General features: G+C 42.4%; 6 protein-coding genes across 6 annotated transcripts; 4 read left to right on the top strand and 2 right to left on the bottom strand.

Moving 5' to 3' along the window:
* Positions 1-2199: 2199 nt before the first annotated feature.
* HEPHL1 (hephaestin like 1) lies at positions 2200-35680 on the top strand (the record flags this gene model as incomplete). The annotated part of the gene is made up of 20 exons (XM_082277806.1): positions 2200-2369; positions 10811-11055; positions 11832-12044; positions 13818-13997; positions 14980-15234; positions 16231-16399; positions 17080-17216; positions 17375-17506; positions 20697-20908; positions 21318-21468; positions 22654-22866; positions 25414-25627; positions 27215-27354; positions 28420-28560; positions 31498-31604; positions 32102-32324; positions 33082-33221; positions 33844-34003; positions 35319-35399; positions 35478-35680. The coding sequence occupies 20 exons, from the start codon at positions 2200-2202 to the stop codon at positions 35678-35680; spliced, it is 3486 nt and encodes a 1161-aa protein (XP_082133932.1).
* Positions 35681-38943: 3263 nt separating this feature from the next.
* On the top strand, positions 38944-62053 carry PANX1 (pannexin 1; the record flags this gene model as incomplete). Its single annotated transcript, XM_082277319.1, has 5 exons — positions 38944-39124; positions 48506-48645; positions 57890-58113; positions 59612-60282; positions 61959-62053. 5 exons carry the CDS (start codon positions 38944-38946, stop codon positions 62042-62044), a joined length of 1302 nt encoding a protein of 433 aa, XP_082133445.1. The 3' UTR covers positions 62045-62053.
* An 11846-nt stretch (positions 62054-73899) lies between these two features.
* On the bottom strand, positions 73900-77755 carry GPR83 (G protein-coupled receptor 83; the record flags this gene model as incomplete). The annotated part of the gene is made up of 4 exons (XM_082278122.1): positions 73900-74524; positions 75249-75382; positions 76384-76509; positions 77369-77755. 4 exons carry the CDS (start codon positions 77753-77755, stop codon positions 73900-73902), a joined length of 1272 nt encoding a protein of 423 aa, XP_082134248.1.
* Positions 77756-81242: 3487 nt separating this feature from the next.
* Positions 81243-101305, bottom strand: MRE11 (MRE11 homolog, double strand break repair nuclease). The gene is made up of 19 exons (XM_082278183.1): positions 101182-101305; positions 100545-100677; positions 97967-98127; positions 97264-97351; positions 96148-96289; positions 94594-94708; positions 93382-93567; positions 92760-92931; positions 91958-92038; positions 91291-91417; positions 89317-89417; positions 87993-88166; positions 86770-86832; positions 85564-85780; positions 84575-84658; positions 83541-83596; positions 82981-83051; positions 82527-82605; positions 81243-81421 (listed from the first exon to the last, which is right to left on the bottom strand). The coding sequence occupies exons 1-19, from the start codon at positions 101199-101201 to the stop codon at positions 81377-81379; spliced, it is 2115 nt and encodes a 704-aa protein (XP_082134309.1). The 5' UTR covers positions 101202-101305; the 3' UTR covers positions 81243-81376.
* Positions 101306-101462: 157 nt separating this feature from the next.
* Positions 101463-104443, top strand: ANKRD49 (ankyrin repeat domain 49). Its single transcript, XM_082279218.1, has 3 exons — positions 101463-101505; positions 101997-102267; positions 103091-104443. Exons 2-3 carry the CDS (start codon positions 102010-102012, stop codon positions 103547-103549), a joined length of 717 nt encoding a protein of 238 aa, XP_082135344.1. The 5' UTR covers positions 101463-101505; positions 101997-102009; the 3' UTR covers positions 103550-104443.
* Positions 104444-116565: 12122 nt separating this feature from the next.
* On the top strand, positions 116566-117795 carry FUT4 (fucosyltransferase 4; the record flags this gene model as incomplete). The annotated part of the gene is made up of 1 exon (XM_082278211.1): positions 116566-117795. The coding sequence occupies one exon, from the start codon at positions 116566-116568 to the stop codon at positions 117793-117795; it is 1230 nt and encodes a 409-aa protein (XP_082134337.1).
* Positions 117796-144179: the final 26384 nt, after the last annotated feature.

Consider the following 144179-nt stretch of genomic DNA (forward strand, 5'->3'; position numbering starts at 1 on the left):
GAGTTCTTGTAAATGCAGGTGCTTGAGTGACAGGAGATGAAGTTTGTAACTCCCCCGGGCTCAGGAGAGCTCCTCTGGGCAGTGGAAGTATTCCTAGGCCCTGTGCAAAGACGACAGTGGGATCCTGTTAACCTCCAAGTGTCACCTTGGCCTTTTCACAGGTTTGTAGCCCACCAGCTGGCCTGTGTGTCCCACCCCAGGGGCATGTTCCAGGGCTGTGCCACGGGCTGGCAAAGCTCTGTCCCACAGTAATTGTGTTTTCTTTTGCTTTCTAACTACGCCTTTTAGAATCACAACACTTTTAGTCATCATAATTTGAGTAACGCAACAAAGTGACACAATAAAGCAGTGGAAAAGGAAGATGATTTTTAAGTATCAGTATTTTGGAAGAGAGGGTACAGGTTGACATGAGAAGCCAAGAGGCTGGGCAGTGTGTGGTTTGCAGCAGAAGAGTGAAGAGATCAGCAAGGTCTCCAAGGATATCAGGAAGTCTGTAGGTGCTGCCTCTGAGGATCACGCTCTCTGTACAACAGCTCTATTGTCCTATCGTACAACACCTGTGTTGTCCTATCAGCTCTCCTCTTTCTCATTGTTCATCGATTAACTGACATGAGAAAATGAACATCAGCATGTATCAGAGAGATCTGGGGAGCCGAGGGACTCCTGCTTTTACAGCTATGTCAAACTGACCATTTGCAGTTGTCTGACTGTATCCTTAACCCACATATACTGGACTTTCAGTCCTCATAGCTAAAGAGATGCAAAGCATAGCCTAAAACCACCGAAAGCTTCTTTAGTACAATACTGCATGTGTCTGTGTGCCTTGTCTCTTAATTTAGATGAGATCTATCAAGGTCCAGGCGGCTGCAGCTCGGCTGCTGTGAACAGCACCTGTTTTTTGAGTTATTCTCTGTGACTTCAGAGACACCTGCACACCAGCGAGGAGAGGGGAGCTCAGCACAGCTGACTGTACGTGTAGCCATCTCTGCCACATACCAGAGGGTGAACCTCACATGACTGCCATATAAAACCTCATTCACCTCACTGAGCTATGTCTTGGCAGACAGCATTAAACCTGTGACTTCCAAGTCTGCTTCTGAAGCCTCCTGCAGCCCTAGTCACAGATAACCCTTAGCTTGCACAGGAAGAGGTCCCATGGTTCTGGACCTGAAAGGGGAATTTCACAACTGTTTGAGCTTGCAATGGGTCTCAAGAACTGTATTCCAGAACTGCAAATTTTTAATGCCTGTAGTCAGTTAAAAATTAGGAGCAGAGCAGTATGCTTTTGCAAAATGTCTTGTCACCTAGATGATATTTTTGGGGATCTTTCCTAAGTGGTTTAAAATATCCTATCCTATCCTATCCTATCCTATCCTATATACATTTACACTGGGCTTTGCCAAGATGGTAACACAGATATCCTCTTAGAGGAGGTTAAGCTGTAAAGGGAGGGAGCGATTTTCTAGAGAGCTACGTGGGCATGTTAATTACCAAGGTTAATAAAAGGGTGATCTTTGTGAGCCTCGATTCTTAGGTGTCCAAATGGAAAGACTATTATAAGGGCTCTAATTTCCAGGGATGCTTGTAAAAAGGTACCTCATTTTGGGCACCTTAAAACTGAATATATTCAGATCAATTACAGTCTTAATAAATAGATCAAAAAAGGCTAGAAATTGGAGAGGTACTGGCCAATTCTTTTACTCCCTCTGATAATGCTGGATTATAACTTAGTGTTATGTCATTGAAAAAAAAATAAGGAAAGCAACAAGATGCTATTTTTAGAAATCTCAGACATGATAAAGAAGTTAAAATAAAAATTTTTTAAAAAGGGTTTTTACAAGGATGTCAAAACTACCAACCCCTCTTCTGCCCCAATATGCAACATCACCTAGTTTGGCAAAAGGAGGACTAAAAAGCATTCAAACTTCTAAAAACCACCAACTGGCTCTAGCCTGGACAGGTAAGTGAGTAATTCACTCACTAACCAAAGGATTGGCAAAGGTCCTGCCACGACAGCAACCTTCTCCCTGCTCTGCATAGCCCGGCTCTCTGCCTATCCCAGTCCTAACCTCCTGAAAAGGAGGAGCTTTGCTCTGTCTCTTCCTTATTTATAACTTGTCGAGAGCTGGGAGGGAGGGACAGGTGAGCTCCCTGTGGTGCATCCTGCTGCTGCCTGCCCGTGCCAGCCTCGCACCACAAATGCCTCCCGCACAGCGCGGTGGCCGCCTCCGCGCCCTGGGGTTCCTCTGCCTGTGGGCAGTGGTGGAAGCAAGGACCAGAACTTACTACCTCGGGATTGTGGAAGAGAACTGGGACTATGCACCATCTGGGAAAAATCTGATCACGGGGCAAAGCCTCTTAGAGGACAAGTAAGTGACCGGGGGCTTTGCTAAGCTGGAGGTGTACCAACAGCTCCAAACCAAAATTGGTTGATGTGGTAACTTCGCTGCAAATGTCTTAAGACGGACTTTTCCTTGCTTTTATTCTGATGATGTTGTCATAGGTGGGAATTCAGGTTCAAGGCAGGAGTAGACTTCGATTGATTTCTCTTCCATTGTGGTTGATTAAGCAAAGTGATAGTTAGCATGTATTTGAAGAGGATGTTAATGAATGAATATTGGCCAAGAAAGCATCAGGTATGGGCTCAATATCCCACACATGAATTTCATAGAGATGCAGGTATCTCTGGGACTTGGTATCAAAAAGCAAACTGCAACTTTGCTGTAACCAAGCACTGCTCTTTTCAGTAAGACACAAAACTCTGTTTAACTGGCAAAAGGTTTTAAGTATTCTCCCTGGTAAAAATCGGGGAACTTGGTATGATATCGTGATGTGTATAGTACCTACGAATGAGATACAAGTCCCTATATCCATGCAATCTATACCACTGTGGGGACCCCCATTTGGGAAATGTATTTAAATAAGTGCTTAGATACACAATAGTGAATGGTCAGACAGAATTCCTGGTGCTCTCTGAAACTGGGAAGTGTAGGTGAGCACTGTGATGAATCGTGCCTTGGCCAGTGCAAACAGGTGTGTCTGTTCTCATGTCCACACTGCTGGGGCTGGCTGTGTGTTCCTCCCACAGCAGGAGAGCTGGCCTGGACATCGGACGGAGATGGCTCCGATCCCTGGTGCCTCTCTAAAGAATGATTTGGGTTGGAAGGAACCTTTAAAAGTCATCTCATTCACCTCCCCTGCTGTGTTCAGGGACATCTTCAACTAGGTCAGGCTGCTCAGAGGCACATCCATGCTGAATTTGAATGCTTCCAGGGATGGGGCATCCACCACCTCTCTGGGCAATGTGTGCTGGTGTTTTACCACCTTCATTGTTAAAAACTTTTTTCTTACATCTGAATTGACTTTGTTTTGTTTAAAACCATTACTTCTTACATCATGGGATTCAACTGTGTGGGAATATTTTTAACATTTCATGGATATTTTTGACACACTAGAGGTATTTTGGGAATCCTTCCTCTGTGTCTAGGCTTGGGATTGGAGTGGGAGCTTTAAGTGAAGTCCTGGTCTCTGTACAAGGTTTGGAGGCTCACTGGGAGCTAGATGCTGCATCCCAGAAGTTAGAGATGGAAATGTACTTTCTGACTTTTCCGGAAATCCCAAGCCATGTTGGACATGTCTCTAGTGGTCAGTAATTTCAGAATCACTCTCAGATGAATTTCATAAAAGAAATTATTTTGTCACAAGAAGGAGATGAGAAAGAGTTTTATTTTTCAATACAAATTTATGCTTAAGCTTTTAACAGCTAGGGGTCCCAGATAGCATCCAAGTCAATAGGTGTTACCTTTATAGATAGAATTAAGGGTAATAGTTTGTTCCTAGCCCATGAAAACAAGGTTTACTGGCAAAGTTATTCTTCATTAATGTTAAATACTTGAGTTTCTCACTTTCCTAGTCTTAATAGAGCAGATAACTTTCTCCACTCACTAAACTAGAATATCTCTCACTGTAGAGTAGTTCAGCTTTTACTGAAGAGCAGCTACTTATAAATCCACTTCAATGGAGAGATATTCAATAGAGAGATACCACAGAGAGATTGGAATCTGTTCTGTAAATTGTACTTTTAAGGCTGTCTGCACTTTGTGCTCCCTGAACACCAAGTGGCACATTTACTTTTAAGTCTGTGACATAAATGCAATTCTTTTTACAAAATGGCAGGACAGGGATGGAAGATAGCTTACATCTTCAGTCACCACGGCAATGTAATAATTACAGAATGCTAATTCCAAAAGGTTTACCCACAGAGGATTTTAATGTAGATGGTACATTCAAAGCTGGGAAGATGCTTGCCATGACTTCCCTACATGCGGGATAATTAAGAGATTTTTGTTATCTTACTCAATTTCTAAACTGTATTGAGTTGAGCCAGGATAAAGTGCTGTATTCTGGAATAATAGCGTGTCTGCATAAGCATGTGGGTTAAATAGTGAATCAGTAATAGCTATTTTGACTATTCAGCTCTTTAGGATAATCTCTAATGTAAATTTAAAGCAGTATAATAATGGGCTACTTTTCAGCTAATTGATTGGTTCCTATGGATATTATTAAAAAAGTAGTTCCATAAGCAAAGTTTAAGGGCCAGTTTCCAGGTAGGGATAGGAAAGCATTTTGAGCTGGCTCTGTTCTGCAAGCAGCAATGCTCAGGCTCGCTGAGCCTAGCACTTCTCATCTTGTGAAGCACCCTCACAGCACCCATCTGATGAGGCACTAGCCCACTTTTATTGAGAAGGAAGTGAAGATAAAGAGGTTGCAGACAAGCTGATTATCTTTAAAGGAATTGGTGCATATGCAAAAAGGAATGTTCCCTTTGATTCCAGCTAGCCCGCAGAGATATAATCAAAACCACTTATTCTTCAGTACTTAATGAAAATCCTGAATTAGCAAGTGTGCAATGGAAAGTGTTACATTGCCTGGATCAGATAATGACATTTAAAAGATGATTTTCAGTGTTGCTTGCCAAAGTCAAGAATATCTTCCTCAACTTTTAGTTTTTGGTAGTAAAGAGGATAAAGGAGGCTTTGGTAGATGAGGCATGGGGCTGGAAATCAGGTGAGCATATCCTGGCACCAGACTCAGCTATGCTGCTCAGACCCTGCTGTGCTGGTGCTGAGTGAGATGCCTCTGGAGCCAGGAATCCTAGTGCTGCATCAGAACCTGCCTGGGTGTGAGCTGAAAAGACTGCCTCTCGTCAGAGCTGATTAGCCCAAATGATCCCTGAATTAGCAGAACTATTCTGCTTGGTTGATAATTTTTTTGATGCCTTGTCTTACTGCAGTGCTCCAGAGCCAGCCTGCTGCTTGCAGAGAATAAATATCTTGCTGTACATCAGTACTTTTAAAGTAAAAAGACTAATGAGGCTGTTCACCTCTGCCCTTTGTCTTGTCTAAGCTTGAGCCCTCAAGCTGTTCTACTAATTCTCGTAATTTGGAGTGCTATGAGTGCAGCCAAGATATTTCACTCTCTTCTCCCTTCAGAAATTAAACTTAGATTTTCTGAAGCACACAGGGCTTTGGAAATCGCAGATCCAAATTATGGCCACTGAGATAGGTGAGCTGTGAAGATGGTCAGCATCCCTTCCCACCTTATATAATTGGTGGAAGAGCTGACCGTGAAACTGTGCTGGACTAGACACACAGGGGGGAAGGTGCTATCAGTGCTGCTGGATGTGATGCAGACCCCAGCAAGATTTTGTGAGTTATTGCTGATGTAGGAGAGTGAGCTTGGATGTTTTCTGCTTTCTTTAATGGCCACATGGGAAATGGCCTTTCAAGCGGAAAATACACCTAGGTGTTGTGGCTTGACATCCACCAGTCATTATTTCCCCACTGTAGCTCAGCCCTCAGGATTAAAGTTTAGTTGATAATCCCCTGAAATTAGCTTGATACTAGTTTATATGATGGACACTTAAATCTTGCTTTGCTGGTGGTAAACGTTAGTAAGTTTTGCCTGATGTAGTAGCTCATCCCTTCTCTTTAGGCCACCAATCCTACACTTATCTAGGGCAAGTCTTGCACCCACCAACACTAACGGGCGTTTTTTGCTACCACAGCATCAAACATGGTTTGTGCAATTTGCCTACGAGGAGATCCCACCCAGAGAAATGACGGTGAAACTGTCGTCACAAATGCTACACTAATGGCTGAGTCATTGTGCGGCCAAATAACCCAATTGCAACAGCAGAGATGATCATTGTGGGAAGGGTCGACATCAAAAGGGTATTTGAGGTGAAATCCTGGCTCTAATAAAGCCTGAGAGGAGCTTTGTTACTGACTTCAGGGGCAAGTTTATTGTAGGAGGGAAACCATCATACCACACCTGTGATACCTCAGAGCCTCATCTAAGATTTTATGGATTTTATTGACCTCTGTGGCTCATGTGGGTCAGAAAAAGCCTAAAACATCCTTTGAGAGCTTTGTGTCTCTGTCTTTTGAGGACAGTCAACTTTGTTGCTTGACGCTTTGTGGTCAGGGCACCTTTTACAAAGGTGAGTTGGCACCACTGGTCCCCCTTCGTTGGCCATCCCTCAAGGACAGACATTGCACTGGCCTGAGCATGGGAGTCATGGTGTGGTGGAGGGTTACCCTGAACAGGTGACATGGCCCAGGGGTTAAAACAATTGTGGCATCTGGAGCCCTGTCCTGGCACCATCCTGGCTTACTTCAGCCACAGGAAAAATCAGGAACTTTGAGGAAATAAAACAGTTATAAACCCAAACACAGAGTATGTAAAGAGGATGGAGAGTAAGGTAGGTTTCATCATCTACAGATTTTAGGGAATAAACCCATAAAGATGATTGTTTAAATGGTTACGGGAGTAAAGTCTATGGGACTTGAGTGGAATAATGACAACAAAAAGAAATTTTGCATTTGCATACAGTTGCACCCAGGAGTGTACAGTAGCTATTGGGAATGTCAACCACAGGAGAAAATTTGGGACTCCACATCTAGTAGTTATTCTGAGTGCTGTTTTTTGGCACTTAGTGGTGATTAGAGCAGCAAACAAACTCAGGAGGCTTAGAAATTGTATCAGTGAGGATCTGTCTCCAGGCTACTGAAGAGCTGTTTGCTTGGTCATGCACAAGGTGTCTTCCCATTTCCTACTGCTCGCTGTAACACAGTGCTCATGTAAGCACCTCTTGGAAAACATAACCTCTGTTAGGTTGTAGCCTTGAGAGCAAAGGTAACAAACACAGTAAAAATTATGGCAAAACACTTCTTCTGTGTGATTAAAGAAATGGGTGTAGAAATTACTCTTCATGGTCCTATCCTAACTCATGGATCTACCTGGAAATGGCAGATTATCTGCATGTCTAGACTTGATTTGAAGCAGAATCTACATGACACTCTTGTTTTACTCTTTCTCTCTGTGGAAGAGTCGTATTACTCATCATTGCAGGGAACTGGATGTCTGTAATTATGCTTACACTTATTTTAAAGAATGAGAGTTAATTCCCTGTTAATAACTCCCTGTTCCACCCAGGTGCATTGCCAGTCTTTCTTGGAGCTTTGCTACTGCTGACAGGGGTCAAGCACTAAAATGAAATCAGACACAGAAATGAAGGCAAGATTTGCATGGCTTTCTTAGTCTGAACAAGATTTTTTATGCCCTGATTTGCAAGCCTGCTTATCTCTATATGTAACCTCGAGACTGGCCTGACTGCAAGAGATGTAGGAGGAAATTTAGGAAGCTTGCATGGGTACTACGCCAGAGGATGGAGTATTCCCTATTACTGCAGGAAGAAAGGCTGTCTGAGCATCATGATGTTATGCACATGAAGTGCAGGCTGACAACTGAGTTGGAGGGAAATAGTTAAAATTTAGTGGAGCAGTTCTTACATCTGCACAAGATCAGAAAGATGAAAGAGGTTCAGACAGCAACATCACAAAGCCACCAGGAGGATGAAGCAGTTTGAAATGAGCAGGAGAGTATGAAGAGGTAGGGAGAAGCTTTGTCTTCTTGTGACAAGAGAGGAATGACAGATAGGAAGCATTTTGGCATTAGGTCCAGTGTGGGTATTCCTTCTGCAAAAGGACTTTTAAGAGCTGTAATGTGAAGCACATCAACACTCATAAAGAGGCATGGAGCTACCAGCTACATGGGAAGGCTGAGGTGGGCCCCCAAAATTCTCCTGGATGACATGTGGCAACCTGGGCACCTAGAATGGGACTCAAAACAACCAGAGTGCTCTGTTTTCAGGTACTGAGGGCAACCAAAAGGATGTGTGGGAAATATATCTCTGTACACACAGAGCATCACCTAGACTGTGACTGGCTGCAGCTGATACCCATTGCTCCCATTTGAATAGTCCTCCTTTCAGAAGGCTGCCACTAAAAAGACTTCTTTTCCTGACTTCTAGATAGCTTTAAGCAGGAGGCAAGCACAGATCCAGATATTATAGCATAGCTTTAGGCACTGAGAAAGTCTCCAATGTCTAAGCCAAGAGGGTTTTCTCACAGTAATTTCTTGAACTTCTGTGACTAACTGGATGTTGGGATCTTGATCTATGCATTTAAAGGAGCTAGGCTCATGTGAAGCATTTAACAAAGCCTGACTAATAAGTGCATTTTTCTGGGGTACAATTATCCTTCTTCAGAAGAGGCAGTGTATCCCAGGGGTGTTATGGGAGAGTGTGCAATGTTGTCTGGACATAAAGACACTGTCATCATGGCAAAAGCATGGTGCCACTGCACCAAAATATTTGGTGGATGGTGAAATTGGAAAAAAAATGATGAAAAATATCTCCCGAAAATAGAGAATTTCTGAAAAAATCTATTGGATATTCTTCTAGAGAAAATTTCTTACAAACCATTTTTAAAAATCAATTCATAATTCGAATTAGGGCATAGCCACATGAATACATTGCCATGAGGTAAGGAAGCACGTGCATTTAGATTGCACTCCTATTGACACCACCTCCTACTCTGTGGTAAAGACTCTGGTGGCAGCTCTTCCCCCAGGCAATAGAAGGTATCTTCTCCTAGGTGAATGTGGTGAGACTTGCCAGGTATTGCTATGTGCACAGACAGCTACCACAGACCTGCCAATCCACTGAAAATCCAGATTTCTCGGCAACTCATTCCTTAACCCTGCTTTTGGGGTGTGTTTATCCAGTATACATTATTCTCTGAAGGAGCAGAATGAGAAGCTTCTGCCCCTTCCCCCCATCCTACCCCACTGTTTCTGCCACAGCCGTATTATCGACAAGGCTTTAATTTGTGCCAAAACTTGTTGCTTCTTATAGAGCACACATTTCAAATGAAAAAGTATACTTTTTGGAGACTTTTGTATCTGGATCACATCAGGGGTCTGTGTTAGTGATCACTGAGGTGCAATGACCACAGCTGGGGGGATGTTCTGGGTTATGGTGTCATAGAAATCACAGAATCATAGAAAGGTTTGGGTGGAGGGAGAAGAGGATCTTGTGGTGAAGAACTTAAAGCAAATAATACCTTTCAACTTATGTGACATCCAACACTTTGGTTGCTTGCACTTCACAAAAGAATCTAAATGAAATTTGTTAAGCAAGTGAACTGACCAGTCAAAAACCTCACAATAAATATGAAATTGCTATATTTCTGCCAGTGATACTTCAGGAAAATGTAGTTCAACTTTTGAATGAGTTTTTTAGGAAGCATGAAAGTTCCAACAATCTTCAGGGGATGAAAAAGATCATGGAGCAGTCAATTATGGTGAAATTGGTCATAAAATCCCCTACTTGCTGTGTAGCAAAGGGTTTGATTTCTGCCTTCATTGAGTTTTATAATTAGGGATGAAGATTGTATATCATATTTACCAGCTGTGACATGGAGACAATTAAAAAATGGATTTTATATCATCACAGATAGGGTGGACATGGGTCATCAGTATGATGTTATAGTTACAAGGGCAAAACTGATTCCCAATTATGTAAGAAATATTGACTGGGAGCATCTCTGGCCCTAGGTGGAATATTACTTGCCTTTTGTGTGAGTTCTTGTGTTCAGACTTCAACACAGATAGAGAAATATTTGCCCTCAAAAGAGAGCTTTGTGAAAGATTTGTGGCATAAAGAATATCAGTGTGCTTGGTTTGTCCAGAAGAAGGGTAGGAGGCAATTTAGTCAATTAATTAAAACTTATGCAAGTGTCTGCATAGAAAAGAAGTTTCTGATGGTATGTGGCTCCTTTGATCTGAGACAAAACTTGGCTGGAACCAGTGGTTGCAGTGTGGAGCTGGATGATATTAGACTGCAAATGCAATTTAGGCTTCGAAGGGAGCAGGTGTTTAAAAGCTATAATATCTTAACCACTGACAATATGGTGGGTTCTCCGTCACTTGAAATTGCTATAAACATAGACTCTGGAATGTGGAAGTTATACATTTCATGCAAAACACATTTAATGCTACTCTTCCAGGGAGCTGAGTTGGTTGGTTAGAATCTCTTTAATTAGCTTTTGAAAAATCTTAATTTGGTTTTATTTTCCTTCCGAACAGTCATGCTTTCAGAGGTGAGGTTTCAAACCTTCAAAAGAGGGAGAAGCTGTTAAAATTGAGCAGCTTGAGGCTTGAGTGGCTGGTCCTCAATGAAGACTTGTAGCAACTGTGCTAAAGACCGGACCTGAAAGTGGGATGGTTGTTACTGTACAGAAAGGGTAGGCCCTGCTAGTCATGTCCTGATGTACTCCTGAGCTTTAATTCCACCAGCTGTGTGATGTGTCCCAGGGAACTATTTATCTGCACTGCAAGCACCCGTTATTTGATCAGTTCTTAAGGCAGGTTTACTGTCTCTCAAATTTTCCCTTCCCAACACTAGGTTTGCAAGAGTGTATGCAACAAGAGGAGCCAACCGGATAGGACGTGTGTACAAAAAGGCTATTTTTAGGCAATTCACAGATGACACTTACTCCCAGGAGATCCCCAAAGCAGCATGGCTGGGGTTCCTTGGGCCAGTCCTGAAGGCTGAAGAAGAGGATGTCTTTATCATCCATCTAAAAAACTTTGGCTCCCGCCCATACTCTGTGCATCCGCATGGAGTCTTCTATGACAAGGACTCTGAAGGTAAAAGCTGGTTTGCCTTTTCCTCTCTTTTTCCCCTGGAGTAACTAATATCATGGCTACAAGTCTGTCCAAGTATTTATTGTTATTGACATTGACATCAGAAGACTGTGGATCACCCTCTCATAAACCCATCAGTAATTGCAGCTGATGACTAAAACCAGGAACAGCCTCATCTCAAAACTTTTTGCCACAAACTTTCGACACCTGGGATAAATCCAGTACTGAAACAGGTTAGATGGGTCTATTTGCCTGAATTATTGTTCTGAATCATAAGTCATCAAAACATCTTCCCTCCTTCCTTCTACCTCTATTTGAATAGATGGAGTTCTTGCAACTAAATGTTTTCCTCTCTTTTGGCCTGTAACAGATATGATCTAATTTTCAGAATCCTGCACCTATGCATATGTATTTTTGTTAGAGGACTGTGTGGATGTGCCTACAGTCAGTACCCTCATCAGTCTTCTGTGAAAAAATACACACTCTTAGATGACAAGATTCTAGATGACTGATAAGAGTAAAGAGACTAGGAAGAAACAGATCCTGTTAATACATTTTTAAAGCTTTGTCTACCAATAAAAAATGGATTTTAACTCCCAATACATTTGTGGTGAGATTGACAGAAATTCTGAGTTTTTTCATAATTTCTCAGTAATTCTGTGTTTGTGAGTGCTGTTATTATTTTATAAATACACGTTAAAATAGAATAAATGACACATTTATTTAACAAAAACAACTAAGGGATGGTAAAATCTTCCTTTTTCCTTTTTATGTATTAGGAGCACTTTACCCTGATGGAACTGGTGGTAAAAGCAAGGAGGACGACTTTGTTGTTCCTGGTGGAAATTACACATACACATGGCCAGTAAGGAAAGATTATTCCCCAACTTTGGCAGACTCAAACTGCTTGACTTGGATTTACCATTCTCACATTGACACACCAAGAGATATTGCATCTGGTTTAATTGGGCCTCTGCTGGTGTGTAAAAAAGGTACTGAGCTAGAAACACTGAGCAAGCCCCTCTGCCAAGCTTGGCATCTTAACAGTCATTTTTGCTTACAGGTATAAACATGATGGTCTAGAGTCTATCCCTACATAGCCCATAAAAAGGGGCAAGGAATAGATGGGCCATTCCAGGAACATCCCAGGGTAGGTATTGTAGCTCTGGGACAACCCCCTTCCTGCTCCCCTTTGGCACGATAGATTTGCCTCGGCTGGTGGAGGGACTGCAGCATGCTCTGTGACCATCCCGTCGTGGCCGAGACCAAAAATAATACTTTCCCAAACTGGGGAAGTTTCAGGATGAACAAAGGACTCGTTGCTCAGGAAATGAAATTAGAGCTGGCTGGGTGACTTTGGCATTAGTGTTTACATATTTGAAGGCCCAGTGTTTGTAATTTTTTCCACATACAGAGTATGTATCTATTTTTGTTTACAAGTTATATCTCACAACCATATGGGGATGTGCACTGAACAGCCTGTCCTGTGTACTTTATAGCCTGCTAATGTCCATGCTGGAGCCATCATGAACCAGCCCTCTCCTCTTCATCAGCTGAGTAATTACCACCTCTCCCCCTGGGCTCATGTTACTCTGCCACCTCTTTTCAATAACTTCCAGAGTACAAAATCAGCCCTGATTTTATATACAGTACTTCTGTGAAGCAGGCTTTACATATGAAGAAGAGAATGACTTCAATGCGGAAAGGACAAGCCTAGTTTCCAGCTTATCTCACACAATTAAAATGTCTCACTCATATTCTCCTCGAGAGCCTTTGAAATCTGCAGAACTGAATATGTGACACTGAGCTGATAACTATGTGACAACACATGAAGCTAGGAGATAGCATATTCCAAACAATCCTAGCCTGAAAGGCCAGGTTGTCTGCATGTTTGGCCTTGAGTTCATGAAGGCAGATATCTACATGATGTTACTTCTCTAGTCCTCCAGCCAGTGCTGGTGGACACAGGACTGACAGCAAGGCTCTGAGCTCCCTCCTGTAGAAGGCAGAAGAGGCAAAGGTTTTCATGGGATCAGAGATAGACTGGACAATTGGATGAAGTCTACACCTGGCAGTGGATAATAACAGACTACTCGGTATCACCAGTCCTACAAGGTCTCAGGTTCCTCTCCAAACAGACACTAAGATAATGATATTGAACTTAGCTGGAATAGATTCTGTTCATCCTGTCTTCAGCCTTTTTAAATTTACATATCTAGTCCTAGATAACTCTCATGGATTCCTTGTCAGTCTGTGGAGAGTGAGCCACATTTAGAGGGCCACTCTGGGGTTGTGGTTCAGCATTTGCTTCAGTGCAACAGAAATGCAGGCTACCTCTCACCCCTCCTTAATTCCTTGTCAAAAAGCATGAGTCACTGGTTTCTGGATAGATCCAGCTCACGACCTGGCTCACTGTGGCAGAACACAGATGCTAATGCTGACAAAGGGACAGGGTTGAGCTCAAGGGGCCAAAGAGGGGAGAAATGGGTCAACAGATATTGGCAGGTACTTGTCCTCATGTCAGATCAAAAAGATACCAAAAATATCAGCTTGACTTAGATGAACTACCTTCTGGAGGCACTCATCTGTTCAAAGTCTGTTGGAGGGGGGTCAAAATGCCCTAGAAAATTAGGTGAAATTCATCCTGCCCTGCAGACTGAGGGCAAAGAACTGTATTTCCTCGAGTGCTCCAAGGTTATTGTCATTTTTAAATTCAATCCTCTCCAAGGCTTTTTTTATCACTTTCCTTTTCGTTTGCAATTTAGGAACTGCAGAAGAGACCACAATAGAAGGGACTGGTGCTGCTAATGCTTTTGCCCTGATGTTTAGCATTGTAGATGAAAACTTCAGCTGGTACCTTGATGAGAATATAAATACCTTCTGCTTAGAACCAGACACAGTTGACAAAGAGGATGAAGGTTTCCGGACCAGCAACCGAATGCATGGTGAGAAGGACTTTTGAGTAAATGGTGACCTACAGCAGTGACCAGGCTCTTTTCCCTTCAGTCAGACCTTCTGTCCCCTGTGATGTCTCTCCTTTATCTGTGTCAGCAAGGAATGTGTCAGAATGTTGAAGTACTGTGTCGATAAAAACCTCTCCCTAAATACAGTATGACACACTGGTTTGCAGAAAGGAGATTTGGCTTTCATGCCCAGCTCTGACATTTGTTTAGCATTTTATCTTAGGCAACAGATATAAGCCATTTTTTTTGTCCAGTTTTGAAAAGAGCAAAAAAAGCTGCAGAGCACTTTGAGATGTGTGTACTGAAAGAATTCTCAATGGGCTTGTGGATGATGGGCTGGCTGGTACAACCACTGCTGCCCTTCAGAGATATATTGGCCAATGGTACTTTGTGTTATTTGGACATTTGGTGTAAGAAGTTAATTCCAGATACTTCTGTATATTTTGGTTGTTCTGGGGAGCCTAGGAAATAAAATACTGTGCAACATATGAGTCTCATTCTCCTAGCATCCTGATACATTATCAGATGTAGAAGCTGAGGAAGACAGAGCTGACTACATTGATTTGGCTGATATAATTTTCAAATCTAAATTGCTTGAGCCTGGCATATAATGGTATATTTATGACTTAGAATAAGAGGAAATAGATTTCAGCCTTGCTGAATATCTGCAGAACAAGTTAATTTCATTATCAGGCCTTTTTGATGATGACTTGGCCTTTGCAACACCTTGATATTGCCCAGGAAGTTTTTCACAGACACAGAGAGAGAATTTGGGGCGTTTGATCATCCAGAGCAGTAAGATGTATGTTCGAAATGCTGCTCTTCAACAAGGAGCCTGTGAGGGGCTTATTCAGTGTGAACATTCAGGTAGTTTCTTTCTGGGCCAGGAAAGGATCATCCTTAGAAATGGGATCAGAGGCACTTTTCTTTCACCTCTCATAAAGTCTCATGCTTTTGTTTTTAGCTATTAATGGTTATATATATGGCAATCTCCCCGGCTTGGAGATGTGTGCCGACACTCCCATGTCCTGGCACTTGTTTGGCATGGGAAGCGAGATAGATATCCATGCTGCTTATTTCTACGGCCACACGTTCACTAGCAGAGACCAGAGAGCAGATGTCATCGGTCTCTTCCCAGCAACATTCATCACGGCGGAGATGACTCCGGGGAGCCCTGGCAGGTGGCTGATAACGTGCCAGGTTAATGAGCACTTACGAGGTATGCGCTATAGATCTCCCTCATCAGCCTCTACTGTGTTTGGAAGAGAAAACTGGGAGAGGCTTCCGGGGAAAGCAGGATTTGACACTTCTTTGTGACTTCGGAACAATTTGTAACTGTTTCACCAAATAAACATCATGAACATGAGTTTAGTCACCAGCAGAAATTGGGTGGGCCAAATCTTCAGCTAGTATGAATGACTTGGCCATGTAACTCATGTGAGGAAGACTTGCTAGACTCAGCTCTGTCCCCATGCTTCCTAGGCAAACCTGAGATTTTGATGAGCAGTGAGAGGAGCTTTCATCACCAATTTTTGTTGTAGATAAGTACTTACACATTAAAAAAAGTCATGCCAGCTGAACACTTAATATCTTTTTGCTTTATGGAAATCAGGCAAAACTTGGCAGTGTTTTCAGAAACCATTATGTAGAGGAATTTGATGGTGATTTTGTGATACTTGCGTGGTGCAAGACCCCAAAAGCATGCATCATAAACTACGTGTCATGGCAGCAGGCAATGTATAATTACCAAAGCAGAGATGAGTTGGGAGAATTCTTACACACTGATTTCAGTGGGATCTGCATCACGCAAAACAGACTTGATTCTGGCAAGCAACAAATACTTTCAGCAGAAATAACCCATCCGTATTTTAATGAAGTCAGGGGGAGATGATGCCATTTTGCAGATGTCTGGAGGCACTCTGAGCTCCAAAATCATTCTGCCATCCTTATGCAGATTAAGAAATTGAGTAAATAAGTCCACTAAAGAGTGTCATTGATGTCAGTGAGTTTCACCTGTTGCATAAAGTACCACCCAGGAAGGGTGTTGGTATCTGGCGTATTGTAGGCAGAGAATGTCTTTTGAAATAGAAATTTACTGTAGTAATTGTTTCCAATCCATGTAGCTCCCAGAGAATTTTGAATACACACTTGTATCCATAAGATTGCTGACTCTGCAGCTGGTCAGGGACTGTTTCCAGACTCTTTCTCCTCCCAGGTGGCATGGAGGCACTATATGATGTTCAGATCTGCCAAAAAAACCTGTCTCACTCTTCACCAATCAGTCACAAGAGAAGATATTACATCGCTGCTGAAGAAGTGCTCTGGAATTATGGACCTGACGGTTATGATAAATTCACTGGGCAGGGTTTGAACGCCACTGGCAGGTAAGGTTTCTTGTCAACTCCTGTTGTGCTTTAATTTCAGGAGTCCGTGTGACACTGCCCCAGTGATTCACCAGGGCTAGGTCCTGCACTGTCATTAATTTTAATTGAAAGGGGCAGGGAGGAATGGATTTAAACAACCTTGTCAGGAAGCTAGATGCGTAAGTGCGATGCTTCAAGGTGCGTTCTAGAAGCACTTATCTTACTCCATTAAGTCCATGGGGAAAGTGAGGCATGCCAAGTTCAACACAGTTAATGACCCATCATCGAGACTCTTCAGGTAGCTTTCACACTTACAATCAGTGGAGTTCAGAGGTGCCACAGTGGCAGAACTTTCCCCCCTGTTATTACTGATGGAGAGAGACAAATTTCATTATAGTGTCTCCCAGAAAAGCCAACAAGGATTAGAGACACAGTGTGCACAGTTCTTGCCCTAAGGTAAGTTGATACAGATGTCTCCCTAAGTAAATCAGGGTGAAACATAAAAGTCTAATGCACAATGAATGCCCATTTGTTAACTAATTCAAACCAGTAATATCTTTCTTTGTGTGCTAGAAAAGTGTATGCAGATTAGTAACTTGGGGGGTCATTTCTCCTGTGTCGGGAGTAATAACTTTATCTGAAATGAAGGGTTCTGCTTGAACCTTCAATTATTTAACCAGTTCGATTTGCTAATTCCACAGTGAATCTGCAACATATTTCACACAAGGGACTGACAGAATAGGAGGCCAATACTGGAAAGTTCGCTATGTGGGATATACTGACGCAACGTTCAGTAAGAAGACTTGGTCAGAGGACATGAAGCACCTGGGAATACTTGGTACAGTGAATATTTTCCCCTCCTGTCATTACATCAGGTTTGAATGTAGAACCAGCTGGACTGAGAGGGGAATTTAATGCACACAGCTCTGTCTTCTTTTGGTGAAAGTATGCTGGAGAGTAGTCCTTCTAATACCTTCCCTCACTCTGTTTATTAAGGCCCTGTTATAAAAGCTGAAGTGGGAGATACGGTGCTTGTTACTTTTGCCAACAAAGCCAGAAGAAGTTATAGCATCATGGCCCATGGTGTAAGCTTCAGCAAGCTGTCAGAAGGTGCTCCCTACTTAGATGGTAAGTTTTGGTTGCACTACTGCATCCAGAATACTTGAGTCCAAAAATCTGCTGCTGAGCTCTGCAGGTTTGCCCTTTCGTGGGTGCTAAGGCACAAAAGGGATCATTTGATTAGTTGTATCTACCCTTCATGACACAACCCATGGGACTCCACAGTCTGCAAATGTGATGGTTCGTCTCCTTGGATATGTTCCAGACAAGATATCTAAAACCAGCTGAGGTCCACATCGAACAAAAGTCACAAGCACAATCAATTTCTACTCATTCTAATCTAATATTGCTCCATTGCAACCAGTGGATCTCCTCTGGACATGTTCCAGAATTATGAATCTTAGGATCTCGCATGATGGCCCTGCTGAATCTTTGGCTATAGCTATCCATGTGGTCCCAGCTGCTTCACTCCCAATTCTCTAATCCGGGCTGGGCATTGCCCTTGCTTTACTTCAGGATAGTCAGTGTCAAAGGCAGCTTTTATCTGATTGCCCTGGAACATGAAGGACTGATAATCCTTATTAATTCTTATAAATACATAAATGCCGAAATGGAGCATATATTAAATTCTTCCTCTCGTTTTGTGCAAGCACAGGGTCCTTTCACCTAAATTTAACTATTTGATGTTAAATTTCATGTTCAATTGGTAGGCACCTTTTACAGCCAGTGACAAGACCCTTTGGAGATGTGATTCTCTCTTCACCAACAACAGAAGTCTAGAGATTGGGTTAGGGACTAAGCTTGAGATGGCCCAATTAAGGTGAGATGAATCCAATTCATAGCACCTACAGAGATAATGCTGTGGTCTCCAAAAAAGTTTTTGCTGCATTTTCAGCACTGAAAAGTGTTGCTGTCACCCAGCCCCCTGCGGGGCTGGGGCAGCGTGATGCCAATCAATCCCAGCCCATCCCCTGGATCGAGTTTCCCGAAGAGGCAGACTCAGAGGGTGGGTCGAGGGGTGGCTCAGAAGCCTAAGCTGCACCCCCTGGGCGGTGCCGGGTCCAAGCCGCCTCCCCCTGTTCGGGAAGATTCCCGGTTACTCGGTTGTTCCCTGGTTCTCTGTTATAACTCCCGCCTCATGGTTTACCCCAGTGGTTCTTGTTAAATTGTATCCTCCCCCTGGCTTGTAACTCATTGGTTGCTTTCCCCTTTCGCCACGGTTTTCAAACTCTCTATAAAACTGAGGACAAGCCTCGGGGAGGATCCCATCCCATCCCATCCCATCCCATCCCATCCCATCCCATCCCATCCCATCCCATCCCATCCCATCCCATCCCTTCCGAGTTTGTTCAGGTTGTGAAACTTCCAACAATAAACCTGTTAGGAGCCAGACCAGAACAGCCTCTCTCTTCCTTTGTCTCCGAGCTAACGTGAGCTGATCCCATCGGCTCCTGCCGTGTTCCCTCTGCAAAGAAGCCGGCGAGCCAGCCCAGCAAATAGCTCTTTTCCTGATTCCGAAGTCGCTTCAGCGACACAGAGAAGTAACGCAGCTGGACTGTCTCTGACCTGGGGCATGTCAGAGCTCATGCCTCGAGCACAAGTACTGCATTAGGTTGGCGCCCAGTGTGGGGCAAGAAATGTAGTTTTCTTGTTGCCTAAAATTGCTTTGTTTCCACTACAACACATCAAAAGAAACTCATGGGACATAATCCCTCTTTTGACAATTGTGCCGAGAGAGAATTAGGTCAACATGTAAAACTCATCATACAATAAAATCAATGCAAAAGGCTTTATTAAATTGTTGTCTCTTGTTGCTGACTTTGCAACTCAACAAATTCGCCAGGAGACAAAACATGAAAAAAACAACTGGCTTGAGTTCAGCCTTGAAGTTATCTGCACAGATCCTAATGCCACCCATGTCAGAGACAGTTCTCCAATGGAAGTGCCGCTTCCCTCTGCTTGCAGAGCTGTTGTGCTTTCATTTAACACTCCCTGGTAATAGCGCCCTTCAGCACTGCATCCTTCGGTGCGTAGCAAAATCAGCCCAAAACCATGTTCAGCAGCCATGTGAGCTGGCACACCTCTGGGTCTTTGGAGAGGAACCTGACTCCAGATTCATCAATAATCTTTCTGCCCCTTCTTCTCTCCTTTTAACTCTTGGATTTCCATTACATCTATCTACAAGTGTACACATGCAGGAATCCTGTAGGCATACATGAAGAGGCTGTAGGTTTATGCTGAGGGTAAATAATTTTTCAGAAGTTGCATATTGTCTGAATGCAGCTTATTCATGGGAAAATACTGTAAATAAACATACCTGCATCTGGAGATGAGTGCAGACGTATGTTTTTTCCAGTTGTGCTCTCAGGAAATACCTTTGCATATTGCATTTGGCACTTGTTGGTCGCAGAAGGTTTTTGACTCCAAATCAATGTTTTTGTTATTGAGCACTGTTGCAGGATGAGTCCAGTAGTATCAGATACCGTGGAAGCCATACTCTGCTTTGTACTGCAGTTTGCAGCAAATAGCTGTGTTTAGATGTAATACTGCTATTTTCACTTGTGTCTAAGTTTCTAAGAAGATTTTCTTGGAGTATTAGAGACTGACTGTGCTGAGAAAATCTAGACAATGAATGCTTAAGTGTTAAACAAAATCTAAATCCACCCTTTGCATGACAGCAGACAATGGCCCAAATCCTTTAAAAGTAGCCTCCAACAAAGAGCAATATCATCCACTCTGGAGATGCTGACAGAGGCTTCTGTGCATTGCTACAAAATTGAAAAGAAACAATTACCAGGGTCAGATTTGTTCTGAATTTCTAAAGAACCACAGTTCCAGCTCCACTCACTAATGTAATTGATTTGTTGGTGCTTAATGAAAAGCAGAGTCTGAGTTTGTGCCACAGATAAATTCCACGATAGGGCAGATAAGCTACATTCGAGGAAGCCATTTAAGCACCAAGATGAGCTCTGCATCCCTTGTCTGATTGAATCAAGATAATCCAATCCAAAGTTGGATGGTGTCTGAGTGGAGCAGTTGAACTTGTTCTGCGGGGAATGGGCTTGGTTGTCGCCGTGGCACGGGACTCAGGTGCGATGTCCCCATGGCATAACTGCCCAGGCTATGGGATGGTGCTGTGGTGGCAAGGGGGAGCTTCTCCACAGAAATCAGCAGCTATGCTTGACTTCCATCCAACTCTTGTAGTCAGGAAGACAAAGCCTTCCTGTAATCTTGGTGCATCTCAACTTTCTCTCTACAGGCTACCTGAAGCCAGGAGCCCACGTTAAGCCAGGTGAAACCTTCACGTACAAGTGGAGGGTGCCTGAGAATGGAGGTCCAACAGAGAGTGACCCCCCGTGCCTGACCTATCTTTACTATTCAGCCACTGATGCTGTCAAGGACACCAACTCTGGCCTCGTGGGACCTTTGCTGGTCTGCCGGAAGAACACTCTGAATCACGACGGGACACAGGTGCCCAGCGTGAATATCTGCTTGTCCCTAACAGCAGGGTGGTGCACTGGGGGTTCCCATATGGGCAATTTCCTCAGTTTCCCGGCTCAGTTTACAGAGATTAAACAAATGTCACTCCTCGGGGTAAAAGCTAAGCTAAAGGTGTGGTTAATAAGACAAAATCATAATTTCCTAATATTCTGGCTCTTTCCTAGCTTTTCTGTCTTTTCCATGCAATGAATACCTCTTTTCACACCAGGTAATGGACATTTTATGTATCCTTCTGGCTGATGAAAAAGGTGCCAATCCTTGTCTCCATGTAGACTTAGTAAGAAGGTGGCTTCAGGGAAAAGAAGGCTTTGTTAAAAAAACTTATTCATTTTTATTGAATAGACTTTTTTTTATGTCTTGTCCTCCTTCTTGTCTACAGAAAGGAATAGACAGAGAATTTTACCTCCTTTTTTCAATCTTTGATGAGAATGACAGCTGGTATCTGAACAAGAATATTGAAGCATTCACTGGAGACCCTTCAAAAGTAGATGAAAATGATGCTGATTTCATGGAATCCAACAAAATGCATGGTATGAAATACCTAATATCTCTTAATGATACCTTTTCTTCAATCATATTAGGAAGATGGGTTGGCAGGTTTTATCATCATTCACAGCTCACTGCACTGCACGGGAGAGTGAGCTGGAAAGCTGTCAGTCAGATTATAGTCAGCTCCTGATGCCCTCAGAAAGCATGTTGAAACCCCAGTCACAATAGCAACAAATGCATCCACCTACCAACTACACCTGGAGAAAGGGAACAGAGCATTGGTTTTAGATACAACAGTTCTGTAAAAAGGCACAATGCCAGAGATGGGCATCAGCTGCAGAAGAAGCCAATGTTCACTAGTGTTTTAAATTTCACTGCTGGTCTTGGCACTGACTTAGGCAGTAAAGTCCATCTGCTCTGCTCTGCTCTACCATTTGGGCAGTGACCACCTCTGGAAGAGAAGAGGCGAAAACTAGGGGAATGGCTAAAAAGATTTTAAAACATCATTTCTGGATGCAAGTATCTGACTTCAGCATGGATCTCCTCAAAGGTATCCCTGGGATGACAGACTTGAGCAAATCACATAACCTTATCTTTGCTTTAGATATATGTTGTTAGAGAACCCTGGGGTTTCTGGACCCATCTATTTTATTCTTCCACTATGAGATGGATCTCGTACTGAAGTTTTATGCTTTAATAGCATCTTTCATACATTGAACACAGAGAACATTTGAGGATTAGGGAGTTTAGCCTCCTAGTGCCCTTGTAAAAGAAAGATATACATTTAGGAAGTAAAGGTGGAAATCAAAGGTCGAAATCACATAAAAAGGCTCCATCAGAACTGAATTTGTATCTCAGACTTTTTATGGCCCTCTCCATAGCCTTAATCACCTAATTATACATTTTCCAGGCTGAAAGGAGGTACCTAATTTTTACACTTGGCTGGTGTTTGGGAGGCACACCGAAAAGCTCAGAGGAGGAGTGCTACATCACTGCAAAGGGCTATTACAAGATTTTACAGGCTAAAACCCAAGAGGTAGAAGTTCTGAGTTTATAGGAATAGTATTTAGATGTTAATTTGGTGTGCTCCAATGCTACCCTTGCTTCACAAAATGCCCCTTTAGTGACTTGCTGAGTTGTGAGTCTCTGGCCAGGAAGGCGATAGGAGGCTGTCTAATGGGTTTCTGTGGACCTGCTGCTAACCAAGATTTTTCCTTCTCCTCTAGCTGTCAATGGCTACTTGTATGGCAATCTGCCAGGCCTGACCATGTGCAAGAATGACAGGGTCTCCTGGCACCTCATTGGGCTGGGCAGTCACTACGACATGCACGGGGTCCATTTTCAAGGAAACACCATTGACTTGAGAGGGACGACGAGGGACGGGCTGGCCTTGTTTCCTCATTTATCAGGGACAGCACTAATGCAGCCAGACCGTGTGGGTATGTTCATGAACTGATCTTGGTTGTGTGGCACTTGCAGATACCAGTCAGTCAAAATGACAGTCAGTGAGAGACTCTGCTCTGCACAAGGAGCATGCTTCCTGAAAGCATGGAGACTGTGGGGACCTGGCATAGCTGAGAATTCAGGCTGGGTTACTTTTCTGGGAAGGTGTATAAATCAAATATGCATGTGCACCAAAGACCAGAGGCTCTAATGACCTTGGGACATGCAGAGCAGCAGGCAGAGAGATAGTTAAGAGGATGCTCACAGAATTTCTGGAATTCTCCAAACAGACTTTTTTAGAAAAGCAAATCCACTGCCAGGTGGATAGTCAGCATCATTTAAGGTATTTTAGGACTTCAACAAAAGCTTTTCAATAATAGTCAGCCTTTAGGAGTTTCTTCAGAAGCTTATACATTAAAGGTACTTTTAAATCTCATGGGTAATCCAGTGATTCATACTTCAAACTACGAGAGTATGAGTTGTTTGCTGGAGACACCAAATAAGCTTCATAATACAGAGTACAACATTACTTTGCTTTACACTGGTGCAACTCTGTTTAGATCAACAGAATCATCAGGGTTGTATAGGGCTGTGCCAAGGGCCATTCTTGGCCAGAGCACCTGATAGAAATGTAGATTGGAGTTGTGTATGTGCCGGGTTAGACCTCTGTTGCAGGTGCCTGTAAGACAACCGAAAATTTTCTTGCACAAATCCAAAACATTTCCACCATCTGTCATGAAACTGCACTGTAGAACTCACACAAAACAACAATTCTAAGGGATTATTAATTTTTGGCTAAGCTTCTACTGACAATAAGGGGAATTGAATGAATTACCAGACCTTTACAATCACTAATGCATGTGATTTTTTTAAAATTACATGTTATTTTATCATTTTCATCACTTTTTCCCCTGAAGCACAGGAAATGGATTGAGGTCTAGTCTGGACAGAGCTATGCTTCTAATTTTGGTTCTATCACATGCAAAGCAGCTGTGAAAGTGCTTTCCTCCTTCACAGAGTGCTAGCAGGTGGAGCTGTACAGGACAACATCATGGTCAACTTCTGCTTGAGGAAATGGGAAGGAGAGAAGGAGAGTATAAATACTAAAATCTGCCCATGAACATGCCAAGATATGCTCCCACAATCACTACTGTCTTTGACCACCAGAGCTCTACCAAAGGAAAAAAAAGGCCCATGGTGGCTTGGCCTTTCGTGAAGGGAATGCAAAGGGTCAGAAAGCTGCAGTTTATCTCAACTGTGCGTATAAACAAATGGTTATAAGCAGGTATTCCTGTGCAGTGGGTCTGTATCGCTATTGCGAAGAGGCCTCCATTAGCCTGATTACAGCGGACAAACTGCAGGGGCTGAGTGGAGAATCTCTTGCACTGAAGGCTGGTACAGTGGCTCTGTGCTCAGGGACAAGGAACCAGCAGCTCTGAAACACAGCCCTTGTTTTTCCATGCCTTTATTGAGCTTTGCAATGAATGCTTCCTCTTACATCGTCTTGTGTTCCTCATGGGCATGTCTGCAGCATTGGCTTGCTGGCAGTGAAGGCTCACTGGCAAGCTTGTTCCTGCTGCCAGACATCTAAGTGCTCTTCTGAGTTTCCTTGGCAAAGCTAATCGAACTCAAATAGTTAGAAGTAATTTATAGTGATTTTTGAGCAAAGATGGCTAGTGTTTCCTGTGGAGCAAAACAAGGTCAGGTCCTGCTGGGTCCTGCACTTGGTTCACAGTAACCCCATGCAATGCCAAGGGCTGGCGGCAGAGTGTCTGGAAAACTTCTCAGCCGAGAAGGCCCTGGGGGTGCTGGTGACAGCAGCTGAATATGCGCCAGGGTGTGCCCAGGGGGCCAAGAAGGCCAATGGCATCCTGGCCTGGATCAGCAATTGTGTGGCCAGCAGGACCAGGGCAGTGATTGTCCCCCTGTACTCAGCACTGCTGAGGCCACACCTCGAATTCTGTGCCCAGTTTTGGGCGCCTTGTTACAAGAAGGACATTGAGGGGCTGGAGCGTGTGCAGAGAAGGGCAGAGGAGCTGGGAAAGGGTCTGGAGCACAAGTCTGGTGAGGAGTGGCTGAGGGAGTATTAAGCCTGGAGAAAAGGAGGCTCAGAGGGGATCTTCTCACTCTCTATAACTACCTGGGTGTTGATCTTCTCTCCCAAGTAGTAACAAGTGACAGGAAAAGAGGGAATAACCTCAGGTTGCATTGGTGAGTTTTAGTTCATTGGAGCAGGCTGCCCAGGAAGTGGTGGAGTCACCATCCCTGGAGGTATTTAAAAGATTGTGGATATGGCATTTAGGGACACGGTTTAGTGGTGGACTTGGCAGTGCTGGGTTAAGGGCTGTCTTGATAATCTTGGAGGTCTTTTCCAGCCTAGTATATTCTATCATTCTCTGTAAACATCCCCTTGCTTGACTTTCCATACAGCATCATAGATTAGGTTTGTCTGAGGACAGATCAGAGATGTACACAGGACCTAATTTGTCTACGTGCTTTTCAGGTTTTCAAATTGCTTAAATCTCATGTGTTTTTCTTTCTAGGCACGTTCAAAGTGGTTTGCAGGACTTTCGATCACTTTGTTGGTGGGATGAAACATCTCTACGAGGTCAGCAGCTGCCGCAACACCACCCAAGCCCAGCAGCAGCGTGGAGCCATGAGGCTCTACTACATTGCTGCAGAAGAAGTTGAGTGGGACTATGCCTCAAATAAGAGCTCGGCACCAAAGATTTACAACATCAGCAGCAATGAGGAAAGGTACCCAAACCAAAAAACAGTTGTGGGCACAGGGCACACTTACAGTGGAGGGGAAACTTTGAAGCACCTTTTCATGACACCAGCCTTCTATTTTTTAGGAGGAACTCTTCGCCAAACATAATACAAGAAAATGTATTTATGAAGTCACAGCCTCTCAGACTAGACTAGTTCACACGCACCAGTTTCAAATGCTTTCATTTCAGAGTGCCTTGCAATGCTGTTGAATTCAAGAAGGCTTCCAAGTTTGTGTTCCAGCCCTGGCTCAACCTTACAGTGATGCCCCCTGACCCCCTCCTCTTCCGTACTCTCCCCAGCCTTGCCATTCCAGTGCTCTGGTTTTCATAGAGGAGAAACCTAGGTACCTGTTCCAGATGTGAGGTCCTCTAGGCGATACAGATGCATGAAGGGCGTGCTGAGCCTGCTTTTATGCAGCATGGTAGTCCCTGGATCCCCTGAAAAGATCAGAACATAAGTAACCCTGCAAGTGAATCACTGTACTGCATTAAGGAATAAAAAACTTGTGAAAAAAAATACACATTCTAGATCATATTGCATAGACTGGCCTCTGAGGACACTTTGGTGAAAGCAAAAAGGAACATACATCAAAAATAAACCTTAGAAAAGCAGGTGGGAAACTGCTCCTTGTACAGAGGAAGAGGAGTCTGTAAAAAATACACCTGAAGAGTCACAGGTGATGATGTGAGTTTAAAGAAAACATAAACTCTAGTACTGTCAAAGGCTGCTGTTGTATACACAGTTCGCTGCTACAACAAGCAGTATCCCTGGGGTGTTTTTTGGTTTTATTTAGTGTATTGTGAGCCAGCCTTACAACTCCCCTGCCAGGGGCACCTTGGAGATGAGCAGCCAGGAGACAGCTGCTCCCGGAAGAGGGTGAACACTCTGCTGCACAGTGGGTTGTGAGTGTCCTCTGCCGGCGAGTCAGCCCGCTGGGATCCCATGGGAGCAGCAACAAACTGAGGGTAAACCTGGAAAGCATCCCCTTTCAGGTGCAGAAGGGAAAACACATTGCTCCCTTTATCATCATGCTGGGAAAGCATCCAACCTGTGCAGTACACAGCAGCAAGAGGGAAGGGTAAAGAAGCTCCCTTTTATCTCAGATGATGGCATTTGTTTCAGAAGGTCAAGCTTTGATTATCATCTTCCCGTGGCTGACTGATAGCCAAGATAGGGAAAGCTGCCATCATGATAAGAGGATTCAGGTTTCCAGGGACAGGCAGTATCTTTTATTGGAGTGAATGATGCAGCTGGAGAGGGCAGCTGAAACCACTCTTACCCTGCACTTCGTCTCTGCTCTGACAGCTCTGGTGAAGAATTTGTGTTCACAAAGTTTCTTGGAGAGGGAAATTTATCCTCAGCTTTACCTGTTTGAAGAGGGTGTGCATTCAGTGAGGATTATCACTCTTGCTATTTGCTGCTTAAAACCTCTGGCATCTCTCAAGGCCTTCACATCAATCAGAACATTGGATCAAGCTGTATATTCTCATTAAATCTATTGTGAATAACACAACAGTTACTACCTCTTAGATATATAAGGTTTAGTGCTTTTATTGCCTTTTTCTTTTGCAGCTATGGGCATGTTTTTCTGAGCCAAGCAGAAGACCTGATCGGTTCAAAATACAAGAAGGTGGTTTACAGGGAGTACACAAGTGGCAACTTCACACAGCGCAAAGTGAGGACAGAAGAGGAGGAACACTTGGAAATCCTGGGCAAGTAGATCTCATGTCTCCAGACCAAGCCTGTCGTCAGTGAGAGGATTGCTTTCCAAAAACTAAGATGTTTTCTAGCATTTTTAAGATGGAAAATAAGGAACACTGATGCCTTTTCCAAGTTATCAGTGACTTTAAAAACTATTTATTAAATTGCTGAGTGTAAAGATGCTTTCCCAATTAAAGAATTCATTCTTGAACGTGAATAAGGAATATCCTAAGGAGTGCTATAATGGCAATTCCAGGATTCACCTTAGCTTCAGAGCTTGTAACATGGGGGAGACTCTTGTAAACAGATTAAGACAATATTAAGGAGCTGGATTTGTATCTGCAATTGGGCAAGACGTAATTTTACCCATCATAAAATAACCATCAGCTCATGTTTTTAATGGGGTGAAAAGCAGGCAACAACTGGTCATAAAATAGTCATAGAATTATAGAATATCATGAGTTGGAAGATCATTGAAGTCCAACTCCTGGCCCTGCACGAGTCACACCCTGTGCCTGAGAGCCTTGTCCACGTGCTTCTTGGACTCTGTCAGGCTTGGTGCTGTGACCGCTTCCCTGGGGAGCCTGTTGCAGTGCCCAGCCACCCTCTGGGGGAAGAACCTTTTCCTAATATTGAAACTAAGCCTCCCCTGACACAGTTTCATACCGTTCCCCTGAGATAATCTTCCCTAGGAAAATATTCACCATTTCCTTTTCTAAAGGACAACAGTAAAAAAAACCCCAAAAAAGTTAAAAAAAAGAGGTGGCAATTACCAGCTTAAGAAATAAAACTTTGAAATATTCAAAAACCATCCTCAGGAATTTTCCTTAAAAACCAGCTGTCCAAAGATCTGTCTTCAGAGTGAACAATTCTCTTCATTGACTGAAAAGGCATTATTTATACATATGGAGCTTTTCATCAGCTGAGATAAACCAATTTTGATGGCTTTCCTGGAAGAATAGAAAAGCCCAAGGGTTTTGATAGAGACCTTGGCTCCACTCCTAGGCCAAGCGATTGAAAGACTGTTGAATTAAGAAAAGCATCATGAATCACTGGCATCTTCTGATTGAATTTAGGGCCGTTACTCCACGCTGAGGTTGGTGACTCTGTACTGATTGTATTTAAGAACAAAGCCAGCAGGCCTTACTCAATAAGTGCACATGGTATAGAAGAAGTGGGTTGTGAAGAAGAGCCTGAGACACCAATTACCCTCCCTGGTAAGGCTCCCTTTTTTTCCCCCCTTCTTTTCTTTGAGCTACAAATGCTGTATATAAAAGCATTTAAGCACATGATTGATACTCCCTCTTTCAAGCTTGCCCATATCTATATGTTCTCCCAGGCATAATACGCTCAACATTTATTCAGCTACAGTTCTGAGTTGTTATATATGTAGGTTCTTGATCAAGTGAGCATGTTTGGGCAGAGAATGAGCCTTCGTTCCTATCATGGGTAGAAAGAGGAATGTAATATCACTGGACAACCTCCAAAAGAGAGAGAAGCAGGCCCATAATCATGGCAAGAGAAATGTGAGCCTGTGCTGCATTTGGCTCCAGACTGACACTCTAAAACGGTTTTAAAAATTTTCAAACTTGGAGGTAAGAATTGCAGATGGTAATATTAACTCTGCCTCTCTGAAGCTACACAGAATTGGCATTTGCATTTAGAGTCACGCATAAAATGCAAAATGTAGCTGTCATGCAAATTAGCAATCTTTGGAAAAGTGTACCAAGTATGCCTCAGTTTCTAATGAGGGAAATAGTTTTTCATATACAAAAATTCCTGTTAAACTTTTTGAACATCAATTTTTTTTTGTTGAAAATTGAACAATTGTTTTTGTTTCTAAATCCCTTGCAACTTTGTTCACAGTATTTGTGAACTTCAGTGTGAAACCAAATGAAAAGAAATTTTGACGTAATAAAGCTCTTTGCAAGCTGAAATTCCTTTCCTGTGAGCAGCTGTATCAGTACAGTAAAATTACACAGAAACTCATGTCCAAATATGAACCACCATCTGCCTTGCTGGAGTTTGATGAATGTGGTTAATACATGGGCGGGGGGAAAGGAGCTGATTTATACATGATTCACTTGTTTTGTTATTTGCTCCATGATGTCGTTGACGCTGTTAGGCTGGCAGTTGAAGTGTAACAACGGGAACACACCTGTCATGTCTCCTGTGTCCACATGGGAGCAGGCTTGGAATGAGTTAGATGAGGGAAGGTGTCTGTGAGAGTAAGCCAAAAGCGTTCTTCTGCAAGATTTGAGACTTTTCCTTAGGAGTTTGGAAAAAGCAGTTAACATAGAAAACAAATCCCTGAAAACAAGAAAAATTTCTGGGCACCTCAGTCCCCACCACCATCATCTGGAAATCCTCACTGTCTGTCTTCCTAGGCCAGGCTGGAATGCTCACCCCAAACTAGCCAAAGACTGTCTAATTCTACTAAATCCTAAATCACTCATCAGACAGATTTGCATCCTGACAAACTGCACTCCTGAGAGCACTGCCAGCTCCTAAAGAAACTGTGGGGGACATGGTAGATAGATGCAGAGAGCATATCCATAGCAGCCTAAGTTAAATCAGCTCTCATCTGCCACAGCTTTGTTCCCTCCCTGTCCATTCTTCCATTCATCCATAGGAAGAAAAGGGAGAAAGCATCAGTTTTCCTCATACTTATCGCTCTCTTCAGGGGTTATGCCATATTTGCACTTCAAAGATGGGTTTCCAATGCCTTCTGAAATGTGTCAGCTTTTAAGTAAGGTGGAGATTTTTTCCATCTACAGCCTCCAAACATCCTGAGGTGAGGAGTAAAAAGCAAGGAAGGGGTGGAGGACCATGACCAGCCTTCTCAGATCACACCCTCTAAAAAGAGGCGATGACATGTAGGTTAGATGAGAAACTCTTCCCTGGCCTATGTCTCCATGACATAGACTTACTGTCTCCATGACATGGTGCTTATCCTGTAAATGATACTGCAGTACTTACATGAGACCCATCTCATACTGTATGAGAGTTGAGAGTCACCATTTTTTTGGTTTTGTAGTTACCGCTGTACAATAAACCCACTGCTGCATGATGCATGGACAGTGTAGTGGCTCAGTGACACAAAACTGGGCTCAGACACTTCCCAACCCTTTAGGCTTGAAAACTCTCCTTGTCTAGATGCTAATGGCAGCTATTGGCAGCTGTTGGGTTGTAGCTGCACTAAAACAGTGGTTCTGTGATTTCCTTGTTTTCGTCTGACTCACAGCATGTCCCATGATGCTCTTGGCTGTTGTCACCCTGAAAGACTTTTAGGACAGAGATTGCCTGGTTCAACACTTCTCCACCACTTAAAAGGGCAAGGTGTTGACCACGTCTTGGTCTCCTACCCTTTCCTGCAGTACCAGCAAAAAAACAAAGCAGGGAAACACAGCACAGGCAGTTCATCTGAACACAGATGTTTGTGTTCAGTGGAGAGAACTGATTGTCACCCAAATAGATAATTTCCTCATCCATTTGTTAGGGGTTTTTTAAAATTGGAGGTCAGGGAATTTCTGCTCAGGGAGGATGTGGCAGAGATTATGACATTTGGCAAGGGACAGAGGTTGTCTGGAAATTGCTGGGGAGCAAGGTCTTATCTGGAAGATGAAAGAACACCCCTGCGTCTCCCAGGCAGCAGGTTGGTACGTATTCAGCTCTCCTGTCTGGGCCCCCACCTGACACACTTCTGCAGCACCCTATGCAAAATCCCAATGGCAACTGCCACTTCTTTTTGCCCATTTCAATTGAGAAGGTCCAAGAAACATTTCATGGGCTTGACTCTCAGTGTCTCAACTGACCCTAAGCACCAGCAGCTAAGATCATCTAATCACTACAAGTTTTGCCAAGGGGAAAGATGAAGAGTCTGGTCTGTAAACTTCCTTCTGTGGGATGCCACTTTTGTCAGTATCATTTGCAGATCTTCTTTTCCCAGGCAATCTGCCCTCATTTACGCCACTGGGACCTCACTGATCTCCTGGAAGGCAGAATTATATCCCTATCCCACTGCTGCATGCTTCCACAGGTAGTTTTGATGCAGATAACTTTTTGATGAGGAGGGTAGCAGGTCTGAGTTAGATACTATTCAAAGCCTCTAATACCCAGCTGCTCAAGGTAAAATTGTTCTCTCTCTGTTTCAGGGGAAATAAACACCTACAGGTGGAACGTCCCAGAACGATCCGGTCCTGGCAAAACAGATCCAAACTGTATCACTTGGGTTTATTACTCAACAGCAAATTTTGTTAAGGTAACCATGAAATGGCCACTAAAGCTTGCATTGCTTTGGCTAACACATCCTGCCTTGTGTAATGTTTCTGAAAGGATCCTGCTTCTTACCTGGGAGAAGACCATAGTCTAGAGAAACCATTTACAGAGCTGAATGCTTTGTCCTCTGACAACAGTTGTACATTCCTGGGTAATTTAATCTACTTAAATCCCAAGGGATACACCACAGTAATGTGATTTCCTCCTTAAAGGATAGCTGAAGGGATTTGGGGTGAAGACAAAACATTACACAAAATCACAAAATCACAGAATCACAGAGCGAGTAAGGGTGAAAGGGGCCACTGGAGATCATTGCTTTGGTAAATTAACAGAGAGACACACAGAGAAAGAAATTTTTAATCAGACTGGTTTTTTTTCACCTGATAGGAAAAGCAGTTTAAACTTTAGTTAATCTGTATCTGTCTATGTCACAACTGGATGAACTGAAAATCTGTAACACATGTATTTATTTTATTTCAGGACACATACAGTGGTCTGGTTGGGCCTCTTGTAGTTTGCAGAAAAGGAACTTTAGATGAAAGAGGTCTAAGGAAAGACATCGATCGTGAATTTACTCTTCTGTTTATGGTGTTCGATGAAAATGAATCCTGGTATTTGAAAGAAAATATTGAAACATACCTTCATAAGGATCCTGATGGTTTTAATTCCACTAAGAATTTTGTAGAAGGCAACTGCATGCATGGTATGTAGGACTTGGCGGCAGCAGGCAAGAGGAAAGAGGTTTATTTTTCACAGCCCTTTTAGGAAGACACTGGACTTAGCCTGCAGTTACCCAACCACGTGACAACTTCATAAACGGCGATGCTGGAAACAAAAAGATTTCACAAGGCCCAGCCAAGATATTTTTCTAACAAGATAGTTTACTCTTACACTCTTGGGAAGAGGCTGCCCTGCCAGAATTCCCCCGTCATTTGGGAGTTGTGTTCCTCCAAGGCTTGTTTTTTAGGAGCATAAAGATGATATTGTAGAACTGTGGCTGTAGTAGCAGCCAGCCCAGGAGCCAGGCAGAACTGACTGGATGGGGACACACACAGCCCTGGCAAAGCAAACTTTTCTTTTGCAGCTGGTACACATTTTAGGCAACAATTCTATTCTCTCTTTTTCCATGTGGCTTCTTTCTCCATGTGTCTTCTCAACATAAATCCAATTTGTTCAGGAGTTCAATCTCAACCAGTAAAAGTCCAATTTGATGCTTTTCAAGGCAGGGAAATGTTTGATGATGTATAGTTACATGATCTGGAAACTGAAACAAAAGCATGACTGTCTCCTGCAGTGGCAGTGGTCACTATGGACAGCACTTGTCCTGACCACACACGCCTGTCCCCTCTCTGCCCAAACACTCCTTCTCCCCTGAAAGTGCAAAGGGTGCCTGAAGTGGAGGTTATCATCACCCATACCATGGTCAGTTATTAATCATTCCTATTTTGTCATTCTTCCAGCAATCAATGGGAAGATTTACAACAGTCTCTTGGGTCTAACGATGAATGAAGGTGATAGGACAAACTGGTATTTGATAGGAATGGGCGATGAAGTGGATATCCACACAGTTCACTTCCATGCACAGACCTTCATCTTCAAGGTTGGTAAAATAAATCAAAGTAAAACTTTTACAGTGTGATGGGAAATTTATAAGAGAAAAAAAAATTTCCAGATTTCCAGCTGGGTTTTGTCTCTTGGGCACAGAGCCCTGGGCTGATGCTGAGGTTGGTGGGAGTTTTGCATTTGAAGGGAATATGAAATTAATGAGATCCTTGCAAAGCCTCTATTACTCTGAGCCTGTTATGAAATATGAATACAGGGCACTATAAGAAGACATGGTTAGGTGGGTTAGAATATGTGTTTACCCATAGGTATAAGGGAAGATACAGGGAGAAAATTAGAGAGAGTTATGCCAGCTTAGACTATGGTTTTACACTGTGGCAGTTTGCCACCGACAGGACTACCTGAAAAATCTATCTTTCAAAGAAACACCTTTGCTCAAACAGCAGTTAGAGTCATCAGGAGGGGTCAGCTTTTGTTATTTAATTGAATAAATGAGAGGTGTCCACAGACCTCAGTTTCCCTGGATGATGCTCACTAGAAATGTACAAGAAGCATCTGATCTGCCTTAAGGAGCTGGAAGTCTAACTGGGATATTTCAGTGCCCATTGGGGGGATATTTGAGGCATGACTCTCACAATTCTGGTTTTGCTTTGCTACAGACAGATAAGGACCATAGAGGAGACGTATATGACCTTTTCCCTGGGACTTTCCAGACAGTTGAACTCATAGCAGAAAACCCTGGAACGTGGCTTCTGCACTGTCATGTGGCCGATCACATCCATGCTGGCATGGAGACAACCTACACCATCAATCAATCAGGTGCAGTATCAGCAACATCCTAGGACTCAGAGGTGGTATTGCAGCACAACTGGATGGAAGGCAAGGTGGAAAGGAAGAGAGCTCACCTGTGCACCGGTGGGAAGCACCTATAGTGCCATGGCCAGTTAGCAGTGATAAGAGACAGGACAAACACCCCTAATGACATGGCAAAGGCAGCAATCTTTGGTGCACTTTGCTGCAACTTGGAAGCAGTTGGTGCTTCACAAGTGCCCTTCTGAGACAGTGGCAGCCTAGAGACCATTTGTCATTTAAACATGGTGCAGCAAACATCTGCAAAGCTGTTTTTTAGCCTTTTCGCCACACTGTGTGGGAGTTCCTACAGCCTGGCATGGTGCTGGTTCCTTCCTGTGACCCCTGACTACTCACAGAGCTTTTGGGGCTCCTCCCTGCATAGGCAGACACCAGCTGAGATAAAAGGACCTCCAGAAAACAGTTGTTCATCTTGTCCAAGAAATAGGTGATCTCTCGACTAAGAAAAGTTGGCAAACTTTTTGAGTGGTGCCTGTCTCTTCCAGCAAATGTGAGTGAAGCCAAAAGTGTTTTGTGAGCCTCTCCACACTAAACATGTAGATCCAGCATCTCCTGCCTAGGTCCCCACTGTGCTGGCTGCACTCCTCTACAAGGGTTGGAGCAGTGCCAGCAGGCACACCTCATACATCTAACCCTGTAGCAGCATGGTTACAAATGTAGATGCCAAATGTAGCCAAAGTACTCCTTCCTTGGATATGATGAATTTATTTGATTCCATGTGATGGATATTCATGTGGGTTGTGAGATTTCAAATGGACAAACAAATGCAGAAGTGAATCATGGAATGGTTTGTTTTGGAAGGGACCTCAAAGATCCTCTAGTTCCAACCCCCTTGCCATGGACAGGGACACTTTCTGCTATACCAGGTTGTTCAAGGCCCCATACAGCCTGGTCTTGAAACACTGCCACGGATGGGGCATCCACAACTTCCCTGAGCAACCTGTGCCAGTGCCTCTCCACCCTCATAATAAAAAATGTATTCCTTATGTCCCATCTAAATCTACCCTCTTTTAGTTTAAAAGTTACTCCTTGTCCTATCACTACAGTAAGTAGTGGAGTAACAGAGATGCCTATGGAAAAGGGGGATGTTGCCCATGGAGCTGCCCAGAGGAACAGCTGTGATGATCTAACCACAATTTCTGTTCGGATCAACAAGGTAGAAATAATGAAATAAAGTCAACTCTACTTTTTCAAAAGAGAAAAAATTATTTATTAAGGCTTTCAACTTAACTATGCTTTTTTCATCTCTGAGAAGAGAGAAGAGAGTGGGAAGTTCCTTCAGAAGGAGGACACACAACTGGAGCATACAATACAACTACTGCAACAAATGGAACCACTGCAAAGGGTAAGGGTTTTTTAAAATGCTGTTTAAAACTCTTCAGATTCATGCATAGATTTCTCATTAACGACTCTCTTTTAACAGATTATGACAACAAAGTGGGCAACTTTTTCAGCAAAACTTTGAGTCCTGGAGAAGCCAGCCTGATACTTGCAGCTTTCTTTTTCATTGGACTTGTTCTACTGTCAACAGCATTAATCTTCTTCTGCTTCATCACCTACCAAGGAAGTAGAATCCATTACACAGCTCTGCATGACAAAAGTGCATTTCTGACAGATTCCCCGTAAATCCCCACTTTTAATATCGTTCACAGGGACTCACTGGATTTCACGACATAGAATCATAAAATCATTAAGGTTGGAAAATACATCTAAGATCACTGAGTCCAACCATTAACCTAATACTGCCAGGCAACATGCTGCTAATAAAACTGGAGCAGGGCATATGCTGACAGTCCTACCCCATGGCCAGTGCTCACAAGAATGAACATCAGCTGTAGGGCTCAGCTCCAAGAGCCATGTACCACCCATCACCATTTCCACTCCTCTGGAGTTCATCTGAGCTTTGTACAAGATCCAATCTGGCAGCTGAGGAGAGCAGCACACATCTTGGCATCCATAAGGTTTCCACAGGAGTAAGGAGGAGGCAGCATGGCATCCATGTGCTCTGTGCAGAAACATGGGGTTCACACTAGGAAATAAACACCACCAGGGACTGGCTTAAGTTGTCAGCTTCTGAAGGAGCAGGTGCTAATCTCCAAGTCCCTGCAGTTTCCCAAAGTCTGGCTCAATGAATTCACCACCATTCAAGTGATTCTCCCCCTTTTTTTTTTTTTTTTTTTTTGCTGTTAAATGAGGAAACTGTGCACCAGGGACAGATTTTTGAAGACCTACAAATAAATCTTAGAACCTGATGGGCTCAGCAGTGCCCCTGCTGTTAGTTTCTAACAGATTTTATTTATCTCTAAAAATCTAGCCCTGAGCAACCTCCAAGAGATTAATTGACTTTGTAATTGCTGCTTGTTATGGTCCTGATTCTGTACCTCTTCTTTGCACTGAGCAGCACCTCTCTCCCTACCTGTAATGAAGCCATCAGGAGGGTGATCTTTGTGCTCTGCAAGGCAGACAGACAGAATCAGGCCATGATTAGTGATACTTGAATGTTTATAGCTCATTTTTAGTTAGATTTTGTTCATTCTTGCCTGCTCATGCCTGCTATAGCTCTTGCAGAGGAGTTCCAGAACAAACGCCTTTGTAAAACTGTTTACACAAATTTGATTTTGAATGTAAATTCAAGTTGCTGTTTTGTTTTTTTCTAATTTTATTTTTTTCCACTTCTGTATTTTAAAGTATTCAAAGGTAGGAAATTTTACTGTGCAACACTCTTACTGTAGCTTAAATGTGTCCTGAATTGATGTCCAGTCAAACAATATGTTAAAGTTTCTTGGATGTTTCTCAGTAATTTCTTTGTTTTCCTCAGTCATTTGAAAGCACACACATGAAGTAGAAATGCAGGACTGAGCCCTAATAGAATTTACATCATGCAACAAACAAAACTTCCTTCTCAAAATCTTCCATTTGAGCTGGCAAAAACAGACACTCTAAACTCTTTCATCTTCCTGTTCTGTAAACATTAAAATTGGGGTCTCCTGTTCTGTGCAAAAACACTGTCTGTCTGTGCAGAACGTTTTTTCTCTGTATACATATAAAATTAAAGCCTTTCACTTAAACATGCACCATTAAGAAAAGATATTATTTGGTACTTCCCTTCTAGGGTAGCTAATGTGCCTGATGTTTTAGAAACAGAGTCATAAGTATCTTTTGACTGTAGAAACTGGCCCACCAAAGTGATTACACTGATAATAAAAAATCCAGCTATTTGTATGAACCTCTTGGCACAGTTCATTTCCTCTGGCCTGCTCCTCAGCTGGACAGTGGCTATGAAACCAGAACAAAGGCTCCAAAGGGCCCCAGGACATCACTGCTGCCGAACCAGGTGACACAGCCTGCCACAGAGATCATGAAACATCACAGAAAGGGTAAAGCAATGAGTTTACCATTGCCTGCCTGGTGCAGGCAGCCCTGTGCCAGCTGTGCCCTGACACCTGTGTTGAAGGACAGCATCTGTGTTGGGCTGAAGTACTGGCAGGAACAGAGTTAAGCAACAAAATTAACAGAAGATCAAGTCACCAAGGCAGGCATGTTCTCCACGGAATGCTGCAGGCCCTCAAGTGTGAAAAATTTGGATTATAAACTGGGATAGCAGTTGGAAACTGTCCTAAAACCAAAAGCTTGAAAGGTGACAAATGCAAGACCAGTCTTTAAAAATGTTCCAGAGGACTAAGCAGCTCTGTCAGCCACACAGTGGGAGCTGGCCGAAACTGTTCTAAAAACCAAACCAGGAAAGTGTCCAAAGGAACAGAAGAGAACATGAAAGAATTGATACTTTTTTATTTATCCCCAAAGAAAATTGTGCCTTAGGAAGGTTTTTGAAGGACTCTGCATAGGTAAGAGATGTGGATGAAATAACCTGCTTACATTTCCATGAGATCTTTGAGAAGGTCTTCATTTTAAGCTTCTTAAGGAAATGAAATTACCATGGGATGAGGAGTCCATGGAGGTTAAATAACTGGTTAAAGGACAGTGAAAAAGCAGTCAGATTTCATGTTGAAAGTCACTCATGGGGTGCTACAAGGACCCTTGCTCTTCACTGTTTTATCTAAATGTTGTGAAAAAGAGTGGACAATTTGAGTGACAGTCTTAAGCACGTGTAGCATGAAAAATCAGTGAAAAAAAGGACAAAATTTATTACTGATACATTTACAGTACTATGTGTGGAAAAAAGCAGTCCTAACCTTATGTGTATCATACTGTCTAAGCATCTCAGAAATGGGATCTTATTTGTAATACTTTAATGACAACATTAGCTCCAGTGTTTTTTAGTGGGCAGGAAGGCAATTAAATATTAGGAATCAGCCCAGAGAAAACAAGGCTCTAGAGAGACCTCACTGTGGCCTTTTAGAACCTAAGGGGGCTTATAAAAAAGAGAGAGAATGACACTTTACAAGGATATTGCAGTGATAGGAGAAAGGGGAATGGCTTTAAACTGAACGAGGGTGGGTTTAGAATAGATTTTATGAAGAAAATCTTTATTGTGAGGATGGCGGCACAGGTGGCACAGGTTGCCCAGAGAACCTGTGGATGCCCCATCCCCGGTGGCGTTTAAGGCCAGGCTGAATCTGGTCTAGTGGAAGGTGTCCCTGCCCACAGCACGCGGGCTGGAACTAGATGATCTTTAAAGACCCTTCTGACCCAAGCCATTCTGTGATTCTTCGACCCCCAGAGGGCCCGGCACGCCCTTTAGTCCCTCCCCAGAACTCCGAGACACGACTCGTCGCCCCCGCCCCTTCTCCGGGCGGGACCGGGCCGGGCTGCGGGGGCGTTCCCGAGCCGCGCCGGGCGGAGCCGGGCGGGGCCCAGCGCAGCCTAACCCAGCGCAGCGCGGGCCGCCCCAGCGGAGCCCAGCCCCGGCGTGCCGAGCCGTGCCCGCCATGGCCATCGCGCACATCGCCACCGAGTACGTCTTCTCCGACTTCCTGCTGAAGGAGCCGCCGGAGACGCGCTACAAGGGGCTGCGGCTGGAGCTGGCGCTCGACAAGATCGTCACCTGCATCGCCGTGGGGCTGCCGCTGCTCCTCATCTCTCTCGCTTTCGCCCAGGAGGTCTCCATCGGTAACTCTGGCAGCACCCCTCTCCCGGTTCCCGGCGGCGAACAAAGGGCTCGGCGGGGCGGGGGGCGGCGGAGCGGGGCTCGGGCGGGAACACAGCGCTCGGCGGGGCTCAGCTGCCGGGAGGGGCTCCCGCTCGGGGCAGGGCGGAGGGCGCCTTTGGGCCGCGGGAAGGAAAGCTGCCTTCCCGGAAAACATTCTTCCGGAGAGCATCCCTAGCAGCAGGCTCATCCCGGTGTGCTGGGCTTCCCGGCCAGCCCTCCCCGCGCCTCCCCGTGCCCTCCTTCTCGCTGGGGCATTCCCTGGCCGCTGCCGTTCTCTCAGCACCTCCTGAGCAAGGAGCCTTGTCAGCCCAGCCGGCGCATCTTCTCCCGTGGGGGTGATGGGGAGCGCTGAAGCCGTGCCGCCCTTTGTTTCCCAGCGCAGTTCAGCCTGGAGCAGCCAGCCGGGATGTGCCTCGGAACTGCCTGTCTGCTGCCGCTCCCGGCGCTCGGGGTATTCGGGAGTAGGATCGCGGTGTCGCTCAGCAGCTGTCAGGGACAGGTGCCACGGAGAAGGGCTGTCAGAGCTCTGCCTTTGCCCTGCAGGCGGCTCAGTGGGGCTGGTCACCCACAGGACGGGCAGTGGGAGACCTCTCTAAAGCTTTCCACTGCTCCTCTGCCCTCCTGCAACTGTTCCAGTTCAGTTTTCAGTTTCTGCTGTGACTCGGTAGATGAAACTATACTTTACAGGTAAAGGACCAAGTTTCCTAATTATTTGACTACCTTTTTTTTACGCACCTCCCCAAGTTACAGAAGTGATCATGCAGCAGCCCGTGGCATGAGGAGTGGAACAAAAGGATCTTTAAGGTCCCTTCCAACCCAAGCGTTTCTGTTATTCTATAAGAATAGTACTACTTGGATGAAGATTTTAATGGTCAATAAGCAATACTGTCCATTTTGAGACAGGGGTGAATCCTAGGATTTCCAGCCTTTCAGAGATAGTTCGATTTACTGCATGTACCTGTTTATTGACATTCAGTGTTATATACCTGATCTCCATCATCTACAGGATGGAGTCAAGTGAATGCCAGCAGAATGGAAATTGGACTGGGACTTTGAATTAGTGGTGAATCTGTGCAAAGCCATCATTAATAGCACTGGTCAGATACCAGACTGCTTAAGAGATAAGATGCTCCAGACTGCTGTATTTACAAACAGCTGCACACCTATTGCACTAGATGTGGGTTTGCCCCAGATCAATGTGGCCTGCAATACCTGAGCAGAGGAGTGAAGGATAAGCAGACTGCAAATGCTGAGACAAGATCTGAGCCCTGTGGCAGCTCTGTTCATCCAGAAACTGGATGGATGCATCCATATTTCTGTACTCTAACCTGCTTCTTTTAGTTTTAGATCTGCTACTGATAACAAGCAAATTTCTTCCTCTTAAAGCGATGAAAAAGAGGTTTTGCATTTCCATACACTAACTTGTATATGGTCCCCTTAATTCTTCTTTCTACTTCTACTCTAGAAGTGCTGGATCCAGTTTGAAACAGTGCCTGTGTACCAATGTTTCTTTCATTTGTTTCATTTTCCTCCCTTACACAAAGATCAAACACACTGTTGAACTGCAGAGTTCAATAAAGTGTGCCATTCTTTCAGATGAGTTAAGTTCTTATCTTTCAATTATTTCAATATTAAAACTATTTTGAATTGAATCTGTGAGTGCAGTAGATTCATAAAGCAAGAATAAAAAGTGGGCTGCATCTTGCTAGTGTTTCTTTTTGCTTAAAATCCTGAGCACCTGTTAGAAGAAAACATTGGGTTGAAAACTGAGCTTTTTTTAGTTGAAAAATAGATATGAAAATAGGCCCCGGGTATGGGTGAAACTGCACCACGTGGTATCCATACAGAAAGTGATAGTAAATCAGCCGTGCTGCTGTTACAGCTGTCACCTATTTCCCACACAGTCCTTGAAGCTCAACAGGCTGGCTGCTTATGGGACAGTCAAAAACTGCTTCCATTAAAGCATTTGGGGAAACACAGAGGATTTTAGGGGCTGGAAATTCCTGGTTGTCTGAGCTGTGGTGTTCAGCCAGTGATAAAATAGACAGCAAGGTTTGTTTTCAAACACTTCCTGATACAATCAGGCTCTGAAAAAGCTCAGGAGTGCTAAACTGAGGGAAAATGTTAGGGTCCATTTTTAGGTCTGAAAAAGAGCAACTTGGAGGTGGATGTGAAAGTGTTTGGTGGAAATACCTGCCTCAGAGTACAAGAACTGAACACCCTTTCCAAAAATGAATGCTCAGCTCCTATTTCTGTTGTGATAATTGCATTCTTCCCACATCAGATTCTCTTGGCATCTCATCCTGTCATCTTCCCTTCCTGCTCTTCTTTCCTGTTCTGTTGCAGTGTGGTGTCAGACACCTGCAATTTTCTCCTACACGTGGTTGCTCTTAATTGTGTGCAATTATTAAAACGTTTACAAAGACTATGGAAGTTTTCTGAAGCTACCAAGTAACTTTTAGTTTTGGCGGGAGTTTCAGGAAATAAATGAGATTCCAGTGGAATCACAGAGGATTGTCTGCTGGAGGTGTGGAAAACCCAGCTGCAACACCCAGCCAGCGAGCACTGCTGAAACTGTGGGGTTAGTGCCTGCACCCCACTTTAGCATCCTTCAGGGGCAGGAGGAGAACTAACCTGATTAGAAATCCATGGTCAGCTGTAGTTTTGTGAGGATTTTAAGCTGGTTCTGGTAGTGCTTAGCAGTGTCTGAGCTGTTCTCTGCTGTCCCTGGGAATCTTTGCTGCTTGAAATCCTGCACTTGTTATCTCTTTGCAGCTAGACCTTGTTTTATACAATTTTACATAATTTTATGTAATTTTGTATATACTGGGAAGGTGGAAATAGTAATAGGATTGTGTTGTACATGTATATAACATATTATGGCTTGATAATATTTTTTTACATTACTTGGCAGTTCTTGGGTGAATATGCTACAGGTGGTCAGGTAGTGTGGTAATAGAAACCATCTAAATATAGCCCATTCTTCTTATAAAGGGGAAATAAACCTCTGAAAGATGGGTTATCCTCAGCAATTTGTGAGCCACGAATTAATAGAATTTTATCTGTGCCGTTTTTAGTAAGAAGAGCTCTGAGTCAGGATTGAGATTCCAGTTTCTGAATTCAGTTTGGGTGTATTGCAAGATGTGCTTTCTTACTGTAAACAGCCTGGCTGAAAACATAGATATTTATTCCCAAGGCTCTGCTTGGAGCAGGATACTGCCGATATAAGCAGGTACAGTCAGATGAGAAGAGAGGAAATTGAAACAAGCTGCTTCATTTTGGCATCTGCCAAAATTCAGCTTAGTTCTGGGTAAAGTATCAATAGCTGTCAGTTGCAGCTGAAAGAAAAGCAGATGTGAGAGCTGTCCACTCAACATCAAATATTTTCATCTTTTTCCATAGGAAGGCAACTGTGAACTGCTCATCTGTGCTTGTCACCAAATGATGTTGTTTGACCTCCTGCATACAACAGCTTCCAGGCACAGCTGTGCAATGGGCAGCCTGTGCTGGCTGCATTCACTGCAGCCTCGTGTGGGAGGTGATGGCTGGGAGGGGATACAAGGAGGGAGGGAGGGAGTGGAGAAGAAGGGAATTTTGTGGTGGCCCCAGCAGCCCTTACTACGTGTTCAGTTTGAGTGTTGGTTATGCATGGCTCATCTGAAGCTGGGGTGAAGTAATCCACGTGTTTTAGCATCTCTGTTTTACTGTAAAAGAAAACACCTTGTAAACCTTTCCAGGACACAGAAACCATCACATGTTGAGTAAAGAGGGCTGAGAAACTTGGTTGTAATCGTCATGAAGGCTCCATCTGTCAAAATGGAGATTTGCTGCACTAAAACCATCTTCCTTCCCACCGGTGCTCTGGTGCATCTTACCATGCTGGAGGGTGCTCAGAGGTGGCAAGGTGGAGCCTTGCCTTATGCTCTACACACCATGGGGTTAATGTCCCCATTGACCACTTTGGACTTTCCCAGTGGTGACAATCCTTGCTTGCCCTGCTCGTTTTCCACCTAATTTCTGGGCACTTTTTTCTTCCAATTTGTTTTTTTAATTTCCATCCTTGCAGTTGGCTGCCTGTGGGCTTTGAGGTGCTTGGGCTGGCAGAAAACACAGAGTGAAGGGTATTAGTGGGGAACTCTGAGTGCTGCATCCCAGAAGCTTCTGTGGGTGCCATGATGGCAGTAGTGCCCATCTGCAGTGCCCCTTACTGCATGTCCAGCTGGGCCTGTATCTCTCTATGTAAGTTCATCATGTGTCTGAAGCAGTCATGAGAATAAAATGTCTAGAAAGGCAAAAACCCCCCAATATAAATCACAACAAATATACTGAAAAAGCCAGTCCTAACTCTTGAATTGGACTCCTTTCCTCTCTTTCTACCCCCTGTCTGGTCCTCCCTGCTGGTGTCTCTCTGCTTTCGTGTTCACAGGTTCCTGGGGAGGCTTTTGGGAAATAATCTTATCTTGTGACTTCACGAGAGCTGGGGGCTGAAGTTGGGTTGGGTGTGATTAGGCCAAAGACTACTACTGTGGCAGCTGCTGGCTGAGAGCTGGAAAAACCCCTCCCAGTGCTGCTGAAGCAGGCTGTATGCTAATAGTTGACGTTTGCACACCTTGCATTTAATTCAGCAGGATGCTGTGAAACCCAGGGCGTTAATGAAGAACTGAGACAACAAATGTGTGAGTAGCTTCAGTCCAAAGCAGCCAGACAGGCTGAGAACTGCTGTCAGCAGAGGTGCAGATCCCAGAAGGACACACTGTGCTGCTCTTTGGCACATAAGGAGTGCTCAGGAAAGAGCAGAAGTTCCAGCATCAGGCACAGGCCTGCCTGGGCAGTCAGGGCAAACTTGTAAAAACATTTACTTTGGTATCAAGTCTGAACTGTCATTGGGTGAACATCTTCAGCTGTTGGTAAGATTTTTTTTTCTGTTTAATTCCTGTAGAGCCAGCTTTACATTTCCCGTGGAAATGATGGTAAGCTGCTTTAGCTGCCGAAGTAAATGTAAAAAGCATCATGGGCCTCTGGTATTGCCTGAGATTTGGGGTACCACCCATGTTGATGGTGAAACTAGATGGTCATTGCCAGTGTTTTGTAATGCTTCTCCTTCAGATGAAGGGAAACTTTTTTTGTCTTCCTTTAATCTCAGTGGTGGAAATTTAATTCACGATTCTTTTTCCCCATGAATCAAAAAACTTATCACTGTGAAGGCAATGCTTGATAAATACCCAGCTCTTTTCCCACTGCATGATTTTGAGACTTCTCTGAGGGATAACTTGCAGCCCCCTGGAGAGAGAAATATACTTTGTAACTCCTCTGACCCACTCCACTTAAACATTGAATCACCTGAGCTTTACATTTTGCTAGTACTCCATTGCCAAAGTACCTTAGGGAAGAGGTTCTTTTCTCCAGTGCACCCATTTGCTCCATACTTCCTTCTTCAACAGGGTGTCTATTCTGTTTCACCCAACCTGCCACTTCAGTCATTCCTTCAGGTGTGCCCCTAATGCATGTGTGTACACCTGCACACCCACATGTACATTTGTTTCTTCTTTGGTATGCATTGGGATTTCTTTTTTCATTTTTAAAAATATTTTTTAATGTTGGTGTGGAGGATGTGACTTGGATGGTGCCTGGCAGTCTGTACCTTGTCTATGTGTGCCTTGATTTTCTTGTTTAGGTGTTTCTGTAGTGGCTACTAAAGAGCATAATTCTTGCTAGATAAAATCAGATGTTTGGGTATCATGGCAAGTTCATTTTGCCTTGTGGAAAATTATGGTAATAATTAATGGCCAGGTTTTCCTCCAAGCATATGCAAATCTTTTTGCAGTGACTGCAGTGTATTAGAATCCAAATAATTACTTACTGAAGGTTTAATCCTGTCAGCTGCAATCATTTGATCCTGGTTCAGGAAAAATAGTTAAGCCTGTGATTAGCATTGATTCTTGGAAGTCCTCTCTGTTAGTTGCAGTTTCTTAATTAGATGTGTAAGTCAACAGAGAGGTTTTGAGCCACTGAAGAGGAAACCAGTCTGGCTTGCTGGCTTTACCCTCTCTTTTGTAAAGGATGCAGCCAGAGGGTGCTGATCTCTCAGCACATCCTGCCTCACACACAGCAAAACAGTCCAGTACTGAACAGGGACTCTCCTTTGAATTTGAGATTTCCTTGGGGTTCTGAGAGTTTCTTCTCATATGTAGATTTCCTGTGTAGGAGCTGCAGAAGAGCCACTTGCAGGAAAAAAAGGATATTTCTGGTACACATGTGGAGGCAATAGCTGGAAGTTTGTTGGCAAAGTTCCCATGAAGATGTGCCACAGCTGGGTGGGGTGGCAGCTTGTCCTCACTGTGCACTGGCTGCAGTGACTCAGGCTTGTACTCTGCACTCAGTTGCATGCCTGCAAGTAATTCCTGCTGCCAACGACCAGCTCCATCTGGTAATCTTGGCACTCTTGGAAAAGTGTCATTTCATCATATGTGGCTGCACGCCTGTTGCTGCCTTAGTTTTCTGCAGCTCTTTTGGGTGGTCTCTTTTTAGGACAACCATAGTACATGGCATTTTTTTATCCTCATTTGTTGGCAAAAATGTAAGTCAAATCCCTATTACTCCTTCTCCAAAGCTAATTTAGTATCCAGAAATTATTACACAAAAAAGTGCATTGCCAAGTGCAATGATAAATTGGCCAAACTGTTGTGACAACTGCTTAACAAATGCAGTCATTTGTTATTCCTCAGCCTTCTTCTGTATATTTTATCTCCCTTTGTTATGGCCTTGTTTGCTGCTTTTCTCTTTCCCACACTATTACTTGCAGGAGCAAAGGGCAGGAATGGCTTCATGTCACCAAGCCAGGAGGCTGTTCCTTTTGTAGCAGAGGGCTGTTAGCCTCTCATAAACTAGCCCTGTGCATAGCTGTGTGCACAGCGGGTCTGTGGAAGGCAGGTGCCAAATTTCTCTAATAGAAACTACAGATTTTCTTCTCCACTTCTTCCAGAATAGTCCAACATAAAGTAAATTATCTCTCTATATATGCTGCTATTACTGCTAGGAAGGAAGGAAGGATAGAAAATGGTGACAATTTTCTGAGGCATTTAATGATCTGTGTTTTGTATGGATGATGCACTAAAACATCTTCCCTGTACAAGTCTTAACATTATTACTGTTACTGCATAGTTGTAATTTGAATTAACAAGTGTTTACAAAGAAGACTGCAATCAGTTAAAAACCAGTACGACAACTGGAGTGTCCCCCTGCTTGAGGCTGAGCTCTGTCTGCTTGGCTCCCAAGTCAGGTTTCCAGTGTCCCTACTGAAACACTGGGGATTGTGAGGGATGTTCACTGCTCTGCTGCAGCACTGGCATCACTGTAGCTGTTCTGGTATGAAGCTGTGCCCATGACATTTCGGAGAAGGGGCCTGGCTGCCTTCTTCCTCACTCGTGCCTTTTAAACACTCCATCACTTTAAGTGGTGTTCCACCCATTAATGAGAATGAACACATGGAATGTGTTTCTTTTTGTGGATACACGAACATGAATAAGACAAAGCATCTTTCTGAACAGTCCATTGCTCTTCCTTTGAAAGGGTCACTTGTTTGCTGCTCCACACTGGGCACAGCCACCAGTAGGAGACTGGTTAAATGATGAGAGCAGGGCATGAATGGTCCCTATCCAGTGGAGAGCAGACATTAAATGCCTGCTTTTTTTCTTTGCTTTTTCTCCCCCCCCTTATTTTTTTTCTGCAATATATTATTTCTTGGGTTTCCACAACTAATGGAAATCATCTGGAAAACAAAAACTCCCAAAGCTTTGGGGGAGTGCAAGTGCTTGTCTGGTGCCAACTTTGCTAAATCACATGAGCTCTACTCTGATAAACAGTAACTTGTTTTCCATAAGGGAGGCTTGTGACAGGTCAAACCATGATGATCAAACCATGTCCTTAAGATACTACAGCCTTAGAAATAATTATAATAGTGACTCATATGGAAAGGCTTTTATTCATAAAGCTCCTTGACTATGCTGCATTGTAAAGAGGCCGTACAAGTTACAAGGCAAATGCAGTTGACTCTTTTTCCAAAACTAGTTCTTGTTCTCTGAAAGCTAAACTAGCAAAAAGGCATGACAAGTGATACAATCTTATATTAAATACTTATTCCCATAAAGCACACAGCAATGCTATTAGCATAATTTAGATGAATATATTAAGGGAAAAAATATAGCAATATTTTCCCCCTGTTGGTCTTCTGATACTGGTCTAAGTGTTGGAAGTTGCTTAGAAGAAATGTTCATGGAAGAGCCATCTCCACTCTGTGTATTTATTTGGTGAAATGACTTCCTGTTTCAACATTTATGAAAGTCTGGTGGAAATGTATGTGTGTTGAGGGGATGTTGCTTTCCTTTTCAAAGCTTCAGAAAGATAGTTGAACCGCCTCATCCTGTTTTACTGGCTTTATCTGAGGAGCCACTGATGCTCCATGTCCCATAAGCACTCTTCCCGGTTGAGGTATGCTGTGGGAGGAGTCACATGGTGCCTGTGGCTGGTCAGAGCAGAATTTAACCTTAAGGCTGAGGCTGGCCAAATAGCTGCTCTCACTGTCACTTAGGGCCTTGATCTTAATTTGAAGCTCCTGAGCAGCTGAAGAGGCCCTGGGAATGAATGGGGATGACGGTGTTATGCATAATCTTGGACACTGGTGAGGAGGGGCCTGGCACGCTTTGGGGGTGTCTGAGGCCACAATTTCTCAGCCAAAAGTTACAGGGAAATCCTTGTTTCTACAGATATAACTTGAACCCCTCAAAATAGTTTGTAGACTCAGAGGCAGAAGAAGTGGCAGCACCCTGGGAAAATGTGCCCTTCCATCATTGCAAGGACTGCTGGGCTGCAAGAATGGTGTTTGAGGTCTTGTTACAACAGACGTGAGCTGTAGGTTGTGCTTTTGGGAAATTGTGACACAATGGTATGTGATGGCATTTGTTGCCTCAGGCCTGATCCGGTCACACTTTGTATCTGTTAGTTCCCCTTTGGCCAACCTGAGTTAAGTGCATGTGAGAAAGGTCTTTAAGGTCACATTCCCCACAAAACTTAGGGAAATTGGCCGAAAAGATAGGTGCTTTTAATATGCTGTCTCAAGCCTTAGGAGACATCCTTAGATGGATCCCTGTGGGAGTTATGGCCTTTGGGTGCAGTGGGACCTCAGTGACCCCCCTTCCGGCAGAACTGGTGTGCTTTGTCTGATCACTTAACCTGAGAACTTTGGATACCATAACATCTTAAGTGTGTGCTTTTTTTTCTAAACTTGTTTTCTTCTTTTTTTTTAATCTTTCAAGGGTGCAATAACTTTTGCTTTGTTTTCCCAGGTGCTCAGATAAGCTGTTTTGCACCCAGCTCTTTCTCCTGGCGACAAGCTGCTTATGTGGACTCCTACTGCTGGGCAGCTGTGCAGCAGAAGCAACCATCCCACAACAACTTAGAAAACATACCCCTGTGGCTGCATAAAGTATGTATATGTCTCCATCACCTGGCAAAGTTATTCCCACATAGGAACCTACCTTTGCCTCACTTGCTCCTCCGCTCTGCTGAAGTCCTTGGCTTTGACTTAACTCTCTATTTTTAGAATGTCTTCTTTCCCTTACTTCCAAAGAGGGGTAGTACTAGAGAAGTTATTTTCTCCTTTTAAATAAAGGGTCACCAGTTATCTGACACAAGAGTAATGTTAATGTTTCTGTGTTGCCCTGGAGTGATTGCTTCACGTGGCTTTAGCCAGGAACTATTTTAAAACTGGAATACAGGACACAAAACTGCCTTAAAGCTTGTATCAAAAGCTTATTTTAGGAAAACAGGGTAATAAAAACATTTTATATTTTGACTGTGTTATTCTTGGCCAGTTGTGCATGCAGGGAGACTTACGGCAGATAGACATTTTGGGAGAGGTGATATTAATCACTGGTACCAACAGGTTTAACCCCTGTCTTCAGCGTGCTCTCCTGTATGTCCACAGGTAAACTATGAGCTGGCTTTCACTGCTTCAGGTAAAGCAGCATCATACTGAATGCACAGAAAGAGACTCATTTTATGGGTTAAAAGTGCAGTAGGTTTTAAGATACTTGAGCTGGCTCAAAGCAGTTAGCTGAGGTTTGGCAGGAGTCACACACTGAATTAATGCCATGCCTGGAGCTGACTCAACTTGAGAAGCAGCTTGAGCCTGCTTGAGCAGTGCTGATGCCAAAATAAGAAATGCTGTTGGGCTCTGCAAATTTGTGTTCTGCCTTCCTCAGCCCTTTTATTACTTGTCACAGCAAATAAACCCCTGGCATCTGGGGGCAGAGGAGAGCCTGGTGCTAGAGCGAGCTCAGGTATGGGACCTGCAGCACCTCTATTGCTGGCTTTTGCTGCTGTGTCCTAAGCCTCAGGTTTTATTATAAAGTCATCTGGTGGTATTTTCTCTGAGAGACTATTCAAGGCTGTCTCTGATTTGTTTTCTGACTCAAATCACTAACTGAGGATTTACTGCTGGCTTCTCCTGTTATCTCCACTAATAACCTTGACCTATTAGTAGGTGTGTGTTTCATGAATGTTAAAGCCAGACTTGTTGGTTTCTAGCCCTAACTCTTCCTTGCACAGTTAGGGCTCCACTTCAGACCTTCTACAGAGGCCAGTTGAAGCTGCTGGAATGCCTCACAGTGCAGGTACCTTGCATGGCTGGAAACTCCACCTGCAAACCTGGATAGTTTGCTGTCTCTTTCTCTTGAGGGAATGAGTTCATTACCAAAATTCTTTCTGTTGAACTTCATGTGAGAGTCACCTGCTGATAGCACTAAGTCTGCTTGTTTGCCAGCCACAAATAGCTTAAGCACTCATACTTTTACAATGCAACCCATGTTAATTGGCTAACTAGTGCTGTATCAGAAATTGCTGCAGTTCCTCCCATGACAGCTTAATGGTATATGATGTTTCCTTGTAAATGCCCTGCAAACTGTCTGCAGGGAGTGCATCTGAACAGCTGAGCCAGAGGCTGTAACAGAGGCTGGTGCCTCATCTTAGCCTCCTAGACCCATGATTAGCCACCCACCCTTCTGATCCAGACACTGGAAGCTGCAGATGCTCTTTGGAGGTCAGTGTTAGCTAATATACTTCTGGTTGCTCATCAGCCTCCATGCTTTAAAAGTTTACAGGGAAGGAGTGACGTTACAGCTGTTTAACAGTGAACTTTGGCTCCCACTGTGGTATCTGAAGGCTGTTCTTTGCATCCAGGGCCAACAGCTGCGGGGTGGCTTGGGATCACTTCTGCAGGAAGACAGGGCTTGCTTGGGTGGTCTTCCCAACCTTGCACTGCAAAGTATGTACAAGCTCATTGCTCTGCAGATTTTGGGTAGATAATAATTTTAAAAATGAGCAGAGCCTTTTGGTAGCACAGTGATGTTAAGGAGAAAAGGGAGACTTCCTGTGCTTAGGTCAGTGGAGATCTGACTCTGCAGTGTCAGGGACAGGGATGCACACAGAGGGACAGCAGGGATCGTTAACAACACTTAAAACTTTTCTCCTGCTTCCTGGGAAGCAGAGCTTTTATTTGCAGGTTCTTTCCAAAGCTTTGACTCACTTAGTATCTCACTGTGTTGGCATGCAGGAAGGCTCCATAAAAAATGCTTAAGGAGGCATTATATTACGGATTTGGGGGGAATGAGATTGTAGGCCCCATTCCTGATTAAAGGGGATGGATTTCCTTTTGGCATGCTCTCTGTGCTCTGTCAGAAGTACTGTCTCCTGGGACAGTGCTCAGTGTGGTACAGAGAGGAAGCAGGAGCAGGTAGCTCTTTGGTGAAGAAGCCAACTTGTAGCAACCTGCACTGCTTTTGTTCTCAGCATCTGGTTGCTCTGGAGGATTATCAAACTCAGGCTGCATTGCAGAAAAACTGAAACCTTCCCATTTCCCTCCTTCCCTCCTATTTCAGAGTTCAAGTTTACTCTGGGATTTTGGTTTTTTGAACAGTAAAATGCAAGTTTCAGTTCTGGGCACTCCCCAAAGCTTGGCACCTTTACTGGTTGTCCTTTCTGCGCTAGGAGATTTCTCCCAGGGGTTGAATTTATCAGTTTGGAAACTGAGAAAGAGCATACTGCAACCTTCTGGCTTTATTGACTCTCTGGTAGTCAGTGTGCTCCTAGAGGGTGCCCAGGACCCCTCTCCATGGAGAACAGGAGTTCTGAAATTTACAGTGATCCTGGAAACTCTTCACACTGGATAACCCTTAGCAGGAAGCAAAAATGAGTTGTGTACTAAAATGCACAATTCAATAAACAAAATACCTGCAGATAGATAAATATAAAGAAAAGACTATGGTAGGTCCTGCCTGCATTCTTAGTTTAATGCTAAGACTTCCTCCTCTTTGTCAGTGAGAGATCTGTCAAAAGGATTTTATATTGTTGAGTTCTCTGACAAACCTCTTCAGGTTTGTCATTGATGAAACTTACTCTGGTCAGGCTTTACTCTTTTGTTGCTTCTGTTTTCTTATGGCATTTTCCACTCTGGTTTTATTCCCTTAAGAGGTTTATTGTGTCTGTCTGAAGAGTCAGAACAGAGATAGAGGTTTTAGAGGTGAGTGGTAAAGACAGACAGGCAGTGGTGATGGGGGATGGAGCACTTTGCTCTCTAAAGATGAGTGCCCCACCTGCCAAGTTATTTTGACAAAACTTGTCTTGATCCTTAACTGGAAGGAGAAGAGAAGCTTTTTGCCATTGTGTGTGGGCAGACCTTGCAGTCTAGTTGAGAAGGAGAGGAACTGCACTGTGAGCCTTTTTAATCCATAGTGCACAGAAAAATTTATAAAAATTCAAGTAGGAGAACAGTGAGCATCATCTTACTGGCTCTTGATAGCAACCAAGCAAGCTGAGGGGTAGTTGAACACTGAGAGACTGACCACTTTATAGTCCTGAAATTTGGATTGCTAGGGTGGAGCTGCCTATGATCAAGAATCTTCTAAAGATTTTTTAAATTACTGTATTTTCTAGTCTGCTGTTAACTGGGGAGAAGCAAAGAAGAAGATACAGGTAAGCAAAGTAGAAATTAAGGGAGTAGATGGTTTGTCCGAAGAAGGGGATTTATACTCGTATGAAATGCAGGGAAACAACTCACCTGAGTGTTGAAAGAAGAGGTCTGCACATGTGGCACAGCCACACAGGAGAGGTTGGTTGCCTGGCTCAGATATCAAAGTGCAGGACAAGTGCTTTGGGACCTGCTGAAAGCATTGCATACAGAGAGTGGGTCTGCAGTCTTTGTATGCATGAAGTGAAATGACGTCATTGAAAACCCTCACTTTTTGTAAAAGAGGGAAGATTTACCATGAACCCTTGAGTTGTTCTTTGAATCACTTGTCTGAGTACACAAAAACAAGCCTTGAGGTTATTCATTATATTGATGGTACAGTTATAATCATGATTGTTACCTGGTTCTAGTTACTCATTGTTTGTACAATTTCTTAATTGACTGAGGGCTCCTCATGTTTCACCTGTAAACCCTACCCAGAGAGATTAAGGGCTGTCAGAGCAAGGAAACTCATATGCAGATGCATTTATAAATAATTCTTTGAAAATGTAGTGTTACAGCTACTTAAGTTTGTTGCAGATGGAGTCATCCACTTCACTCATGAGAGGCAACAATGTGTTGATATAAAACAGTGAACTAACCAGTTCAGTGGTAAATGTTACAGTGATTTAACAAGATTTAGTGGGAAGATACACTTCATTATTTAGTACATGAAGGATAGAATGAGAGTTGCTAGGAAGACCCTCCTGTTAAGTCATGAGGTTCAGAAAGGACTCTTCTGTGTTCTAAACCTTCTCAGAGGGGAGTTCAGGTGAGGCTGGGTTCCAGCTTAGTCCCAGACTTGCCAGCAGTTTATGTGTAAAGGATTATATGTGCACTGTCAACCCTTTATATCACTTAGCTAAGATTTCAAGGTTTATCATGCTGTTAATCACTTACAGACAGTGTGCTACAGCAAGGAATCTCTGAGCCTTGAGGAGTAACCTTGAGAGGTATCCCAGCTCAAGGGGAGAACCTGACATGCAGCCTGCAGCTATGCTGGAAAGCTTAGCAGGCCCTGGGCTGCCCACTGCTTTTGGAGTATGATGATTGACTTGTAGTCATCTTTGTACATCAGCAAGAGGTCTGTGTCACTGTTCCAGGCAGCCCTTGACTACCACATTGCCATCTGTCACCCAAAGTCCAGAATAAACTGGATACAGCCATCACAGCCTCCACTGGTGATTATGGCTTGAGATGATTTAAAATGGAGAAATACAGTTTTGAAGCTATATCAAAACAGGAAGTATGTAACAGGTGGGATAAAGGTCACATAGGGTTTGAAATTCACTTGCAGGTTTGGAGATAGGATAGGATCTCAGTCAGAATGATGAGTCGCTTATAGCTGTTTCTGCTGAACACCGATGAGACATCTCCCATTGCTGCAAACAGAAATAGAGTCATATCCAAAGGGATTTTAATGCATTTGCTTCTGGAAACATGTAATTACTGTCATTAGCCTGTTAGGAGCTTATTGCCTTTGCTTGGGCTCTTTCCAGAGACAAAGAGAAAATTGGAGCTGAAGAGGGAGACATGTCACCATGTTCATGTATTTTAAAGTCAAATGAGTGAAGGCACTTCAGTGCTTCATTCTTTGTTGAATATTGTGTGCCAGTTAATTTTTTCTCAAAGTTGTTATCCAGACCTGTGCAGCTAAAGTTTTGTGCTATTGTACTTAAAATTACTCTTTGACTATGGTCAGGTGGGTGGAAGTCAGAATGTTTTCAGTCACTTGTATAGTGCTTGCCCAGAGGAAATAAGGACTTAAGATGCAATAAATTAGAAAGCTGTTGTTTTCTAAATGCCATTAAAGTTATTTTCATCTTCTTCCAGCCATTTTTATCCAAACCCTGGTAAGCTTTCTGTAGATTAGGTCCTTGAAAATGCCCTTTGTGTCACTCCACCAATTCCAGCTATTTTTTTTTTCGCATGATAAAAGCATATTTGAGGTTATAAAGCAGTTATTTTAAATGGCCTTTTAACTTATTTGCTATGTATTTACTTCATCTTAGCACAGTTGAAGCTGGTAATGACAGACTATTTTGTGCTTTAGTCTGATTTTATCTTTCACCTTTGGGAGAGTGTGCTGCTAATGCATCTTTGATAGAAAGTTTTGTGAGTCCAGCACCTTATGTGCTTCTGCAAATGGACTGCTCAAACACCTCTTCTTCTGTACCCATGCACGTGTTCTTGCTGAACAGTAGCTGAGTACTAACAAATTTACTTAAATGGCCTGGAATGTGCACAGGGCTCAAAGGCTACTGCAGCAGTACAGAACAAGGGGCAGCCTCTTGGCTTCCAATTGCTCTGCTTCCTTGGGACCAGTGTGACATCAGACTAAGAGCCAAGCAAAGCAGAAGAACCTGCTTCCATCATCCTTAGCTTTCAGGAGCTCAGCAATACTTAGCAGAAAACATACAGGGCACTGCAGTTGGAGTTCCTGCTATACCCACCACCCGTTCTGTCAGTCTTGTACTGAATATGTTGAAAAGGAACTTGATAACTACACAGCAAAGGAAAAACTTGAGTTTTACTTGTGGGCTAGTATCTTTCTCTGGCATAGGTTTGACAATACAGTTCTTGGGATCAGTGACACTTCCTTTTACTTTGATGCTACAAACTGTCCAATACTGAAGTAACATTTCCTCCTTGCGTATTCGGCGCCTTGGGAGCAAATAAACCGTCAAACCATAAACCGTAAAAGAAAGGCAGATGGCACATGCTCGTCTGTGCACAAATACCACAGAGTCCTCTTCTAAAGATGGGAAGTCATTATGTTTGACTGTCAAATGTCGGCAGAGGAGCTGGACAACCCAAGTTTGTTGTTCTGAAACCTAGGATTCATGCCAGATGACTTTGCATTTTCACTTCTGCCTGTCATTCAAGGCCTTAAATTTTAATGATTCAAAACAATTTTCTGGTTATCTAAGCCTACTGTTAACAAATAGAACAAGCATATCTTTCATTTTTAAAAAAGCCAGGGTCTGAGAAGGATGGAGTTGTGCATCAAGTGCTGTGGAGGAGCTGACGAACACAGGCTTTTGTTTGCAAACTAAAAGAGCTGGACTAACGATCATGTTGCTGCTCTGGTTTTGAGACCATTCAGAAAAGAGTTGCACGGTGTTTACTTATGCAAAGCTACAGCTACAGCTTTGGGAGTAATGAGAGCCTGGCAAGGGAAAGCCCAGCAAATGCATAACAAACATGCCTTTTCCCCAGCAGTGTGATGCTTCCAGGTGAGGAGGCAGTGGTGAAGGAGCTGGGGAGAGGAGGAGGTGCAAGGGAAGATGGCAGAGGCTGGTTTCTGTAAGGCAACAGCCTAACAAGGTTGGGGAGAGGGGGACATTGGAGGACATCTGGGACAGAGCAAGAGAGCTGATGCCAGCGTGCTACACAAGTGCAGAATTTTTTTAAGGTATAAAGGAAGACATGGAGACAAACAGTGGCGGTTTTGGGCTGTGACTTCAGTGTGACAACTGTCTTGCCTCTTACCGTGTGTCACATAGGATGCAGGGTAAAGAGATCTTTAGGAATATATGCAATACTGCTGATGGCAGCTCCAGTTTTGAGGGTCACAAAGGGAATTCATAAATCTTCTTATGCCTGTAAAATTTGAAATGAGTGAGTATTAAAGCCAAGAGGTATAAACCAATGTAAGGAGCTTTGGTTGCTCCTTACTAAATCAGATGTGTCTTTGTTGTTTCTTTCCCCACCTGGCACCAGGGGAAGGTAGCTCAGAGGTGTGTGACACAGGTGTAAGTGAAGTCAAACGGGCTTTGCAGCTATACAGGCAGTCTTAAGCATTTGGTAAGACCTACGGAAAATGTGTTGCAGCAACTTAGAGGAGCTTAGATAAGTTTAAGATGGGTTTGAAGACAGATCGTTTCTACTTCTACATAATACAGAATTCAGAGTACTGATAGAGCCTGGATATGACACCATGAAGTTTTGGGTAAACCAAGGCATCAGGAGTCAGACGTGTGAGGCCTGGTGGCATTGTCCACAGTGATAAATAAGAAGAACAAATTCTTGTGCTGTTGATGAGATGTCCAAAACACGTTGGACATGCCAGAGCTTTCCATCTCAATTGGAAAGGCTAGACCTGGAAGAAGGAAGATGATCTGACATCTGTTGTGTGCAAAGAGGAAAGAGAGGCAGTAGTGAGGGCAGAGCTCTGCACAGTTTTTATGGGCTGTTGTGGGTAGGGGAAGTCAGTCATTTAAGATCTAATACATCATATGCATTCCTACTGCCAGTAATAACACAGGATTTTGCTTTAATGGTAGGTGATATTAGAAGTAATTTTCCTGAATAAAATGTTCCATAACATCGAATTATTTACTTTGTGCATGCAGAAATTTAATCTCTCTTGATTAATGCAAACACAAGTTAACATAGCAATATTAGGTCCAGATTTTCATCTTGTTAAATACCTACAAATGTACGTGTAGCTTTTCCACTTGCACTGATTAATGATTTCAGTTCAAGCTTGCTCTAAAAATCTCCACTGGCTTTGCCAGTGAGTGTGCATATGCACATGGCTGTAACACTTGTGATGTCTTACATCTGTTTCATATTTGTTTACCTCAACTAATTTAAATTTCCGTAGGAACTGATGCTGGATTTGAGTAAAGTCTGCTTGCTATCAAAAGCTGAATGTGATGAATTAGAGGTTGTCTGAATTTGCAGCACATTTCACTAAGTGCTTGTCTAACCAGGTCTTACATCATGTCTCTCTCTGTAATGTTATGTATGATTTTATACTTTGAATATCATGTCAGAGTAGATAGAAAACACCATCTTTCCTGCAGCTGGGAGGAACTGGAGTTAAAATTGCATGACAAAAACTACTTGTTGATGAGTAGAAGAAAGAAAAACTTCAAACTTGTATTTTATACCTGCTTCAGCCCTTTCCCTAAGCAGTGGTGACCATGTAAGGGCTGACTTCTCAGTGCTGCATTAACACCAGACCATTCTGATGCTGTGTGTTGGTTTCCATGTAGATGTTATCTGAAAATATTTAAATACCTTGAAGTATTACAGCCACATTTACATCCTTTACAGTCACTGTATATCACGCACTCTGAACATGTATGTTTGTGGGCATGGAGAGCATGTAACAGCTCCATTATTAACCTCCTGACAGCTAATGGAGAGCAGGAGAGATTTTGCTGGTGGCTGGAGTGTTTTAGTTGCTATGAGCAATGGTGACACATCGGGCAGGGAGAGTTAGGCGACAGTATCCTCTTCTTTCGGTCAGCCCCTCTGATAGCTGCTTTGCTTTGCTCTTTGTTTGTTTTTCCCCAGGTTAATGCTATCTTTCTCAATGTCAGGTCCAGCAGTTATGAATATGCAGAAATTGTTATCAGGATTGAAAATGTTATCAGGATCATGGCACCTTTATTCTGTGGGTTTTTGTTTTTCCTTCGGTGGGGGGAAGCTCTAAGCAGCAGCAAGGTTACTGGAGCTGTCGGAAAAGACATTTTGCTTCCCTGTATATCCCAAGTAATCAAAAAATTGGGTTTTACTAGAAGGATTTAAATAAAATTATAGGGATTTAATAGGCTTATAGGAAACCTAGTACTTATGGAGAATGATGATGTTTGGCTGACTGACTTGCTTCTTATGCAGGTGAAGCCTAATCAGGGTTTTGTTCTCCCTGCAGTTCTTCCCATACATCCTTCTGCTCGTTGCTATCCTGCTGTATTTACCGTGTTTATTCTGGCGCTTCACTGCAGCACCTCACCTTTCCTCAGACCTGAAATTTATTATGGAAGAACTTGACAAAGCCTATAACAGGGCAATCAAAGCTGCTAATAGCATTCGAAGTGGAGACCCCAGGGACCCTACTGACTTGATTCCAGCTGCTAATGAGAACTTGACACAGAGGTAAGATGTTGGGGCTTGGCTTTCTTTGCTCTTCTCTTCACGTTCTTAACAGATGTGATGTCTGTACTCACTTAGAAATTTATTGCAGAGGTTTGAATGGTGACCTGACACACTTTTAAGTTTGGTTAAAAAAAATATGATACCTGAAATGATTACTTTGGCACTTGGAGCTGGAACTTAGCATGTTCTTTTTTCAAAGAAAACATGTAACGAGCTCTTCAGATTACTTACTACCTGAGGTGTTCCAATTTCTTTAGTTGCAGTAGGTGTTAAATAGTTTTGCCCACCACCCTGTAATAAAATAGAGATACTGCAGTTCTCATTTCTCAATGTTCTTGACAGTTGCTTGCACACTGTCAAGTTACTTGTCATCTCCTGTCCTTTAAGATCTAGGTCTGCAAAGCTTCTGATAAAAAAAATTATTAAAAAACCCAAACATCAAATGCAACAAAAGTGACCCCCTCCCCCTCTGATCAAGTTGGTGCACTGTTCCAACCAGATCTAGTTTCTGCTTTCTTCTAGGTCAGGATAACATGTTTCTCTCTGTATGTGGGGATACAAATAGTGCAGTGGGGACTTAGGTCTCTGCTTTGAAATGTGGAGTTAGGTCTTGACAAGTAAAAAGCCTTCTAGCATTCTGTTATTGAACAAGTGCTTGGGGAGTCTGCTTTTCCACATGGATTTGCTTACTCTACCTGTTTTGTACTGGAAAAGAACAAAAATATTTTGTTGCCATGAGGGCTATACTTTTTTTTCCATTTTCCAGTGTTTGAACTCTCTCATTTCTTAAGGAACTTTTCTGTATTAGAATGTTGATATTTTTCATTTATCTGCTATTCTGTTGGTTTTCTATTGACTTCAATAAAACTACCCTTAATTTACCTCAATAAGAGCATGTGAACATGTTGGAGTGGGTCCAGAGGAGGATTATCAAGATGATTAGAGAGATGGAACACCTCTCCTGCAGATGCAGGCTGAGAAAGCTGGGGTTGATCAGCCTGGAGAAGAGAAGGCTCCAGCAAGACCTTAAAGCACCTTCTGGTACCTAAAAGGGATATACAAAAAAACTGAAGAGGGAGTTTTTAGAGGGGCATGTAGTGATAGGACAAGGGGGAATGGCTGAAAACTGAAAAAAGTAGGTTTAGATTAGGTATTAGGAAAAAATTCTTCCCTGGGAGGGTGGTGAGGCTGGCGCAGGTTGCCCAGGGAAGTTGTGGATGCCCCATCTCTGGAAGTGCTCAAGGCCAGGTTAGGTGGGGCTTTGAGCAACGTGGTCTGGTGAAAAGTGTCCCTGTACATGGCAGAGCACGGGGATTGGTTGGAAATAGATGATGTTTAAAGAACCCTTCTAATGCAAACCTTATTGTGATTCTATGATTTTAAGAGGGTTTCCAATCTTGTATTTCTTTTCGAGTGCTGGGTTTTGTTGATATTTGGGGTACGTGAATGCTGCAGCATCTGATCTACATGATTTGGTGTTTGTTTCTCTCTTTTTCAGTTTGTGGGAAATATCTGAAAGCTACTTTAAATACCCAATTGTGGAGCAGTACCTGAAGACAAAAAAGAATTCAAAGTGCTTAATAATTAAATACATTACCTGCCGTTTACTCACACTAGTAATCATTTTCATTGCATGCCTCTATCTGGGCTACTACATCAGTCTCTCCTCGCTGAGTGATGAGTTTCTCTGCACTATCAAAACTGGGATCTTAAAGAATGACACAACTGTTCCAGAAGTGGTTCAGTGCAAGCTTATTGCTGTTGGTGTCTTCAAGGTACTCAGCTATATTAACCTGATAGTCTATCTGCTGGTGATGCCCCTGGTAGTGTATGCAATGTTTGTTCCATGGAGGTGGAATTCAGGTGTTCTCAAAGTGTATGAAATCTTGCCAACTTTTGATGTTCTGAAACTTAAGTCAAAGCATTTTGATGACTTAAGCCTTTACCTCCTCTTTCTTGAAGAAAATGTGAGTGAACTTAAATCATTTAAATGCCTTAAAGTGCTGGAGAACATTGCAGTTTCTGAGAAGTTTGATGTCATGCAGCTTTTGGTAAACCTTGGTACTATTAAGACTGATACCATAGATGGGAAGCCAGGGACCGCTGAGTTGGAGAAGCCTGAAGAAACAACTACGGAAGAGCGGGAAAAAGATGCAACAGAGTTACGAGGTAAGCTGATCTAGATGTGTATCCCTACCAAAAACTTATTCATATGTTCTGTAAGATAATGGACCTGCTTAGTCCTTGCTGTGTTGCCTGCTGTGTAAGTGCTATAACCTCAGAAGACTGTGGTGGTGTAGTGGCACAGCTAAACCCTGGAGTGTCTGTTAGGTTGGTGCTGCCTGCTGACATCTCTGCTCTGGCACTAAGGGGCTTCAGCTGTTTGGACTTTAACTGTTTAAGACCCCCTGCACAGTAGGAGAGCTCTAGGTTGGTCCTACAGTAGGTTGTGCTTGAAGGAGCTCTGGTGAGAAAGCTGGTGGTTTCAGGACTTTTTTCAGAAATTAGCTCCAAAGTGTAGTAACTGCTGCTTCTGCTTCTATTCAGGCTTTGGCAGAAGTCTTTGGTGAATATAAAAATAAGTCTGATGCTCAGAAATGCTGCTGGCGGAGGAACAGAAAATGACAAAAGAAGGGAAGTGGGACTGGGGCCAGTGAATATGCTCCTGTTCCTGCTTTCACAGAGAGCAAGGAAGATTGACTGTAAAGTGATTTTTGCCAAAATGGTCCAAGTCAATCTGGATTGGTGCAATGGTTCTCTAGATATCTCATCAGTCTGCAGACATGGTCAGCTTGAGTAATCACTCTTACATAAGATACAATCTAGGGTTCTGTCCTAAAAAATGTGGCGTATCTTAATTGTGAAACCAGTTCCTTCCTCAAGTACAGAATTAGAGAAGCCAAATATCCAGGGGGAGGTATAAACCAAAAGTGATGATGCTTTAAAACATTTAGAAGCTTACCTGAGTATGTGAGCACAATGCTGAGGGCAAGTTAAAGAGCTATTTCAAAGGCAGGAAAAGAATAAATCTATTTTCTCTTCAGAAAGCTATGCCCTGTAATTAATAAAAAAGAAGCATCAGTACCCAGGGGTTAGCTGTTCCTCTGTAACTGGGTCAAGCAGTTGTGGTAGGCTGAGATTTGGAGAAGTCAACAGGAGAATTCAGAACTAACAAGCAGAATTATTTTTGAACCAGAAGAAGCCCTTTTGGCAGCCAGCTCTTGTGCAGCAGCTTGGAGTAATTCTGACAGAATATAGTTTTCCTCTCAAATCTGTCCCTTTTTCAAATGACAGGTGGGTTTGGAAGTAAAATATAAGAACCTAAGGTGGAGGTCTGGGCTCAAGGAACTGATAAAGTTAATCGAAAATCTGACTCATTTTTATCTGAAAGAAGAATTTTGGAGATTGTTTTCATCTCACAAAAACACTTCAAAGACTTATTTTTGTCCAGAGCAGAACAAACTCATGCTTGAAGCTCTGTTTAGATGCATTGCAGAAAGAAGCTGCTGTTTTTATGACCAGCTCTGGCTGGTGCAGCCCCTGTCCTTCTGCCTGGGGACAGCTGCAGGCTCCACCACCCATCAGCAAAGCTTTGCCCACAGCTCATCATCTTTTCCTCTGTCTGTAGTGGTGTCAGCATGTTTTAATTAGGGACTGTGTTAACAAGTCATAGATGCTGGCTCTGGGAGAGAGATGTGCAGGGCATCCTGCTGCCGGGTGTGGGGCAGCGGAGGCAGCGCAGGACAGTCGGCAGTGCAGCACGGCCTTGGTGGCAGTTCCTTTGTACACCACAAGTCGAGTGGTTTGATGGCCCTTTCTCTTCTAAAGCTTTACCTTCTCTTCAGTTCTGACAGACCACGATGCAAGTGGCAGTGTGACTACGAGGGAAGACAAGAGACTTCGCCAGAGACTCATAGATTCTTCATGCTGATGCCTCCCAGCTGCAGGAGCCAGGAGCCCCGTTCTGTGGGAAGGCTCCTCCTCTGCCTCCGCTGCGCTCAGCGCAAGGTGCTGCTCTTTGAATGCAACCATTCTCAATCGCCTGACAGTTCCCCAGAGGCCAAACTGGTTTACAGACTACTTGTTACACAATACTCAGGAGTCATATGCCTGAAAAAGCATGTTGTGCACTTCCATTACTTATCAGAAAAATCAAACCACATACAAGGAGGAACAAGAACAAAAAAAATCTGTTGTAACAAGTGATGTGCACTGAATGCAGTTGAAGCTGGCAGCTGGACACAGCTTGCTGCATGCTGTACAAGGATGGGAAATATCACCCTTTAGGTAGCAAAAAAGATATGGCCACATTGCATCCTGAAGTGTTGCTCTGCAGCAGTGGCCATCTCAGTTCTGGGGTTTAAGTAAGGTAACTTTGGTCTCTCTGTCCTGGAAAAGGTGGGGCAGGGATGGGGTTTTATAATGAATCTGGTTAATCTGTACCAGATGGTGGCTGACACTGATACTGGCTGTGTCTTCGTGGGAAAAATAGAGGTTACTCTGTTCAGCTTGAGATGTCTTGGTTAGTCATCCCAGCATTCGTGTCTGGGATAAAGTACTTGACACTGGTGGAAAAGAAACTACAGATAGTTTTAGTGTTAAGAAGGTACTGTAAATATTAGGGATTTTGAATTTTCTATGTATTAATAAATTAAAAATGTCTTAACACTTTTTTTACAAAATGCAATGATGAGAAAGCTAAATGTTGGTTTAATTTCTATATCTCAGTTGTTTTGGTCAGAGTGTCTAACAAATCCACCTTGAAATTTTGGACTGAAGATCAGTGAAGTTGCTTCTGTTTTTGTAATGGTTTGTTGAAGTTATTTCGTAATGGTTTTATGTGTGGAATTTTTCTCAACGTGTTTGTAGTATCAAATGCAATATTAGTTGTGCTGTTTTCCAAACCACACTTGAGTAGACAAACTAACTTGTATTACAGTAGCACCCAAATGCCTCAGCAGAGCCAAACACCCAACAGCCAAGGTGAAGTAGATGTAAATACTGTGAAAGGTCGTTCTCCCCCACACACATTTGTGACTCTATTTTAATTAGAGATGCTTAGTGTATTGGAACAGACAAAATAAGGGGGAGTGTTTGTATGTTGGAAAACTGTTGTGGTTTGTTATCAGACCATGTGGAGAGAGTAGAATTCAGCTTTAATGTTGACCCCCCTGCCCAAGACCTCAACCTTCATTGAGTATTAAAATGACCTTTGTCTCGAAATGGTAGGTGCAGGGTGAGGTGGGTGGGGAGTGAAGAACCGCAGTGGTGGTGTATATCTTTCACAAATGTCATATACTGACTTATTTTTCTGTATCATCCATGTAAGTGAAATGATTTGCCTGTCACCTCCTCCAAGTTGGCTTTTTAAACAAAGGAGGACTTCTTTTATAGCTAGGTAGGACTTCCAGTTCTGTAAGACTTCCATTTGGCAGTTCCTTTGTGTCACCCACTTTTGTGCTCTTGTCTGCTAGCATTCTCCGTATGGTTGTGGATGAGGGGCAAAAGGAGTGGGTGGTGTTACCATATTTGCACAGAGCTCTTTATGTGCTGCAGCAGATTTCAGAGATTGTGTTCCTATTTGAATCTGGCTGCTGTTGAACAAGTGGATCTGAAGGTGCTGCTGTGCTACACTTAGGGCTAGTACTACAAGAACTCTTCAGTTTTTATATGGCTTTCAGCTAAGACAAGCCTTATTTTAAAAGAAGTTTTTAAAGCCGTATTTTATGCTACCTCTGCACAGCACAGCTGCAATCCTAATGTCTTTTGCATTACCAGCATAGAACAGGGCTTATATTGGACACTGGTAGTCCGAACTGCTGAATTTTACTGCCATACTTCTGCCACCAAGCCTATGAACCTTCTCACCTTTCCTGGATTCTGTCTGGCTATGCTGATGTTGCTGATGGTCCTGTATATGTAGGCAGTGCAGGTGCACATTGTGCATTGTGTGTCTTGGACAAGGAGCTATAGTGCAATACTAAGATTTTGTGATGTGGATGTGTTTGAACTGTTTGATGTAAGTAGAGTTCTCAGTCTTTAAAATTCACAGCTCCTGGAAGCCACATGTTCATGTTTCATGTTGGATATGTACCTAACTTTTTACTTATTCCCCTTTTGTATTTAAAAATGACTTGCTGCAGTGAATCTGTTGTTGTCTTTTAAAGTGTTTAATAAAATTCCTATCAATCCTCCTCGGTTATTAAAATGAAACCAGTTTTGTCAACTACAATAGCATAAGTGTCTGAAGGTTCCAGGAACAGTCACGTGTTGCCATAGTGCAATACACATGGTTTGATGCTAAACCCTGAGGAAACATTTTGGACAGTGGTTATAATTCTCCTCTTAATTTTTGTTCTTGTAAAATTGTCGGAGCAACATGAATTGGTTCAAAATCTGTTTAAATTTGAAAAGCTGTTCAGAAAGTGTCAGCACATGATAAATAGCATATCCATTATGTGATTTATTATCTACAAATTGGCTAGTCTCAGCACATTTGAACTTTTCAGCTGTATCTTCCTGTTTTAAGATGTGTTTCTTAACTGCCCAGCTTTAGTGGCACTGCTCCTGCTGTGTTTTGCCATTTTCAAAACATGGGCTGAATTCCAGTTTAGGCCTTATGGAAAAGAGTCCATCTTCAGCCTCTTCATCACTACACTCTTTCTAGAAACAGCTACATTTGTCTGTCTTCTTTTAAATACCCCAGAAAATAAAATGGCAGTGTCAAGATTCAGGTTTGGTCCATGCCATTCTTTCTCTCTCTCCTTGTCTCTCCACCACTTGGGTGTTACTAATCCTCCAACTGCAGGAGAGTTTCAATTAGCTCCTCTGCACACTCTTTGCCTTACAGTGGCTTTTGCAAGATTTTAAACTTGTGATTTAAACTTCAGAGAGCAAGTAAAAATGTTTATTCCAGCAGCTGTATCCCACTGTTTTTCTGCCTCTGGATGTTGTCAGTCACTTTTAGAATAAAGGATGAATTTTGTGTCCATTTTTTTCCCCTTACTGGGAACAGTGGATATTTTAATAGCAGGTTTGATGACTATTTTAGTGCCTAAGCCTCGAGCCCCATTAACAGAGGTTGTCCTGGCTGCACTTTGTGAACAGGAAGACAGAAACTGGGTCATGAGAGGTTTTCTGAAGATGGAGGTGGTAAGAGGGATTTAATCCCCATATCCTCCACCACCACTGTCTGCTGTCTATGGTGGCTTCTCTCTGTCTGTTAAAACTTTCGAGGAAGGAAGCCCCGTGGTGTAAATCTTTATTTTTCAGTAATGAATGTCATGTGGCTGATATGAATAATTGAAGTTAAACTGTTGTGCCCTAGTGAATAATTAGTTATCTAATCTAATCATTCCTGTATCATCTGGATTTCCTCAGTAGTGTGCACAGCCCACAGGAAGCTTGTCATTTATTATTCTTTGCTGAGTTCCCATTAAGAAGCGTAAGCTGGTTTTATGCTGCTGGATACTGGCTGGATTTTTAGATTGCCTGGAGGAGAAGAGAGCCTTGAAGTCATGCACAGCCCCCCATTTTAGAAGGGACAGCTGTGAAGCCAAGGGACTGCCATGGAGACAGGAGTGGGGCAGCTCAGCCATGAGATGGGGATTGGATGGGGGCACCAGCAGGAGCATGGAGGTGGATGTGGGAATTCAGGAACACTGTGCCACAGGAACCTGGGGGGATTATGAGCTGGATCACCAGACTCTGACTGCTCAGTCCCTTATCACCCTTTTGAGCATGTCCATATTGCATCCAATAGCTCATGGAACACCACTGCACACAGTCTGGCACACTGGCTTCCTGCATGTCTGTGTTTGCAAAACAATCCCTCATTCACAGGAAAAAGGAGCTGCTGGTTGAATAAAATACTGCTGAAAGACAAATAATAGATTGTGTCCCAGTGGCCTGGTTCAGTAAAGGCACAGGTGAGACTGTCACAGAAGGGGGGATGAGTAAAAGCTGTGTCATTGGAATCAACTTTTCTAGAAATCTTTTCTAGGAGCATGACTTGGCACAGACCATATGAGTGTGGCACAAATCAAAATCTAGCTGTATGTCAGGGGCAGTTTGTGTGTTTCTGTCATGCAGGCTGCATGCCCAGAATTCCAGAAGAGTGCTTTCCTCATCATGGAATATTTGCCTTAATATACTAAGTTATTAGTATAATGATAAAAAGTAATTACTTCTACTAAACATTTAAAAAGTATATTTCTGAAAATATTATATGGTTTTATATCATTAAATATTCAAACATCTATTTGGTTCATGTCATGTTATCAACCCTCCCCTGAAGGACCACAACAAAGAACTCGCACTGTAACACTATTTAATCTTTTTAGGTAGTAAAATTTGTATCCTGTCTTTTGTTTTTCAGATTCTTTGATGTGAGTCATCTCAAACTTTTTATAATCATTGAGATTAACCAAACACCTTCATGCAAACAAAATTCCTTACCTACAAATGAACTCTCACTCAACCCAGGGGCTGCTGAGTTAGTCCCCTTAAGTCAGATTCTCGCATCCCCACAGAGTACAGGGAAAGTGCAAGGTGCCTTTGAAGGCATTTGAATGGGTCAGCAGTACCTAAAACAACAGCAGTGAAATCTCTCAATCAGCAACAAAAGAATTGGGGGTTTTGTTTGCTTTTTCCCTCTTATCTGAGCTAAATTGGGATGAGAGAAATACGTGCTGCTGCACAGCTCAGAACAATGCCTCAGTGCTGGGAATCTGAACTGCAGGAGGAGAAACGGAGCCTAGGGCTACTGTCTGCTTGCCTTGGAATGTGTTTGCACTGCCGAACAGGAATGCCAGGGACCCAGCTCAAGGGTTTGGTCCCTGCTGTCCTCCTCGTTCAAGTATCAGATCATTCTGAGCCCTGTCTCAGGACTTCTTCAAGACAAATTCTGGGCAAATCACTTCTAGAGCAAAAGGCAGTAGGGATGAGACAATAACAATGTGGTTACCACCACCCTACATGTCCCTCCAACATATCCCATCAAGTTTTATACCTTCAGAGGTTGATGATGTGCTTTTAGAACATCTGATACATGTCCTTAACTTCATATTATTAAAAACTGGTGACCTCTGACAGACCTGTCACATCATAGTGTTTTTAACTGAAAAAAAGCCCACAAAAATTGTAATTATGTCTTAAAATCCTCATACCCCTGTGATGTTAGGGCTAAGAGTCAAGCGCTGTGTATCACCACATAACTGGTCTGATCTAGATGGACCTAACCCTACATGCTGTGGAAATAAGGGAGCTGACACCTTAGAGCCAGGAATCATTTGTTAAAACTTCAGGTATTCAGTTGGTGTCCTGGTTTCATCTGGGATACAGTTACTTTTTTCTTAGTAGCTGGCACAGTGCTGTGGACTCAATATTAAAATAATATTGATAACACACTGATGTTTTGGTTGTTGCTTGATCAGTGCTTACCCTAAGCCAAGGAGTTTCCAGTTTCCCAAGCTCTTCCAAAGAGCAGGTGCCCAGGAAGCTGGGAGGAAGCATGGCCTGGAAAGCTGACCCAAACTGGCCAAAGGGATATTCCATACCATAGAATGCCATGCTCAGTTTATAAACTGTGGCAGATGGCCAGGAGGCGCTGATTTGTTTTGTAGATAAAAACAATTTTTTCACAGGATATTGTGATGATGACTGGATTCACCTCTGCCTCTCTAAGTATATTAAATGGCTTTGAGCCTAAGGCAAGAGGCAGGAAGTTTCACCCCACCATGATTCAGAAATCCTTGAAACTTGCAAGCCAGAGGACAGGCTGTGGGGGACATTGTACCCAGAAGAAGAAAGGATGGGCCAAAGAATTTCCCTTTTTCTTTAATTCCAGTCCAAACCTTCTCCCAGGCCCACTGTGTCAACCCCAGGAGGAGCAGGGACTGCCCTTCTGTTGGGCTGTGCAGGATGGGGAAAGCAGGGGAGGATCCCATCCTCATTCCCCTTTGGTGGCACAAGGAACACCAGGAATAAGAGAGCAAACCACCAGCCACCAGCACTGGACACTGAGGCTGTGGGAAGGCATGGCACTCCCAGCCAAGCCTCCAAGAGCTGTTAGGTGGTGTAGGTGCCTTCTCAGGTGCAGAGTTCTCACAGCCCGGTGGCTTCGACACAATGCTGGCAGACTGTGTCAGCAGGGAGCTGGCTGCACTCTCTCACCAGCACTCAAGAGCTTTAGGAGTAAGGCAGATGTGAATAATAGTTAGTCTCCTGGGAAACTGCTATTCTGAGTCTCTCTCTGCATGTCCACATGCAGTTTCTAGGTCAGTCTACTTAGAGGACTAAGACATCACTGGAGCTCTTGAAACAGCTAAGTGCATGCACGGGTCATGGCTCAGTGCTGTGCAGATGGATCTGTTCACATCCAAGAACTGTACAGCTTCATCCAGCTATTGCTGAGCCCAGCACAAGCTCCCTACTCAGTAGCTTCACTGCACAAATGGAGCCTGAAATTTGGAACAAGCAGACAAGTCTGTAGCTGGCAATGATGTCATGGTCTTGTAGAGTGATCTGTTAATGACTTCTATGCAGTTCATGGCCAGACTGTTTTAATCGTGGTCTACCCAAACTGCATCAAACTACATCTTGAAGTTTCACATTCAATATGCAAGTATTTAAGACTCCCTATAATAGAATATTCATAAGATATCCGAAGTTGGAAGGGACCCATCAGGATCATTCCGGCCCTGCACAGGACACTCCAAGAATCACACCATGTGCCTGAACGCTTCTTGAGCTCTGTCAGCCTTGGTGCTGTGACCACTTCCCTGGGGAGCCTGTTCCAGTGGCCAACCACCCTGTGGGTGAAGAACCTTTTCCTGATATCCAGCCTGAACCACCCTGGACTCAGCTTCGTGCCGTTCCCTCAGGTCCTGCCACTGGTCACCAAAGAGAAGAGATCAGTGTCTGCCCCTCCTCTTCTCCTCATGAGGAAGCTGTAACTGCAATGAGGTCTCCCTTCTCTAGGCTGAAGAAACCGAATGACCTCAAGATAATGGAATTCAGTGATTTCTCTCCCTTTGTGGTATCAAAACATAGACAATGGTATCAACCTTTGTCAAGGGCTTTCAGCTCTAGAGATAAAAACCGTGTTTGTAACAGCTAGTGGTGGCTAGTTAATCTATTCATTAAAGAAATTAGAGGTTTATGCTTCTCAGAAAACTGTGATTTTGAAATCTCTGGAATCTCCCAGCACTTTTCCTATAAGAAGGGTGGAAGTAAATAAAGATAGCTTGGAGATGGTGTCTGATATCCTTTGAAAATGCCAGACAGACAATGGAATTAATATTCCTGAAGTCACAGGATATTGCTATGTTTTAAGCAGCTGCCTTCTCCGTCAGCTGAGAGGAGAAATTCATCCCATACTGACAGGAGAATAGGTGGGCTGCCCTGCAGTCAGAACCAAAACCAACCAAAGCTGAGGTTCCTTTCTTCTGTGCAGGAGAAATTTGTCATCTTTTCCTTGTGTGATCTCAGTGTGCTTCAAAGAGTTTTCTTCCTTTGTAAGAGCAAGAGGCTTTGACTCTGCTAAGCACTCTTAGTTTTGCCTGTACTCTATGAAATTTCCTCTAATGGATGCAGGTACAAGCTTGAGCTATTTGTTGCTTTCCTTTGGATGAAAGAGTCTCGGACTTGGTCTACAGCTTATTATGGCAGGGAAAGCAAAGCATGTGACCCTCCATTTATCTCAGCTCAGGTGGTGGCCCTTGCCATCTTTTTTGCTACAACAGAAACTTCTCTGTCACAAAAACCCCCTATGTAGTGGAATATAGTAGTAGATTTTTCCTGCTGAGCACCACGTCTGACAGCAGTGGCTGCTAAGACTTTTCAGACTGATACTGAGGCTGATTGTATCTCCCATACTTTGCTCTTGTGAGACCCCACTTGGAGTGCTGTGTCCAGCTCTGGGGTCCCCAACATGAGAAGGATATGGGCATGTTGGAGCAAGTCCAAAGGAGGCCATAAACACGATCAGAGTGCTGGAGCACGTCTCGTATGAAAACAAGCTGAGAGAGTTGGTGTTGTTCAGCCTGGAGAAGAGAAGGCTCGAGGGAGACATTAGAGCACCTTCCAGTACTAAAAGAGGGCTTAGAAGAAACACTGAGATAGACTTTTGACATGGTTGTGTACTGACAGGACAAGGGATAATGGCTTTAAACTGAAAGAGGGCAGGTTTAGATTAGATATCAGGAAGAAATTCTATGAGGGTGGTGAGGCACTGGCACAGGTTGCCCAGAGAAGCTGTGGATGCCCCACGCCTGAAATTGTTAAAGGCCAGGCTGGATGGAGCTCTGAGCAATCTGGTCTAGTGGAAGATGACCCTTCCCATGGCAGGGGGTTGGACTGGGGAGTCAATCTTTAAGGTCTTTTTCAACCCAAACCATTCCATGATTCTATGAAAGAGGCAGGAATGAAAGCTGGAAGCTAAAATCCCGATCCAACATCAAGAAGTGCCAGAAAGGTTTCAAGGATTTGTTTTCCCCTGAGTGCTATTCAGAATAGCACAAGCTGCAAAATACAGAGTAGTACTGCCTTTGTTCCCTTGTGAGGTCTCTGCATAATTCTACACAGAGAAAATGAATAAAACACTATGAATGTTTTTAGAAACGGAGACTTAATATTCATTAATTCCTAGCACTTGCAAGTAAACTTTCTTAGGCCTGTTACAATATTTTTCAAGGAAACAGAAAAATAAGAAAGCAGTATTGTCAATACAAATAACAATTCGCTTTTGAGTAGAAAAACCCAAAACACACTAAACGATAGAAGTTGTAGAGCCAACCACTCAAAATTTTGGAGATGTCAGCATTAACTTTACCTTTGCAACCCTGAGTTCCTTTATTTGTGTGTCAGATGATGTATTCTCTAAATGCAGTTCATTTTCCCACAAAATGTCTGTTCTCGGGCTGTGCAGATCCCCTGCAATGAACAGCTGTTCAGTGCCTTGTGCCACACCTCCCAAATTCAAAAGATAGCAAAAACTCCAGCTACAGTAGGCAAACACACACAAAATGGAAAATTAATCTCCGCCCTGTACACATTGTGTCTCATTTTATCAACACTCAGATCCTCCCTTTACACCCACCAAGATGGCACCTGAATGCAGTTTGTGCACCAATGGCTGTATTAGCATTTTAAAAGAACCATTTGGTCTGCAAGAGAGATGGGGTAGAATGAAAAAATACCCATGAAGCCTGGATGCCCAAGTTAAATTGCCCAGGGCAAATATTTTTGGAGTACTTTGTTTCATACTGCACTTTGTGTGTGCAGAGCACAACCCCCCACTGATTTCAGCAGCACTGGTGAATGCAAAATGTCTGTCCAGAATCCCAAATCAGATATGAAGAAAATGAAAAATAGCTAATTATTAGAAATTACCCTGTACCATGCTAAGCACATTGTAGCACACCCAGTGTATGATGTACAGTTTCCAAGGACACCATTTCTAGTGCTTCAACCACGTTCCCCTCTTCCGTGCTGTCCAAATCTCTCTGAGACTTGTATCTCTGCTGGCCATCTGTTCATTCCTGGACAGGCTCCTAATGTTCACTGTCCAATCTGCCTCTTCTTTTCCTTTTATCCAGTCCATCCCTCCTGCTCTTTTTAAAATCAAACAGCTTCAACTTCTTGCATCCCCCCCTTGTGCCCAGATTCAGGATTGATCAGAGCCTGGAGGAGAAAGTTTTGCCACCCAGTGCAGGGTTGTAGGATCTGTAGGTGATCTGTAACTGCAGGAGTCCCGCTCAGACCCACCAGGAGCATTTGAGTGGGCATCTGAGGATTTTGTCTACTGGAGTTACAGCAACATTTTATATATGTAGCAGGATGACAACTACACTCAAAAATGGTGAATCTTAAGATGTTTCCTTCAGCTTCAGAAAGAACATCTCACTGAGGTACCCAGCATTCTCAGAGACTTATTTGCTAGTAAAGTGCTGGATTCTGCTGCCACTGGAATGGGGAGCATGGTTCACAAACTCTGCACAACTGGAAAATTAGAATAGAATAGAATAGAATAGAATAGAATAGAATAGAATAGAATAGTTCATTTGGAAGTGACTTACAATGATCATCCATAATGATGCCCTGAACAATTCAGGGCTCATGTATTGTAAATGTTGAGGGAGGGAGTTGGCATAAGGGGTCAAAGAAGGCAGGAGGAAAGGTTTAACTCTGCAGATCGGTGATACAAAACACTCCAACTTCAAGGGATTTGATAAAGGGCAGTAAAATAGCACTGGATTCACAGTGAGAGACTGATAACTGCTTGTGCAAGAGCAGGTTAGCTGCAAAGAGTGGTAGATATTTCACTCTTGTAAAATACTGAGGTGTGAAAACCCTGCACGAGGCTTAAAATTATTTCAGAACTGTAAGTTTATTACAGGACACTGAGAAAAACAGTTTCACTTTTTTTTTTTTTCCATTTATAAGAAGATTTTTCTCACTTCACTGCTGAATGCTGCAAGTTAAATGTGGAATGGGGCACCATGATGTGATGGTCAAGCTAATTTCCACAGCACAAGGAAATATTGCTCCTCAGTGCAATATAAAGTAGAGATTTTGGAACAACATTTTTTTGTTATTTGAACCCGTATTTCCTTCTGCTAAGAACTTTAAGTTCTGAAATCTACTTCAGACACTTGCAGTCATGAATTTTCTTAGCCACTCCAAATAGGACGCATCTCAGCTTAAATGCACCAAAATTGTGCAGTCATCAGAGGATAACTTGCAGACAAATGTTCCACCTTTATTACTTTCCATCAGAGATATCATCTCTTTTCTCAAAGCGGTTCATTTATGAACTGATTCCAGAGAGCTAACTTCTTAGTTGGGATGAAATGTCCCAGACGTCTGAAGTGACAAGTACACAGATGCTTTACAGGGTAAGAGAGCAACATTCAAAGGTGAGTTAAAAAGTCAAACTGTGGGATCTTTTAGCTGCAACTTGACAATGATGCAAAGATACTTTGATAAAAGGTTCTAGTCCAAATCCACAGTAGAACTTAATTATCCATACTCCAGCTGTGAATGGCATGTCCAACTTTTTGTATGTTTTTTGGGTTTAGTTATCTATTTGAAGAAAAACTATTTTTCTACTTGAAGAATAGGCATCCACTCTTCTTCAGATCTTTCTTAGTAAAAGTGCCTGTGATGTAAGAGACTCCTATTTATCAGTGTCTATCATATTCTCCACTTCTCTAAGGGTATTTCCACCAAAAAAAAAAAAAAAAAGGCTTTGTGGAATGCATCTGTTCATTCATTCTGAAAAGGTCTTGACTTTTCAGATCCCGGTTCAGAAAGGATGCTTTCCTACCCAGTTGCACTGGATCTCAGATAGCAACCGAAAAGTTTACCTCTCAATCATTTCCATGTTGCTACAAGGAGAGTCAGAAGAGGGGAAGGGAGGCCTGATGTGATGAGACTGTTGTTTAAGTACCAGCAAAACACACCCACAGTCTTAGTAACTAACAAGGCTCAGTCATGCAGGTAACAGCAACACACATGCAGAGAATCCCATCCTGCAAGCCAGTCCAAAGTCACTTTGACAAAGGCAAAAGTTCCTTCCTGGGAAGAGTTTACTTTCTCCCCTCTAAGGGCTCCACACCATTGTTATCAGCTTGCATTAAACATGCAACTCTTTCATATTGCTCCCTGCAGAACCTCCTTTCTTGGTTTTATCACCTGTGGTGTGGCCAGGGCTCCACATCTTCCCACCATTTTAGCTCTTGCCAAGTCTATGTGCAGTCCTGTAAGATTTCCCAAGGTCACCATTTAGCTCACAGCTACTACTGGCTCAACTGCAGAGATGTCTGTCTTTCCTGACTGGGTGTTGGAGGGTGGTGGAAGGACACGGGAGGCCTGCAACCTCTTGAGGTTGCCATTTTCTGGCCAAGCCATTCGGTAGGATGGGACAGTGGAGGGAAGCCTCTGTTCCGTGGGCCTGGGGGCTTTTCTGCACATGTTGAGCAAAGCCTTCAGCTCCGATCGGAAGCTATCATTGAGCCAGCAGTAGATGAAGGGGTTGTAGCAGGTGCTGCTCATTGCAAACCAGTGGAAGGCGAAGTACAGGGCATTGTTGGTGTGGATGGTCTGGCTGGAGAGGAGGAGGACATAGCAATTCAAGGGGAACCAGCAAACTGCGAAGAGGATGACAACGAGCATCAGCATCTTGATGGTCTTCTTATTCTTTTTGCGAAGGACAAAGTACTGCTCAGTGGTGACGTCCCCGATGACATTGCGCAGCCAGAGTTTCTTTGCCACTGTCACGTAGGCAGCAGAGATGATCAGAAGGGGCAGCACATAGAGCAGAATGAAGGTTGTTAAATCAAGGTACTTCCAAAAGAGGTCGGCAGGCTCAGGGAAATCTGGCAGACACAGGCACCGGGTAACATCCTCACTGCAAATGGCACAGGATGAGAGGTGGCGGGATAAGTACATCAGAAACAAGGAGGCAGGTGGGAGAGGGCTCCTGCCATGTGGCCTGAAAGCAAACACTGTGTTTATCTGTGACAAATGTTACAGCTGAGCAGAGCTCTGCTCTTCAAGGATCTGAGCCATGGAGCAGCCAGTGAGCAATGTGGTGATAATTTCTTATGGGCATTCATGACCTTATGACAATTTTATGAATTTCATCAATTACAAAATTTCCAGCTGCACATAAGCAGGCTTTTATTTTCTGTCCTTTGGTAAACAGGTACACAGTCTCTGCACATATTAAGGACCTTTCCCTCATTAAAGCACTTTCCAAATATTAAGGCTCTTGACAGCTGAGGCAGATTTATCTACTTTCCTAGGGCTAAAGAGTAGATTAAAACCTGTTGGGTTTTAGTGAGTTTTTGGTTGGTTGGTTGGTTTTGTTTCTCATTTCTGGTTTGCCCAAAGAGGTCAAATTGGTATATGGCATAAAACCCCAGTGTACAGAGGTAAAGGGTCCAGGCCAGATCCTCTAACTTCTTAGCCTATTTTGTGTGATTAGTGGGACAGAATAAAGATAAAATATTTAAAAATAAAAAGGACAGGATATCAGACATTGCTAAAGGCTTTCAGTGGAATATACCAAAGTATGACTGCTCAGAGTTTGGCCTCCAGGGAGACTGAAGGAAAGCAAAGCACATCCTTACCTGTATTCAAAGGTAAAGAGCTTTTGGTAGATAGCATGTGGTAGGGAAAAACAAGTTGCCATGATCCAGATTACAGAGATGTAGATAACACCTTTTCCAGTAGATATGCGAGGTTTCAGAGGGTGCATTATAACCTGCACAAAATAAACCAAAATCTAGGCTTATTACATTTCTGGAAAAAAAAAAATTTTTTTTCATACAATCTTCCAGCCTTAAATTTATTATTCAATGTGGTAATTTAGCATGCAAGCAGTACAGTCTTCACCCAGCTCCCAAGGACTGTAAGCTGTATATGAAAATCTGAATTTTAACACCATGAAATATGGTTCAAGTCAGATCTTAGTCCTACGCCCAAATTTCAGTATTTGCATCTGGGTGGGAAAAACACCAGGAGGTGTTAATATGTGTTCATTACCAGGTTCAATTTCCTTAACTGAAAAAAAAAAAAAAAAGGAGAAAAAAGTTTCAAACTCTTCAGTATCAGTGACCCAAAGAACCAAAGGGTTTGTTATTTAACCAGACCTCCATGGGAATGCTTGTGATAGCCAGTGCATTTTCTGGAAACAATCTTTCTAGCAGAAAATGCCAGCTGTAAATGGTTTTGTGTGGTTGTTGGATGACTCCAAACTGATAATACCCAACTGTCCCCAGTTTTGAGCCCATTATCAACAGCAAGCCACAGCTCTGTGACAAGCACCAGTGTACTGTAGTCAGATCTCCAGTATTCAGGGTAACAGAAGGTGGGACATCCCAGAACATCAGGAGATAGAGCTGAGAAAGCTAACTAGGACGTCCCTTACAACCCTACTGCTGGCCAAGCCACCCCAAAGGAGAGCTCTCCACATAAATTCCTATCAGGATCTTGAACGTTCTCCTTGTTTGAGAGCTACTGGATTATCTACTGCATAAAAGATCCCTTTACCCAGCTGCAAGAGATAGCAAGGTGATGGATACCTCCTACCTTGCTGTGGGCTCGAAACTATTCTGACAGCAAGAACTGCCCCCCTACCCTGTCAGCTCCTCGTGCATCTTATGATACTCTGGGAACTGAGGGGAAAAGGGCATGGGATCATCCTTTCTCAGTTTACTTATGCCCTCTCAAGCTTTCCATCCCTCTGCTTCAAAGAAGTCTCACCTGGTGCCTGTCCACAGCAATGGCTGTAAGGGTCAAGGCAGAGACGTGGAGGGAGCAGTACTGTGCAAATCTACTGACATGGCACATCCCCTTCCCAAAGATCCAGGTACTGTTCACAAAACGAGCCTAAAACAAGATGACCATTAGTTTTGTGCACCCCACAACTGCTTATAAGTACAGCTCCAGTACACAATCCCTTGTGCTGTGTAAAAGATACTTTTAAGATACCAGGTTCTTTGTATAATTGTATAAATTTCTGGCTTCTGAACCCTGAAGAGGCAGGCTGCTGCTGCTCAGTGGCCTGGCAATATCCTCCAGGACAACACAGCAGCCCAGTATCAAAGATGTTTGTTCTTTTTATTTACAGTGAGTCCTTCTGCAGCCTCACTATTGAGTCAATGTATTTGCTTTTCCTTTTAAGCCCTCCTTTATGTGATATGGTGACCTGTACATCTTATCTCACTTCAAGCAAACTACAGCTTTTCAAAACAGCTTGTTAAACAATGGTGAGCATTTATCTTTTTCAAGAGTTTTACAGTATTACTTTGGAAATACTTTAGAAAAGAGAAGGACAAAAAGGATCAGATGCTACTAAAATACTAAGCAATCACTGCAAGGTTATTATTGTTCAAGTACTATCAGGGCCACATTTAACAAATGGGTAATTTCCAATCTTCAACTAGATAGCAGGAATCAGAGAAGAAAAATACATGTGGAGTTTTCCAAAGGCAACTCCAATGGCTGTAATTTGGAGTGGACAGATATCTGCAGAATACCTGCACACTGCCTATAGCAGTGTAAAGCAGGAAAAGCCACCAGAGCACCTTTATAGCACTGTAGGGGCCCAGAGAAACTGACTTCAGTTATGGGGTGGACTGTGGTGGTGCATTCCCCCACCTCCCAGGCTGCACCATGTCTGTGAAGTGCTTAGGTGCTTCCTTTCCCTCAGGGGTGGGTCGTCCCAGGCACCTGTGCCCCCTCTTACCAGCGTGAAAGGTGTGTTGAGGAGCGTGATCATGATATCGGCTACAGCCAGGTTCACAATGAACAAGCTGGTGGCAGAGTGAACGCGCTTCGTCTTGATGACAACATGACAGACCAGGACGTTGCCGAAGAGGGAGAAGACAATGATGAAGGAGTACGCCGCGATGAGCAGGGCTTTCACCGTCGTGCTCTGAGATTCTGCTCCGTATCGGCTCCTGTTCACAAAGCTCTGCCAGTCGGCCAGGCTGTCATTATCCCAGGAAAAGAAGCCCGATACGTTCGGGATTACAAAAGTCTTCTCCAGGCTCCCATTGAGGGGCAACTTTCCTGGGGTCACAAAGGCGATAACCAAGCCGGGGAGGCTGAGCCTGACAAAATAGGACAACATCTCTGGAACGCCGCTCTGCTCCTCCAATTTGGGAAGAGCTCATTTGCGAGAGCAGAGCTCGCTCCGTGCCCCGGGAGAGCCGCTCTCCCCCCGCTCAGCCCCGGCGCGCTCGGGGGCTGCAAACACGGCACACGAGCAGCGGGAGCGGAGGGATGCTCCTGCCTCCCGCAGCGTGCTTCTCTCCCGCTCGGCTCGCCGCTACTTTTGCTCCTTCAGCCAGCTTTATATTCCCAGGCGAGCTCCGAGCCGGGATCTTCTGCAGTCATTGGGCTGCATGACATAATTTGTGCTCTGACGTGCTGCTTTCCCACGCAGCTGCGCTCCCCCGGGCGCTACTCCGAGGTAAGTACATCTGCGAGAAAGGCAAAATCAATCTCTTCAGATGTCAGAATCCTTTTTCTCTATCACAGCCCAGCTCAGGCAAATTCTGTGCTGTTTATACACCGGCAGCACGTGTGCCAGCTCTGCTCTCTCCCAGGACAGGTCAAATCTGAGCTGTTTTACAGGTCTGGAAGGCAAGTTTAAGTCTATTTCTTAGCATGATTAGAACAGCACAGAACAGAATGTAACAGATGAACTGTAAATAACAAGCTGCCTTATTGCACTGACACTATTTTTCCAAAGACCTTTTTTCTCTGAGAGAGATGTGGAATATTCAAGTTTTCCCTTGGCAGGTATTTCCTCTCAACCAAAGAAATAAAAAGTCGGACGTGAAACTGCTTTCTAGGGTTTGTAGAAATAGAGGTAGTTACAAAGATGTTGATTATACAGGACAGAGAACAGGAACTGTCCCAGCACAGTGAGTCCAGTATCCAAAGCAAAAGGCAGCTGTATGCAGGTCCCAAGCACTGATGAGATGGCAGCATGTGTTCCCTCTGCTTGCCCCCCAAAACACAGCAGGAAATAGAAAATCAGGACCAGGAGACAAAGACCCACAAATCTTACACAGAAAGATTGTGCCAGTTCCCAAGTGCACAGGTACAGTGCTGCACCTCTGCTGGGGACAGATCTGCTTGGGCAGTGTCAACAATCCCCAGCCAGAGCTGGTTTTGTACATAAAGGGCTTTATTTAATCATTAATTAAATGACCACCACCTGAAAAGCTTGTATTATAAGCTGGTCACTCACTGATGAAAGTAACTCTTCCAAAAGATGTCTGTGACAGCCTCAGTGAACTGCTTGGGCTGCCTTCTCTTCACCACTCCTCAGCAGCTGGACACAGTAGGACAAGCAGAATGGACAGCCCACAGTGCTACCCTGCACACTGCTGCCGGAGTGTTTCTTCCACAAAATTGTCCAACTTGAGCTCTTTAGGCAATTCACCTGTTTCAGAGAAAGCTTTCCAGTGAACCTGCTGGAGTTGCTCAGGCAGCAGTCACCCCTGACCATTCAGAGAGAAGAAACATGCTGTCAGGAAACTAGTCTCAAATAAAGGCCCAAGAAAATAGTACAAAGTAGGACAGAACAGCACGCTTAGAGGTTTGGGATAAGAACAGAGGGGCCAGTGGCATATGTTCCCCTTCTTGCTATGCTGCTCCAGCAGCTCCCACATCTCCCAGTGTCGCTGGCCAGTGCATAAGGGCATTCTGTCTTCCGACACTCAGACTCTATCTCTTGTTTCATATCTACCAAATTCTGTTCTCCTGTACTATAATCTGTATTCCAGCAAAAATTATAAGCTTGGTTTATTTATGCTCCTGGATCTAATTCTTAATTTCTAGCAGGGTACCCTTGCATATGTAGTTAGAGCTGCCATTGCCTTTGAAGACCAGGTGCATCCAGGAGACCAGGATATCTTCTCACCTCCTAAGCCAGGCTGCTGGTAGGATGGAAATCTTCTCCCACTCAGCTCAAGACCACACTTCTCTGAGCTGGATTCTGTGTCTTGTGATCCAGAGGAGGTGGTCCAACCACACACTGGGCAGGCCCACTCAAAATAGCCACAAAGGGTCACGGAAAAACCTAGTGGAAGCTCTCTGTCAGGTTTCTCCCATGTTGCTGGTGTGCCTTTCTCTGCTTCACAACACCTTTCTGATTTAGTTTGCATTTGAACATGCTCCAATAAGAGCTGCTTAAGCAGCTCACCTACTTGTAGTTGTTCCTAAAGAACAGGCTGTGGTAGTTTGGGCAGCTTGGCACCTGCTCCTGCCAACTTCACCCTTGCTCCACAATCCCCAGTACCCTGCTGACAGCAAAAGAAGCAGCTGCACAGGAATGCCAGGATTCAGCATGCTGAATCTGGTTTTTGTAAAAGGTATCTGTGACATGATGCAATTTCTTAAGTGAAAGGTAATGTTTGAAATAAAGCTATATGGATGGACCATGAATTCAGGGAATTAAAAAAAGTCATCAAAAGCCCTTGTGCAAGAGTACTCTTAATAGGATAATAATAAACTAGAAACCAGGCCTGGTGGGAATAAAAGATCTAAGAAAAATAGAAAAAAATCAGCTAGACATGCCAAAAAGTTTGGAAGCATTCAAAAAGAGATGTAATGCCTTTTTTTCCTCTTTAAAACACACAGCAGAGTGTGCTTTTCTCCCTGCTTCCTGCTCCTGGGAACAATCTTTCACTACCATAGCTTTAATGAAATTTCGAGCTTTGCTGAATTTCTGAGCTTTTCTGGGGCAGGGGAATTAAAGTTACATGGGTGAGAAGTGATTTTTCAAAAACTAGCCAGTGTGATCTCTGAGAAATAATGTTGATGTTCTGAGCATCCTACCCCCTCATCTAACCACTCCCATTAATGTTCAGGACAAGCACCTCTTTACAGCAGAGTCTTTCTCCACACACCAGTTACAAGTTTTCCCCTGAAGTGAGGGCTGCTATATTTATCTTCCATACAAGTCAATTTTAACACAAAGCCACTGAATCTGACAGCTGACAGAAAAAAAAAAATTGTGAAAAGGGAGAAAGAGCCTTTGATATGATTCCTATTATTCTTATATACTTGGCTAAAATATTTTCCTAGGATGTGCATGTAACATGAAAATAGAGAGTCCCCTTTGGTACTTCCTGAATTACAGAGCTGAATCCACTCCCATATACTATGATGTTTAATAACAGTGCAATACTGGGTTTAAGTTCTCTTGGTTGAGTTGAAAGCATTAAGACATTTTACAGCTTCAATACTGAAACCTGTATTCTTGTGTCCAACTATGACTCCGAATTCAGAGTTTTCAAATGTATCCACAGCAGACTGTAAGTAAGTACAACTGCCACTGTGCTAAGACTGTGTCCATATTCATACCTGCATACTACTATAAATTTACTTCTCTGCAGAATTCAAACCAAAGAGATGGAGTTTTCTACAAAAGACATAACTGTCATTTTTATTATCATCCCAAAAAGAAAACAGAGTTTGAGAGTTTTAGAAAGAACTTGCACTTTCAGGCAGTACTTTAGAATATCAGACCCTCTAGTCTAGTGCATCAAGCAATTTAACAGACATTATACCAAATTTGGTGCTGCTGGAAAAAAAAACCCAAACCAAACCATTTCACAGAAGAAAATAGAAGGCAAGCCATCATTTATAGAGAAATATCATCTAGAGAATGCCTTGCAAACTGCTTTCCATTTTCTTCACAAACTTCCATGGTCTCTCTTGCATAGTGAGCCAGAAATCACTTAGTTCTTCTTGATGTTGCAGGGCTCATGAATGGATCATCCTGCAATTTGCAAAGAGATACACATCACTAAAACCAGCAGGCATTTCAAGTCATAAACAAGTAAAGTCACCTTTAGGTCAAACTAGAAAGCCTGGCCATACAATTCCATGCTTTCTGACAGACCTGGTTTTGTTGGTTTTGATATGAAAAAGGTCATCTATTGACTTAAAACACCATGTGACATATGTGCAGAGAATAGAAGTTTATGTCAATATGACCAGAACAGCTACTTTGGAATAAGTAATAATCTATATTTCAGTTGTTAATAAGCAGCACATAATAAAATTATGTCCACATACACACTGCACATCATAATTTACTGATATTTGCATGAATCAAAAATACTGTTTCTTTTTGCATATTCAAGCAAACATGTAGTATTTTATTACAGGTACAAGAAGAGACAGCACAGTGGGGAGAAGGGACAAGAACGTAGTATTTTCTCTGAAGTGGCCAACATCTGACATTGTTAAGGAATGGATTCTGACCATGCATGTCAGCCTATAAAAACAAACTGCACAATGCTTGACAAAATACAGTGTATTCTATTCAGTGCTAAACTGTGTAAAAATTTCTACTTGTTTAGTTGTGGAAGAAACCATTTCAGTTCAAAGATATGCTGCAAGAACAGACATACTAGACTTGAAGACAGTGTTTTAAATTTTTTAAGAAGTGTACTTAGATAATTTACAACAATAAAATGCCCTGGAAAAGAGCTGTTTCTAAATGCAACAACAACAAAAAAACTTCCTTTCTAAAAGAATAAAATATATAATTAAATGAAAGGATATAGCTAAGCACACTAGAAGAGATTGTAATGACTTTCTCTCCCAGGCAATTCCAGGTCCACATTTCAGTAATGACAATTCACTGACTAAAAATTGAAGGGAAAAAGGATTGGATATTTTCCTGAGGTCCCTTCCAGCCTTATTTTTGATAATTATGCAGGTAATCTAATTAAAGTTGGTTGCAATAATCTAGCCCTGTTAGTGAAAAAAATAATAAATTCAATTTTACTCCGAAATGCTTTACTCAAATAGCCGTAAAAGTGAGCTATAGAAACTTACATGAAATAAACCTAAAAAAATAGTACTATACACCATACCTCATCTGACTCAAAATCAACTCCTCTAGATGCTTGGCTTTGTGAACCTCTTTTACTAAGTGAAGACGTAGTTGGCAACCTTGAAACATATGAAGAGAAGAAAAATGGCATCAGCATGTTCTCAGTTTCCAGACATTCCAGTAACGTCCCCCTTCACTTAAGAGTTGGGCCACCAATACACAGAGTAAAAATAAATAGAAATAAGTAAAACAATACAAATTCTCAAAATAACATATTAAAACTAAACCTCTGATGAAGTTTACTTCAATCAGTAATCTAATTTTTTTTGTTACAGAAAGATAACCCACATTAAAAAGCAAAAATTTATGTAAATTCTCTAAGCAGTGCTATGACTTTCCTAAAAATCTGGTAGTCAATCAGATCCTCAGACTCTGCTGACTGCCAGTCAGAAATAAGGCACTCATGGTTGCATTCCTGAATCAAACATACTGACCTTTGATTTACTTTGGAAGAAGGAGGAACAAAAGAAGTATCTTCTGGATCAGAATCAACATCTATAATATCCTGAAAAAGAAGTGTATTAAAGTCTTCCATGGAATTTATTCTTACAGAGAGAGTGCATAATGCTTCAGTACTATAGCACAGAACCCCTAATTTTTTCCGACTATACACCTATTTAGTTATAATAATATACACTTGAGAGAGTCCCAGACTAGAACTGCACAAATTTGCAAATACAGCACAAGTTTATTCTTCACATCTTTGAGCTTGCAGAACCCACGAAAACACTCATGTGTTATATACATGATATATATGTGATATATACACCTCATATCTTAGACTATGGTCACAAATAAAACCTGGCTTTTCTCAGGCAAACACCATAAAAAAAAAAGGATACAAAAGGTCTCCAAATTAACATGCAGAAACTTCATGCTGGAACTGATGGCTTGGGAACATCTGCTGATCTAGGCTAACATTTTGACCGCGCATTTATTTTTCAAATCAACAGTAAAAGACAGCACAACTTCACTCTTACAAGAAGCTGCTTACCTCAGAGTAAGACTGGAATGAATTTAAAGAGTGGTCTGTTTTTGAAGACCTAAAGGCTGGAATAAAACATATGCAATATTTTTTAAATACTCACACAATTAAATGCAAACAACATTATATTGTTCTTTTTATTTAAGACCTGTCTAGCACGCATTTCCACTGCAAAATACTGCAAAACAAACAAACAAACCAGCCCAAAACATAAATTGTGTCAACCCAGGGATATAACCCTCTGTGCAGCTGCTTCCCAGCCTGGCTGAAAAACCACCAGTAACATTGGTTCAGAGGAAGTGAAAAATATTACTATAATTGAAATTCCTGTATATCTAACATTTTAGACATGAACACATCTGCTAAAATTCATTTGTCTGCAATATTTTAGGTCATTTTCTGATCAATTTAAAATTAAGGTAATTTGCTGATTTTTTTATTAAAATTCAGTCTAACTTGGGGTATTTTGTGGGGGATTTATGTGTAGATTAGTGAGCAGTGTTTTTTTCTTTAATATTCAGATTACCTGTCCTGTTCCCTCAGTGCCTGTCGTCTAGTGCAAGGAAGAGCTACTCTCACATATGTAGGCTGCTTAAAGATACGGTTTTCTTCTCTAGTAAAAACAGGCATTTATAAAACTTGCTACAATGTAAGGCTAAATTAAAGTTTACTAACTTGTAAACATCAGTCAAATTTAACTTTTTATCCCCTGAGGAATATTCTGCCTAAAATGTTCTTTCTATACTTATTCCTTAAGGAACTGCATACAATAAAATGCTTCGTATTTCCAGTTCTAGCCAGAAGTTCCTAAAACATTTCATTTTAGCCCATGACAGAAGAATATTACTATTCTTTTTTTCATTTTCTTTTTTCTTTCTCTCATCACTGTTAGTTATTCTATTTCATTAGCACTGAAAGAATCTCTCACAGCTGAAATGGACTGATAGCAAAAAAAAGGCAATTAAGACACTTCATCATTAAACAAACACCTTCACTACAATTTGAGAGAGCAGATTAGAGTAACAGACAGATCACAGGCCTACCATCCACGATAGACATATTCTTGGCAGGCACAGATACAGGCTTGTAGGATCTGCTGCTAGAAGCTGATTCTTGGCTAGTGGTTCCTGTAGAGATAACAAACAAAATGCAAATCTGTTCAGCAGTTATTTTTTCTCCTCTTTAGTCTACCATTACTGAGTGGGAAGTCACTTCAAAAAATCTACATACAATCCTCTTTACTCCTCACTTTCTCCTTGAATCAAAGGCCTCCTTACATGCAGAAGAACTGCTCTGGGTCAAGTACTCAAAGACAGACACAACCTCTTAACACACAGGGCCCTGCTCTGATGGGATCACAACAGTGTTGGAGTACAGGTTCACAGAACTAGTTTAAAGGCACTAACCAAATCAGACCCAAGATGACAGCCTTTGCTTCAACTCAATGTGCTCTAAGACCTTTGGGCATATTACTGAGACAACTCAAAGGAGTTATTTATTTATATATATATATACACAATGAAAGTACATCTATAATGGAAGTACAACTACCACTCTAAAGTGCACAACCACACAGTCAAGGAGCTATTTAATTCGTTTTGGTTAGGAAACACTCCCCATTGTTTCAGTCACTAGAAACATTAAAGTCTCTTGCAAATTACATTAGGAGAGAGACAATCTGTACCTCCTTTTTTACACTGATCAAATGGATTACCTTTAGCAATGACAAAGGGCTATCCATGCACTTTATTGCACAGACCTTCCCAATAATGCATCTTTTAGGAGTCTACTGTGTTTCTATAGCTGGGAGGAAAGATATTTTTCTTTTAACGACAGTGAAAAAGACACAACTTAAGCCTTGTAAGGCAGTCAACTGTATGTAATAGTATACCACAAGTATTTGAGAAGAGGTTTTTTTCCAGTAGGAGTTCTTAAGCAACAAATTCCCACCTGATGGAAGCATCAGAAGAGTCATCTTTCAAAGAAAAAAAGGTCAGGAACTGCAGTACAAAGACTCTGAAGTTTTTCTTACCTCTTCCTCTTCGAGACGAACCTCTTGCTGTTGAATTTTGTCCTCTTGCACCTCTTGCCCTACCTCTTGCCCGACCCCTTCCTCGGCTCAGTGTTGAAGAAAGGCCATCACTTGGATTACCAGTGCCTATCATCTCCATGTCCATGGAATCTTCATCACTGGAGGCTGCAACCAGAACTTCATCCTCAGATCTGTGGGCTCTGGCCCTGATCATTGCCTGAAATGGAACAGTAATTACTACAGGAAAAAGAATCCTAACTCACGACACACACCATTGTTAAATCCCAGTTGTGTACAATAAATATACAATATAACTATAAATAAAAATGTATAGTTCTAAACCAGTGAGGCTTAGAAGACACAAATCCAGTGTTATGGAAGGCAAGGACATCTGTGAAAATACTGAGTCTATTTAATTAGATGCATACATATACAGTAGTTAGCTAAGCTCTGATAACAGAATGGAACTTGTTAATATAACACACTGTCAGTGGAGTTTGGTGAACAGCTCAGGTCGTCCTGTGTCAGCTACACACATCTGCTCAGAGGAAGCACCCTATGGGCTTCACTGACTTGAACTTTACTGATGACAGTGGGTGCTTAAACAACTAGTTCAGGTGATGATATCCCAGATTAGCAGAACTGAATCTCACCCCAGGTGTACTTTCTCTCAAAATTTCATTCCAGTCCCACATAACTTGCAAAGACAAAGGAGCACCCATGCTGTCAGTAGCTGGCAATTCTCCTTGGAAATACACATGTAATCTAGGTATGAGTACCTGGGAGATCTAAGATTTAAGATTGCTGATAAGGACACAGTACCTAAAGGTCTACCAATACTCCCAATTGGTTCCATTAATGCCACCCAATACAGTCCATCCACATGTGATAATGAGATCACAAATAGCTTAAAGCTGAAACATCTTTCAAAGTCACCTGCCTGGTCTAACCTCAGTTAAAAGCAAGAAATAATGAACATTCAGGTTCACAAATTTGTACAAGAGACCTCAAAAGCCAAATCAAGCAGTAGCTTAGTTACATATTATCCCAAGATTTAAAATAGACTTACAAAGCTTTAAAGGCAGACAGGCACTTTTTGGCAAGGATAATGGTGAAGTACTGCTGAAGCATTGCTAAATGACTGCATTTATATGCAGAAGGCACGACTCCATTTTTCAGCCTATGTTCAAAATTCAGAGGAATTACCTCACGGACTTCCTTATCCTCTTCTTCAGTATTCTTTTTTCTACTCTCTCTGAATTTTCTCACCTGAATAAAAAAAACGTTCCTGTCAAAATAACAGTTCATGTCATACAATAATCAAAACACAGTAAGTGCAAAGCTTTAATCACTGAATCATTAAATCAAGCTCATGTGAGAAGTGAAGAGTGCAAGAATAACTGAAGTTTGTCTGGGGCCCTTTCATGCTGTCCCTACAGTTTAAGAATCTCACATTCTGTTAATAACTGGAGCTACATCACTGGGGTGGAAGAAAGCTCGGGACATGATGGAGATACTGTGTTTAAGAGAAGAAGAGTATACATAACTTTGACAATAACGGACACTGAAATTGAATAACTGGAAAAAGGGGTCGAGATGAAGAACCAAGATAGAAAATAACTATTATGAGAAGAGACAATGTTGCAGTACATGTACAACCAAGGAAGCTCAACTTGACAAATATGGAAAAAGATATGAGGCGTGACAGAAAGAAGGCATTAGTTCTGAAGACAACAACAAAAAATCCACCCTCAAGTGTCACAGAAAGCCTGCAGGTACTGATTGTTTATGGTCTCCTTCAACCCCTCCTGAATTAAAGCTATCAGCAAGAAAATAGGTAGATGCAGCCTTCCTTCCCCATCAAATTCTTCTTTAAACAGTGCACAGATAAGCTGAACAACTTCTTCTACAATTTTGAGTATTACAGCTTAATACATGGGCTCGTGTGGGAGCTCGATGAGATGACAAAAATGTCTATCAGAGGTTGTTCAATACACATAAACCAGACCTCTCTCTGGGACACCCTGAGCTGTAAGCAGTCAAGCAGTTAGAAGCAAGTAGAGCACCTGAAGGATAAATTTTCTTTATGCTTGTCCTGTTCTTGTACTCTTCCCCAAGCCAAACAGAAAAGCTATGAAGAGATTTTATCTATCATCTTTCTCACAATAGTGGAAGTATGTAGTTTTACATGTATTAGACAGATTTTTTTCTATGTACATGTGTGCAACCTAAACCCCATTTTCAATACAAGCTTTGAAATCATATACTTAAAACTTCCTCATAAATTAATTTTTCATTTATTAATTGCAGAAAATGACTAGAGGCAAGTGTTGCACGTGCTCCACACACAGGCAATCTATTAAACCAACTAAACTAATTTTTCTACTGCTTTGACCTCTCTTGGGCAATCAACATTAACAGAATATTACCTCCTCATCTATTTTTTCTTCCTCTGCATCCGTGCGACGCTCCTTGAGAAACCTCTGTGTTTTTTCTAGTTGAAATTTCACCAGCTCTTCTATGGCATCTTTTTCCTCTTTGTCCACAAACTCCTGCACTGCTTCTCCCATTCCTCTTTCAGTTAGAAGTGAAAGCTGTACTTTCTTCAGAATTGGGGAAAATAATTTGTTAAGGAGCATTTGCCATTAGAGAAAGCAAGCAATATTCGAGCTGTTTCAGATAAATATTACATTAAGTTGGTTGAAAAACCAGTAATGTGCATTGAATATCTCAATCAGAGAAAAGCACAGCAATAAGCAAATGTTACTTGTCATAAACCAGTACAACTCTCTTGCTACTAGCATGTCACACCTACTTTACAGAGAATTTTCCAAATTAGTCCAAGCAAAAATCTTTATGAACAGTAAAGAAACTGCAATGCTAGTTATTATCTAAAATAAAAACTTCCATGAAATAATGCTGCCCAGAGGAATAAACTTTCTAGTTATTATGAAACAAAATGTTTAAATAAAATAAGCATAACAAAAGAATATTATTTACACTGTCCTGATACTGACACCTAGCATGTGTCTAAGGTTAGGCAGGATGATGTAATTTGAAGGACCTTCACCTCAAGAGTTCTTGCTCTAAAATTCTTGCTGTTCTGAAATAGCTTCTGCAAGTTATGCTTGATCAACTACATCAAGCATTTGGGCACCTGGCTCACTGATTATTTTTTTATCTCTGAGATGTTACTGCATTGGTATTGGGAAAGGGAAATATACTAGATTTAACAGCAGGGTGGGAAGAAGGCAAATAATTCGGGGTCTCTCTTCCTTCTCCCTGCTCTGCTTTAAATAAAATGTGGAAGTGCACTACAGCTGAGGACACAAACACACTGCAAAGTAACAAGTGACTCCAAGCCAGCTGGTAATAGTAAATGCTACAATCTCACACTAGCCCTAGAGTAAATTAAGGTAGCTCTTCCCTCAGAGCATGCTGCCTCACATTTTCCTCCTGTACCTGAGTACATGACACGTCACTCAGTACAGGGCAGACACTGCACGTTCACACGAAGAGCTACCACACTCTCAAACCAGTGCTTGTTCACATACCTACACCACCTATACACAACAGTTACTTGTTACTCTGAGACACACACTTCATGTGGTAATTCTCAGACAGTTTTATGGGAAATAAATTCACTTCTTGGTGAATGTCAGAGTCTTTTCAGGGCATTCTACTTCCATTAAGAAAAAAAAAAAAAAGATCATATGACATTAAAAAGGGAAATTATAAAAGGTAGAAAAATACCTTCTCTGCTGTCTGGAAATACTGCTTTACAAGGTCTTCCACCCTCAGTGTCATTCCCTCAGCAGGTCTGCTAACCAATTTTCCAAAATTAAGATCAATGTCTAGAATAGAAAAGCACAGTGGCATCATCCACATTTGCAGCTTTTAATTATTAGCATCCCACTGACAATAGCAGGAAAAAAGGTTAATGCAGGCCTCTCAAGAATTGTGGTCCCTTTTATATGTAAAGCTTTTTGTTCTTTTTAGGGTCTATTGATTGGAAACATAGTATTTGTGCAGACAACTCCACCTCTAGCAGATATAAAGAGTTCTTATAACTAACACACATCTGGAATTATATCTTGAACACTATGTTCTGAAAGGTCTTATAATTGAACTCTAGAAGATAGAAGAAAATAGAATAGAAGAAAATCATAGGAGCCATCGAAGCACGGAAGTTTTTTATAAGTAACCCATTTACAAGAAAAGACATTTTCCTCCTCAGCATGCTGACTGATTTTCAATAGAAAATGCTCATAGCTCATCCCCCATTCTCAGGCAGCAAGGTAGGAATGGCAGAAGAATGAGAGGGATAATCATCTGAGGTTAGCACATACCACACAAAGTAACATAAAGTGCCTACAGACTGCTTTAAGATGTCTACCACATGAAAGCACAAACCATTGCTTTGTTTGAGGGGTTATATAAGCAGCTATGACAAAAGAAACAGTAACAACTTCTGAATTCCTGAAGTCTTAACATCACCTGTACTGAACCACAATGTGCACATGCAATGAAAACATTGAGCCCTCCATTAGCCACTTCCCTTGTACTGCAGGCTATCTAATACAGCAGTGCAAAAGCCATGGTATCATTTTTATATTCCCTTCCTGAAGCTGACATGCATGCTAAGTAGGAAAAGTAAAATGTATTGGTGAAACATGGTGACAGATGTGGTAGCTAGTGTGTATTCTGAAAATGGTAATGAGACTATGCAACTATGAAAAGAGAACACCAAAGCATATTAAACCAAGACCTATACAGTATAATTTTAAAAACACCTCACTAAAAGAAGTTTTTATTCATGAAATACTGTTTTGAACTTTATAGAACTGGCAGTATTCATAAAAACTGTCACTGGAATTAGACAATGCACTTACAATGTACTAATATGAACCAGTAGAAGTTTTTTAGCACATTGTGTTCCTGTACAAGCTGAATCTTCACTAGCTACTATTACAAATCCAGTATTTGGACGACAATATCTATTAATCATTTATTAAAAATTCTAGGCACGGTGAGAAATGCTGCAATACTAACAGCTATCATTTGTTTTGCACAAATATTTGAATAGAAACATACCTAGAAGAGAGAAGCCAAGAGCACCTCATACACATGATTAATTAGGGCAAAAAAGTGCTGTCATACCTTTGGACCTTTTTTAAAAATATATGAACATCTCTTCATGAGATACCCTTCATTACTATTTTAGGGAAAAACAAATGTACTACTACAAAATAAAATTAAAATACAAAAGGAAAAAGCACTATACCCATCTCTTTTCCTTCAGAGTGTCCAAACCAAATAATCTTATTCTAAGAAGTCTCAGGAGTGAGCCACTTAATGCCTTTCATGGTAATTGTCACAGAACCATAGTCTGTGAAACAACAGACCAATCACAGAACCAATCCAGCCTGGCATGGGGCTATATGTATTACTATAAGCAACTGAGTAAGGTCTGAGGCCAAAGGAAAATGGAACTGTTTAAGAGTAACTGTAAGAAAATGCTGTGCTGAATATCAGAATTTTTTGACAAACCCAGAAACAGAAGAGAAATAATTGTACAATATATACACTTAAATAAGATAATGCATCTTTACTCCTCCTATAACACGTTAGGTGGTAGATACCAAGCCTTTGCAAGTGCTGGGCAACAAAATAAAGAAAGAAGAATGAAAACAAAGGCAAGCCAATGATTGCTTCTTTCATAATCACCTTTTTTCTCTTTTTGTTCACGATGCCTGAAAAACTGTATGATGTCTTTTGGGTTAGCCACTCTATGCATGTACTTCTGGCTGAAACGGTGGACACTGAATGGTTCAAAGCCACCTGCATAATTAACCTAAGAGAGGAAGAACAAATTTAAATATGAAACAAACAGAAACAGAGAAGTCACACAACTCAAAACAAATTTGTTATGCTTCAAAGAAAAAATTAGAAGAAATAAGTCAACCTAAAATTAACGCCTTACTATGCATTAAGAGTTAGCTAATAACAGCTAATAATAACATTAACAGAAAAGCTAATAACAGCTCATATTTATAACTTGTTCCCAATTTGTTTCATTTACTAGCCTTTACAATGGTTTCTGATTAGGTTAGGAACACACAGAGGATAATATGATTTTAAAAAACTTCACAATAAATAGCCACTTTTGATGCCCTTACTCAGACCAGCAGTGAAGTACACTTATGACCAATCTCATCCTTTACCTTAGAGTACTAGTTACACAGGTAAACAGAAGCATGGTAGGTGATTCATATTTGCCTGTACACAGCAAAAAAAATACATGTATTATGTGTTTACACAAGAAGCATGACTTTGCTCTGAAGCTCTTCACAGTGACCTCTAAAAACAAAGCAATCCAAGCTGAATTTCTTACTCTTAATCTTATGATAGGCTTCTCTGGTTGGCGGGGATTTCCCAAGCGCTCTCTTTCTGCGTTGTCCAGCATCAATTCCACCTGTGAAGGAGAATTAGAAATTCAGTTCCATTTTGTTCTCTTACAGATTCCCGAACATTTCAAGTATAACTTAAAATACATCCAGTTGCAAGAGGAGCTATCAAAATAAATCCTTATATAATGTGCTCTCATTCCTGAACACGTATGTACCAGTATCCAGCCAAAAGCCATTAAAAATGACTGAGAACAACATGACAACGAAAGGCTTATTCTTCAGATACAGTGTAGTCCAGCAGTATCTACACCACTGATCACTCATATTTTATAGTCACTATGCTTTGCTAAATTTCTAGTTCCAGGGAAAAGCAGGAAGAGACTTAAATAAACCTAAGAACTAAGCAATTAATAAACTTGCTTAGTTACTTCTGCCACTTCAGACTGCACGGCCAAGCTCTCAGGGCTTAGGTCAATGTATTTATGCTGGTTCCAAAGTGCACATCCAACACTGCCCCACTCTCAGGTGCAAGCTTTTGTACAAAGATGATATGACACCCAAAAACCAGTTCCAGCCTACTTTAACAGGTCATCCCAACCAAGGAATCTGGAAGCCAAGGCTGCAGAGTGAATGTCATGGAATTAGCTTCCTATGGAAACACTGTCTGAGTTAGTTTTAATATGGGGCAAGACACAAGATTTCTCATCTTCCAGTCTCAAAACCAGTCACAGATCCCATCCCTTGTCCACACACTGTCATCCATAAACTGTTAGCACCACAAGTTACCTTTTCCATGCAGAACGCCTGTATTGCCTGAGTAACATTAGGATTGTCAGGATTAAAAAGATCTGGATGATCAGCTAGAACAATATCCTCTATATGGAAAGTTCGCACTGTCTCTAGAGCAATCTTCTCCATTTTCATTTTTTTCCCTTTAACATGCAGCAAACCAATGTGTCTAGAAGGAGAAAGGTAACTTACTAGAAGGTAAGAGAACTATGGTATAAATATTTGTTTTCAAATTCATGTTTACTTTTCAGGGACAAAATTTCAAAAGCTATAGGAAGATCTGTACTTCAAGGTTGGCCCTACCAAATTTCCATTTTATTGTATTTAGATTGTGCTTGGTGCATACACAAGCACCTGCACTCAGCTCCTTGTATTCCAATTTATCAGGATGTAACTCCTCTTAGCTAAATTCCATTTGCTTCTAATGTTAGATTAAATTGTAAGCAAAGTAAAAGTTTTACCAGGCACTTATTCCATCTACTTTGCTACTTTAAGAGTCATACTCTGAAGCTAATACAACTCCTTCCATACTCTATACAAGTATTTTTCTGATCTCAACACAACACCTGAGACATGTAAGACAAGGGATAAACAAGAACAAAAAGAAAAGCTCACGCACTTCTTCATGGCTTCTCCAGGGGACAGAGATGTCACCACTGAACTTCCTGGCTGAGAAACATAGAAACGTTGCTGTTCATTTTGGAATGGAGCTATTTTGCACTCATGTTCATGACCCCACACAACAAGATCAATAAAGTCATCTAAAAACTGCTCTGGAATGTAGTTGGTAGCTCCATGTTTGCTCCTGTTCAAGAGAAGAGAAGAGTAATGGATGGGCAAGGGAAGAGTGAAGGAGGAGAAAAATATCAGTGTGATTTAAAATAATACAGGAACTCCAGCAATAATATCTGACATACATGTCAGGTCTTCTTCACATTTATTCCTCACACAGTTGTTTAGTGTTTGGTTAAACAAAAAGGCAACTTACACAGCTCGCTGTTTTACATAGTTCACTGTTTTCTGCTCCCTTCCTTTTATTTGGACCTCTGTTTTCTTCTTACTTGGCTTACAAGACCTTAGTTTTTTTTCTATATGAATCCTTTTATAGCACCTCATGGCCATCAGTTTTGGTTGGTTTTTTGTTTTTAAATGGTGGGGTAAAACCCACTGAATTAAACAGACATGGGACATGCCATCCCCAATCCCTTTCTGGAAGACAAGGGAGATGGGGGAGTGAGTTCCTTCAGCCTACTGATAGGCATCAGTACACAGGGTTATCTGAGCTGTATTTGTTTATGTCTGCCTCACCGTTATTTGAACATGAGGACTGCCCTCTTCTTCAGGAAAAATTAGAAGAAAGTATTTGGAAAAGAACTCTGCCTGTTCCTATAGCCACTGCTGGGAGAAGCCTGTAGGCAGACCAAACACGCTACCTGTCTGCAAAGCGCAGCAGTGCAAGGGAACATAGGGTTATTGCTGAACTACAGTTCAAACAAGGATAGAAAATGCAATATGAAGTTTGATGTTCTCCCAGCTGTAACAAGCAGAAAGGACTTAATTATAAGCATATTACACTACAAACCCTCCACTGCCCCTAACTATAAAAGTTTGGGATGAAATTTCCCAACTCCTCTAACTCATTTATTTCATTTTCCTTTACGATTCTTCTCCAAAAAGGGCTGTAAAACAATGTTTTCACTAGTGAAAATTTTAAGAAACCAGCTATTCACAAGAAGCATGAACTAACACAGCTGGCTTGCTCACCTATCCTTTTCCGGGCAGTTTAATGAAGTAACACAGTAAGTCGCTGTAATTCATTCAATACTGTTACCTATTTTGATGAATCACAAACAAGTTAAACCAACTATCTTCATCTTCCTTTGGTCTCAGCATGGTTACTTGCTTATTGACAAACATACGATACAACCTCTCATCTGGAATAGCTCCTGAAGTGGACAAACAACAAAAAAAAATATTTTGGTGTGGTAAACAAGTCTGTATTTTATAGTATTTTTACCAGAAACTCTATCAAAAACACATGAAGAACAAAATATAGTAGCCTTCAAGTACCTAAAGTGGGCTTACAATAAAGCTGGAGAGGGACTTTTCACAAGTGAAAGCAGTCATAGGACAAGGGGGAACAGCTTTAAACTGAAAGAGGATAGATTTAGGTTGGATATCACGAAGAAGTTCTTTACTGTAAGGGTAGTGAGGCACTGGAACAGTTTGCCCAAGAAAGTTGGGTATGTCCCATCCCTGGAAGTCACTGATTATTTCCTTGATGTTTTTAACTAGTAAAATAAAAAACTCGAACTATCCTTAGCCAGGCTCATGATGCATATCAATAAATCCCATATGGACTGTCCATAATTTGTATGAGAACAAAAGCTCTCTGAATCAGAGAAAGTCAGAAAGGTTTAAATAATTCTGCAACGAACACAAAGAAATACTCATGAACATCTTCATGCAGCAACACTGGTACTTTAGAAAGTTGTTGCATTTCTCAGTAACGCTTTTGTTATCGAAAACTTTTATATTGTGGTATTAGAACATTCTACTAACTACTAACCCTTCAAACATCTAGCAAGCTTTTAAAGTATATCATTAAACACACAAAATCACGGCCAACTAGGACTTAATTTATAGCTATGAAAGTTGCTTGGAATTAAGTGTTTAAGCACTCATAACTGGACAAAACATAAGGGTGAAAAAATAAGATCTTAACAGTTAACTTCTCTAGATAGAAAGCAGTCAAAAATAACCATTCTAAGTAAGAAGTGAGGGTAGAGGGGAAATCAGTGGAGAAAATACAAAGAAACAAGACTGAAGTTGAAAATCTATCATAGAACCATTTTAAAGTATGAAACTCTTAATTCTTTAAAGAAACTGAGATTACCCACGGCCGATGTTACTTAAGAACCACTTCAGACAGACATGCAAGACATTAGGTTTCTGCTCAGACACCTTATGTTTTTAAATATAACCAAAATGGCACATGAACACAGGGTGTGTTAGTTTCGCCTAAGTAGGATGAAATAAGCTTAATACACAACAGAGAGAATTTAAGAGTGTGATTGCTCTGAACCAATACACAGGCACTGTCTGTGGTTAACTTAAGCACGGCTCATTTAACACCAATAAAAGTACAAAAATCAAGCTTAGCAAGATTTATCTAAATGAGCAAAAAACCCCCAACCCTGTCAGGCAGTGACACACAGCAAGAGGAGAAACCTGACAATGTCACAGAATTGATATGCTTTAATTTAGATTATGTAGAACTTCATGTTTGTTGCAGCCTTATAAGTTTGTTCCAACTTTATTTAGACCTATTAAATTTCAGTAATACATGAACAGTCTAGTTACAGTCTGGCAGACAAACACTTACCCAAGCCATACAGAGCAATTTTTGTTCTACCCTTACGCAGTAAAATAGGACTAATATCTATTTTCTCCACGGAGGTTGAACGTCCAAAGTGATTCAGCAGTCCTGCACAGCTTAAAACATCCAATGCACACAGTGCATCTGCCTATAACAAATATTAAGAAACAAATATAAAAATTTGAACAGAACATTTAGTGTTTAATGTCTAAATGAAAGTCTCAAAAGTAAGAGTGAATATCTTTCCTTAAGTAACTTCTGCAGCTGAAAAACCCCATCACATATACTAGGGGCTTTGTTAGTACTCAAGAGCACAGAAGAAAATCCCTTTTCCTTACAAGTCATGCTTCATTTGAACCATGTGCAATTAAATATTAAACCATTCAAAAAAAACCAAAAACAACAACAACAACAAAAAACCAACAAAAAAAACCAACCAAACAAAAAAAAAAAAAAACACCACAGAAAAACACCCAAACCAGCCCGTCTCTAAACTACTACAAAAATTATCTGGTTAAGCTAACTAACTCATAATAAATTCAAAGTTAAACTCCTGCTAAAACACTCATCTCCACAATACACTGCTATTTCACATAAAATGCAAAATTATTAATTCAACACATGCAGTTTAATGCTTTCTAAACATCCTCTTCCTGCTTACTTTCAGTAGCTTGTTTTTAAGCTACCATTTCACTATTATTAGATTATCCTCCTTGAAAATGGATGATGCATATCAATTACATACGCAAAAACCAAAATATCAAAATTCTCCTTCTTCAAGAAAAAAGCTTTCAGTCACTACAGATGGAATGTTTCAGAAACTTTCTGAAAGACTGCCACTTCTTGGCATGAAAAGTCATTCTGTTCTCAATGACGGAAACCTATATAAATTAAGAAATTAAACACAGTGCCTATGGATCTCTTATTTCCATTTGCTTTTTAAAGTCACACACTTAACTTGTTGTCACTTACTAACAAAATTCCTAAAGATACACAAAATATTTACACAAAGAGTGGAGCAACTGACTAAAACTAGTGTGATCTCCAAGAACTTTATTTCTATACAAGTCTCTCTACTGCTATATCTCTGTAATGCAACAGTACAATTATGATAATAATTACCCCTGTGGGATCATCATGATTGCCATGAATACTAAAAACTGGAAGAGAAATGTTGAGATTTTCATCTTGATAATTCACCCATGGAAACCTGTACAAAAAGAGGAAAAGAAATTAAACTATATCTGCAAATTTGTGTATCATTCTCAATATTCTCCTCAAACTAACTTCATCACAAATAGATCATGGCTGCAGAACAAATGAGAATGAAGTGATTACGAATAAGCCTAAGGTTAATCTTAAGCATAAGAAGATTCTTACCCACGGACTGGAATGACACTTCCCATGGGGAAATAGGGTAGCAAAACCCCCTATTTTTTTAGAACAAGCCATGAAAAGAATTGTACAAAAAATTGTGTGGCAGTAGTGGATTAGGTTGTGCAACCTGTGCTTACACACAGGGAACTCTGCTGGTTTTACCAAAACAACTCATGTGAATTGGCTTACTTGTATTGTACTTGCAAAATGGAAACTATATATTACATAAATACATCAAGAATCACAGCACATTCAGAAATGTCTCAAAATATTGTATGCATTCCTTTACAGACTTGGATGTCAGGTGAAGTTATCCTGTAAACCGTCCCACACAGACAGGCCTAAAAATTCCAGGTTCCAGTCATGGAGGACATAAATTAAAAATCACAACAAACTCACCCAATACACAAACCAAGCCTTACATGACAATTTATAGTAACATACTTACTTGCTGTGATGAAAATTAACTGCCTGATCACTCAAAATTTCAAACTGAACAGGACGATCACCCATGCAGTATTTTCTTAGCGACTCCAAACAAGAGTGTACTGTTTTTCTGGAGGGTTTGTTGTCATGAAAAAGGTCCCCACCTAATAAAATAAAGTCCACCTGCATGTAACAAAAAGCTTCATTATTTTAATACAACATTTTGTATTACCTTGGAAGACTTCTATGCAAATTGTTTAAATTATTTCTTCTAGAGAGTTCCACATACTTCCTCATATTTGAGGAAGTATACTTCTAGCTAAAAGGAATTAGTAGTAGTAGAAACAATACTTAACTTCCTTATGAAAAAAAAAATTAAATTATTAATTAAAACAAAATCAAACCCAAAAAGACCCATTCATGAAGAGCCATAGGAGAAAACAACTGAGAGTGGTAAAAAAAAGGATCAGTGTACTATTGTAATAAAGGTCTCCAAATGGGCTCCTGAACATTTTTTGACAGGCATGAAAAGCTACTTTATTTTTTCACTGCTGCACTACCTAGTGGGAAGAAATCAGTAGCTATCACCACATTATTTTGAGAAGGTACTAGTTACAGTTTCTGCATATATTGCATATATTTAGCTTTTGGAAAAATATTAGGAAAAAAACCTCATCAAAATTACAAAGAATCTGACTAACAAACATCCAGTCCTTAAAAATGGAATCATAGAATCGTTTAGGTTGGAAAATACTCTAAGATCATCAAACCCAGGTGTTTACTCAGCACTGCCAAGGCCAACACGAAAGCATGTCCCCAAGTTTTAAATACCTCAAGGGATGGTGACTCCACCACTCTCCTGGGCAGCCTGTTCCAGTGCTAGACAATCCTTTCAGGGAAGAAATCTTTCCTAATATCCAGTCTAAACCTTTTCTGGCACAACTTTAGGCCATTTGCTCTAGTCCAATTGCTTGTTCCTTCAGAGAAGAGCTCAACTCCCACCTGGCTACAACCTCCTTTCAGGCAGTGGTAGAGAGCAATACAACTCTGAGCCTTCTTTTCTCCAGGCTTCCTCAGCCACTCCTCATCAGACTTGTGCTCCAGACCCTTCCCCAGCTCCTCTGCCCTTCTCTGGACACGCTCCAGTGCCTCAATGTCCTTCTTGTAGTGAGGGGCCCAAAACTGAACACAGGATTCAAGAGTGCCAAGTACAGGGGCACAATCACTGCCCTGGTCCTGCTGGCCACACTACTGCTGATACAAGCCAGGATGCCATTGGCTGCCTTGGCCACCTGGGCACACGCTGGATCATGTTCACCTGCTGTCAACAAACTCAGGCCCCAGAGATGCAGCAGGCTTCCCTAAGAAGTGAATCCAGTCTGCATATTGGGCCTTCTGTTCCCATTAGAAAGCAGTCTCCTATAACAACCCATCTTTTTTCTACATGGAAGGAGTTTTGATATTGGGCACAGGCAACTTAACCTCAGCAATACCTCTATGCTAGATGAACCACTGTTCTTGCTCAGTTTCACTCGCAGAGCCTCAAACCTGTTATGCCAGGGCATGTGGAGAGGTGGGGCAGTCACAGAGGAGATGCACCTGCTGTGCTGGGCAGGAACTTGTTGCCATTGCCCCCTCTCCCTTAATTCAGTGACTTCATCCAGAGGGAGTAAGGACACAGAATCCCCTGTATCATGTGTCCTGTCTGCCTGTCAGGCCTGCCCCAAGGAATGCAAGGTGTGATTCCAGTAGTCTCTCTCACACACACTCCCTGATACTCCTCAATTGGAGCTGTGTCTGAACAGAGAGCTCCATCTGGGCAGCTCTATCAGTAGTGGTGGATGCAGAGAAATGCCATGGGTTTCTGCCGGATAGACACCACTGCTCCCTGGTGGAGCTGGCAGGGCTCAAGGGCCCTTCTTGCAGAGAATGTCATGCCATGGCATGTGTGTTTGCCATGTTGGAGGTGCTCCTGCTTGCTGCCACTCCCCAGGAGCTTCTTTCACAGGTGGGGGGGGAGTACTTGGCTGCCACTGCTCCTGACCCCACCCAGGTCCCATCAGCCGCTGCGGGCTCCTGGAAGCTCCCGACTCCAACTCTCGGCTCTCCCCGACGTTGTCCCGGTTCAGGAAGTCCCCCTGTCCTGTCCACCACACTACAGGATTTTGCTGCCGATTGCACAGGCACTGGAGCTGCTCGACACCAGAGCTGCACACTTCAGCGACTCAGCACTGCACCACACTTCAAAAGCTTCTAACAAATCTCTACTGATTTGTCAGACTGTATATCACTACTCTCACTCTCCTCAATTATTTTTCCTCCTTGCAGTGACAAACCCTCTCTAAATGCCACTGAAACTGGTGCAGGCAATCCCAAAACACTGCTAATGCCACCAAAGTCACGATTCAGTAAGAATGCTCTAACAGAGAAACAGGCCTTCCTTTTACTAAAACAGAAACGAAACTGAACGTAACCAACAGTTCAGCCATTTGATTTGGTGTTACTAGAGACTGTATCAGGACTAAGCTTTACAGCTTCTGGCAGATTGGACCACATTTTCAACAGCTCCAGTCCTCCCCTCTCCAAAAAGTAGCACTTACTTCATTTTTTCGAGCGTGGTCCAGGATTTCATTGAAAGTTACAAATGTATCATTTCCACGTACTGGATCCTTCTCCAAATAGCCAAGATGAATATCAGTAGCAACGAGTATTTTAAAGGTATCTTCATCATCTCTGAAGAAGACAGGAAAACTTGTGTCAGAGAGCAATACACATAGGGAATTTCAACACAGTCTTCAATAAGGTACGTTGATCTGTCCAAAGCCATGAAACGCCGAGATTTGCCATCCAACTCTACCAAGTATCAGTCCTATGAGTGTCAAAGGATTTCACTGTTTGTATTGCAAACAGCACATCTCCAAAACAGCCAATTGGAAGATTTGTTTATCCTAGTCATTCTGCTCTCCTAAAGAGCTGCAAGCATTCCCCTGAAATATCTAATTAAAAACGAAAGAATCCTTAGTATGCTTTTCGCTTTAAAAAAATACTCGTTGAACAGTCTAATTCTCTCTTTGTACTGGTAATCTACACGTCTATGAAGGCAAGCATGGTGATCCTTAGGACCTGAGGGAAAGCACAACTGATGGTCCCAGCTCTTCTTAACTCACCCCAGACATACACAACACTTGCTGTGTGATGAGCCAGGACGGCACGGAGCTGCAGACAGGGGGAACTTACTGTGAGTTGACGGCGCTCATCCTCGTGCCAAGGCTCCTCAGGGGAAGGCTCTGGCACAGCGCAGTCAGTCAGCTCCTCTCTTCACAGACGGTACGCGAAGCGCAAGAGACAAAACCAGGCGCTGGGTCAGCGCAGGGAGCACAGTGAAATGCGAGCACAGTGAACGATCACGGACCCAGCTCTATCACCCGCCCCGCTCCCGCTCCCGCCGCTGCTCCGGCCGGGCACCACCCCGGCCCTTCCGTCACGTCCGGCGGCCACGCGGCCCGGAAGCGCTCTCCGGGCCCCGCCTCCCCGGAGCCGCCGGCGGTGCTGGGGCCGCAGGTACCGGAGCAGAGCGGGGCGGATGGGAGACCTGCGGGGCGAGCGGGGATCGGTCGGTCTCTTGCGGGGCGGTGCGGCGCGGCCTGCCCGGGGTGATGTGGGCCCCGCGGAGGGAAGCGGGGCCGGTGCTGCGGGCCGAGCCGGGCCGTTGGGGCGGAGCAGAGACTCTGCCCCAAAGTCCGGGCTGCTCTCCAGACGCTTTGTTAGTAAAGTGAGCAGCGTTTGGAGTGCGGTCAGCAAACCCCCGCACAGAGTTGCACTGCCAGTCCGAAGGTGGTGCCGATCGGGGGTCGGGATAACACGGTGCTTTTCTAGCATGGATATTATCTGGGAGTATTGGCAGACCTGGGAAAGCCCGAGTTAGTGGAGGAACACTGAGTTTGATCTTGAGTTTTGCTGTTTGTTGACGTCCACATCAGATGGTTTTATTGACAGTGCACCGATAACAGTTACCGTTACTGTAAATATTGTTGTACATCTGCTGCTCACAGATCCTGACTGAAAATGAATAAAGACAAGCAAGCTGATGAAGATGATGATGACAACGAGCTGTTCGAAGACTTCACGGAGCATTTTAACCAACTTGAGCTGCTGGAGACGCACAGGCATTTGATTCCTGTAGGAACTCAGAGCTGTTGGTCAGGACAGTCTGATGATGACGATGATGAGCAAGAAAGAAGTGAGGAATGGTACGAAATGCAAGAAAAGAAAATGGAAAAAAATCCAGAGAAATTGCTACTCTGGGCAGCTGAAAACAATCGGGTAAGGTACTTGCTCTGTTCATATGTATCATTTACAAGAATGTTATTTTGAGCATACATTTATAATCTCATCCAGAAACAAAAATTTACCTCCTTTCTTTCTCTGAGCTGTTTTGATCTGGTTTTGCGAGCCACTGTATGTAAAACATCCCCCTTTGTGGCCGAGACACACTAAAACATCTCTGGATCCACTGGCTTTTAGAACAAAATTTTGATTTAAGTTCAAAGTTCAAGTAATAGCACTTTGCTTTAACTTCTATAAACTGAGAGCATTCTAGGCTCTTCAAGGCAAATAAGCCTTTTAACTGGGGTGGAGAATATCTGAAATTTTTTTGTTTCAGAAGCTCCATATGCAGATAACAAATGACTATTTTTATATATTTTTATGGAATAAAACCCTTCAACTTTATTGTTGAAAGTGAGGAAGAGATGACCAAGATTCCTTTTTTTGTAGCTTACTACACCCATGTGTACATTTGTTTTTATTAGTTGCCTTACTTACACACAAAAGCTCTATCTGCAGTTCTGTGGAGGTACATATGTCTTCACAGTAAAGAGGGGAGGCGAAGAGGTGTAAGGGAAGGTATTCCTAAAGGTATATGATGTTCATGCTGTGGCTCTTTAAAACAACCCATGCAAAACAAATGAAAAAACCACAAAATCCTCCATCCTAGTAACAATAATTGGTTTCATTTTAAAATCCCTTGTTACACTTAAGTGCTTTTGACTCTGACAGAAATGCTTTTCCATAAAGCTTCAGGACCATGAAAGCCATACATCTTGTTTCGTAGAATCACGTCAAGTTCCCTGTTTTCTTTAAACAGCTGAGTACTGTGAAGAGGCTCCTGACGGAAAAGCTGGCTCCAGTGAATGCTCGTGATGAAGATCAGTACACTCCTCTCCATCGAGCTGCCTACAGCGGGCACTTGGATGTTGCACACGAATTGGTGGCCCAAGGGGCCGATGTTCACGCACAGACCGTGGATGGCTGGACGCCCCTGCACAGCGCCTGCAAGTGGAACAACACCAGAGTGGCCGCATTCCTGCTCCAGCAGGGCGCAGACATCAACGCACAGACAAATGGTCTGCTGACACCCCTGCACATTGCTGCAGGAAACAAAAACAGCAGGGAAACCCTTGAACTCCTGCTGATGAACCGCTATGTGAAGCCAGACTTGAAAAACAACTTGGATGAAACTGCCCTTGACATTGCAAGGAGGACTGATATATATCACTACCTTTTTGAAATTGTAGAAGACTGCATAAATGCAGTGTCCCCATAAAAGCTTGTGAATGTGAGGTTCTCTGCCTCTTTCTTGTTAGTGTTCTGCATGCCCATCGGTGGTGGTCTGTCTCTTTCAATGAGGTTTTAATGTAAGATACTTCAGTATTCTCCTCAGGCAAAATGTCACTTCCTGCAGCGCAGCCCAGTGGTCACGCTCGTACTTTGAAGCGTTACTGCTGTTAGTCAAGGTAGTCAGAAAGTCTCAGTAATTTCTGTGATTTTCCATTAGTGCAGATTTGCAGAGGCCTTTGTAAGTTGTCTCTAGTGTCAAAGCAGGAGGGAAAACTGGAATATTTACTTGATGTGGAAAAATTCTGGCTTGGTTATGCAGAGTTTATTACAGCTCACTTGAAAATTATTTTTTGAGAAATTTTAACTTTTTTAAAACTGCATGAAAGCTCAGAATGAATGTAACTTATTTGGGTGATACACAAAATGTTAAATGAACCTGATGTAAGGCTTATTATAAAATAAAATATTTGACCCAAAGTATTTTGTCATATTTTTAATTGAAAGCCCATTTATCAATGCAATTGCCTGTTCATAAATCAAATGCATTATTCATAGGATAAGAAAGTCGTTTTGGTTTATTTTTTTTTCCTGGTGCTTTTCAAGGAAGTGACTTTCTATCAGCATCCTGTTTACTTTTCCCTTTCAATTAAGTTGTCTAAAAACTTAATGGCAAGAATGTGGCATTAGTGGGAAAAAATGAGCCGCAGCCATGTGAGAATAAACAACCAGCATACTGTTGTGTTTGATTTAGTTACAGCTTATTTAGTATTTCTCTCTCAGTTTTGAGTTAGTACACTAAAATTTCCCTGTGGTAAGGGCATGCTGTATGATTTTCAACTTCAACTTTACTATCTGTAATTTAGAAGTGGAAAAAGTTGCTTCTCTGTTAAACAAATTGACCTGAAAATTGAATGTAAGAGCTGAAGTACTGTCACTATGAGAGCTGTAATAAACACTTCACTGTCCCATGCAGATGCCTTACTGAGTGATCCCAGGCTCCTTCCACTAAAACATATGAAGCACAATTGTAGCAGCAGCAGCAGCAGGTTTGGGTTATGTTGGCCCGCATTTGGTGCTCTGATCAAGCTACTGTGGAGGGTGTCTCAGTAACCTGCCTTTTAGAAGCAGTGTGTAATGTTCAACACTTGCTAGATAACAAAGCACAACCTCTAAGCTATGAATGGTGTAAGATGATTTTAATGCCTATTATCTTTCAAAGTTTGGTTCCAGAACATCTGTGGAAGATCAATATACCTTGAAATGCATCAACAAATAACAGAGATGTGGATTTCAAGGCCACCTCAGTCCAATAAGCAATGTCTGAAGATGCCTCATTTTATCACCAAGCAGTACTTTTGAGTATCAGTAGATCTACATCTAAACTGGACTCTCTGTCATTCTTCCCCTCAGTCCGGCATTGCCTCGGGCGAGGGTGACACAGCATCCTTCCGTGGTGACAGCCCACAGGGGTACAGAGTTGGTGATGTGCGTGCCCCGCTCCCGTGGCCATGCTGAGTGGCACAAAGGAGTAGCTCTTACTGCTACCCAGAGCCGTCCCCCGCCCCGTGCGCCGAGCGGCGGCCAGGGCCTGCTGTCCCTGGGGCTGGCGGCTGCCGCACCCTGCCTCGGGGGCCGCCTCGGTCCCTCGGGAGCGGGCAGCCGCCGAGGCGTAGCCCCGACGTGGCGGCCCCGCCTGCCGGGCAGCCTGGCAGCCCCCGCGGCAGCAGCCCGGCCCAGCCATGAGGGCGCGGCGGCGGCGGCCATGAGGGCGGCGGGCCCGCAGGTGCCCGCGGCGGCGGCCGGGGAGCCGGGCAGCGATGCCCGCGGCGAGCAGCCCCGTGAGCACGGCCGTCCCCGGCCGCCCCTGCCCCACCCCGCGGTGTCCCCTCGGGAGCAGAGCCGTTCCCCGCGGCTCCTCACTGATGTCCCCCAGCACCGCGGCAGGGCTGCGAGTAGCGCGCTGGCTGGCAGAGACTGCCCTGGTGCCTTGAGGTGCCCGCATCCCTCTTCAGCGCCTTGGAGACTTCTGCAGCAAGGACATCTTCTTGGGTGCCTCTCCATCCACGGCCCTTGCCTGGGGATGTCTGCCATGGGGAGGCACAGTGGCCGTCTCCGCGAGTGCCCTGGGGTGACTTTGATTACCAGCACACCCCATCTGGGTGTACCCACCAGGGTCCTGTCCTGTACCATCCTCGTATCCTGAGGAATTGCTCGATGTCGGGGAGAAGGGCCAGACTGAACACTGTCATATATTTGTAAATGATTGGGTTCACAGTGTGTTGAAGACAGATGCAGAGCAGCATAACTTGACTTTGCACTCAGCAAAGCATGTCAGTATTCAGGGGTTTTACAATAACTGGTTGTTTTGTGTACTATGTTTTACTAACAGGCCAGAAATGTGTGCATGTGGAGCTACCTAGGAGAGTTAAAGAAATACTTGAGGAGCACCTTCATTTTGAGAAAGAAGAATGCAATGTTAAACATCCAGCTGCAGGTACTCCTCTTTATCAGCAAATGGCAAGTGTTTGTCAGGACAAGTGATTGTTTTGAGGAACTATAGCAAAATTGTTATTATGAAAAAACCAACCCAGAACATTTATGTAACAGCATGCAAAACATTTAGAAACAGTAGAATTGCATATAGTCTTTATTACTCGTTTCTTTTTTTTTTTGGTCAGAAATTATGAGACTAGAGAGAACATGGATAATTCTATATGATCTATCAGTTTAATAAAACAGAAACAATTGCCAAGCAGTAGGGAGGTTTCATTACCTTTTTCTTTGAAAGAAGTGCTGTAGTTATTAGAATACTGTTTCTCTTGTGTAGGATTGAAATCCAATTCTAAACTCACTCAAAATGAATTTAAAACAGTTGGATTCACAGAAAAAAATGTACATAAATTAGCTGATGTAATCAGTACCCAGTAGACATAAAGCCCATTTGAGCCTGCAACTCTTATTACTGTGATTAGCCTCTGTAGGGAATTACTTAGGTAGCCTCTGTTTGTAGCAAGCAGAGGGAAAAAGGCACTTTGGACATTCTTTTGACCTGTCCTAGATACCTGTCATTGCATGTGTCATGCTCTAAAAGTGCCTGTTATTTTCCTGTTGACTGAAAAGGGATTCTGAACACAGAGCTGAATTGCAGATGTTAACACTGGTTTGCTCAATCCGCTTATGTGCCTAAAACTACTGAGAGGTGAACACAACTATTTTTTCTGCATCCATCTGCCAATGGATCAAAATTGTCTGGAATATTTCAGTCTGGTTGAATAAATGGATGCTACCTTGTATGTTCTCATGACTTTTGAGGAGTCTCCCAAAGAAATGTGTGTTACAAAGGCTTAAAGTACTAAAGATAATATAGAAACACTACACAAATATTTATTACAGGACTGTATAATATGGATCTATAGCAAGCTCAGTACAGAAATTATATGTATAGCATAATGATATAGGCATAGCATAACAATGATAAATGATAAATATGATAAATACAGATAGATGCTGGTGTACAGATTATTCAGTGAGTACTGAATTCCTTTTTCAGCTGTTTGGAGAATTAGAAATGCTTACTAAGTGACCTGGCCTCTGATAGACAGCAGTTGTCAGGTTGGATGGTTACCTATTTACATAGTTTAGACTACTAAAGTGTATTGTTTAAAATAAATTAGATGCCAGTAAATTGTAACCTTTCCACAAAATAAATTAACTTTTTATTTTGTTCTGGTGGTGATGGCTTTGGTTTTTTGTTAGTTTGGTGTGGTTTGGTTTTTTTGGGATGGGTGTTGTTGTTTTCTGTATTTTTTATGAGGGCATTTGCTATTCCAGAATGACCAAAAAAGGATGCTGGATGCATCAGTGGTATTACTGTGGTTTCTTATATGTTATAGACAAGCTATATCTTGCTTCAGTTAGGAGCCTGAGTAGTCCTAAGCTGTTCTACAAACAGTAGAGAGCATTGTGGACCTTTAGCAATCTGAATTGCTCTCTAAATACATCAATATCTTTTCATTAATTATGGAAGAATATTATGGTGTTGTATTATATTAATTCCAGAACAAGCTGAAGTAATCAGTTATAAAGCTATTCTTTTGCCAAATTGTTGACAGTAGCTCTGGAAGGCGTTTGGAATGTGAAAAACAATTTCTCCATTAGAAGCCTGAAACCAGTGTCACAGAACAGAAATGATTTACTTTTACAGCCTCAATTCTACTCAAGACATGCAAGAATGAAAAGTAAGAGTCAATAATAAGAAACTTTTACTATAATACCTCATTTTTAAGTTGCAGGGCATCTTTCTGCAGAGCTAACCCATTTCTTCCTTTAGTAAGTAGGCAACAGACTTCAAAATCTTTGCATAAGAAATCTGTTCAGGACTGCTGTGTTGAATCACCTTACTTCATATTCTGAAACCTTTCGTAAATGTGTGGAATAATCACTTGTTTCCTACTGATAGATGGTGAGTGTTGGTTTCATGTTCATTATGAACCTTACTGTTCTTAGTGTCCAACCTTAAGAAATTCAATTGTTTGGAAAAGCACTCCTCCAGCACACCTCCTGAAAAGAGCTTGATCTAGGTATTCTTTCAGGCATTTTAGTATTTGCCTGCAAGGGTCAGCTGGTGCTCTGGGAAATGCTCTCTTTACAGGCTGTGGAGTGTGGCTTTTGTGGAGCAGACCTGTTCTTCATAGATTTTAGTACAGTGTGTGCCCACATTCTCTCCTAACCTAACTCTTTTCCAACCCTAAGGAAACAGAGTTTGTTAGCTTGTAAAAGGAATATTTTTAGTGCCATGAGCTTGCAGAATATATGAACTCAGCATATTTTGTCATTACATGAAGCTCCTCCCCACATTCTCGGGGGATAGTGGTTTAAAAATACAGGAAGCTGCATGCATATCATCATCTTGTGAGATCAGGAGATAGTGGCATCTTACTTACAAGAGCAGCATGGATTAAGTTAATACTGGTATAAGAAGTGTTTAACTAGTACAGCCTTCTGCCAAGCTGCCTTTACTTTAGAGTTACTACTTGTAGGAACACTTCAGTTATAGAGCAGACCTAACAACTATAGAATGATTCAGAGTTTTGAGATGTTGGCATCATTTTAAAGCTCATGTACCTCAGGCTTTTAGTGAAGGCAAGCAGAGTTTTCAAAGATCATGATCTTCTCCATTTCCTGTTAAGAACCACAAAGAAAGAAGAGCTTTAAAACAAGGCAGTTTATTCAGATTTATGTAGGTGCTGAAAATCTGTTGATTTTCCTTTGGGAATTTGGATGTACCTTCATTCTTAGGGACTACTGCTAGAGACAAGTGTTTCTCTCCTCACTAGCTATGCTGCCTGTTTTGCAGTGGGCGGGCAGGCATCGTGAGAGAAGAGGTGGCAGAAAAGATACATAATGGGAGAAACACTGGGAGCAATCTGGCTTCAGCTCCTATATTCACCAAACCAGCTCCATTCACACACTCTTTTCTGTGTAAGGATCTGGGGAAGAAAGGAGGCACTAGTGGGGAACAGGCTACAGAAATGGACAAAAGGGAAGAGACATTCCTAGAGAGAAGGTGAGCCCACTGTGTTTAGTGCCAGAAGGACAGGAATTAGTGAAAGGAAAAGGAAGAAGCACTGATAAGGGGAATGAAAGAGGAGACATACGGAAAGTTAGAAATTCCTGAAGGAAACAGAAAAGAGGAGAATACAGTCCAGCAACACAGGGATAGAAACTGTAAAAAATGAAGGGAAAATATACAAGAGATATAAATAGAAGAGAGAAAAAGAAAAAAATATATATTCATATTGCTGAACTAACTTAAGTTAATGCATTTTTGCTTCTTCCTTTTACTGCCTTTCCCTAAAAGTGACCAGTAGTTTGGAGGGCTCACTATGTGGTGTCTCATCCATCCTTAGAGCAGATGTTGTCTTTTTTACAGATAGCTGAATGTCAGTGCTGTGAAGACCTGAGCCTGCTTTGATGTGTCAAATCAAACATCAGCATAATTAGCTACCTTTGGAAATGTAGATCTGTATTTATAGGATTTTGAATTAAGTTCTACTTGAATATGGAGCTATTTCCTTTTTGCTGTTTTATTCATATCTTCATGCTACTTTTTAATCTGGTAAGTAGCTGAATCTGATCCATATTTCCACCAGTGATGAAGATGTCACAATCCAAAGATTACAAGACGTTCTTGCTGACAAATGTGCAACTGTGAAAGTCAACATTTTCATAGTCTTCTCTTCTTCAAAGGGATTCTAAGTTCCAGCAGGTGATTGTAATATAATTGAAGAGATTGTAATATAATTGAAGAGATGCCTTATAATGCTTTAGGCTGGGTTCATCCATTAAACTGAGCATTTCAGAAGGCAAGAGTTCATGATTTGGTATCTAGCCTGATTTAATGAAAGTTTAGCATAAATAAGATTCTCTCTATATAAGAGCTATCATAGTATCAAAGAACCACAGAGACATCATGGAACCTGAAATAACTTGCCATTCTCACTCTTAAACCATTATTACAGTGAGGTAACACCAAATGAATATTACTTTGCTTTGTATTATCATGCCACTTATGAAACAAATGCGGATCCTTCTAGGTACTGCATAAAACCAGAAAAGAAATGGGGTCCTCCAGAGGCTGTTTCACCATGGACTCCCGTGTGCTGCAGGGGCACAGCTGCCTCACCATGGTCTTCCCCACAGGCTGCTCTGGCTCCTGGAACATCTCCTGCCTCTCCTTCTCCACTGACCTTAGTGTCTGCAGGGTTGTTCTTACGTATTTTCACTCCTCTCTTCTCTGGCTGCAATTGCTTCTGTGCAGTAACTTTTTCCTTCTGAAATTTGTTATCCCAGAGGCACTACCACCACTGCTAATTGGTGCAGTCTTGGTTAGCAGCAGATCTGTCTTGGAGCCAGATGGTATTGGCTCTGTTGGACACAGAGGAAGCTTCTAGAACTTCTCGCCGAAGCCATCCCTGTAGTCACCACCCTGCTATCATAACCTTGCTTCAAAGGTGGAGATGGGATTTGTTTCTGGGGCTCTCCGTTTCTCAGGAAGTATCTATAACACACTAAATATTTTTAAAAAGGAAGTCTCAGTGACAACTTTATGAAAGTGGATTTTGATTTCCTTTGGGTTTTTCTTACATTTATCTGTGAATTAAATTAGATGTTTGTTCTTTGATTGTCTGGAACTCTTCTCTGACATTAAAAGCTTGATTTTATTTTTGTATCAGTGAGAACAGATAAAAGAAAAACCAAAACCAAAACAGCCCCTCAGTTGGCTTCAAGTCAACTTTTTTCAGTGTTTTCATTTGACTTCTAAATGAAAAAAATTATTGGCACTGAATATTGTACCTGAGGCACTAGAGGAGTAGCTCCTTTTGAAAATACTGCTCCCACTTTTTAGATGCAAATTTGATCATGAATCACACAATAACATTGGAAAAACACTGGATTTTCAGAGGCTTTGATTAGGCTTGTTGTATCTTGCTTCTCCTTCATTTTATTTTAATCCTACTCCCCTCTCCTTGCTTTCTCATGCTCTTTCATAATCATGTTTTAAAGTTTTCCAAATGAAAATACTTTCTGGCTCTATCTTGGATTCCTTCACTAGCTCAGGTTTGGTGCACCATTTAGTGCACATTTTTTCCCTTTTCCTTTTTTTGCGACCTTCTACAAGAGAAATTCCTGTTAGACCTCTTCCACTGAATATATTACCTCAATTATGAGGCTTGGGTAATTCTTACCTAGTCTGATATATTTATGTTCATGACCTTTTTATTTGTCTCCTCTTTTATCTGAATAAAACATAGCAATTTTTAAAAATACCGTATTGTGTAATATTAATAGTATTAATATTACTGTGATATTTATAATATGTTTATAATATTTCATTAAATAGGGTGTTGGGTAATTTCAATTAACTGTGCTCACATTTTATCCTAGTGACTTTTTACTGTCTAACTGTTCAGCTCTCCTTTTCTCGTTTTCTACTTTATTATTTCATTGCCAAACTCAACACTACTGTTTTGAAAGACAATTGTTATCACTGCTTATAGGATTACATCATTGCATGTATTAGTAACAGTGATTAAACAGTTACATTTTTCCAAGGCTACATCTACATTATTAAGTAATGAAGCACAACAGGAGGGGGTCGAGTTATTAAAGCAGCTGGTATTGAGAGCCCCATAACTAGATTATACGTGGTTTAGGAAATTTACTTCAAATTAGGGCTAGGTTTGTCTCCTGGAGTGAGATATGGCCCTGATCCCTGATGTTCAAAGATGTCCAAAGAGAAGTTTTGCCACATATCCTCACCCTCTGTTCTGGGAGACGCTCACTGGGTAAAATGAGAGCATCAGTGCTGGTTGCACATCACTGTCTCTTTCCACTGTGGCTGCATAAGATGAAGTCCAGTGCTCAAAAAACCTAAGGAAGATTGAAATTACTGATACCTGCTAACAAATATCCAGAGAGCCAAATTCTGGCTTTCTGGTACCCACATGTGTCGAAGTGTCTGAGGATCGTGTGGGACTGCTAGGAAAATTTTCTGCTCTGATTTTGCCTGTGGTCTACACTGGTGAACAACAAAGTTGTGTGTTTCCATGGAAGATTGAGGAGTGTCCTGGACAGGATTCTTCATTCACAGTGTGCACAGCACATTTGTTCATGCCTGTGCCTTGACCTGGAAATATCAACTTCACATGGTTTTAATCCAACATTGCTCACAGTCACAAGTGTAGCTGGGCAGAATATTTTAACATTGCCTTTGCTGCATATGCAGAAACATGAGTTTGTCTGTCCAGAAACTGTTCAGGCATCAACTTTCAACTGAATCTTTTATCTCTGGTTGTATTTCTGAATTTTAAACTTCCAAGCAGAAAGATCATAATCTTAAATATGAAACACTAGGTAATCAAATTACAGGCATTTAAACTTCACGCTGAAATACGAAGTGTGCAATTTATACAGAACAAAACTTTCATCATTCCTTTTCATACAGAATTTATGTTCTTACTTGGCAAAACTTGCATTGAAACCACGGGGACTATTTATGAAGAAGGAACTTCAGCATCATTCTTAGTGTCATTTTGGTACCAGACAGCATCCTGCTATGCTTTGAACCTGATCACAGTTTCTTAGGATGAAAAACTCCACAAGGTTTCCCCAGCTGACAGAATGTCTGGGTTGATAGATGTGACTGAAAACACAACCATGTCTTGCAGTACCTTTTAAACTGTCTTTGTAAAACAGTTGACAAATAGCTTCAAAGACTTTTCTAGGCTTAAATATTTCTGAAGTGTGACAAAACAGAGTGAGTCAGAGTAGAGGAGGAAGCCAGCTGGGAAGTTCCAGACGAAAATATTTCCTGCTGTTAGAGATGGCAAATATTCAACCTTCAAATAAGCAAAATACTTTTTATTTTGCAACAGCTTCATTACTAACATACAGCATTTTATTTTAAATTCCTGACTATCAGCAACATGAGAACTTGCTGTGGTTTCCATGGAGCAGTTAAAGCACTCCCAAGTTGCATATACAGTGCCAAGAAGTCTGTGTGGTCCTCAGTCCATGGGGCTATCTCCTGAGCTGGTTTATTTCCAAAGCAGACAAAACTAGATGTGCTCCCTGTGGGAGGTCTTCAGGCATCTGGCAACACTGCTCAGCCTTCATCGTGTTGTACTTCTCAGTGATGTCCACGGAGTTTTTCCCGAGTCAGAGTGAACAAAACCGCTTGACAAAATGCTCCCAGCACAGAGTAGCTGATGTGATCATGCCATGGACGTGCTGTGTCTTATGGCAGAAATGAGGCAAACTGAAGTTTATATAGGTTACTGCCAGGCTGGTATTTATTCTCTAGACAATAAATGAGACATTAAAAAGGGGAGAGAAACATCTCACCTACACACAGATCTGAGGACATCTGACTTCTAACCTTGGTCCTGACACTGAGGTCACTCACTCCCTGTATCCCTCACTCTACAGCAACACATCACATCTGGCTTTTAAATTTACTACACCAAGGTTTCTAGGAGGTTGCTAGACTTGTAGATGAAGGCACATCTATCATTACTTTCAGTAGTGACTATGTTGAATATCCAATTAAAAATGTGTTTCTGTTATTTTTCATATCGTGAGGGTTTGAAGACAGCAGCAACAAAGCAGTCAGATCTGTAATTTGTAAAAATTCTAAAATATGTCTTAAATATACATTTCATCTTGCTCTAGATATAAATTCTAAAAAGATTTGTGAACTAGTGGACTACATACAACATGTAAATATAAACATATATTTAGTTTCCACAGAGCCAGGTGTAACATGAAAATTAATTTAAGGTACTACTCATAGAAACAATTTAGGCTACTGTCCTCTCATCTTGAAATGATTAAATTCTTATTTCCTATCATAAACCAAATATTGTTATAATTCTGGGTATCTATGTTGTATATACAACCACAACTTACTGTGGATTTCAGTAATAGTTTTTTTTAAGATGCAGTGTAGATGTTGTGTTTAGGAAAGTTTAGCTGATGTTGTGTTGAGGAACACAGAAAGACATGTTTTGATTTTATGCTAAATAATTCAACAGATTTGTCTCCATATAACAATAGTCGTAATATGGATGCCATTGCAGTGTGGATGAAAGTCACACTGAAGTTTCCCTCTGAGATGGCAAAAAAATCAAAAGTAACTAGGCAACTCTTGCTATGAATTGTCACAATGGAAGGTGGGTTTTTTTTTGGTCTTTCAAATTTGTCACTATTTGGCTTATAAAGAATTCCATGTTAAGTTGTCCTGAAACATTTAATAAATGCTGAATTAATGCCAAAATTTTTGTTGACTTACCATAGGCAGGGTCAGGCCTTACATCATCAATGTAACTGGTCAGGCTTTGGATTTGGAATGCTTAGCAGCAAATCTTCAAGCAATGGAAATGAAAACATGACTAGATAAAGACTCCTCTAAAGTCACGTATCAATGCTGAGAGCTCCTGAAGGAAAATAAGAACTGTCATTGCAGCTGATACGATCAAATTTACTGAGTGAATCAGAATTCCACGGAAGTCAATTGAGCTCTCCCACTCACTTTCACAAGTCCCAGATTTCTCATATTATCTGAAAGAATGTCTGAATAAACAAAATAACTAACAGTTGTGTGTTGTGTTCATTTTATGTAGTGTTCCGTGTATTGGGTGGGCTCTGGATTGAATCTACGTACAGCTTAAGGCTTCACAGGATTTTACTCTTCCTTGGTATTGCATTTCTGGGTTTTTTTCCCAGTTTTCTACTGTAGTAAAGTAACTTTTCCATCTTCCCATTTTGTGACTAAAATCAGTGTTACTTATCAAGAGAGGTTCTAGCGCCGGCAATGATTCACCTCATCCACTAGGGTGGACTAATGTTCCTTGGAGATTCCTTCCAACCAACGCTGTATGGTGAAGCGCAGGCAGCCAGATACCAACTCCAGCCACAGCTGTTGGCATTTCTTATACTTTTTGAGTGCTTGCAGCATGGATTATGGAAGTACTATGTACATAGTATGGAAGGACTATGTACATAGTCCAAGTACCACTTGGACTATGTACAATGGGTTTATGAATGTACATAACTTAGTTACTAACCTAACAGCACCCTCACACACAACTGTGCTTCATTTTTTAGAGTAAACAGGCCTGAATCACTTTTCTTACTAATACAGAGTCAAGCTGTAGCGCCTTGACATATGTCAAGTGAGAATTTATGCCTGGTGTAACTCTGCTGCCTTCAGTACATATATATGAGAGGACCTTGGTTCTACAGTTGTTGGATATGAGCATGTGCAATGTCAGAGCTGGAAACTCGTCCAGTTCTGTACAAACACTGTTAAAACTGTGTGAGTCAAGAACCTCTCAGTTCACTGAAGCAAATTACTTAGGAAAAAAGTTTTGAGTCTATGTGATGTACTTTTTCATAGCAACTCTGTGAAACAGAGCTGGAAAAAATAATTTTCTGGTAACCATAAGGTTTTGTAGTTTTTAAATAATTGTGAGATTTTAAAGTAAATATGTATGATTATAAGAAAGCCGTAAAGGAGCAAAAAGAATCCTCTTTTACAAATTCTTTTCCTTTAGTTTTCCAAATGATTAATCCTCCTAGAGGTGCTTGAAACTGATTGAATTTGACAGGAATTCAAAGCTACTGTGGCAGCTGTCATTTCTATTTTTTTCTTTTTTCTTTTTTTTTTTTTCCTAAATAAGTGACTTATTCAAATGTGAGGAGGAAGGAGCAGTGGAGACAGCATGTGATGAACTGACCGCAGACCCCATTCCCCATCCTCCTGTGCCGCTGTTGGGGAGGAGGCAGAGAAATTGTGAAAGAAGTTGAGCCTAGGAAGATGGGAAGGGTGGGGAGAAGGTGCTTTTCAGTTTTGGTTTGATTTCCTATCACCCTACTCTGATTTGATTTGCAATAAATTAATTTCCCCAAATCGGTTTTGTTTCGCCTGTGACGGTAATTGGTGAGTTCTCTCTCCCTGTCCTTATGTCGACCAGAGAGCCTTCGTTAAATTTTCTCTCTTCTGCCTTGCTGATGAAGGCAGTGACAAATCGGCTGTGATAAACACCCAGCACCAAGCCAGGGTCAACCCACCAGAGGTGCCAGGGTGCGGGCGCCCTGAGACCCCTTGTGAGGGTCCCCACAACCCTTCCCGTGCGTGCTGGGGCCTGGGCTCTGGCAGGGGATCCCTCCGGAGTGCGAGGACACAAACTCCTTCTGCGGCCCCGAGTCGGGCATGAGCAACAGAGCGGCCCGGGGCGGCCGTCACCCGCACCGTCACCCCGGCTGCCGTGGCGGTGCTGCCGCACCGGGGAGGGGCGAGGCCGCGAAACCCCGCCGGGCACCCGAGCATTGCTCTCCCCGAGGGCGGAGCGGCAGCGGCCGCGGCGGGCGGAGCAAGGCGGCACCCAGGGGCGGGGGCGGCACCCGGGCCGGGAGGCGGAGGGCTGAGGACGGGCCGGCATGGCCGGGAGGGGGGGCGGTGGCACCGGCACCTCCCCGCCGCCGGGGCCGGGGGTGGGGGCAGAGCGGCGGCGGCGGCAGCAGCCCCAGCCCCAGGATGCGCTGCCCGGCCCCGGCGCCGCCGGTGCCCTGCGAGGGCCAGAGCGGCGTCAGCGGGCGGCAGGGATGGATGCGGCCCCGCGGCGCTGCCCCAGCTGCTGCTGGCGGCGGTGGCGGCGGCGGCTGCGCGGGCGGCGGTGGGCGCTGGCGGCCGGGCTGCTGGGCGCCGCCGCCGCGCTCGCCCTGTACTCGGCGCTGCCCGAGCCGGCCCGGGCGGACGGCGAGGCGGTGACCGTGCTGCTGTGGTGGGAGCCCTTCGGCCGCCCGCGGCGCTTGCCCGACTGCCGGCGGCGCTACAACATCAGCGGCTGCCGCCTCAGCGCCGACCGCAGCCGGTTCGGCGAGGCGCAGGCGGTGCTGTTCCACCACCGCGACCTGGCGCGGCACGGCGCCCAGGGGCTGCCCCGCGGGTTCCCGCCGCGGCCCCCGCGGCAGCGCTGGGTGTGGATGAACTTCGAGTCGCCGTCGCACTCGCCCGGCCTGCGGGGGCTGGCCGGGCTCTTCAACTGGACCATGTCCTACCGCCGCGACTCGGACGTATTCGTGCCCTACGGGTACCTCTACGTCCCGCCGGCGCCCCGGCCCTTCGTCCTGCCCCGCAAGACACGGCTGGTGGCCTGGGTCATCAGCAACTGGAACGAGGAGCACGCCCGGGTGCGCTACTACCGCCAGCTGAAGGAGCACCTGCCCATCGACGTGTACGGGGCGCGGGGGCTGGCGCTGGCCGAGGGCGGCCTGGTGGAGACCGTCTCAGCCTACAAGTTCTACCTGGCTTTCGAGAACTCCCAGCACACCGACTACATCACTGAGAAGCTCTGGAGAAACGCCTTCTCCGCCAGCGCCGTGCCCGTCGTCCTGGGACCCCGCAGGGCCAACTACGAGCGCTTCATCCCCCCCGACTCCTTCATCCACGTTGACGACTTCCCCAGCCCCCGGCTACTGGCCACCTACCTGAAATTCCTCGATAAAAACAAACCAAACTACAGGCGGTATTTTGCCTGGAGGAAGAAGTACGAAGTCCACGTCACCTCGTTCTGGGATGAGCATTTCTGCAAGGTCTGCGAGACTGTTCGGGCAGCTGGGAATCAAATCAAGACTGTTCGAAATCTGGCCAGCTGGTTTGAAAGCTGATGTTCCTGGCGGGTGAGGCTTGCCTGTACAGCCTGGGCCGGCGTCAAGGTGTAGGGGACGATGGGTCTCACAGAGATCGGTAGCCAAGGTAGTCGGTATTAGCCACAGAAGACTGGCATCAGTGAGAGAAGCGTACAAGTACAGGAAAACAAGCTGTGAAAAGCCTACAAAAGGAAGATTTTTATTAAGGAGAAAATTATGGAAGTACAAAGAGACATTATGCCAGATGATTCCTAAAGAGCAAAGTTAAATTCCCAAATGTTGTACAGTTACAGAACTTTTAAAGTTCTGCACAGCTCAACATAAATATCCGATGCCAAGTTCTTCAGCCGTACAGCTGAAACCAATTTAGGCGGCTATGACAACTTCCTGAACCGTGAAACTTTCCTCTGCTCACAGAGGATACATGATCAGTGCTGGTTTTCTGTGATACTAAAACAAAAATGAATGTTTTTAATTGATTTTTATGCGTGTGAAAACTATTTACAGTTCTGAGCCGCAGATGTTGAATGTAAGAATGTAATGATACAGTAGCACCTTTTAGCAATGCTTGAAATTAGCAGCCTGCTAATAATGCTTTGAACCAAATTAAGTGTTTCATTTAGGAAAAAGCATATGGAGGGGACTGAATCTGAGTGGACAAACAGCTCACATGATGTAGGGTATTTCTGCTACTACCTGCTGAAACTATAGGCAAGTTTATCATGTATGAAAGTAGAGAAGAGCTTTAAGTACAGGAAAAGACAAACTGTAGGGAAAAAATTTGGAACACTTCCACCCTCCCTTTATTCAGGAATTAGAATATGTTTACAGGTATCTGCATGTTTTTCTCTGCAAAATTATTGGCATACAGGGAAATGCAGGGAAAGGCTCAGAATGGCAGGGGTTTTATTACTGTATTGAGTATATATACAGAAAGGCTAACTTATTTCTCAAGTATCAGTAGACAGTGCCATTGTGTAGCAACTGTTTTGCTTTATGGCATGCATTTTTAAAAATTCTGCTGGGGGACAGACTAGTCAGAATGCTGTTTTGTTGTTTGTAAAATAATAATTACCAAAAAACCCCCAAACTCCCAAATCACTCCCATTCAAAAAGAAAATTACGGTAGAGAATAAGGTCTATGCTGTTGGTAAAATACAGATTGTGTGAGGAAAGAATATAAAAAGGGAAGGATTTACTATTTTCTTTTCCTTTGGTTTTGAGGTCCTTTTTTGGCTCAGTTTTTTAATCCATAAATAGGTTCTTAAGGTAGAACTTCTTTGCCCAATGCCTGTCAGGAACATTTACAGTAGTTATTCCCTTTTAGACTCCCACATTTTGCTGGAGACATCCTAGCAGTCGATGTGTTGGTACTTTTTGGTTACATGTAATCTTGCTCAGTGAAAGCCAGAAAGAAACTTCAGTTACAATTCCACATCCTTGCCAAGCTGAGCCTCCCTGTCTTTTGCAGCTATGAAGTTTGGTGGCAAAAAAATTACAGCCTACAAGAGACCTGCCCAAATGAATAAGGTATTCATTCTGCTCCTTTTGAAGGAGCTGGATAATCCATGGAGTTACTTGGAAACTTCATTCAGAATAAAATCATGGCACAGAACAGGTGGGAAAAGAACAAAGTCAGTTGCAAATAAAAGATGGGCATCAGAACAGGCGACTTCACTGGCATTTGTGAGTCATATTTAGGTTAGGAAAGGATTAGATTTGATTTAAGCAGTATGGGATGTTGGATGAGTGTTTTTAAAATGTATGAGCTGGCAGTTTACTGTGATTTATTTCTGGTTAGATGTTCCCCATGATTAGGTAAGCATGGAACCAAGGATTATCAGAAAAAAACTAATAATAATGAAGTTCATTAATAATTTGCGTAGTTTTACCAGTTCAGATCTTGCAGGCTTCTGCAATTATTCCCTTCTGCTTTTGTGCAAGGAGGGATGGCTGAAAGTACTTGATGAACCTTTCTGTTGTCAGTGCCAGAGTTGCTGTAGAATATTTATTGGGAAGGGAGTGAAAACAGTCTGTGCAATGCAGGGTGTAGTAGGGATGGTTCCTAATGCTGCACTTTCACTTCAAGAGGTATAAAGTGATTTAAAGTAAAATTTAAAGTGTTAAAAGTTGTTCGTCGTGGCATGGTCATTTATTTCTCTACCAGTGGTTGCTATTCCCATAACACTGGGTTTGATATTTTTAGAACTCTAATTTAGGTGTTGCATTAACAGTAATACTTAAGTGTCGGGATGATAGGTTCTCTCTCTCCCTTTGAATTTATAATATCTTTTTTTCTGTTCAGTTTTTATCACAGTTCATATAACTGTATACAAAAAACCAATCTTAAAAGTGATGAAATAATATTTAAGATTACACTACTTTTTACCAGTCTGATGAAACTAGTGCATTTTTTTCAGTCCTCCTAGTTTTTTTAGCATTTTATGAAAGTTTCCAGGCACACAGTTCCTCTGTGTAATTATTAGTAATGCCACGGGCAGATCATCAGGCTACAGGAGCATGGGAATTTCCAGGGATCGCAAACATTAATTTTTTTTCTCAGCCTCTCTAAAAAAAAAGAGTTGAAGTCTTTGGTGAAATATTTTTGTAAAATTCAGAAAAGAGCTGCAAAGCAATTAAAGCATCATATTTGTATAAAGTGATCAGAATTGCACAGTATTTGTAAATTTTGCATTGAGGGTTTTCAAGAACTGTATGGTGAAAACTGCAGATTTGTAGTAATTATTGCAGAGCACTTGCACTGGGAGAAGAGAAGCCTTTTATAATTTCATCATTCTTACATGGGTGTTGCAAACTTGTCACTTTCTATTTGGGAAGAAACTCAGCCCAGGCCTAGAAGTGCTGAAGTCAGTATTACAATATCTCTGTAAATCTCTGGTTTTTGGCTCATCCACACCACGAGCTAATAGTGTACTGTTACAGGCAGAGGACCAGCTTTTGTAATGCACTTTGTAGAGCTCCAGTTCAATGATAAATATAAAGCTTGCCTGAGCGAATTGGTTTGTACATTGGGTACCAGACTCCACAAGGCATTGCAGATGATGTATACGACACAGTTGTAAAAACTGGGGAAAGTTATTTTCTATTTTAAGTAGAAAAGTTTCCTTGAATACATTTTGAAAAAGTTTTTATTCCATGCCTTAAAATATTGGGGTAGAGGGAGAGAAAGGAAGATCGTTATCTTCTGGGTTTTATAAGGAGAAGAATTACCATTACTTTTTGATTATGATGTAACTGGAATGGAGAATTATGTGATCCCTCAAATTGCATATTGTATCTCAGGGAATTTTATATTGTAAGCTGTCTTGATCTTTATAGAATGAAGTAACTTTATATTAATTATATAGATTGACAATAAAATTAAAGCAAGTAGTGCAAAACAACCCTATTTTTTATTCTGTTGCCTGTGTTATGAAGGCTGTAGAAAACTGCTTTTTAAAGAGAATGAATGTCTTTTAATGTTTGTTTAATAAATAAAAGTGGCTGATTGTTCTCAAAGTAGTCAGACCATCTGAGGTGAGGCATGAAACCTGGTTCTGCCAGGAGAAAAATATTTTCATAGGAGAGGCTGTGCCGAGTTATTTTCTATATGAAAAGATGCATTTATTGAAGTTGGGTGTTGGAAAAATGTCATTTCAAACAAAATCAAAAAACAGACTTTCTCTTGACCTAGAGAGAATTTGAATGTGGTTGGATTCTTTTTGCCCCCCTTAAATTTCAAAATGAGACTATGTTTATTTTGGTGTTCAGCATGTAGTGCTACATATACCTTTTCAGCTACAGCTTTTTTCATGGTTGTTCATGGTTGTCTTCAACTGAGCAACAAAAGATCAAGGGCCAAAAGCTCTTTTCCCTAAGCTCGTGTTAATGCTGCTTGCTGCACAAGTGATGGCTTACCTCTCTCTTTACTCATCTTCTGAGCAGCTTGGTGCACAGTACTGAGAAAGCATTTCTGAAAATTCCTGCCCAGCCAGGATGGGGGCAGAGCTACAGTCCTTGCTTTTCCCCTAAGGTGATTGATGTTGTATCATTATCACATTTAACTTCTGTAAGTACCACTTAAACTGACTGCTTGTTTACTCCTACCTGAGGGGGGAAACATTTTTTTGCTCATTTTCCAGATGGCACTGAACACTGGATTGGCGAAACTGGTGTAAATATTTTTCTGACAAATATTGGGTACCATTTGTTCAAGCTTGTTTGGTGACTCTTAAGCGAGTTATGCCTGATTAAGCTCACACAGCTTTCTTTCCAGCAGTCATATAAAATGGTGTTTGTTTTAAGAGAGTAAATAACCCTTTGTAGGGCCACAGAGCTGACTCAATCTAAAATCTGTTGATGAGAACACAGTGTCTTAATGTGAATTTAAGTGGTATTTAACTAAAGATAACTCAGGATCCAAGTGTAACAGCCTGTTTTTAATAAGTAAAAAAACCTCATTATTTGAATAACTTGCCTGTAACCAGTGTGGTTTACGTAACCAACTCAGTTAAACGATTTGCATAATTATGTATTTTCTTCTGTGTGGTCATTTTAAAAGCAATACACAAGGCCAGCATTTCTATGTCTTCTTTGCATTCTGCAGATTTTTTTTTTTTTATGATCTTGAGCTAAATACTTAAGCTTCATTTTGACATAATGGCAGCTGTTCCTGAGAGTCTCACCCCAAAGATTATCTGAGATAAAAAAGTTGAAGCCTGTTTTTCAGGAGTGCTTTGAGAGCTGCAGGGATTTCTCACTGCTGGCAGTAAGGTGCTCAATGTGTTCAGGAAGCATTGAGAAGCTATGACCCCCTTTTAATTGAAAAATTTTCTCTAAAGGAGTGCATACTTTTCAGAATTCCTTCAATGATATTAGGTCCTTATAATTGCATGGGTTTAATTTTTGCAACAGAGTTAAAACTGGTCTTTATTTTGGGAATGCTCAATATTTTAATAATATTCTTTTGATAACTCTGAAAAATGGTGTCAAATTTGGAACTTCAATTTTTCTCTATTTGTCAAAACATATTTTGAAGTTAATCAGCCCACAGGTTGGCTGTATGCATTTGGAAGAAAATTCTGCATTTGCATCCTTGAATTTGTCGTTGATGTAAAAGGCGCTGTAGATATTTTGGATTATGAGAAGCTCAGTCCAGGAAAACACAGAGCACTGGGAATGCCCAAGCTGTGGCCTACTATGGCTCCGAGATCCTGATCACATGACCGCCTGTGACTGCAAATTGGCCATCTTGCTTTTGAGCAGAAGGCAGAAAGATAATTGCAAATAGAAAGCATAGATTATGGGATTGTGAATATATTTTGGTGCATTTATAATGCTGCCAAATAACTTTGTGTTGTATAGAGATGATTGATTTATTTGAAGCAAGCACAAAAACACTACATGAAATACAGCAAGTATTGGATACAGCAAAGCTGGATTCAAAATGGAAAAATGATACGGAAATCTGAAAAAAAAAAGAAAAAAACCATGCAATTGTGGGAAAGCATGGATAGACATTTCGAATTGTTAACTAGGAGCAAACAGAGAATGTTCTCAGAACTGCTGAGTCTAGCCCAAATTGAAACCAGAAAACATAGGTTCAGAGTCATGCTGGTGCTCATGCTTACCTCTACTTTGAATAGGAATGGCCTCCTGAAATTAAGGCAGAGCTCTGAACATTTTTATTCCCCTTCCAGTCCCAAGTGTATGTTTTGCTTGCCTTGTTGCTGGTTTCCCTTCTCTGTCAATCACATGTTGCTCCTCAAATGTGCACAGACCTGAGGCTTTGATGGCTTCTCACTTGAGAGAGGGAGAGCTAAGAAGAGGTAAGTTAATACATGGATGTTTGCTGAGAATTTTGGTTGCATTTTGCAAGAATCCTGGGGTAAGTGCAAGTAAGCAGTAGAGGCTGAATACAAAACCAAGAAGCATGTTTTATGGCAGTATCTTGTTGGAGACCCCAGCCTGATCTGAAACATCTCACCAGATGTTAAAGGTGAGACTTTTTGCTGTAAGTTTTCTATTAGCATTGAAGATTATTGTATTATGTGTCCCCAGGTAGTCCCACTGTTGTATTATCTCAGAATCATGGAATCACAGAGATGGACTATGAACACAGACACTTCATTCAGTATGTCTGTGCTGTGAAAAAAGTTGTCAGGTTAATTAGAGCAGAATCTGTCCTGATTTCCGGCTCTGATAAAGCATATTAATGAGAATCCTTAATGAAAAAAACCAGATTCACCACACTTTCTGTTACAGTGTCTGTGGTGAGGAATGCCTTCTGTGCTGCCTTTACAGTTGAGTAATTTTTGTTGCTACTACTAAGGCATTTATTAAAGTGAGGATTAATCCACAGGAGTTGTTGAGTTTTTAGTAAAAAATTTTTATGGGACTACTGACACAGAGGAGATGAAATCTGGTCTCCTGCTCAGAGTCAAGGAGAGAGGAAGACCCGTGTTCTTATAATAGCTCTGCTTCATGGTGGGCTGCAGATCACTGAGAAGCAAAGGTGGGATACCACTAACAACTGTTTTGTGAGGAGTGGTTTGAAGTCCAATGAACACCTCAAAATCATCTTCTTACCCCGTTCAAGTTGCTGACAAATCCTGCCCCAGCCCTTGCAGCAGGATTGTGCAGGGCTTTGGAGATGTAACCCAGGTCTGCTCTCTAGTGGGTGGCAGCACTGGGGTAGGTGAGACATAGTGATGGGAGGATTCTGGTCCACACAGCCCGTGCAGTACATGGGCAGATGCTGAAGGCATCTTGGGGCATCTTTGGTTGCTTCTGACTACTGGCTTAGGGCATTCTGGAGCAGCCCCAAGGCACCATCACTGCCGCTAATATGAGTGAGTAGCAGACCTGGGCTTGACTCCATGTGGGAGATGGAGAAGATAAACAATGTCACCAAGGTGGTGGGGTTTTTTTAAAGTTACTGAAGTACTTTGAACCCCACTGCCTAAAGCATTTGAGAAATGCAAGGAACTTCACAACAGAACACAAAAGGAGACCCTCTTGCTCACAGGCACAGACTTTGCCATAGTCTGAGAATGTTCCCATGGCTAAAAGATGCAGAAACAAGCCATAAGCTTTTTCCCATGTAAGCAGCCTGAAGAGAGCAGAAGAAAACAAGGCTGTAAAAGAAATACATTAGTTGAAAAGTTCACAACGGCCCATGAGGGTGACTGGCAGCCCCAGTGACCTGACCAGGACAGGGGCTAGGGGAGGTTTCCTCTTGGATTTCACATCTGTGAAAGTAACTTTACCCTGAGCATAGAAGCAAGATACATGATGCTTTCAGCTGGGTTGGGTATCATCAATAGGGCACTGAGGAGCAAGTTAAGGTACCTCTCCAGTGTTTCAGAAGAAAGACTAATCTCACTCCTCCTCTTGTAGATGTGTGAGGCAGAGGCATAAGCTGCATTCCTTGCACTGGTTACTGACTTGTGACATATTGTGGGAAAAATCTTTTTCCCAACATTGCCTCAAGGATAGAAGTGGTTTTAGCCAACCTTTTTTTATAACCAATGGCCTTAGAACTTGACAAGCTCTCAACAACTGTCCAACCTCTCCAGCTGGTTTAGTTATGGACTCTTTAAACAGTGTCTGCTGGCTGTGGGACAGCTAGACATGCTATTTAGGCATCTGAATAAGCTTTTTACAGTTTAAAATGCTTGATTTCTTCCTGCTGTAGTGGTTGATGTGTTTCCCTGTCACATTTCTGCTGTGGATGAACTTCCACATCTTGCTCTCATTTCCCTCTTGATGGACTGCTGGCCAGCTCAGCTTCTTGGGCAGGTTAACCTGGTCTGGTGGGTTTTGATACTTAACAGAAAAGCAGCATCATGAAACAACAGGTATGTATGTTGTTTTCTATTTTGGTGGCCTTTTGGGATTGTGGGTAATCAGGCTGGGGACTGTAGTTTGGCAGAGAAGGAAAGTGAAATGAAGAACTGAATGATGCATCTTCTTGCTTTAACTAAAGCTAATTATACGCAAAGAACATAAAAGCTTCTAGAAGATAAATGTCTCTAAAAGCCATACTGAGGAAATTCTTTCTATTTGCCCCGTCATGTTCCCCATGACAGTGGTAGAAATGGGGATGGAGAAATCTCTATTTCTAATTTTCTGAACAGCTGCTTCTCTGCAAATTCAGGTTTGATCCTTGGCTGCCTCAGAGCACTCCTTCATCTTGTGCCATAGTTTGTTCACCTGCTTGATCCCACTGAACTGCGAGGGGATCTGGACTGTTTTAACCTGCCCTTGAGGCCATCTGATTTCCTCTGGCAGATGTGTAGGGCCCAGAGGGGACAGTAAGCTCTGTGTGTGAGTGCTGGCATCTCAGATCCCATGCTCACAGCTACCTGGGGGATGCAGAGACAGACCTGACCCTACTGTTCAGCTCCTCCCACGTCTCCCTATGCCCCTGCATCTTGTGGCTTGTCTAAATACTTGAGCAGTGTTACTTGTGGCTACGCTGGCTCTGCACAGAAAAGCCAGGAGTACAACAGCAGATCATATCTTGGCCACATATCCTCAATCAGGTCCACAAGCCAAACCCACAAAATAGTCTGGGTATCTCTAGGTGCACCTTTTATGAGGCATCGGATACTTCAGAAAGACTGTTATCTAGGCCATATCCTGTGTGTTTTCTCATTAATAACTTCATTTCTTTTGCAATGCTACTTTAAGAAGGCACAGTGTTATACTGGCCAAAGATAAAGTACTCTCCTTTTTTTTCCCCCTGATGTTAACTACTGGAGTATGTGCAGGCTGCCAAAAAATTCTGGTTGCTTGGCATATTGTTCAGCCCCATGCTGCTTGCATTGTTCTGTCAACATCCCCATATCTTGTGGATTTCACACGTGGTTTTGGATTATATAAAGTGTCATCAGCTCTTACGCAAATTTCTGCTTCTTATTGGTCTAGACCACAGTATGTGCTATGAAGCCAGCAATGGGAGCAAGACTTTTAAAAATAGATTAAGTTTCTCTATGTCATGTCCTTCTCTCTTGGTCTAGATTGGGATCTGTGTTTTAAATCATGCCGGGACAGTACACTTACTGCACTGGTGTACTATGCTCTGCTACTTTTGCATATCTAGCATGGTCTAGCAGCTTTAATGCTGCCACAAAAATAGGTGCAAATGAGAAAACAAATAAAAGAGATTTCATCAGTTCAGATTAAACTGTCTCTGTAACCCTTAGGTAAAAACTTAAGAATGCAGGGGGTAATTTCAAATGGTTTATCTGAAGTTACATAAATAAAAGGCAACTTTGGGGCTGGGAACCTGTTATCTCGTCTTAGAGTGAGTCATGGTCACTTCCAAGTAGCAGTCTGAACCTGACCCTTTCAGCTTCAAAACAGACTGGATGAGAGCTCATATGCTAAGTCAGGATTGATCTGACAGAATACAAGTCAGAGGTGGACAACAAATTTAATCACTTGCTCATTTTTGCTGCTCTTCAGATAAAACCAGAGATCCTAACCAGTGCTTATTTATTTTCAGCTCTGATGTGTCATATTGATGCATATGTGGATTCCTTATGACCCAACTACAGATTTCAGTCTGAAGTATGATATGAAAGAGTAACACGGATATAATTTTTACATTTTACAACTGATGCTTCAACATCAGAAATCCTACAGGCAAAGCAGACTGTTGTACCACTAAGGTTTGGACCCAGAAGGACTTGGGCATATCACTTGATACTGAAATTAAACCTGATTTGTACGTCTGTAGGATTCTGTATTTAGATTAGAAGCATCTGTGTCGAGTCCTGTTTCTGTGCATCCCTACTACATTCACCAGGGTGTTCTCAGGAATACTGAAGTCCTCTCTTAGACTTGCAATCGAGATATACCTGTGCACATGTAAATACTGAAGGAATATGGCCTGAGTGACTGACAGGTGCATAAGAGAACAAAAAGATACCACTGCAAGGGAACACTGGCTTTGTTCTCACTGAACGGTCTGACCACGTAGTGCCTCTTGTTTCCCATGATGTTTACAGCACACTAAAGCCTTCTGTATTGAGCCTTCTGAAATGCTGCTTCTGCATCAAAGGGAAAGTATCGATTTGTTTCTGTGGCATCTCACCTGTCTGGTTTTACCAGAGACTTGTCAGTCATCTTATTTTACAGGCACTTCTCCATTCTTTTAAAAGAAAACTATTTCACTTGCATCTCAGGTTACTTGATTTGTATGATAAAAAACTCAGCATTATAATTTAGCTAAAGGAAGGTCTGGCTTTAGTGAAAAGTCACAAAAATTTACCTTTGTTTCAGCCTCCACAAAGTCTGATATAAACCAAGACAGAGGTATCTGAGCCGTCCTAAGTCCTGTGACCAGACATGGAATCTTTCCTGACCTTTGCTCTTAGGACAATATTCTAGATATTTTATGATTCTGTATCTTCTGTAAGAGGTAGTCCAGAAGGCACAAGTGGATTTCATCTTTTTCTGAAGTCTTGCATATTCCTAATTCACTGGAAGTCATTTTAGCCTGACTTTCCTGGAGATAGCAGTGCTAGTTTCTAGGATGATACATTCCCCTGCATTTACCTCCTCCTTCAGTCAGTGACCCAGTGTGTGAGTTGTAGAGGTGAGTCTCCACTCAGCCTAACATCTCAGGTCCATGTGTGTGCTTACAGCTGTCCTTCACACAAAACAGTGCTCAAAATAGGTGGATGTAGCTCATGATCAGTTCTTATCTGAGCTCAGGGATGGTAGTAATTAGTGGTGGTGGGATGCTGGTGTGTTTGGGACAGCCTGATTCTTCACCCTAGGAACACTTCCGTGGAGTAAGACAGGACCTGCCCATACCATTCCTTCTCCTCATTTCCCCCCCACTTTGATTACAGTAAGCTGCAAAGAATCCCTCTGTTCGTAAATGCACCTAATATCATCCTTATTTTCTAGGGGCATTGTGAGGTATTTTCCGCCATTAATAAAGTACTTTGAGTTCTATAAACAAAAAAGCTACCACAGTGGTATGAAGATGCTAGAAACTAAAGGAGTGCATGGCAGTCAATAAGATGAGAAGATTGCTGTATTAAAGCAGCCTGGACCTGTGACCTCTATGGGATAAGTCACTTTCATCTTTGCTAAACTGATGCTCTAGTTGGAGTTGTCACTTCTGCTCTGAGAATGCAGAGCATTCTCGCTCCCAAACCCATTTCCACCCCCACTCCCATCCTCATCCTTTGCATATTGTCTTTTAGAGGAACATTGTAACATGGTGGAGATGGGAATGTCTGCTTTGTGCCAACACTTCCCTGTAAGCTGTTCTGTTAGAGGTGTTCACCCATGTCCCACCAAAGCACAAGGGAAATCTCTCCAGAGGCTTTCTTGGTGTATTACCCTACGTGTTAGTGCTGTTATTTGCCTACATGGCCACAGGAATTATCACAGGAGACACAACAAAAGGGCTGCTCCAACACCAACCAGAGTGACTACGCTGATATGATGTTTATTCTGAAAGCAGAAGAAAGTGAGATAAGGTCAACCTGTTCTTTCCACGCGCACTGTTTGCACTGCATTAGTGTAGTAATGTGTTTATATACCCCTGGTGTTTTGCATCTCTTTGATCTTTTCAATCTCACAAGTTACAGCACAAACAGAACAGGGTCTGCAGGAAGCAATAGTGCTTTGTGTGCCTTTGTTTGCAGTGAGAATGACCTCGTGGGTTGTGTTTCAAAGTTCCAGAGAAGCCCATAGCTTCAGAGCAAAAGAGAGGTTTCTATTCTTCGCCACTTAGACACACTTCTTTAATATAAAGGAGAGGTGTCAGATGGTCATGTCTTGTGTGGTTTGATTTTCAGGGGACACACCATGATTTTCAATGACCTGATGTTCTACCCATCACGTGCTACATTTCCTTTGCCGCCCGTGGGACACACACAGGCAATGGGGGATGAACTTGTGTCTGCACAAAGCAAAGTGTGTACGATCTCAGGGGCCATGGGGAAGAGGAGGTGCTGTATCAGAACAATGAGCCATTGCTTCTTGGAGCAAACAGCAACAGTGATGGTAGCAGCCACTAACATCCATCCTTGGCCAGGCTACTACACACTTGGAGTAAAATGAGGCGTTTTTCTTCATTTTTGAAGGTAGTGTTCCCTATTCTCTTCAAAGGCTAATAGAAAATTAGTTTGCTCTCACATGCATGGTATCCAGAGCAGAACCTCAAAACAATGGGCCAAAACAAACAGAAGAAGCCTGACCTACCAAGAAAAGAACAACTTTCCTCTATCCTCAGCCTAGCTCTAGAGATAAAAGCGCCCTGGACAGTAATACATATACCATCTAATGGAGCTCACTGCAGGCAATGTCCTTTTAAGAAAGGGTGGGCTTCTAGTTCAAAAGCTGCTGCCAATTTTAAATAAGACAGCATCAAGCAAAAAGAATCACAGGCTCATTGGTAGCCCACGAGGTCCCAAAGACCATTCCAGATGTTTTGAGTAAAAATTAATGTTTTGGATTTTATCTGTGACTTGAAGTGTGTCCTAAGACAGAGGGGTGAAAGACACAGGTATAATTCACTTCTAGAAGTGAAATTCAGGCCCATGGGATCACCTTGGGAAAAGTTTGGAGACCACCCTGGATGTCAGCTGAGCAGGTTTTCATACCATGGCCTGAGAGCAATTCTCTGGCCCGGCTATGTATTGCCTTCTGTTGTTGTGATCCAGTCCTAAAGTAAGATAAGCACAGATAACAGACAAAGCCTACACAGAAAAAGTCCTGGTTGGAAAAATGCCTAGGTACACTGACCAGTCCTCCTGCTCCAGGAGCAGGTCAGGCTACCACAGTGCTTCTGTTTTGTTATGTACTTATATTACAAGTGGCAGCTGATTCCCATCAGTTAGGCACATGGATATAATTGTCACTTTTGCTTCTGGTTCCTTTCCAGGAATGAGTTAGGCTATATCTCAGTCCTTGCTGAGGCATTGCTAGGTGGCTCTCACCTGAGGCCAGGACTCACCTGAACACTGAATCCTTTGTTCCACGGCCCTTCCTTGGTCAGACAAGGAGCAAATAATCAGATCACTGTTTACTGACAACCTGTTTTCCTTAGAACATATGCAAAGAGACTGAGATCAAAAGGTTTGTCACCTGGGGCTTTTTCTTTATCAAATCTCCATCTAGCCACCAACATTTTGGTACAATTAAAGTACTAAACGGAGACAACCATACATGCAGTTAACTGCATGAGTGTTTTACTCTAAATAGAATGTGTGTCCATGGAGAAACACACAGAAATATTAATTTCCTTTGTTTTTCTTCCCATTGTCACAGTGTCACCAGTGAGGATAACTGGAGTGTGCATGCTCTTGCAAAAATAAGGGTCTCAAACTCAAGAGATATGGCTTCTCTCTGCTGTGTCTATTGATAAATGCACTTCACTTGCTTATCAGTTCTCTAGCAGGGTAGCTGTGTTGTGGTTAAACTGGGCAGGCAGCTAAACACCTCCTAGACTTTTGGAAAAAAAGTAAAACTAGTGGGTTGAGATAAAGACAGTTTCATAGAATAGAAAAGGAAGGGAAAATAATAGTAGTAATAATAATAATAATAATAATAATGATGATGATGATGATGATAGTAGTGTTAAAAGAATAAGCAAAACAAGTGATGCACACTACAGTTGCTCATCACTCACTGAATCATGCCCAACCAGTCCCTGAGCAGTGATTGGTCTCTCCTGGCCAACTTCCCCAGTTTTATTATTCAGCATTATGCCATATGGTATGGAATGAGCCTTTGGCAAGTTGGGGTTACCTGTCCTGGCTGTATCCCCTCCCATTTTCTTGTACACCTGCAGCCTCCTCGCTGGCAGGGTAGTGTGAGCAGCTGGAAAGTCCTTGACTTAGAGTAAGCACTACTTAGCAACAGCTAAAACATCAGTGTGTTATCAACATTACTCTTAACATCATTCTCATCCTAAATCTGAAACATAGCACTGTACCAGCTACTAGGAATAAAATTAATCTATCCCAGCTGATATGAAGCTGATATCTTGTACTTTGAAGCCCTCTGTTACCTGTGTGCATTAAGAGTTATAAAAAGAGTGAAGGGTTCATCTAGGACTGTCTCTGTTTGACTTCTGTTAACAACATAAGGATTGCATGTGTCAAACAAGAAGATATACAGACTTCCTTAAACCTATAATAAGAAAAAAAATCATAATTACAGCAGCCTTTCATGATGAGCTCAGCTTGTTCAGTTGTCCTTAAAAGCCCAGCAACTGAGATGAGCATGACAGCAGGCTCTGGATGTTACAAGATTTGAGTCATTTTGGTTTTGAGAGGTGAGGAACTGACTTCCAATGTCAGATTGCAAAATCCACTCCACTATCACCTGCCAGAGCTGCTAAAGGAGCACGTTCTCTGCCATAACTCTTCCAAGATGGCTCAGAGATCTCAAATTTCAGGTATTTCAGATTCAGTAGAAAACAGCTCAAACTCCATCTCCTAATCTGCATGCCATCAGTACAGAGTATGGCATCTGGGGTTTCCTGCAGCACAATGATGCTACAAATTCCTGTGATCCAGCCTGGTGTCCTGTGTGCCTACAGGTGTATCTACAGAACCCTGTGGAGGGAGAGTCACCAGGTTGCAGGTGGCAGAGTGCTAAAATTGCCTCTCATGAAGAAGCATGTGTTGTCCTGGGTATGAGGAGTAGGTGGGACTGGGTAAGAGCATTGGGTTCAACAGGCTTTTGCAAGTGCAGAAGGGAGAGTACAAGAGCTTGGCAGCCTGCAAGTAGTAATTAACATCTGTGTGCAGCTGAGGGAGGACAGGCAAGAGAGGAGTTTTTAACCTCTTTCCTCTGGCTATTGATTTCCCCTCTTTGAGCTTGCTGGTTTATCTGAAGTGTTGTGTATTGAACATCTGCTTTGTCGCCTCTGTCATGACGCTGCTTTTACACTCTCTTGCCTTTGGAGCATTAAAGCTTTCAGTGAAGAGAGATAAAGCTGGGCTTTGATGGTTTCATTGCTCATTGCTCCTTTAGTGTCCCATATCTCCAGCTAGAGTGTGGGAGTCTGCCTGGGGGATGGAATCCACTCACGTGTATTGGCAGAAGGCAACAGCAGAGCCAGCTCTGCTCCCCCACTTCTCCCTGCTACAGTAGAAGCGAGATCCAGATAGATAAAGCAAGAACAATATGAATTAGGATGGTGTAAATACATAGAAATGACAGCCCTAATTAATTCTACTTTTTTACACTGACATGAAAATGTCCACTCTGCATTCCTCTAACTGCAAAGAAAAAAAACCAAAACAAACAAACAAACAAAAAAAAACAACCAAGAAAATTGCTGTATTAATTTGGGGAAGACTTGTTTTTCTTGTAACTCTTGAAAAACATTACTATACAGAATATACAATGAATACTGTGTATTTTCTGTGCTGCACAAAAATGTATATGAAGAATGGTTATTTCTCATCTTTTAGCATCATTTATCAATGCCTCTCTAGCCAGTTATATTTAGGATGAGATGAATCATGGACTGTTTCTGCCCAATGACTATAAAAGGAGTCGTAAATGACCATCTCAGATGCAGATATCTTTTGTAACCATTTTTGTTGTACTACCCCTCCTTAATTTAGTTTCATAGTTTGGATAGAAGAATCTGTTGGTAAATCAGACATCAGATCTGTTATGCCAAAACTAAACACAAAACTGATTGATTTTATATAATAAAATACAATCTGAAGGTTATAAAATAATGGTAGGTGATGAAGTAACCCCCACAAACGTCTCCAGAGTCATGGCTTGCTGAGGTGGCTGCTTTGGCATCTCTTGTGTGCAGTGGGTGGTGTGTAGGTACCATGGCTCTCCCTGCCCATCGCCTTGCCAGCAGCAAGCCTTCCCACCCCCAGCAGAAGACACAGTGTTTTTCAAACTCTCTTCTTCTGGCCTGTGTTAGACATCTGTGCTGAGGTAAGCTGAAGTTGCTTGGAGGGCTTGCTCCCTGCCTCGGGGCTCCTGCCGCAGCTGGGGTCCCTGCAGGGGTGAGGTGTCTGCAGCCCCAGACTCCTGTGTGTGTGATGGGCCTGGTCCCAGGTGGCATGAGGCAGGTGTGGCCACAGCAAGGCTGCGCCCTGAAGGAGCTCACACGGGGGAAACACGAAGGGCAGCGTGCTGGGGTGGTGCTGGCAGGAGGCTGGGCACGGCACAGCACAGATGTGGCCGGTTCTTGTTTGTGGTTTCACAGATGGATTAACAGCGCCTGCAGATGTGCTGAACCAGTGGCTGCTCGGGTCCTGCAGCCTGAGAAAGGAGCTTCCACCTGCTCTGGCCACAGGGGAGCATCAAACGTGGCTCCAGAATGGGAACGTGCACCCTGCTGCCCTGCTTTGCGTAAGCAAATGAATGGTAAACAGCATTATAAGCTCACTAGGGCAGGGAACATCTCGTTTGTTCTCTCTCTTGTTCTCTGCCTTTTTTCCTATATTGTCATAGTAGAGATAATAATGCTGTTATTAAATATCTAACAGGATTGGTGAAACATAGCATTTTCTTATTGGTATTGGTATGTCTGAGCTTTAGACAAAGAGTACCATAAATAAATTAGTTTCAATGTGTGTGTAAAAATGAAACACTTTTTGTTTTGTAAAATAATTTACATTACTTTATAAAGTAATTTATTATTGTTTATTATTTCATAAAACTTTGCAGTGTTCTGCAAAGTAATTTGTCTTTTGCATTTTTGGAAAAAGAATTAATATATTTCAATGTCATACTAGTCATTAAGCCAATTGGGACAAATTTAGTAAGATTAATTTTGCATTCCAATGCTGAGTAGTCTGCTGGGCAAATAAAAACCAATTAACTATAATGAACCTTCAGACTTGCTATTCGTTTTGCAAACCCAGGAGAAACAAAAGACAGCAATACCAACTGTATCTAAATTTCATCAATCCCACTGGAGCCATTAAAAAAGAATAATTTTAGGTTTTTCTCCATATTTCTATTTTCCCCATGCACTTTTTCCATGCTGCAGGAGGGAGGAGTTTCCCAATGGCAGAGACGGGGAGGAAGGCTCACTGTAAGGTTCAGGATTGAGGAATAAATACCAGGAAGACAGTGTCAGATGGCAGAGATCATAAGCTGGGTAGAATAAAGACTTTTTTAATTGCATTTCCCTGCATTTGCGGGATGGGGTTTGGACAGTGGCTGAGCACTGGAAGGCGGTAACCTCGCTGTTTTTGCTGTTACTGACTCATAAATGACTCAATCTTGAAAACACAAAAGCACTCTTGTGCAAAGTTCTCATCTCTGATCATAGGTAGTCATTACCTCTGAGAGGGTGCTCAGAACACGTGTAGGAGTTTTCCTCTGCCAAGAGAGTATTTTGAGGTGTCTGGTTTTTGACAACCCAATTTTCTTTCCATGCTTCAACTCCTTCCTGACCAGACAGTTGTATGAAGCATTTGCAATTTTTTTGGTTCAAGGTTTTAGTAAGTCTAGGGAGGGCAAAATCCTGTTTAAAAAGTAGCAGAGAAAGCTTTCTTTTTTTTTTTGGTGCCAATATTATTAGTATTTTAAAAATACAGGTGTTAAATAGAAATCTAATTTTTTTTTTAATTTACATTCACACCTGCTTGTCATTTTGGCCGTCTGCTAGCATTGCTCAGAATCAGAATGAAATACCAGGATTCCTCAGACACACAGCATCAAGGTGATTGATCCCCTGTGTGTCACCCACCTTTCCCTGGCAAACACCAAGCACCTCCCAAGTTCATCAGGCACCCTGATACATTAGCCCATTAGCAGCCTCTTTGCTCCATAAAAACAGATTCTTGCTGTGTTCCGTTCACTATGAACATCCTTTTGCTTGTCTCTTGTAATGGGTTTTAAATCTGCTCAAATTATTTGGCAATCTTTAGAAAGACTGTGGTTGGTTTTTTCACACTGGTATGGTGCAGAAGGAAAATGCAGGGCCCATTGCTCCATCAGCAGTTACCTGAAGGACATTTTGGGTTAGATCTTTGCGGGGAGATTCATCTACAAATCCCAGTGGGGTGCAATGGGATCATATATGGAAGCTGGGCAGGCTGTGTTCTGTTGCTGACTTTCAGCGGGAGCTGTTTGGATGGGATGGCCCCTCTGTGCCTCTCCTAATCCCTACTCAGGGGATTATGGCATTGTGCTTCCTGAGGGGCACTGGTGGATGTAATCCACTGCTACATGTGAGACTGGCCGCAGGATGATGCTGAAATGCAAAGCAGTGGTTTGACTTGGAAGATGCTGTTCTGTTGCAGCTAGCCCATTGTGTTGGAAGCTCTGAAAGATCCGTGATGGTGTGTGCTTGTTACAATGCCTGTCAGTGGGAATCTGGGTTCTGTGTTGAACTCTTCAGTTCAGCCCCAATTCTCTGTTATATTCTAACAATGTTGAAAATAAGTATTTTACAGGCATCTGCCTCTTGTGACAGAGATTTGAAGGGCTCTTTGTGTTTGCTTTAAGTGCAGTTGGTTCTTAATTCTGAGTCTTGTTTCCACAGTCCTTCAGAAGGCCCCTGAATGTTAACTCAATGTCAATTTATATATTTAATTGTGGGTTTAGAGTTAATTTTTTTCCCTTACTTTTGCTGTCTTCATAATTTCCATAAGGTAGTACATATTGATGGTGGAAAAATAATTTTTTTTTCTCACTTCAGGCTTCTTAAATTTTCTTATGCATCACCAGGGAAGATACTGTTATCATGGATCAATAAGAACTAAGATATTTCTACCAACAATGTCTTAAAACAATTTTTTTCATTTAAAACTGACTTCTGTAGTGGAACTGAAGAAAAAGCTGACACAAGCCTCTCTAGTGTAAGTTTTGCCAAGGAGGCTGCAATTGTATCAATACCACATAATGACAGACTCAAAACTGGCTTCAGAGTGCCTGCTACTTGCCTGGTTTTACAGCCTGAAAGAATTTCATAGGAAAGCAGGAGCACCTGGTGGTGCTGTCACAAAACCTAGAAGCTTCTAACCCTGTTGAAGAAGATAAATAGGCATGCAATTTTGCATGCGTGTATGGCAAGAGAAAACATAAAAAATTATTGCTTACTTGCTTTGTGAGCACCTTAAATATTACACATTCTGGGCCTAAGTGCCTCTTCCAACATAAATCATTCTATAACTCTACCTTTTTCAGAAAAAGTGGGACCCACGGTGCCCATGCATCTAAAACTGAGGACTTTGTGAGAAAAAGCACTTAGTAAAGTCTAGGATGAAGAGAAAGAAGAGGGAGATGCACTGTGCTCTTCAGTGCTAATCTTGATATGAACAGAAGCGGAATGTTTCATTTTCAAAGTCAGGTTTGATTTGGCTTTTTCGTACTGTAGCAAATTCATGGCTTTACTGGCTTTTTAAAAATAATGTTTGTTTCAATCATGTTTAACCAGTCTAATCCCTCATAAAGTATTTGATTTTGTAAAGCCCATACTTAGGTTTATGTATAATCGGTACTTACTGGGGGCAACAAGCAGGGAAAATGAAGACTGGAGTAGCAGAACACGTGGTAAAACCAAACGAAAACTGAAAAAAAGAGAGTGTGACGTAGTGCAGGTAAAATAGGGTGAAAGAGCTGTAATGAGTTGTATGGGAAAGGCAGGGAGATGCATGTTTGGGGCTGGAACAGTGTTTTTTTATTCAAAATCGGTGCCCTTCTCAGCTAGCACTGGGCTGCCAACGTGCCTCTTCACGAGCTGAGCCGTGGCTCAGTCCCCTAGATGGTGTTAGAGCGCTGTGATTCTCGGCTACCTCCTGCTGCTTCGTCTGCACTCTGAAGGGACCAGCCGATAAAACAGGCAATATCCTAAGAGGGTCTTTGGAGAGGCCACATCATGCTGGCAGCTGCCATCCAGTCTAATCAGCCAGTCCTGGGTTGCTTTTCTCAAGTAATTGTGTGAAATACAGCCAGATGCTTTGAAAACTAAAGCTTGCTTACTTGATAGCTGCTTCTCAATTATGTTAGCGTGCCCTTAAATTCTTGTCTTGTCAAAGAAAATGCTTCTGCAGAAATAGAGGCTTGTTTATATCTGACCTTGCAGTTTGTATGCCGAATTTCTTTGAGGGAACAAGCTCTCACAAGTGACAAATCTTAGAAGAGCAAGAGTAAATTCACAAATCTAACTTCCACCACTAATTATCTATTTCTGTGTGTCTCCACAGTCTGGAACTGCCCATCAAGTGTTCTTTATAATAACACATCTGGGCTTTTAAAACATGGGGAGAAAATCCTGCTACTGGAGAAAGGACAGCTATGTCCTTGTATCAGTCATAAAGAAAACGAAGATTATCTTTGATTTAACGTAGGGGATTGCTATTCAATGTTACACAGTTTGTATCTGCGGTGTATGCTTCCATGAATAGAAGGTCCTTGGCTGCAGGAGCTGCTTGAGCTGCTGCTACTCTGTAGGGAATGACACTGGATTGTCTCTTTACCAAGGTGCAGGAACTCTCAGGAATGACAGCTCCTGTCTGCTGCTGGAGGAGGTTGTTTCTGAAGAGAAACTGTGCTGATGTGGAAGTGTGGGGAGGCAAAGGAATGGCATCAGTAGGTGCTGTGCTGGCATCTCTCTGCTTTGCTGGTTCTTGTTACTGAGCTTGTTTCACAGGTCCAGCTCCTGGTAGAGTTGGGCTTGCTTGTGGTATCTTCTTTGGACCACAGAATCACCAAGTGGTTTGGATTGGTTAAAGATCACCTAGTTCCATCCCCCTCCACGATGGGGAGGGACACCTTCCACTGGACCAGGTTGCTCAAATCCCCATCCAGCCTGGCCTTGAAGATTTCCAGGAATGGGGCATCCACAACTTCTCTGGGCAGCCAGTGCCAGTGCCTCACTGCCCTCACAGAAAAGAAATTCTTTCTAATGTCTAATCTGAGCCTACACTCAGTCAGTTTAAAATCATTCTGCCTTGTCCTATCACTGCATATCCTTGTGAAAAGTCCCTCTCCAGCTCTTCTGTAAGCCCCCTTAAAGTACTGGGAGGTGCTGTAAAGTCTCCTCAGAGCCTTCTCTTTTCCAGAGTGAACAACCCCAGCTCTTCCAGCCTGTACTTATAGCAGAGGTGTTCTCTCCTCTGAACTCCCTTCAGCACATACATGTTTGAACAAGGCATGTATGTCTGTAGAGAGTCGTTTTCCAGGGTCACGGTGGCCAAAGTGACTGCTGCCACCTGAAGAAGCTGCTGTTGAGCATGCTACAACATGCAGGTATTACTGAAGCATCCTTTATAGACTCATCTTGGAAGCAATTGAACTAGTTACCCCAAAAATTCAGATTTTACAAAAAAATCCCCAAAGAACCCAACCACAAAACTGGGAGTTTTCTGAGAATTATATTTGGTAGATGTCGCATCACACTCGTGACTGGTCCTCATCTTGGAAGATGAGCAGCAGACTGGTATTTGCAAAGTTAGGGCACAGCTGGATGTGTTCACTGCACATGGTTTTATTCAGATTACAAGGGCCCGAGCGCAGGGTGGCATTCCTGGGGCAAGGCAGCAGCACTCGAATTTGAGGCACAGCTGGTGTTACTGCCTTTTGTTTACTCAGGCACCCGTTTGTTTTGCACTTGAAGAAAATGCAGCCTGATTTCTGGCCCTTAGGGAAGAGAGTTGGAGAGGGAAGTGAGTGTTGACAGTGCAGAGATCAGAAATCTTAGAGCAGTTATTTTGGATACTGGTACCAGCATGACTGCAAGGGAGAGGGGTTGCGTTCTGCCCTGCAACGTGCACGGAAGGTTTGCTCCCATGGCTGGGCTGTAATGGGTTTTAGAGTAGCTGATTGAAAGCTATATAAGGCATATTTGTGCATATTTGTGCACAGGGCAGTAATTTCTTTGTTTTTTAGGCTAGATGTGAAGAGGCTGAGGAGGGGGCAGGATGGAAGTGCAGTAGGTGCAGGGTCAGCAGCTACAGGGACACTATGTCCTGCCTCTAATGAAGTACATTGGCTTTATTTCCCCCCCAGAATAGGGTAAGAGTGAGCATGCGACATTTTCTTCCTGGTCTGGAAGCATTGCCACTGCAGAGGTCTCCCCTCCAGTGCTTTCAGCTTGTTTGATCCTGACAGGATTCTGTCTGGAGCTGTCACCAGTTTATTCAGCACAGTCCATTTGGGCAGATATCTTCAGCTCTGCTACATGGATCTTATTTACCAGCTGTCATCTTGTATGAAAAAGAAATTTGCAGAGTAGCCAGATCAGTCAGAATTCGTAAATTCTTCCCATTTCATGAGAAAGACTGTGTGTGTTTAAAACAGTGGAAAAACCTTGCCATAGGGAGGTGTGTGGAAGCAGAGCACTGCATCACCACCTCCACATCTCCTGGGGAGGGACATGGGTTCTGTGAAATTTACATCAAGATTTAATGATAATAAATAATAAACACAAAGACATCTGCGTGTGTGGGGTCTTTCAGCTGGGTGATGTGAAGTAGCTGCCACAAGAGTGTACTGTAAAACTAATTAGCTCTTTCTGTTCACCAATAGATCAGAAGTCAATTCTATCTCCTTTTCTAATTGGTCATTTAAGGGTGGATTAGGCTCACATTAAAATATTGCTTGATCTTCAAAAGTAAGCAGGCGGTTTAGTTAGACAATTAGACAATTATTTAGACAATATTGTATTTTTTATCAGTGTATTAGTAATAGGAAAAGTTTGCCCCTATGTTGTTGACACATCAGCAGGAAAACTCTTTCTTTACTGTTTTTCTCCCCCATACTAATTAGTTCAAAAAGGTTTGTCAGCACTGTAGAAGTCCAACCACCAGTATAATTAGGTCCCACCTTTGATTTGAACTGACACATCACTGTGAGTATCAGCCTCATTACTAAAATCTGCCCATTTGGTTTGACTTCTGTGCACGGGCATGTCAGGGGCCAACTCCAGTACTGGCAAGATTCCCGCCTCAGTTACAGACATAAACCAAATTATTTCCTTCAGAGCCTCTGTCAGCACTCAGGGATTGTACAAGGTGCAGGAAGTGGCATGAGACATTATAAAAATTGTAATTTAGAAAATGTAATAATGCATTAGTGGCTCATCAAAATCAGTTTATCACTAAGTCGCTCCAAATTTAAATATGTTATTTCACAGTTCACATCACTCCTAGTGATGGATGCTGGTAAAGATGCAGAAGGTTGGGTAATGGGCTTGGTGGCCCACCCTAATTCCAGCATCATGAGGTAAGGGTTTTGCCATCTTCCAGTTCAGTGATGATCTGATCTGTCTGAGGCAGTCCAAGGAGAAATTAAACCTCAGACTGCCCTAATAAGGAAGGCAGACACAGCAATAATAGCGGCAGTGTTAGCAAAGCCGTAACACTTGCAGCTGACCCAAACTCCAGGAAATGGGTAAAAGAAGAGGGAGCATAACCTGCGGATGCCAAAATTACCTCCAGCCACAGCCAAATTCTTGCAGAAAAGCAGGAGGCAGTGACTCATCTGATCAGCCTGATTATACAGCATGGGGCTTTGGGAGGGAGCCAAGGGCACCTCCAGAGCCTGCAGGAAGGGCATGGAGGAGCCCAAATCAGGCTCTGCATGGCGATGCAAGGCAAGAGGATGAGAGGCAATGGACAAAAGCTAAAAATATATGTGAGGTTTGGATGGGCATAAGGAGAAGTCTTTTCTCTATGAGGACACCCACCCCACCACCCAGAGAGGCTCTGCAGCCTCCTTCCTTGGAGGCTGTCAAGACCTGAGTGAAGCTCTGAGCACCTGAGGCAGATCTTGGAGCTGACCTCCCAAAGTCCCTTTTAGCCTGAATTTTTCTCTCATTTTATGGAAAAACCCAGTGCTACCAAGGGAAATGCAGGCAGGCATGTATATGTGCAGGAAAATATCCAGCAGATGAGCTAATGCACCTTCTCATTTGGCAGTGTTGTGGTAATTCTTGAGGGGATGGTTTCAGTAGTCATCTAACACCAAGACAGTTTAGGGGTGAGTCACAGATTTAATGAAGTATTGGGAAAAGTGCCTTTGTTGTGAGACTTAATGAGCTCATTTACTTAGCTTAATGAAGTGAGGATTGAGAGCCAGCTTTGATCCCTGTCACTGTTTATTTGAGGAACAAATTGGACTGTGGAGTTTCCAGTGTATCAGATAAAGCCAAAGTGAAATCCAGTGGCTGAAGTAAAAGTTAGATGGATTCAGGCGAGAGGCCATTAATAATCACTAATAAATCATTTTAATAAATTTCTGATTTTTTGGAAAAAAAGTTGCCATGGGTTATGATCAGTCCTCTGCTGTATTTAAATCAAATACATTTATTTGACAGATATGATCTACCTTAAAGGAGAGTGCATTCAGGTGAGTCCTTTGCCCCTCCTGATGCAAGCTGTGGCAGTTGAATGGGTGAACCTGAGCAGCCGTGCTGGCCTCATTCCCTGGTCTGGTCCAGCCCAGGGAAGGCACACAGAGCTGCATTCAAGAGCCTGGCACAAAACCACTGCTTTGTTTCCAATGATCTGTTTCATCACTTGGACAGAGATTCAGCAGAATACTTAGTCTTTTTGTAAGAGTGTAAACACTTCCATCATCAAGAAGCAGCTTAAATTACACTTGGATCCTGTGTCTTGGTTATATGGACAGTCACTCTTCACTTTTTGCAATTGTCAGATACAGCCAATGGTTCACTAAAATGCAGCATTTCATTACTCACCCCTCTGTCATTCACAAAATGTGAAGCACTTTTGATGAAAGCCACGAGCGTTACGGTGTTGCATCTAATTCACAGTCACAGGCGTAACCTTTATTTCAAATGAAGCAAACTTAATGTGAGCTCACAGTAGAAAATACACATCCTTTGTCTTCAGCATGTTTAGCCAGCACTCGAGATTACTCCACTCAAAAGAGCAGTTTTCATCAAGAGGTTCAGATACACTTAAATGTTAAGTAATTGACTGCCCAGCATTTTTATGAGAAAAAAGGATGAGGTAATGGTTTGATTAGAAGAGCATGTGCTGAGGACCAGCAGTACCCTGAGCATAATTCCTCATGGTAACACTGGTCTTTGCAGCCCTAGGCACCATTTTTCAATAATTTTTTTATTTAGAAAAGTGTATTTACATTTTCATCTACCTACTGTGATGGTCCTCTCGCAATCCACCAGTTCTTACAATCCAACTATTACTGCCTACCCCCCTTGGAATTAATCTTACATTGGTGAAGAAATTACTGCAACACCATGACCTGTATCAACTCCTAGAATGCATTCCTGTGTAAATCACTCTAGATTGATTCTAAACTGATTATTCTTCATGTACTTCACCTCTACAGCAATTAATACAGTCAACCTTGCCATTCAGCTTTGTTTCACTTTCACAAATATTTATTAAACTTCTTGTACTAATACCTTTGACAATAATTGAGTGGTTGTAAATCATTGTTACTTTGGTCAGAGCATGGTGCTAATAACACCAAGGTCGAGGGTTAAATCCCTGTATGGTCCATTCACTTAAGAGTTGGATTCGATGATCCTTGTGGGTCGCTTTCAACTCAGACTATTCTGTGGTTCTGTGATCCCGTGAATACAGTCAGCTAGCAGTTGTCAGAGTGCTGCCAGCTGAGGTGTGAATGGGTATTGAGAAGCACAGATGGATAAGCAGAATCATGAGAAATGACTCATCTAGAAGTTGTAGGATCCAGAAATACAGCCCTAACCAGGAATCAGACATCCCAGGCCACCCAGGATTTCCAATAAACTGAGAGCATGATATCATCTTCAGTTATGAGAATGTCTTAAATATCATATGTAACAGTGGATAAACTCACCTTATACACCCATTCTGTTCTTTATCCTGATAGTAAAATCAGCCAGAGATGGCCATAGATGTTGAAGTTCCCCAGCTGCTAAACATCACCACAGAATATATGAGATTCCTTGGGTGTTTTTTCACACTCTAGGAACCTGAGCAGGTTCAACACTTACCTATTCTGTGAGAGTTTGGGTTTTTCCCCAAAAAACATATGTACAAAAATTTTGAAGTCTTAATGTTTCTTACTTTTCTAAGGAAATCGGATTTAGAGAGAGACTGCCTAGTTTTATATCACCGGATATCTTCTTCCATGCCCAACAAATTGCTGCATTCACAGTGAAGGTGTGTGGTTGCTGTAGGCTACACTGTTAGTGAAGAAGGCCAGGAAGCTCCTGGAAGGAAACCAGACCTTACAAGGTCTGAGCCCATCTTCAGTGATGATCAACACATGCAGCAGTTCCATAGGGATCCTGGGCCATGACAGGATCCCAGGACTTAGCTACTTCAAGTGCATGTGAGATAAACCTGAGCTTAAATTCACTTACAATTAGAAAATATGTGTATGTAAGTGCCTGGATATGTGGCCTTTGTTTCCTCTGTTGTTTCAAGACCCAAAGTGTCACAGCTGTGGTCTGG

Source organism: Coloeus monedula (assembly GCF_965178545.1).
Source record: "Coloeus monedula genome assembly, chromosome: 3".
Classification (NCBI taxonomy): domain Eukaryota; kingdom Metazoa; phylum Chordata; class Aves; order Passeriformes; family Corvidae; genus Coloeus; species Coloeus monedula.

Bases quoted from the DNA above. Each gene is read 5' to 3' on its own strand.
- MRE11 (XM_082278183.1), bottom strand. From the start codon at position 101,201: ATGAGCGCCGTCAACTCACA. The intron at 93,568-94,593 runs GTAACAGTATTG...TCTCTTGAACAG, and splicing joins TTTGTGATTCATCAAAATAG to GAGCAAACATGGAGCTACCA. The intron at 82,606-82,980 runs GTCAGTATGTTT...ATATGTTTCAAG, and splicing joins TCTTCCAAAGTAAATCAAAG to GTTGCCAACTACGTCTTCAC.
- ANKRD49 (XM_082279218.1), top strand. From the start codon at position 102,010: ATGAATAAAGACAAGCAAGCTGATGAAGATGATGATGACAACGAGCTG. The intron at 102,268-103,090 runs GTAAGGTACTTG...TTCTTTAAACAG, and splicing joins GGGCAGCTGAAAACAATCGG to CTGAGTACTGTGAAGAGGCT.